Here is a 141,136-nt window from a genome sequence, read left to right as displayed (position 1 = left end):
TTGGAAGCATTCTTGCTGTCCATGATTGGTGATGTGCTTTGAGAGTTTTGTCACATGTTGACATGCCAGTATACTATGAACCTTTTATAAAGGAATATATTTTTAAAGTAAATATATTGTAATGTACTGTGAATTTGTAGGGTGCTTTACAACAGTGTTTGTACAGTGTATATAGATCATGGAAATAAAATTATTCACTATTAGTATTACTGCATAACAAACATTTGAATATTTGTGACAAGTACCATTTTCTATGTTATGTTTCAAATTGTAGTAGTAGATATTACTATTTAAGGGAGTGCCTCCTGCATTCCAGGTGCTTTGTGTTACTTTAATCCTCAGACTACCCACTAAAGCAATATATTAACCCTAACCTATTATAATAGAGATTAATTTGTCCTCCTAATAAGAGATGTATTTGAAATTTAACTCATGACTGATTTCAAAGTCATACAGTAGACCATTAATCTATGCACCACTCAAAATTTAACTGCTGTTGCCATCTTTTCCAGCTACTCTTCTGGGATAGGAGATCTTCACTGATTATATTACTGTACTTGTCATGAATATCTAATACCATGATTATTTGCTAAATGTTTACTAGCTTACTGAAGATAAGGATCTTATGCAAGCTGCAGTAAATCAAAATACAGGACTCAGTTAAAAGGCAAATTTTTTTTCTACCCCCCCCGGAAAATTTTAAATAAACAACAAAGTCTTCACTTATACAATATTTGGAATATACTTAAGTGAAAAATGTGTTTAACTGAAGTTCAGATTTAACTGAACATCCTTTGTTTTATTTGGTAATCCTATATGTTCTTTTCTGCCCAGATTCTATTTTTTTTCTTCCAGATTCTATTTTAATGTGTCATATGTAATAATATATAAGAAAATGAGCAAGAGGTAATCAGGAAGACATTCTTTAATTTGAGTTTTACAGTTTGAAGTGCAGTGTAGTTTGCAGTATCTTGATTAAAAAGAGGATCACACATTATGTCAATTTTCCAGTATTCTTGGATCTATTAGATTTAAGAGTTAATACATAAATCTACTATACATAAAATGTATAAGAAAAATTAAAGACATCTGTCTTTGAGTTTGAAAAAAAAATCCTCAGTGTAATTGTTTTCCCTCAGAAAGACTGTCTTTTGAAAAACTATATTAAGTTTTATTTGGGAGTGTGGAGTGAGTAGAGTAAAATATGTAAGGCAGTAAAGTGATTATGCCAGCATGGCGTTTTGCAGAATGAGGAAGGAACATAACAGTACGATGGATCTATTGTATCTAAAAAGCCAACTCTACAACTCCTTGTTCTTTAGCACATACCTAGGACCTGAAATTGAAGTAATTTATACAGCAAGATTCTTTTTTTAATGTAAGAGTCTCTGTATATGATCATTGAGCAAGTTACAAGTGCTCGGGAGTGCCATCCACCAGCCCAGTGTGATGCCAAACTAAATAGTTAACAGAGTTAACAACTGTGAAACCTATAGTCTGGATGCATGTATTAGAAAGGAAATCTCAGAAGATGGAAAAATGATTTTCTAATCAGCATGAAAGCAAACCAATAAAAGCCATGATCTGACCATCTTTAACCTCATTTTCCATGTTGATTCAGCTCCCAGCTGAGGTCCTTGAGTTCATGGCAGAACATGGTAAAGTACTCTGACATTTATGTTAGAAAAGCTCACTAGTGCCAAGGTGCTGAGTCTCCTTTCTAAGAGCTAACAGAAGAGGGGAGAGTAACTGCCCCTTTCATCTCTGGACCATACCAAGCCTGTGTTTAGGAGTTATTCTGGCGGTACTGGGGGCCTGGGGGAACAACACTGCTGGGGATCAGATGCAGGCTCCTGGCAGAAAATGTGCTACCGCCCTTTCCCTCTCAATTGCTCCAGCCATTTCCCCTCCCACGAGGTTTGTGTGTGTTGACATGTTGGTATAGTAGGTACAGCGCTATTACAGTATGTGCTGTGCTAGTAAGATTTATTTTCTGGATTTTGGGTCACTGTTCTGTGCTCAGGGATCGCTCCTGACAGTGCTAGGGGGCCATAGGCTGTGCCAGGGCTCAAACCAGGTCTAATTCATGCAGGGCAAGCACCTTAACCCCTGTGCTCTCTTCTGGCTATTTTTGTTTGTTTCTCCCCTACCCCTTTTTTGTTGTTGTTGAATCATCCTGACATACAGATTACAAAGTTGCTCATGATTGGGTTTCAGAAATACAGTGTTCCAACACCCATCCCTTCAACATGGTGCATTTCCCACCACCATTGTCCCCAGTTTCCCTCCCAGCCCCTACCTATAGTCTGCCTCTGGTTTGCAGACAGGTTCTGAAAGATTATCGTGTATATCACTACCTCCTTTCAGCAGTCAGTTCTTGTCCAGAGTGTTCATTTCCAACTATCATTGTCATAGTGGTCCCTTCACTGTACTAACCCCCCCCAAAAAAAATCCCATCTCCACTTGTAATAACCTTCCAGCCATGGGCCAGTCCTCCTGGCCTTCATTTCTTCAGGCTATTTTTAATGAATGAAAGGGAAGCATGTTCAAAAGAAAGACCCTAAACATATTGAAGTACTGTTTTTTGGTTTTGGGGTTTTTTTTTTTTTTTTTTTTTTTTTTGCTTTTTAGTCACACCCGGCGATGCTCCTGGCTCTGCATTCAGGAATTACTCCTGGCGGTGCTCAGGGAACCATGTGGGATGCTGGGAATCGAACCCCGGTCGGCCTCATGCAAGGCAAATGCCGTACCCATTGTGCTATCGCTCCAGCCCCAACTCTGGTCTGGCCATTTATATTTCCTTGTATTTCTTTTCAAATACACCCAAAAACAATGCAAGTAGTTTATGGGTTACTGAATCTTTCATATACCTGATCAGAAAAAGGACTTTTATTATTATTAGTGTTGCTTGATTCTGGGGCCATGCTGGCGGTGCTTAGGACTTAACTCCTGGCTCTGCACTCAGGGATCACTATTGGTGGGACTTGGGACCATATGGGGTGCTGGAGATCGAATCTGGGTTAGCCGTGTGCAGTACCCTTCCCCCCATACTATCTCTTCAGCCCTGGGAAGCGAACTTTCATTTCACCCTGTGCATCATCACTACATTAGATTCTTATCCCCTTCAGAGATGTCCTAGAACTGGTTTGTGAAACAAATGTCCATGTGGGTACAGAGATAAGCAGCAGTTTGGTTCAGCGAGTGAAAATCCATGAGGAAGATATAAAAATCTTTGTCGATAAGAAAAGTCCTCTGTCCTTGTTGCTTTCCTTTTTAGAGAATCAAGACACTTGATAATGGGATTCTTTTCTTAACTCAGATAAGAATCTTCAACTATATCAGCATGAAGAATTTCTCTTGTGCAAAGATAGCATTGCAGAAAAAAACTAAGCGTTTGTGGTCCATGTTTTAAATTTCAAGGTATAGACAACATGGGGTGTGTTTTGGGAAGGGGTGCTCTCAAGGGGTGTTCAGGAGACATGGAGACACCTCCCAGCAATTATTTGAGATGTGGGGAGCCATAGCACAGTGGATAGGGTGTTTGCCTTATATGTGGCCAATCTGGATTTGATTCCTCTGCCCCTCTCAGAGATCCCAGCAAGCTACCAAGATTATCTCGCCTGCACAGCAGAGCCTGGCAAGCTACCCGTGGCATATTCGATATGCCAAAAACAGTAACAAGTCTCACAATGGAGATGTTACTGGTGCCCACTCGAGCAAATCGATGAGCAACAGAATGACAGTGGGGAGCCATACCTGTTGTTAAGGGGCCATGTAGTGACAGGGATCAAACCATGGTTTGTGCTGCAGTCAAGGCAAACACCCTAAGAAGCGCTGTACTATTTCCCTCCCCCTGCCCTCTTGGCACAAATCCTTTAAGAAAAATATTTGACAAATTAGAGACAATTATTACAAAATAGACAGTTTCCTACCCACTAAAATACTACAATTATTTGAACTTGTTGGCAAATGCAGTTGTGCAACTTTTGGAACTTTGAGGGGTGAGAAGATTGGGCCATACCCAACTGTGTTGGGGGCTGTTCCAAGCTCTGTACTCAGGGGTTGCGCCAGGGATGTTCAGGGCAGGGGTGTATGGTGATGGTGGTATGGTGCCAGGTATTGAATGGGAGTTGCAAGCAAGATAAGCACCTTGAATCCTGTCCTATGTGTCAGCTCCAACTCTCGAATCTAGCCTGACGACTATAGAGAATTTCTGAATTTACTCAAGCTAAAGTCTGTATCCCATTTCGTGCAGTTTATAGTATATTTTTGAGGCTTAAGGCATTGTGATAAGCGCATGTGACCCACATTCATTTCTAGAAAAATCAGCAGCCTACAAATGAAGTCAGACTGGCTCCAGGTAAGTAGTCCATTAGAGTAATATATCTAAATGAACCAAGGTGTTGGAAAGAGACATGGATAGGAAAAATTTGATAGCACTTAGTTGGATGCAATAGCCAAGACAAATTTTCTTTCATTGCAGACATTTATTTATTTAACTTATTTTAGTTGGGGGCCACACCTGGGGGTGCTCAGAGCTTATTTCTGGCTCTGCGCTCAAGGGTTTTACTCTGAAGTACTTTCACCTCTTGCTGTCTTTGTACAGAAATTCCAGGCATTCCTTCCAAAAGGTATTTACTTTCCAGCAAGCATTTTGGACTCTCCATTAAATTCAAAAGCTTTCTCTCTTCATTTTTCTTTAAATAAAGAGTTCCCCCAACTTGAAGATTATTTGCATTTAATAAGAGTGTTAGAGTGAGAATGAGAGAGCGAGAGAGCGAGCGAGCGAGAGAGAGAGAGAGAGAGAGAGAGAGAGAGAGAGAGAGAGAGAGGCTTTTGTTACTTCACTGACTAGAAAATGTCTGCCACATAGCTGTCTCTCAACATAAGTGCTAAACACTTTCTCATCTTCAATTTAGGAGTGATCTTTCAAAGCCCTGTGTTTTTGTCTTGTTATATGGGCTAGTAAATGTTGACAATTTATTTTGTTTTATTTGGGGGCCACTCCCAGAACAGTTTAGGGATTGCTCCCAGTGGGGCTTGGAGAAAACATATAGGGTGCCAGGATCAAACCCAGGTCAGCCAAGTGTAAGGCAAATGCTCTCCTCACTGAACCATCTCACCAGCCCTAAATGTTGACGTTTTAAGCTTTTCTTCCAAGACCAGAAGAATGCAACCCTGTTCTGTTTCTTCCTTCTGATTCCATCTATCCTGACTGCTGGAATGCCATGTTGTTCTCTTTCATTCTTAGATGTTCTCATCAGAATAGTAGCTCCTGGGAATGGAGTGATAGCACGGCGGGTAGGGCATTTGCCTTGCACGCAGCCAACCCGGGTTCAAATCCCAGCATCTCATATGGGCCCCTGAGCACTGCCAGGGGTAATTCCTGAGTGCAGAGCCAGGAGTAACCTCTCCCCTGTGCATCGCAGGGTGTGACCCAAAAAGAAAAAAAAAAGAATACTAGCTCCTGATGATCAAATTCATGGCTACCACAACCAGGAACTCTGCTGATTCCCTACATGTAGTGTGACTTTCCAGAATGTACTAATATAGCCCCAGATTTGTGTGTCCAATTCACTGCTACTTGGGTCTCATAGGACCTCACATCCTTTATATGTCCAAACCAAACATACTGTGTCAAGAACCTCATCACTATGGGCCTGGGAAATAGCTCAACTGGTCTGGGCCAGTGTTTTGCATATGGGAGACCTAGTTTCCATTCCTGGAACTATGTGGTCAGCACTGAGCTGAAAGTCATTCTGAAACACCACCAGGTATGGCAAAAACAAAGTATCGCCTATATATTTTTCTGGTTAATGGCTTCAACATCAACTCTGCTGTACTTCCCATCATATAGATTTGATAAATAAATCTCGAGGGTTTTCTCACCTCCTCTACACACCTCTAATCTCCTAATCCAACATCAAAAAATTTAAAATTTCTCAGGCTACTTAGTTTCAGAGTGTTGTACCTTTGCTTGTACCATTTGCTTGGTCTAGCCCTTATCCTGTCTCTTCAGTAAACCTTACTCTAATCCCTCCTCTATGTCACTTATTCTGTCCGGATTTTCACTATACATTTGTTGCTGTTCTCCAGGATCATTTCTAAAGAGATAACATATTTAGAGTGTATACTACAAACCAGGTATTGTTCTTGGTGCTTTCCACATGCTAACTCATTTAATTTGGTGAGGTAGGAATTATTACCGTCCCACATGGTCCCCAAACACTGCCAGGTGTGACCCTAAAACAAACTAAAAAAGAATTTTATTAATTAGACCAGGGAAATAGCACAATGAACTCAAGCTCATACCCTGCATATGCAAGACCCAAAATGGGATCTATAGCATCACATGACCCTTTGAACTCTGCTGGGTGAATAACTGATGGCCTCAGCACCGCTGGACAGAAGCACTGGATATGAATGCAGCCAACTAAGGTATATCAGCAGTAAGCCTAAGCCCCAGGTACTGCTGGGAAGGTCTCCAGAAAAGAGGAAAGGAAAAAAAAACGAGGGAGGAAGGAAGGGAGGAGGGAGGGAGGGGAAAAGGAAGAAAGAAAAAGAAGGAAAGAAAGAAAAGAAAGAAAGAAAGAAAGAAAGAAAGAAAGAAAGAAAGAAAGAAAGAAAGAAAGAAAGAAAGAAAGAAAGAAAGAGAAAAAGAAAAAGAACAGAAGGAAGAAAGAAAAGAGAAAGAAAGAAGGAGAAAGAAAAAGAAAAGGAAGAAAGAAAAAAGAGAAAGAAAGAAAAGAAAGAAAGAAAGAAAGAAAGAAAGAAAGAAAAAGAAAGGAAGAAAGAAAGAAAGAAAGAAAAGGAAAGAAGGAAGGAAGAAAGAAATGAAGGAAGGAAAGAAAAAGACAGAAAAAAAGGAAGAAAGAAACGAAAGAAGGAAGGGAGGAAGGAAGGAGGGAGGAAGGATGAAGGGAGGGAAGGAGGAAGGAAAGGAAGGAAGGGAGGAAAGGAAAGAAGGAAGGAAGGAAGGAAGGAAGGAAGGAAGGAAGGAAGGAAGGAAGGAAGGAAGGAAGGAGGGAGGGAGGGAGGGAGGGAAGAAAGGGAGGAAGGGAGGGTGTCATGTTCCTCAGAAGACATTGTTGACCAAAAATAATTAGGTTGCAGTATAATCAAGAAAGCATTTATTCAAGAATAGGGATTCCAAGGGGTGGGGAGATTGCTCAAAGGGTTTAAATGCATACTCAGCACGTAGGAGTCCCCAGTTTGACCCCTGTCACTGCATGTTGCCCCAGCACTACCTGGAATGACCCCTGAGCACCATGAGTGTGATTTTAAAATGAAAATATGAATGGACAGGAGCGACAGCCGAGGAACAGTAAGTTGCTTGCCTTGCATGCAGCAAACCCTGGTGCAAACCCTGGTTCAAATCCTGGCACCACAAACACCACCAGGGGTCAGGCCTGAGCACAGAGCCAGAAATAGCCCCTGAGCACAGTTGGGTGTGGTCCAAACTTCTCAACCCCTATCCCCTCCACAGCACCCTAAAAAATGAACAAAACCAGCAAAAATGAACAGAGATCATGATTCAGGTCTACAGCCAACAGGTCTGTTCAAGGTTTGTTCTACCTCAGTGGGGAGTGGGCTTTTCTGTTCATTATGGTTAGCCCCCCACAGGGCTCAGGAGTCATGAGGCGCTGGGGATGGAGGCAGAGCTCCCACGTGCACTCACGCCCCTTAGCCATCACTCTGGATTCCCAGATGATCTTTTCTTCTTAAGCTTTCAATCAGGTTTAAAGTAAGCAAATTTTTGTAAGTTTATTTGGGGTGCAGTGATTTGCAATACTGTTAATGGCAGGGCTTTATGCTCACAACTTTCTAACATCTCACCCTCCACCAGAGTGTCTGTTTTGGAATAGAGACTTTTTTTTTTTTAAGTTAAATTATCTATTTTTTTCCCCCAGTTACAGAGTTGTTCATGATTGGCTTTCAGTCATACAATGTTCCAACATCCATCCCTTCACCATTTCCCACCACCAATGTCTCCAACTTCCTCCCACCTTCCTCCCCTCATCCCTCCACCCCCTCCTGCCTCTATGGAAACTTTTTAAATGGTAAATCAAGAAAGCATTCTGAGCTTGTGCAACTTGGTTTTGAACTTTTGGGCTGATTTCTTAAGTTCATTTGTCTTTATATGATTATAAAGTAGTACTGTAGTACTGTAGCACTGTCATCCCGTTGTCATCGGTTTGCTGGAGCGGTCACCAGAAACGTCTCCATCATGAGACTTGTTGTTACTGTATTCGATTTTGGCATATCGAATATGCCATGGGGAGCTTGCCAGGCTCTGCCGTGTGGGCGGGATACTCTCAGTAGCTTGCCGGGCTCTCCGAGAGGGACAGAGGAATTGAACCCAAGTTGGCTGCATGCAAGGCAAATGCCCTACTTGCAATGCTATTGCTCCAGCCCATATATGATTGATTAAAGTAAATTATTAATTTATATAACTAATTTATATGGTGGTCTTTAAACAAAGGCCTCAGTGTGAGGTCTTTTGTGATAATCAATAATGGTCCTCCTATACTTTCCTCAGATGAGAAGAAACAGAATGACAGGAGGGGTAGGAGGTGATGGGGGAAATCCCGGGGACACTGGTGCTGGGAAATGTACACTGGTAGAGGGATGGGTGTTGGGATACTGTCTGACTGAAATCCAATCATGAATGGCTTTAAAAAATTTTTTTAAATAAAAAAATAAAATAATGAATTTAGGTTAAAAAAATTAAATTAATTAATTCACTGTCACTGTCATCCTGTTGCTCATTGATTTGTTCGAGCGGGCCACAGTAACGTCTCTCATTGAAAGACTTATTGTTACTGTTTTTGGCATATCCAATACACACGGGTAGCTTGCCAGGCTCTGCCGTGCGGACTCCATACTCTCAGTAGCTTGCCGGGCTCTCCGAGAGGGGCAGAGGAATCGAACACGGGTGGGCCGCGTGAAAGGCGAAAGCCTAACCGCTGTGTATCGTCGCTCCAGCCCAGCTTCTAATGTTTAAAAAAAAAAAAAAAAAGGATGACAGTGTCAGTCTGCACTCATCAGCTTTCCCCCTGATTCACAGCACAGCAAACTCTGACTCAAAGAAGTTTCCCCAACACAGAGGATATGTGCTTAAAATATTTTTAATTCAAACCAATTCACTAGCTTAGAGGAACAGTATTTGTATAACACCCCAGAAACATTTTCAGATAAATTCCTGTTAAAGTAAAAGCAATCAATACATGTTTTGGGGAAAATGAATGTATGTTTCACTGACACTGTAGGTCTAAATTAATTTGAATAAGGTCCTAGTGCCGAGGAGCCCAGGGTTGCTCAGGATCAACAAGTTACCCAGACAAGGAGGAGGCCCTAAATTTGGTGCCCCCTGTAGCCCACATGCACCAAATATGGTTCCCTGTGGACTTGCTGCCTGGGAACTCCAGAGAGGTTTTAGAGCATCATAGCCAGGTCTGTGAGCACCACAACCAAAGATGTTCCAGCGTCGAGACCAAGAATACAACTCTGATATATTATAGGAGACTACAGCGATCCTTGATGAGCACTGTGATCACAACATGCATGAGCACTACCACTAACGCTGTGCAACATCACGGCAAACACCACAAACAAGTGTCGTGGCCCCGACAATGGGAAGAGAGGTGGGAGTATGTATAGGGTTGCGGATATAGCCTTCTGGCTCTAAAAAATGCATTTTTAAGGCCAGGGGGTTAGCTCAGGCAGTTGGAATGCATGCTTTGCAATGCAGAAGCCCTGGGTTTGAGCACTCCCAGCCGTGATTTCCAAGCCCTGCAACAAGAGTTGCCCTCAGACACCACTGGGTATTGGCTCCCAACCAAAAATGTATTTTAATTTTCACTCATTTCTCAATGGCTACATGTTTTTTGCTGAACGAGATGGGGGCACACCTGACCATGCTCAGGGCTTATTCCTAGCTCTGCACACAAGGATCGATCCTGGCTGTGCTCAGGGACCCATATGAGACGCCAGGGATTGAATCAGGGTCCGCTGCATGCAAGACAAATCAAAGTCTACGTATTTTTAAGCAGGGAGAGGAAGCCTTAAGTTACGATTTTTGTCTCAAATGGCTTTCCTCTAGTATTTCAAATTACAGCTCAGTTTAGAATCACAGCACCTGGGTGTGGGAAGGGCCGTATGCACAGCCTTCCCAGAACCGAGGCGTGCCTTTGACATGATCTTTGCTCTTTATAAAGCTTATAGGCAAGCCCGTGAAATGACAGGTTTCTAGACTGAATCTGAAAAGCCATTTCCTGTGTGCCTGTCACATTACGGTCCTTGGGATCTGCAGTCCCTCTCTTTTTATATTTACTGTTTTCTGAAAAAGGAGAAGAAACAGAATTTGGCGCATCATTGAAGTAAAAGTGTAGCTCTATTCTGGGTGTAATTACCTGTCTCTGTTTCTAAACGGGACCAAAACTCTAGCATCCTTCCTTGGTAGGCCTGGGAATTTGCAAAAACATTTTAAATTTAGAATTCCTGCGAGAGACGGCAGTGCACTAACAGAACAATCACTTCCAAGTAAAACAAAAATAACTTGTCTGCCAGCAAAACTATAAGCAAGCCAACTCAGAAATAACTACCTTGAGACGCAGAAGCTGGGGGCACATTTCAAGACCTTATTTTTAGTCTTTGCTAATTCTCATTTTGGACACTCTCTCTCTCTCTCTCTCTCTCTCTCTCTCTCTCTCTCTCTCTCTCTCTCTCTCTCTCTCTCTTTCTCTCTCTCTCTCACACACACACACACAAAACACATGATGAAACTATCTTACACACAATAGAAGCTTCTTACCCATTTATTACTTAAGCCATATTCTGCCTAGAGGCCTTGCCCTCCAATCCTCTCCTAAGTACAAAAAGTGGTCTTAAAAACCTAAGGAGTAAAATTTATTCCAAACATCTGGAATCCATATGTAAAATCTTGTAAGGCATAAACTCTTTGTTTTTTTTTCCTTTTGATTTAGGCTTAATTACTTGAGCTCCAAATCCCCCTTGCTCCTGCCTCCCTCCATACCAAACTAATTAGGGCAATTATCTGAGCCCTCCGTGGCTACAGATCTGTTAAAGCCTGTTATTGAGGTTAACAAATGAGAGGGTTAATTTTTCTAGACTGCTCCATAGTTGGGGAAGAAAGATAATAAGCCCTTATATTTGTAGGGTGCTTTTGAGTTTTCAAGCCCTTTTTTCTCTCCACCCAGCTGCCACCCAGGAGAAAGGCTTACTTTGGGGTTCCAGGCTGTCTGGGAACCTGAAATAAGTGACTTAGCTCTGACCTGAAGCACTTGGAATTCAGTACCACGCGTGAAAGCTCCCCACGAGTCCTCCTGTTCTGCTCCATGGATTGTGGATCGTGTGAAAAGGATTTTGGTGCTTTTCACCAAAGTAGATTGCTAGCTAGTCACCTCTGGCGCCTACTTGGAGATGCTGACTTAAAGCGTTAGACAGCAAGTGGCTTTTTTTAAAAAAAGCAATGTGACCACTTCCCTGTGTACTTTTAATTTATTTAGAAGTTGCTGAATTCATCCAGTCACTTTGGCTAATTATGAACTGCCAGGATTTTTCTAGCCTTTTTTCCCTTTTGTTTTACTGTAAAAGCAGCAAGGCTATCTATTCTACGTCAGTCTTGCTAAACCAACGCTCCAATTTTAGTCTTTTGGCCTGGGAGGTTTGAGTTTTGTTTTCCCTTTTATTGGTTAGCAGCCTCATGGGTTTTTGTTATATGCTGGATTTAATCCTAGGAGCACTAGGTAAAGGAGGATTAGATTTTTTAAAAAACATTACCATGGTTTCAACTAATTTTGATTCAACTAATAACTTCAATTCATTTTCCCAACAGTAATTTCTGAGAATGTGATAAACAGTGGTGGGGAGTAAGTTTTCCCACCTTCTCCCTGTCACCGCATGTGGTCCCTCTAGTCCAACCATTAGTCAGGAGTAAGCAACCAGGTGTGGTCCAAAAATTAAAAAATAAAATTAAGATAAAAAATATCTGTATGGGGGCTGGAGTGGTAGCACAGTGGGTAGGGCGTTTGCCTTGCATGTGGCCGACCCAGGTTTGATTCCCAGCATCCCATATGGTCCCCTGAGCACCTCCAGGAGTAATTCCTGAGTGCATGAACCAGGAGTAACCCCTGAGCATCGCCAGGTGTGACCCAAAAACAAAACAAAACAAAACAAAAAAATCTGTATGCCACAGAAAGCAAACCTCTCATAACAGCTATATTAGACACAAATTTTGTATAGTAGTAGTATCTATTAAATTCTAATTTTGTTTCATTTTTTGGCCACATTTTGTGGTGCTCAGGGTTTAATCCTGACTCTGCACTCAGGTATCTCTCTTGGCAGGGCTCAGCAGACCATATGTAGTACCAGGGAGCAAACTCAATCAGTTTCCTACAAGGCAAGCACCCTGCCCCTATATTATTTCTTGGACCCTCATTAAAATATTTTGCATAGGAAAATGATACTTGATCACTATAGAAGTTCTGGCGAAAAATAAGAAATTAGAAATTTTAATCGAAAAATCTGTTAATATTCATCATACATTTTTTCCTTAAAAGTTGTTATGCATAATTGTGCATATTCTAAACAATATTGATATTCTCTGCTTCGTTTAACATAAAGCATTATCAATCTCAGTAATATTTGTTTTCATGATGCTTACACTGTAGCGCTGTCGTCCTGTTGTTCATCTATTTGCTTGAGTGGGCACCAGTAACGTCACCATTGTGAGACTTGTTGTTACTATTTTTGGCATATTGAATATGCCATGGTAGGTTCTCATGCTCTGCTGTGCGGGCAGGATACTCTCGGTAGCCTCACACATGCCAGACAGGTCATTTATGAGTCAGCCACATACCTGAGCCTGCTGTTAAAATTTTTTTTAACTAATTTTCATACTTCTCTATTAGACATTAATGTTATTACCATGCTTTTTTTTTTTTTTTTTTTTTGCTTTTTGGGTCACACCTGGTGATGCACAGGGGTCATTCCTGGCTCTGCTCTCAGGAATTACTCCTGGCAGCGCTCAGGGGACCATATGGGATGCTGGGAATCGAACCCAGGTCGGCCAAGTGCAAGGCAAATGCCCTACCTGCTGTGCTATCACTCCAGCCCCTTACCAGGCATTTTAACCACTATAAGTAACACTAAAATGAACATCTTTGTAATTAAGGTTTTTTTGTAGTATTTGATTATAGAAATACATTTTTTAGTAGGAATTTAAGACAGAGTCATAAAGCTTATACAGTTTTTCTGACTGCCCCTAAGTTCTAGAGGCCACATTTTTTTCTCTTTTTTTTTTGTTGGGGGGAGGGATTTGGGTCACACCCAGTGATGTTCACGGGTTACTCCTGGCTCTACACTCAGGAATTACTACTGGTAATTCCTGTGTACCGGGAATCATACGGCATGCCATAGATTAAATCCGGCTCCACTGCATGCAAGGCAAGCACCCCTTCCACTGTACTATCACTCCAGCCCTTTGAGGCCACATCTAAATAAGAATTTTCAACATTTTATAACATCCTGTACATCTTAAACTTTAAATTCTTTACCAGTTTCAGTCCTTTATAATACATTTTGGCATTTCTAATGTCTTTTAACTGCTCTGACAAAATAGTTTTTAGACCATTCCAAGAAGATTTTCAGATTCCCAAACTCTACTCACAAACACCCCAACTGAGAATCTGGTTATTTTGCCTTTCACAAAAGGATTTGTGAAAATGATAGACAAATTTGGATGAAGAAAAAAAAAAAGATAAATCTTAACGTACACCTTGCCTTCCCCAGCCACCACTCTCCCACTGCTTTCTACATTGTTGACACCACTGATGTCAATGCATGATCTGTCAACATTAATGGTTGAGCCAAGGGCCACTGAAGAAATACGCTCTGCTGTAGGTTTCCCACAGCAGCTGGCTAGCCCCCCTGCAGGAGGCACCCAGAGCTAACCAAGGGAGAGTGCCAGGGAACATCTCCCGCCCGCCACCAAAAAAAAAAAAAAAAAGAGGAAAGAAAATGCCTCCTTATCGTGGCTTGTGGAATGGGGAAATTCCACAATGAACACTCCCAGTGAAGCATTACCAGAGAGTTGGTGGTAGAGAAGGTCCCGAGAGAGGAGCTCCCTGGGAGCAGTAACATTATCCTCACTCTCATCTTGTCACTTAATCATGCTGATATTGTTCCCTCACTGCTGGGCATCTCTTATCTTCCTAACTGGATTAGAGACTGCTGGCGAGTCCAGCAGGGCCTTCCATTTCTTGTGGGACAAACCCAGGGACCCAGAACAAAGCCATAAGTCAGAAATTGTGCAATAAGTAATTGAACAAATGAACCCACATTAGCAGCTTAGTGCAAATGAGCATTCAGGTCTTTTCCTGTCAGCCTGTTTTTGATGGGGGACTGAGCAAGGCAGCCAAGGGGGAAAGAAGACTAATAAAGAGCAATTTACCGATGTCCTTATTTCCCTGGGTTGAACCCGGGAAAGCTAAGCAAGCCGGGATTCTGATTCATGTACATCAGTGAAGGCAACTATTACTAACCTTCAATTAATTGAGAGCCTCCCTATTCCTTTCCTCAACATTGGGAGAAAAATAAATAAATTGTAACAATAGGGTTGTTGTTTGTTGTAGGTTTGGGGCCTCTTTCCTGGTAGTTGTGTAAGCAGGAAGGTGAGCTACTTCTTTCTTGGTGCTAGGTAGGAAACATGTTATTCCTGACAGTGCTCAGGGGGCCGTGTGATGCTGGGGATCAAACTCAAGCCTCCTGCTTGCAATGCTTGTACTCTGGCTCTTTGAGTTAGCTTCCCCATCCTGGGATTTTCATGTCTAAAAGCCCAGGCATGGGGCTGGAGAGATATTACAGTGGGTAAGAATAATAAGTACTTTGCACTTGGCCAATCGGGGTTCAATCCCTGGCACTCCATACGGTCCCCTGAGTCCAACAGAAGTAATTTCTTAGTACTGAGCCAGGAGTAGCCCCTGAGCATCACAGCGTGTGGCCCCCAAACAAACAAACGCTCCAACCACTTTTGGAATTAACAATTGACTGGGTATAAAATGCAACTCAAGTTCCTAAAGCTTCTCCATCAATGTTTCTGGAAGGAAAGTACTTACAGATGTCACAAGAAATAGTTTAATTTTGCAGCGTGTAGGATTCTCCTCTTAGGAATCCACAATGTACATGGAAATAGAAAGACTATGAGGAGTTATTGAATAAAGAAGCCTGCGGCGGGGGGGAGGGCAGGAGCAATAGCACAGCGGGTAGGGCGTTTGCCTTGCACGCGGCCGACCCAGGTTTGATTCCCAGCATCCCATATGGTACCCTGAACACTGCCAGGAGTAACTCCTGAGTGCAAAGCCAGGAGTAACCCCTGTGCATCACCGGGTGGGTGTGACCACCCCCCAAAAAAAGAAGCCTGCTGGGCTCAGCGATAGAGCACTGGTGAGACTCTCAACCCGCAGCACCTCAGGATCTGTGAGTACGACCAGGTTCGATTCTGTGATCCCCTCAACACTGCTCTTAGTAGGACTCCAAATTAATATGCTCATTTGGGTTGATGAGTGTGGGGGTTAATCATTGATTCATTAAGAGAGTACTAAATAGACTCTAGTCTAAATGATTTTTTTCCCCTAAGCAGTTGTCGAATCTAAAGGATATTGTTAAGAAAAATGCAAAGTAATACTACTATTTTTCAACAACTAGATTAAAAACATTCCACTTAACAATACACTCTTGTAAGACTACTGGCATAAAGTGTGCCCAGACAATGCAAGTAGGAGGGCAAAATGGTCCAAGCTCATGAAGAACAATTTGGCAAAATCTACAGCAATCCCACTTCTGGAACTTTATCCTGTATTTAATCCTCTACATGTAAAATGTGATACATCTACAAGGTCTTTCACTGCTAATAGCTAAATATTGGCTGAACTAAAGCACCTTAGTGTTTAAAAAAATATATGGTTTATCCACACAATGAAATAATTTATAGTGGGGAAAAAAAGAGACAAATAAAGTGTGTGTATGGAAAGTTTTCTAAGACATAATACACGGAAAAGAAGAAAGAAAGTTGTATAAGATGTATATACTTTGCTACTTATTTTTGCAAAAGAAATGGTATTAGGGTCAGAGAGAGGTCAATGGGCTGAGTGAATGCTTTGCATTCAGAAGGACTGGGTCAATCCCTGGTACCACATGGTACCCAGAGCACTGCTAAGACCAATCTCTGAACAGAGAATTAGTCATAGCCCTGAGTATCACTGGTGGGGCCCTCAAACAAATAGCAAACAGACTAATACATTCACTGAAAAAAAAAAAAGGAGTATTTTTCAGCACTAAAAAGAAATAAGTCCCCAGGTCATAAAAAGACACCAAAGAAACTTACATGCATATGAATTGAAAAACTAAAAAGGCTAAAAAGACTATATACTGTATGATTTCAAATATATGAAGATATGGAAAAGGTAAAACTATGGATATGATAAAAATCCCTTGGCAGGAGCTGAGGTGAGGCAGAGGGATAGAGAGAGAGCACAGAAAATATTTAGGGCAATGAAAATGCTCCGTATAGTAACGTAATGATGGATACATGATAGCATCCATTTGCCCAAAGCTATAGAATGTGCAACACTAAGAGTGAACCAAATACATATGGAATCAGAATGAAAATAAGAACTCAGTGTTCACTGTAACAAATCTAACAGTCAAGGGGCACGCTGCTAAAGGGGGAGATGAGGGGCCGGAGCGATAGCACAGCGGGTAGGGTGTTTGCCTTGCACGCGGCCGACCCGGGTTCGATCCCCGGCATCCCATATGGTCCCCCAAGCACCGCCAGGAGTAATTCCTGAGTGCAAAGCCAGGAGTAACCCCTGAGCATCGCTGGGTGTGACCCAAAAAGCAAAAAAAAAAAAAAAAAAAAGGGGGGGGGGAGATGATATTTGATATGTATTTGATGAGGAGAGAGGTGAATGGAAAATCTCTGTATTTGACTGTAAAACCAAATTTGATATAGAAAAATTAAATGTTTATAAAGAATCACATTTATTTGTGTTGTGTCAAGAAACACTGTGACCTCACACTAGAAAACAGTAAAAGTATTTGCCTCTAGAGGGTCAAGGAGTTTGGTCTAGTGACAATGTTGACTTTTACCTGAGCCCTGTCTGTGTTCCAAGTAAATAGTAAAGGTTAAGAAATAACCCAACTATTTTGCTTTCCAGGGACAGTGAAGGACAACCCTACTGAATAAAATAAAACTTGTCTTCATCCTTCTTCTTGATTTCCATGAAACTCTTGTGTGCAACAGTGGTTTACCTGAACCCCCTTCCCTTTCCTCTCCACCTTCCCTCCCCATCACTCCCCTCCACTCTCTTCCCTTCCTTGGAATATGCCCAACAGTGCTTGGGGACCCATACAGGCTTACTCCTGGCTCTGTGCTCAGGAATCACTTCTGGTGATGCTTGGGGACCCTATGGGGCGCTGGGGTAGAACCTGAGTCAGTTGTACTTGAGGCAAGTGCCCCACTGGTTGTACAATCTCTTCAGTCCCCGCATGGCTTAACTTTATCCTACTGTTGGGTTTCTTGTCAAGAAAATGGAAAGGGTTTCTCTAGATCATCCAATCTTCTTATTTTATGCGAATCAAAGCGCAAAGTGACCCCTATACCATTTTGTTAGAGGCTTTGCTGTTTAGCTATAAAGCATTTCCCTGGACCCAGCTGGGAAATATGTGCTATTCTATGACCAAATGAATAAGACCTGAACTTTGGGTTCAGTCCTGATAAGTTGAATTTTTGCCTCCCACTCTGCTCCTGCTCTTTACCACCCATGGTCTTGGCAAGTTACTTAAATTGTCTGACACTCACTTTCTTATCTATAAATTCAGGTAGGAATGATTTCACAATGTGAGATAAGCCAGGAGAAAGTCTTATCCAGTGATAAATGTGTAATAAATGGTAGCTGTTTTCTATCATTGTTCATTGTTATTATGTCCTTTGTTAACAATATAAAGCTCCAGGGATGTGACTCAGGGGCAGGGCACCAGCCCTGCAGGTGTGAGGCTGGGCATTTGCTCTAGGGCCCCACCCTACCTCACCAGGTGTGCATATAGCTGTACTGCCAATGTGACCCCAGCGCTAGCTGGAGGTGTGACATGGATGACCTGTAACCCTGGATGTCGGCATGACAACAAAAAAGAGATGGGAAGGGAAACTGAAAAAGAAATCCTAACTACAACACTTTCTGTAGGATACATCTTATTCAAGTTCTGATTATGTGCTTTATAACATCATGCTAAAGAATTAAGGAGCAAAAATTGTTAGAACAGACTGAAATCACTATGAGAGTGAGTGGGTGTATTAGAGGCATTTGATTCCATCTGTGTGTGTCGCTGTTACTGATAACGCAACGCTATACTCCCCAGCCCCCTTGTCATTAGCAAGGCCTCATGACTAATTTTTGTTTTGATCTTTGTGGGGACCTGGGGGGGACACAATCAGCTGTGCTCAGGGACCATTCCTGGCTCAGTGCTCAGAAGTGAGTCCTCGTGATACTTAGGGGACCATATGTGGTGCTTGGGTTTCAAACTGGGGAAGATGCAAGGCAAGTGCCTTAGCTCCTGAACTATCTTTCCTCTCTCTATGTCTAGTTCTGAACAAGGGGCAGTGAGTGAAAGTTACGAGTATGACATTTGGTACAAGGTGTTTCAGAGTGCAATTGCATTTTCTATGTTCTGGTTCATCCTAAAGATGCCTGTTAACTGGTAGGATCATAAATGATGGAGCCCCAGTGATCCGGGACCCTTGGTGACTATGCGGAGTACGTATGTTTCAAAGGACTGGAGCGTGTCCATTGCTCATGAGACCCTCAGAATTGAGGCCCCTCCAGCACCAAGCTCCCAAACACCAGCAAATACGACCCCCAGTATACTTAAAGAATCTGAAATCAGATAACTTATGTGTTTTGTCCAAAATAAGAAGTGAAGTCAGGATTTGAAGGTAGGAAGTCTGACTCTGGAGATAGATAATACCACTATACAATAAATATGCATTTTAAGATAATCTCAATACTCACTTAAAAAACTGGTTTTTTTTTTTCCAACTAAAAAAAAATACCAGTGACAATTGCATGTGGGGAAAACATTTTCTTCATAGTATTTGAAGTAACTGTGAGCTACCTTTAAATAAATTTAGTTCAAAAGGCATGAGATTGATACAAAGAATATAAGATTTTGTTGATAAATATGATATATCAACCAACATGTTCTTTTATGAGAGGATATGATATGACAAAAGATCAATAATTCAGCATTAGTATATATTCAAATGTATGAAATTAAATATTCTTGGAATATTTATTTTTCTTTTTGGATCACACCCGGCGATGCACAGGGGTTAGTCCTGGCTCTGCACTCAGGAGTTATTCCTGGAGGTGCTCAGGGGCCATATGGGATGCTGGGAATCGAACCCGGGTCAGCCACATGCAAGGCAAATGCCCTACCCGCTGTGCTATCACTCCAGCCCCTCTTGGGATAATTTTTCCCCTTGGTGAAAGTCGAGACACTGAGACCATTAAGAAGTGAGTGGGCAGCAGGCGCCTACTCCAGACAGAATCCCGGGGACCAAGGGTTTCCACAAGCAAGGCCCAGGTATGAGGTTCCAGGACTATTTGCCTCCGTTGCCATCCTAGCACACCAACAGCCCTGACCCAGAGACACAGCAGCAAGTCCTTGAAGACACCACAGCGCCAGAGATCTCTCTGGGCCCCATACTGAGCCAGTTTCATGGGGCACCCCAGATGGAGCAGATGCAGTCTACCTGCCTACTCCAGATGGAAGCCCAGTGACCAAGAGCTTCTACAAGCAGTGCCCCCTCTCCCCCATGCAGGTTCCAGGACTAAATCTCCAGGCCACATGGTGGCAGAGGACCTGGGCTGTTCCTTTTGGGGTCCCTGCCCACCCAGCTGAATGGCTGTCACATCCACAATTTGCCTCCAGGAGCATTCTTAGCCCACCAACAGCCTTGGCCCAGAGAGTCCCAATTGAATCCCAAAATGGATTAGTGCCCTACAGAGATGTCTCTGGAACCCAACCATTTACAATCTAGAAATTTACATTTACAGTCTCAGCTTTACGAGCTCTCATGATATTCAAAATGAGCAATGGAAAATAAATTATTTGGCGTCTGCCCCCGGCAAGTAGGCTTGAATGATGGTGGGAAATTTCGAGCAAAATATAATGCCCCAAATTAGAGAGCTTTGGGGAAATTGTCTGGCATAGAGGCAGGTGAGGACTGGGATTGGGGGGGAAGGATACAAAGGACATTGGTAGTGGAAAATGTGCACTGGTTGGGGGATGGGTGTTTCATCATTATATGGCTGAATCTCAAACATGAAAGCTTTGTGATTCTATCTCACAGTGGTACAATAAAATAAAATAATGTGGACTTCATGCCCAATTCAATTAGCTTAATCAATGGCTGAACAAATAGCAGTACTCCTACATTATTTTTAAAAAAGTGAGTAGGAGACTGGAGCCACAGTACAACGGGTAGGGTGTTTGTCTTGCACGCTGCCATCCCAGGTCCCATATGGTCCCCCCGAACACCTCCAAGAATAATTCCTGAGAGCAGAGCCAGGAGTAACCCCTAAGCATCGTCGGGTGTGACATAAAAAACAAAAAACAAACAAAAAAAAAAAAAGAAGAAGAAATGAATAGGTGCTCTTTGATGGAGACCCGGGCTTCCTTTCTTCTAATACTCATCAGAGGCTTCAGTCAGCAAGAAAATGTTAGGGAATTGGGGCGGGGGGAGACATAAAGGGGAGATCTTCCTTGTGTAGAGCATCCTAAGATCAATTTCAGTCAGGTGTACAGGCTTCCCCATATGTATGGCAATTTCATTTAATTCTGTTCAACTCTGACACTATCAACTTGGAGAGAACATCAGGTACCACAGGGAAAGGACCCTGTCTCCTAAGATTGCCTTTAATTTAGACAATAGTTGCAAGCCCAGACTGTTACCCAGGCTTCCTACCAAACAACTATAAATTAAAGATTCCTCAGATCCCTATTCAAGTTTGATTAATTTGCTAGAGCTGCTCACAGAACTCAAGGAAGCCATATACTCGCTAAATCACGATTTATTGAGAAGGTTACAAGTCAGAAACAGATGGAAGAGATGCCTGAAGCAAGATATTTACAAAGGGCTTGGAGGGTGTGGAGAGATAGGACAGCAGGCAGGAGTCCATGTGTTTGCCCAAGCACTGCCAGGAGTGAGCGCTGAGCACCACTGGGCATGGCCCCCAAACAATAACAAATAACTGCACTGTAGCACTGTCGTCCCATTGTTCATCATTTGCTTGAGTGGACACCAGTAATGTCTCCATTGTGAGACTTGTTGTTACTGTTTTTGGTATATCGAATACACCATGGATAGCTTGCCAGGCTCTCCGAGAGGGAACAAATACATTTAAAATATTTTTAAAATATTTAAATTTTTAATAAACTAAAAATTAAAAAGATCATGTAGCTTTCCTACCATCTCTTAGTGGCATTTTCCCCAAATTTCTACATGATAACAAATCAGATAGCTCTTTGAAACCTCATCCCCACCACTGGGGTTCTTATGGAGACTTTGTTAGCATAGTTGATTAATCATTGGCTACTGACAATTAAGTTCAATCTTCAATGTCCCTCTCCCTCCTAGAGGTCTTGGGGTAAGAACGGAAGTTCCAACATCTTTTCGTGTTGACTTTTTTGGCAATTAGCCAAAAAACCCTTAGTTTTGGAAAACCCTTAGTTTTCCAAAAGCCACCTTCAAAAATAACATAACATGAATCAAATGTAACAACACTGAATAGTTAGAAAATTCTAAGACGTTGGGAGTTGTAAGCCAGGAATTGCGGAGAAGCACCAAATATATATTTCTTCTTTTTTTTTCTTTTTGGGTCACACCCTGCGATGCACAGGGGTTATTCCTGGCTCATGCACTCAGGAATTACTCCTATGGGTGCTTGGGGAACCATATGGGATTCTGGGAATCGAATCCAGGTCGGCCGCGTGCAAGGCAAACGCCCTACCCGCTGTGCTATCGCATCAACCCCCAAATATATATTTCTTATAAGTGATAATGTCAGGTCAGAGAGATAACACAGAGGCTAAGGAACTTGCTTTGCTTGTCCCCAACATGGATTCCATCCGCAGCGCTGCGTATGTCGCTGAGCAAGTGATCCCTGATTATAGAACCAGGAGTAAGCCCTGAGCACAGTTAAATGTGGCCCAGTTTGCTCTTAGCCCCATAATCACAATATCGAACTACTCTTGCTTCTAAGCACATGTCTATTTTCCCTGTAAAGAGACATGGAAACAGAAATTGACCGTAGAAATTTATCCAGGGGGAGGCAATTAAAGATATCGAGACAGACTGATAGTAGGACTTTTATTTTGGGAAGGCAATTATTGAACCAAAGAGATAAATGGTAATGCATTTGCTGCAAAGAACTCAGCTCTGCAGTCAGGATGATCCTTTAGAATAGATTTCCCATAAGGCAAAGTGCTAGAAATCAGGTATCACATACAGGCTAGTCCTTACCATACATAGTGCTGGAGATTGAAAGGGGTCAGTAAGATGTAGTTGAGAGTCACAAGTTGAGGGAATGGGAGCATCTTTTTTTTTTTAATAATGTAGGAGTGCTGCTATTTATTCAGCCATTGATTAAACTGATTGAATTAGGCATGAACTCCACATTACTTTTTAAAAATTCTATTCTGAATGTTAATTTTATTTTTATTTTTTATTTATTTATTTATTTTTTTTTTTTGCTTTTTGGGTCACACCCAGCTATGCTCAGGGGTTACTCCTGGCTTTGCACTCAGGAATTACTCCTGAGGGTGCTTGGGGGACCATATGGGATGCCGGGGATCGAACCCGGGTTGGCCGCGTGCAAGGCAAACGCCCTACCCGCTGTGCTATCGCTCCGGCCCCTAATTTTATTTTTTTATTATTTCTCCCACCCCCTTTTTTTTGATTCACTGTGAGATATAGCTACAAAGCCTTCATGTCTGAGCTTTGGTCATATAATCATCAAACACCCATCCCTTCACCAGTGCACACTTTTCACCACCATAATCACCAGTATTCCCCACCATCCCACCTCATTCCAACCTTTCTCCTGCTTGTGTGGCAGACAATTTTCCCCATACTCTCTTTCTACTTTGGTTACATTCGATATTTCTTTTTTTTAATTTTTTTTTTGTGAGTCACAGTGAGGGTACAGTTACAGATTCACACCTTTTCGTGCTTGTTTTTCCCTCATGCAATGTTTGAGAGCCCATCCCTCCACCAGTGTCCATTCTCCACCACCAATGAACACAGTATCCCTCCCACCCCCTGATCGCATCCCCCCCACCCCACTCCGTCTCTGTGGCAGGGCATTCTAATTTGTTCTCTCTCTCTCCTTTTGGATGTTGTGGTTTGCAACAAGGGCATTGAGTGACCATCATGTTCAGTCTCTAGTCTACTTTCAGCACGCATCTCCCTCCCCGAGCAGGATCTCCAATCACATTTTACTTGGTGTTCCCTTCTCTATCTGGGATGACTTTCCACCAACATGTGAGGCCCGCTTCCAAGTTATGGACCCAACCTCCTGGCATTATATACTACTATTCTTGGGTGTAAGTCTCCTACTCTGTTATTTTATATTCCACAAACGAGTGCAATCTTTCTATGCCTGTTCCTCTCTTTCTGGCTCATTTCACTTAGCATGATACTTTCCATGTTGATCCACTTATATGCAAATCTCATGACTTCATCTTTTCTAACAGCTGCATAGTATTCCATTGTATAGATGTACCAAAGTTTCTTTAACCAGTCATCTGTTCTCGGGCACTCTGGCTATTGTAAACAGTGCCACGAGGTTACATTCGATATTTTGACATCAGTCTCACCACCACTCAAACCTGCCGAAAAGGCAATGCTAGACCATTTGTTTTGTATTGCTTGTTATGGATAGAATATAATGTCTATGAGATTCTGTGTCATTCTTTTCCAGTAGCTTTACTTTATAGTCTCTGGGTCTTGGCCATTGATGAGATTGCATAGCGCCAGGGCAGTTTGTGGGTGTGACTGCCAAGCTACTGGAAAACTGGGGACCTGGGGGGAGGAGACCCAGTCCCAATCCAAGCAGGCTTGAATATCTCAGCCACGGGTTCCCGCATATCTTGGTTTTCCTGCTGGTCCGCTCTGGTGAGGTTCATCCCATCTTGGGTGAGGCTCATCCGTGCATGTGGAGAGTGGCCTTGGACATGGTGATGGTTGGGTCTAGAGGTGTTTGGTTGCTGGGGTTCTGCTTGAGGCAAGGAGGGAAACTCAACCTCCCCCCTCTGAGGTGCTCTTGTGAAGACAGCCTGGCACGGGGTCAGGGCATTCTATGGCGCTCTCTTCTGGGAGCTTTAGTTTGTAGTCTCTGGGTCTTGGCTAATGATGAGATTACATGCCACCAGGGGCAGTTTGTGGGGGTGACTGTCAAGCTACTGGAAAACTGGGGAACTGGGGAAAGGAGGCCCAGTCCCGATCTAAGCGAGCCTGGGGCTCTCACTCATGAATTCCTATCTACCTCTGTGCTCCAGGCCCTAACTGCATCTTCTGATCTCTTTCGAGATTTATGGGTCTCTGAAATAAGGCCAATAAATGAGCTTATATAACTGAGCCGGAGTTGGTTTGTGGGTGTGTCTCCCACATACCTAACTGTTGGCCATTTAATTCTTGGTAAACTTGGCCCCAAGTTGTTGGGGTCTGGCCAAAAGCAGAGAAGCAATTTTGGGGTATCTGAAAGTCTGAAGGCATCATTAAGCTGCTGATGCACTCGCCCCACAGGTACAGATTTACCTGCTGGCAGCACTATACCCCCGAATGGGAGCATCTTTCTCAAGGGACAGCCAAGCAGTGCCCCACAGCTTTACTCTAGGGAAGCTCCTAGGAGTTGCATGTATTTCTTTGGCTAGAATTTAGTTACACGGTCACTCAGCTGCAAGACAATTTGGGAAAATTCTTTGCTCTGGGAATCTATGTGCCTAATCCAAATTTGCATCGCCAAGAAAGAAGGTGAGGATAAATAATGAGAGATCTACTACTTTCTATATACAAGTTCTCAAAACTGATATTCAAAAATAAATCCTTTTAAAATAATTATGATAAGACCCTGCAAATGGTTTCTTTGTGAGTGGGGTAAATAAATAAATCATGAGGTTCATGTATAAGGAGTTACGTCTGAAGAGAATAGCTCAAAGGGCTGGAGTACATCCTTTGTTTTTTTCTTCTTTTTGGGTCACACCCAGCAACATACAGGGGTTACTCCTGGCTCATGCATTCAGGAATTACTCCTGGCGGTGCTCAGGGGGCCATATGGGTTGCTGGGAATCGAACTTGGGTCGGCCGTGTGCATGGCAAATGCCCTACCTGCTGTGCTATCACTCCAGCCCCTTGAGAGCATCTTTTGTATGTGAAAGTTTGAGGTTGACTCTCAATACCACATGGTCCCTAAGCACCAAAGTGGGAATAGTCTCCAAGCACTGAGTACACTGGTGTGGCCTAAGAAAACTAGACCCCTCTTCCATGAATATATGTCCAAGAAAATCCAAAGAAATTATAAAAACAACAATGTGGGGGGCATGTTTTCTTAAATATTGAAATACTCCCAAAGCCACTAAAATTAGAACCATATGATCCTGGCATGGGAATAGGCAGCTAAAACAGAATAGAGCAACCAGAAATAGACTCAAGGTAGGACTGCTATTTGCTTGGTTTTGCCTGGTGTCTTTGTAGCTGTGATTTACAGACAGCATCTGTTTTGATTCATGTATGCCCATGCTGTTTTGATTGTTTATATTTTAAATATACTGTTGGTTTCAGAACATGTGGAAATTTAGCACATGGAATATCTAGTACTTGACGTCAGTGGACTTGTATTATTTTTGTTTTGGGTTTGGAACCACACCTGGCGGTGCTCAGGGCTTCTTGCTGGTTCTGTGCCCAGGCATCACTCCTGAAGTTGATTGGGGACCATATGTGGTGCAAGGGATTGAACAAGGGTCAAGGGCCGAGGAGGCCAAATGTAAGACAAGTGCCTTACCTCCTGTAGTATTTTTCTGGCCTCCGAGTCCCGGCGGAACCATAGCACAGCGGTAGGGCGTTTGCCTTTCACACGGCTGACCTGTGTTTGATTCCTCCGCCCCTCTCAGAGAGCCCAGCAAGCTACCAAGAATATCTAGCCCACACAGCAGAGCCTGGCAAGCTACCCATGGCATATTGGATATGCCAAAAAACAGTAATAATAAGTCTCACAATGAGAGACGTTACTGGTGCCCGCTCGAACAAATCGATTGTCAACGGGATAACAGTGACATAGAAAAGTATTTCATGTACTTTTCTAACAATATCTTGCTTACATATGGTAGAATAAAAAAATGAGACCACATCTTTTTTTTTTTTTTTTTTTTTTGCTTTTTGGGTCACACACAGCGATGCTCAGGGGTTACTCCTGGCTTTGCACTTAGGAATTAGTCCTGGCAGTGCTCAGGGGACCATATGGGATGCTCCAGCCCGAGACCACATCTTATATTGGATAAACATAAATTTTAGGTGGATTTGATATTTAAATGGAGGAAGATGATAATGAGAAAATTTTATCACAGACATTCAAGAGATGTTTAGAGGGAAATCAGAAGCTGAAAAAATACATAACTAATCATGCATATAGTATAGAGAAAAACAATACAAATGAATTCAATACATGTAAAATAGATAAGAAGAAACATTCCCAGTGCATGTGACAAGTTAAGGGTTAAGACTTTTCTATACTTGAAAAAAAAAAAACTTTGCTATACTTGAGAGCCTAAGAGATCATTAAGGACATTCTTTGTATACCGGGAACCTCACGGCCACAATCCCTGAACATCACTAGGTGTGGCCCAAACCACATTCCCCTCCTCTCCCAAAAGTTTACTGCACAAAAAGTTAAGAAAAAGGCAGACAAACAAACAAACAAAATGGGCAAATGATGAAAATAACTTATGTAAAAGCAAATCCAAGATGGCCACCAGAGAAAAATACCAATATAAGGTGCTTAGGAATTATAAACTAAAAGATCGACAAAATAGTCCTTTATATAACTGGAAAAAATAGTAAAGAAAGAGAAAAACTACTATTTTAGGGATAGGAGACATAGCTCAATGGCCTTTGTGTGTGTGTGTGTGTGTGTGTGTGTGTGTTTGTAAAGTATCACCGGGTGTGAACACCCTTCATCCCCCAAAAAAGAGACACTGGTTGTTAGATGTGGTCCAAAAACAAATAAATACTATGATAAGGAATCTGTGGAAAGGGACACTTGTGCACAGCTTGTGAAAATGTGAATTATTTGAATATTCTAGAAAGTAAAATTTAAAATTACAAATATCTTCTTAACAATACCACACACAGAAAGATCATACAAGAAAGTTTATTGAATCATTGTTTTCTTTTGAAAAAAAAAAAAACCTTATTAATGAAATATTGGGTGCCAAGGGATGTAACTCTGTGTCGAGTGCTTGCTTTGCTGTGTGAAGTCCCTAATTTGATCCTTGGTTACAAAAACAAAACAAAGAAGGCATTAGGTAAAAAATAGTAATTTAATCATGGTTTGAAAAATAATAGAAAAATCATGAATCCATTAAAAGGAACTAGTTGAAACTATGCCAGTTTTCTTAGATGGATTTCTCTGACAATTTACATGAGACAAGTGAAATGCAGAGAAGTTTTAATATATACGTGTATATATTATATATGTTTTTATATACATATATGTGTATATATCATATATATGTTATACCTTTGGGGACTATGCCTGGCAATGCTCAGAGGCTGTTCCCTGATTCTATCTCAGGAGCAAACTTTATCTGTGCCCTAAACAACGCATTCAGAGCCAGGATTCTAATTGGGGTGGACCACATGCAAGGCAAGTGTTTTACCACCTGGCCTCCAAGTAATTATAGTTTTTTTTTTAATTTAATTGCCACTGTGAAAGAAAAAGCACAAATCACTTATGCAAATTTACATGAATTTGTATATAGAAATGTAAGATGCATAGATGCATAAAAAGATGGTTAGCAAAATGTTAACAGTAGTGATATGAGGATGATGAGATTGAGGTCATTTCTATTTTCTTCCATATAAGTTTATATGTTGTTTTTGAATTTAAAAATATTGCTCATAGTCAGAAAAATGAAAACTTTGGGGCTAAGTGATAATACAGCAGGTAAGGCACTGGCCTTGTGTGTAATAAGGTCCCTTGAGCTCACCAGGAATGATCCCTGAGTGCAAGCCAGAAGCAACCACTGAGCATCACTTGGTGTGGCCCAAAAACAAACAAACAAACAAACCAGAAAGAAAACATTATGGGGGAAGTGACTAAATGGAAATTCCCAGGAAACTTACAGATAAAAAATAGATAGGATGTTTAAGCCATAGCACAGCGGGTGGGGCATATGCCTTGCACGCGGCTGACCCGGGTTCAATTCCTCCATTCCTCTCGGAGAGCCCGGCAAGGTACAGAAAGTATCCCGCCCACACAGCAGAGCCTGGCTAGCTACCTGTGGCATATTCAATATTCAAAAAACATTAACAACAAGTCTCACAATGGGGGCTGGAGCAATAGCACAGCGAGTAGGACATTTGCCTTGCACGCAGCCAACCCGGCTTCGATTCCCAGCATCCCATATGGTCCCCCGAGCACCACCAGGGGGAATTCCTGAGTGCAGAGCCAGGAGTAACCTCGGTGCATCACTGGGTGTGACCCAAAAAGCAAAAACAAAACAAAAACAACCAAACAAACAAGTCTCACAATGGAGATGTTACTGTTGCCCGCTAGAGCAAATTGATGAACAATGGGACAACAGTGCTACAGTGCTAATTCAGATAAAATAGTTACAATAGCTTTGATGTTTATGGTTTTGGAGTACACAGCTGCTATATCTCATAATAAATTAGATATTAATTTAAAGAGAAACCTATGGCTGGACAGATAGTACAGTGGGAAGGGCACTTGCCTTGTACATAGACAACCTGGGTTCAATCCCTGCTAGGAGTAAGCCCTGAGCACAATCAGGTGTATCCCCTCACCCCCAAATAAAAGAGAGAAACCTAATGACTGGTGTGTGTTCAGGTGGCAGCACACATGTTTTGTTTACATCATATTCCCATGCTCAGCTTCACTGAGCGTTGAAAGTGGCCCCCACAATAACACAAGATATAATAAAATAATGAAAAACTCAGAGTGCCATCGAAATAAATATATTAGATAATCTATTTGATTTTGACTTAAAATAATAAAAAGTTTTAAATATTTCTGAAAGTTTTCCCACGTTTCAACATTGAGATAAGAAAATGTATCAAAAGCCTCCATTCCCTTGAGGTTTTGTCATAGAGTGGGGAAACTTCACAGATTCGAAGAACAATTATTATTATTATTTTTTAGTTTTTATTGAATCACCATGTGGAAAATTACAAAGTTCTCAGGTTTATGTCTCAGTTATACAATATTCAAACACCATCCCTTCACCAGTACCCATATTCCACCACCAAAAAACCCAGTATACCCCCCGCCCCTCCACCCCCAACTGTATAACTGATGAATTTCACTTCATTTTCTCTTTACCTTGATTATGCTCCACATTTCAACACAAAACTCACTATTGTTGTTGGAGTTTCCCCCCAAGAAAGACAGCCCTACTACCAAGGAAGCATTTGATAATTAGTTTTCCATTAAAAGATTGTATGTTTTCAGTTTTTAGAAAAGGTCGCACAGCCTTGTTAGTGGCCGCGCGGTTCGGAGCTGTCCCAGTCCCGCATCCCGGAGCCCTGTTAGTTGCTGCTCAGTGTCGCCGGGGCTCCATGTGGAGAAGGTGTGCTGGCTGTACCTCCTCCATCTGGATCCCCGGTGTTGCTGGCCCAGTCTCGGGTCCAGAGCGTTCTCCAGCCGCGTTGCTCACCAGAATGCCCGGCTTCTTCTCTGTTGAATGTGGCAAGATGGCGCCAAGGGTGGGTCGAGGGCATGATTTCCGGTGGCTGGGGCCACCTGGAGGCTGGGCTCGAAGAACAATTATTAAAAGATTTCTTTTTATATCTTGAAAGAAGTTCTTTAATGTTCTTTCTTCTGTACTGGAGTTTTCATCATATTTGGAAACTTGCTACTTAATTGTTTTGTCCACTCGCCCCAACTTTCTTAAAATTGTTTTGTTCTTTGTGTAATCAAATTATTGGACTGGAGCGATAACACAGCAGGTAGGGTGTTTGCCTTGCATGCGGCCAACCTGGGTTCGATTCCTCCATCTCTCTCGGAGAACCCGGCAAGCTATTGAGAGTATCCCGCCCGCATAGCAGAGCCTGACAAGCTACCTGTGGCGAATTCAATATGCCAAAAACAGTAACAACAAGTCTCACAATGGAGACGTTACTGGTGGCTGCTCAAGCAAATCGATGAACAGTGGGATGACAGTGCTACTGTGCAGTGTTACTTATGAGATCGGTAGCCTCTTTATGGTGCAAACAGAAGAATCATAGTGTTCCCAGTTTTTATTTAGTGAGTCCATTATGTACACATACAGATACACAGAGACACACAGAGACACAGACGCACACACATATACATATAGATCCTGGTGTCACAAGTGATTTCCAATCACACACAAACCAGATGTGTGTGAGCACCAGAGAAAGGGGTGTGACCCCTGCAAATAAAAAGAAGTGTGAGCACGCCACCAGAAAGCGAGACCTATGAAGAGCACAGGAATCCTGCAGAGACTCTGTGAGCACATTCGCCATAAGTTTCATGCCCTAACAGAGTGTTTGTTCCACCCAGTTTGCATGAGAACTCCATAACTAAATGAGCATAAGCCTCACTGTGTACCAGAGTCCAGTGTGACTGCTACAACCTGATGCGTGACCTCCAGCAAGCACCGCATGTAGGAGTGCATGTAACACCACATCATTGTAACATCATCAACAGCAATAAAGGGAAGGGAAAGACATATGGGAAGGAATTTTTTTTTTTACAGGTACTCCTCCCGTCGGGCTGGAGCGATAGCACAGCGGTAGGGCGTTCGCCTCTCATGGGGCCGACCCGTGTTCGATTCCTCCGCCCCTCTCATTGAGCGCGGCAAGCTACCAAGAGTATCTCACCTGCACGGCAGAGCCTGGCAAGCTACCCGTAGCGTATTTGATACGCCAAAAACAGTAACAAGTCTCACAATGGAGACATTACTGGTGCCCACTTGAGCAAATTAATGAGCAACGGGATGACAGTGATAGTGACTCCTCCCGTCGCCCCTCATTCCCCTGCAACACCAGGATTCAAGTCAGAAGTTCATACGTGCAAGACAAGTGTGCTGTTACTACTCAGCCCGTTCCTACATCCCCCAAATCTAAACCCTTTTTTGTTTGTGAGTCACATCCAGCCAATGCTCAAGGGCTACTCTGACTCAGGGGTCACTCCCTGCAGTACTTTCGGGAACCACCTGGGGTCAGGGATCAAAGGGAGGTCAGCTGTACGATAAGCACCTTAACTCCTATACTATCTTTCTGACCTCAATCTAAAAAACTTAAACCCCAATCTTGAAAGAAACTTTACCTCTTACACTGAAAAGTGGTATTATAGCCAAAGGACAGTATATAGTGAAAATACTATCAAAAAATCTTGAGTGATCACCCTCAGTGAGATAGGGAACATCTTCAAACAGCTTAAATAGTCACAAGCACCACATTTTTCTCTAATTCCCTTGCCTAACCCTCTTACCATTGTCTACCTCTCAGGTTTTTGCCTTTCTTTGATACAACTTCATTTTTCTTTTTTTTTTTTATAGTATTAAACTCCAATTTTCTTTCATAAAGTTTTCTTTCACAATGAGAGGCTTCATGGTATCTAGTTTTAGCAAACTTATTCTTTCTTTAGCAAACAGAGTTTGCAAAGCAGAAAGTATAGACCCAGCAGATTTTCCGAAACATTCTCTGATCTCTTAGAGGGACAGGTTAGAAGGAAGTTATGTGTCAGTGTGTGGTAGGCAGAGCCATTGCTCATCTGAATGGAAGCCTCACTTTACTATGGGCTACAGGTAAGATTGACTGGAGCGATAACACAGTGGGTAGGACATTTGCCCTGCGTGGGTTCAATTCCTCTGTCCCTCTAGGAAAAGCTCAGCAAGCTACTGAGAGTACCCCGCCCGCACGGCAGAGCCTGGCAAGCTACCCATGGCGTATTTCATATACCAAAAACAGTAACAAGTCTCACAATGGAGACGTTACTGGTGCCCGCTCAAGCAAATCGATGAACAGATGACAGTGCTACATGCGGTGCTACAGGTAGGATACTATGCTCCGGTTATCCTTTTCTAGAGGCAAGAAAGCCCATGCTTGTGCAAGAATATAGGATGTGCACTACCTATCCCCTAGGTAAGTTTAGAAAGTTAATTCATGTTTCCATAGCTTTTCCCAACCCATTGCTTAAAGAACTGTGGAAATACAGCATTAGTACTGTTCAATGACTCCTTTTGCTTCAGTGAGGCGGCAGGTAAACAAACAATGGCTGCTTGTGACCAAGATAAGATTTAGATTTGCATATGATTTAAGCGAAATGTTATCTGTTTTTCTAAGCAAGCAAAAAAATCTTATTTATAAAGTTCTCTTTAATGACTAGGTGTCAATACTTTCTCAAAGCAGAGAATCTGCTTTAATGTTTTGGAAAATTCCAGTTGCCCTCTGCAGTTTCCTTATTGACAAGAGCTATCAGGCTTTCCATGAGGGTCTTATCTGCAAGCTGCAGCAGTAGTGGAGTGAGCTGCCAAACTGGTTCAGTGGGATTACACAGCTGCCTGAGAGCTAGAAGCCAGACTTAGTGAGCTCCCTGCCTTCTCCTTTCAAGGCCTGCAGGCTTTGACCTGTAAATAGGTGCCTGAACAGGGTCTAATCTGTCACACAAATATGCCTTAGCAAAAGTGGTAATGCCCCTTATTACCTGGCTTAGCAACAATCCCAAAACATATATTTAGAGAGGTGCTTGTATAAATCGCTATACTTAAAGCTATGCCTGGTATTTCTATAAACTCCTCCTAGGAGAAGATAAAAATGATTCAAATTTTATTTATAGCCAGCCAATAGGCTAGAGAGCCTCCCTATAACCTAGCTCTCAAGAACAATCCTAAAATAGCAAATCAACACATGCACTTAATGGATGTCCTCTCCAGGGAGCTCAGGCGTATTGTTGCTAGGGACTGCATATGACTTTTTATATCATCACCCTCCACCATAATTTATGATGTTGATGCTTCCATGGAAAGATTTCATTATTTTTCATTTTTGATTGTTCAAAGAAATATGTTTAGTCTGTGAAAAAATATTCCTCTCTAAAATTATAGTGATCTTTGATATTCACTGTTACAAAGTAAATTCTTAGTTAATACTGGCTCTTTGTTCCTAAAATGGAAATAAACAGAGATAAATGGATACAAAGTTGAGACAACTATGAAAATACAAACCACTATTATGAAAGCTACTAGCAGATAGTTTAGCAGAAAAGATAATTAGATGAGAGATTAGGATTTCCGTTTGTTGCAAATTTTTTTGGTATCAAAAAGCCATCAGAATAGCACTTTCCTTTTGAAGTGGAGAGAGACCCAACTGGATCATTCTGGCTTTATTATCAACAGGGGTCTAATCTAGCATCTATTTACTTCCTTAATGTTCATCTCAGTAATTCCTACTATAGTTAATATTACAAAGCAAATCAGAAGTTATCTTCATAAATTATTTTAAAAGTATTTGAAATTTGATACATATGTTATTACCATGGGTAAATAATTGAAATAGAACTCCTTTAGGAAACCTGAGGTCACTGGTGGACGGAAGTGGACACTGGTGAAGGTATTGGAACATTGAATGCCTGAAACTCAATCATGAATAACTTTATAAGTAACAGTGATTTAATAAAAAAGTTTTTAATGGACTTTCATATGGTAGGGTATAGTTAATTAGGGGCTGGAAAGATAATACCCGGCTTGCATGTCAATGCCCTGGGTTCTGTCTCCAGCACTGCCTACAGTCCCCTGAACACCACCAGGTCTGAAACCTGAGCACAGACAAGGCCCTGAGCACAGCTGGGTGTGGCCCGAAAACCAAAGCAAACAACAACAAAAATAAAATAGTAAATGATTCAGCATTAACCAATTAGTTATGTTTTTTAAAAGATGACTCTATGACTGGCACACATCCAAAAGAACAAAAGCAACCGCTGTTGGAGAGGATGTGGGGAGAAAGGGACCCTTCTACACTGCTGGTGGGAATGCTGGCTAGTTCAGCCCTTTTGGAAAACAGTATGGACGATTCTCAGAAAACTAGAGGTTGAGCTCCCATTTGACCCAGCAATACCACTGCTGGGAATATATCCCAGAGAGGCAAAAAAGTACAATCGAAACAACATCTGCACATGTATGTTCATCGCAGCACTGTTTACAATAGCCAGAATCTGGAAAAAACCCGAATGCCCCAAAACGGATGACTGGTTGAGGAAACTTTGGTACATCTATACAATGGAATACTATGCAGCTGTTAGAAAAAAGGAAGTCAAGAATTTTGTAGTTAAGTGGATGGGCATGAAAAGTTTCATGCTGAGTGAAATGAGTTAGAAAGAGAGAGACAGACATAGAAAGACTGCACTCATCTATGGTATATAGAATATCAGAGTGGGAGACTAATACCCAAGAACTGTAGAAATAAGTACCAGGAGGTTGACCCCATGGCTTCGCGGCTGGCCTCATGTGCTGGGGAAAGGGCAACTCAGAGAAGCGATCACCAACTACATTGTAGTTGAAGGCCATGTGGGGGAAGGGAGTTGCGGGCTGAATGAGGGCTAGAGACTGAGCACAGAGGCCACTCAACACCTTTATTGCAAACCACAACAGCTAATTAGAGAGAGAGAACAGAAGGGAATGCCCTGCCACAGTGGCAGGGTGGGGTGGGGGGGAGATGGGATTGGGGAGGGTGGGAGGGACGCCGGGTTTACGGGTGGTGGAGAATGGGCACTGGTGAAGGGATGGGTTCCCGAACTTTGTATGAGGGAAGTATAAGCACAAAAGTGTATAAATCTGTAACTGTACCCTCACGGTGATTCTCTAATTAAAAATAAATAAATTATAAAAAAAAAAGATGACTCTATGAAGATATTACTAGTGACTTATTCTAATTGGAAGAATTTTACAAGTATTTATCCTGTTTATTCACTGTGTGATGAGGGAGGTCTCAAGAATTATCAGATAATTAAAGACTGGCTATAGTTTTCATATTCAATGAACAACTTTGAAGGAACTTATTTTTTAGCAGCTAGAACCAATAGGTTTTTGCTGATTTATCCCAGAATAAGTAACTGCAAGGCTTGTAAGTATTATTCTGCAATTGACATGGTGAATTTCTTGATGTGCTATTGTAGCATGAAGTGCTGATTCCACTGCTTCTTGAGGGACCCATCAATCCAGATACTCAGTAATGAGTACAGAAAGAACTTTGTTGGCCACCAGTTGGAAGAAGGCAGATACCTGCTTTCAAAGTCAGGGTCTTGTCCACACAGTTACAAAGAGCAGTTTCTGTAAGAAAAAAAGAAGAGTGAAGCACATTTTTAGAAAGGGTGGGTTGCAGGTTTGATGGGTGCTTGGTGATTGATAAATTCTCTCTGGACTTGTCTCTGGAGGCACACCCTGTTGTATCTGCAAATCTAAACAAAGATTCTTGATTAAGGGTTCAGCCTTCCTTATCTTAAGCTTTTGTAGTAAGGACAAGATAAAGGCAAGTTTCCCTACCCAAAAGAGGTAATTGTTTTTTTCTAAATTTTGAATTCAGTTTCATTATCTCAGAGATCCTTACACTCTGATTTATGTTTCTGTTAGACCACTGACTCTTTCTTCATTGACTTCTATTTTTCTCTCATTCATTCATTTACCAACGATTGACCATGCCACACTCTGAAGATAGAACAATATTTGAGCTAAAACTTAAGAATCTTCTTGTACTTGTTCTCTGTGCCAGAGAACTAGAATCCTCATGAGAAACATAGACAGAGAACATGTAAAATAAACTAATAAAGGAAATAACTTTCATTGTGATCTCGGTTACCACTCAAAACTTTAACACTAACATTTGATCTGGGACCTGAGCAGAAGAATGAGCAGAAGCCTGCCATGCATTTTCTGGAAACAGAAATTCCTGCCAGTCCCTGAGAAAGAAATGTCTTGCCTGTCTGGGCAACAGAAATGTGGCCTGTATAGGTGGAGGTGGAGAGGGAGAGGGACAAAAGCTGTGGATGGAGAGGCAAGCGGAAGTCACATCATGGAGTTCCTGGTAAACTGAAAGAAGAAGTGTAGAATGTATTCTAGGAGCAAAATGACCTGAAAAGCTAAGCAATGGGTGGGAATTAGGTGAATGTAGGAGAATGTGTTCAGAATTTAGGGACAGCCAAACAAAAAATGTGAAGATATCAAAAAGTGTGGTAAAGTTATTTAAATTTAGGGAAAAGTCCTCACATTTAAAATTTTGTAGGAAAGTGGATGTGATAACTAAATTGGGCAGATTTCTGAACCAAAATTCTGTCAATAGTCCGAACTAAAACTACAACCTTTAAACTTCAAAGTCTTGGAACATTTTTATTATGCTGGAAAACCAAATTTCTATTTTTTAATCGACTTTTAATACTCAGGACATATGAAGTGAACCAACCAACTTGGCCACTCAGATTCACTGTATATCTTTCCGTGAACACCAACAGAATCATTTCCTTCCTTTTCTCAGATCACAGGTGACCAGAAATTATTAGTGATCCTTCTTGTTTTTATTGGTTCAAAAATATCTCTCTCTGCAAGGGGTGCAGGGGCTAACCGATGGTGAGACAGTTTAGTTCTATGTGTTAAAGTTGCATGATCAGGATGCAATTTTATATTTCTAGGATGTTTGTGTTTTAGAGAAATCCAATATATTTTTCTAAAAACTAGCTATTGATTACGAATTCAAATTTAGCTTTGTGCATGCTGCTATTTATCTTGTTGATGATGATGAATATCTGTTTCACATATTCCCAAGGGGAGATTCCCCGTGGGCTCTTCATTGACAGTCTTTTAGTTATACTCCTCTTCCTAACCCCCCCCTTTGCCTTTCTGTCTTGGCCTCTAATTGACCTCACTCATGCATTTTCTTAGAGCCCTCAATATACTAGGCTCTCTGTTTCCCCAAGAGCAGTTGAGGAATGTTTACACTGAGAATTCGTTTATAGTTTGGCTCATTCTTTTGTTAACACAGTACTAGGAATGAAATCTTTGTTTCCCTTCAGCCTTGACAGGTCTTGGCAGTAATTCTCCCGGTGGTGATTTCCATTTGAGGGAAAGCACTGATTTCTCTTGTCGTACACAACCTTGCCTCAGATATTCCTCCAAATGGGATGTCAATCCTCTTCTTCTCCCTTTTACCTGGCAGCTGAACCCCATAGTCCTGCTGAAGCTGACCCCTTGTTCCCCAGCAATCTCTGTGCTTTCCCATCTCTATGCCTTTGCTCAGATGTTTCCACTCACAGAGGTGCCTTCCCACTCGCTTCCATCCAGCCAATATTTGGTTTCTTCCTCCTGTGCCAAGTCTTCCCAGAACCGTATAATCAAAAGTCTTGGGTTAGCTTCTCAGTGGGCATTTTTCCCAAGACCGTGCAATGACCTGTTTAGATTTCCTGGAGAAACTCTAGAAATCACTCAATAAACAAAAGGTTAAGGTGGTGATTACAGTGGGGTAGAGAAGCAAGTGCTGTTTAGAAAACAAGTAGGGAAGTAGAGCATAGAGCAGAGATTCCCAAACTTATTTTGTGTACCACCTCCTTTTCAGAAAAAAACAAAAACAAAAACATCTCAGTACCCACCATCCCAGGAAATCTACCTTCTTTAGCTGAACAAACAGAAAGGAAACACCCATTCCCCCCCAACCCACCCCATTATACCAAGTAACCTGAGGCTATTACTTGGGTAAGTAATTCAGGTTTCCCTGAATTGTTCCAGGAACCAAGAGAGAACAGTCACTTACTTTGGGAAATATTGGCACAGAGGAAAAGTTTAGGTTTGGGGATAATATACATAAAATTATATAGAAATTATATATAAAATTATACGTTAAATATATGTGTTTAATTGTGGATTATAATAGTAATTTACCAGATCTGTGACCCCAGACAAGTTACTTTCCTTCCCTGAGTTTCATATTTCATCTGTGATGTACGAATACTGAGTTCCCAAGTCTTCCCGTAACTGTATAATCAAAAAGTCACAGAATAAGGTTTTCAGAAATCCTTCCCCATTATGCTTTATAGGGAAAGATCATGGGAATTGGTTTAGAATTCCTGCTAGAATTTAGCAGCTCAGGTGAGATTAGAGTGGGTGTTACTTTAGGAACACAGTAGTGTAGCAGAGTCTGACAATGTGGCCCAAGTGGTAGAGTACATACCAACCCTGTGTGAGGTCCTAGTTTTTGTCCCTGATATTATTTTTAAAAATCCAATACCAACACAGAAAAATTAAAAAATTAATTAATATCCAATTAGGATAAGAGTAATGATCCTTTCTAGTTGTTGATTATAGAGGGAAAAGGGTAACAGCTGTCCAGGAAAATGGAATCCCAGGAAACATCAAGTTTGAAGAAGACTAAATTCAGGACAACTGTAGAAACTAGTTAGAAACTTAAAACATAGGGATTAGAAAAGTTGAATCTAAGCAACTTTGAGAGTGATGTTATACCCTGCAGAAATAACATGCCAGTTCTAAACCTAGGTCCTAAAGGTATGCTGTAGGTAACTGTTGCTCCTTCACTCAGGCTGAGGTATGTGTAGCCAAGAGCTATAGTCTTCTAAGTGCTGTCTCAACTGATTTGCCTTCCCTAAGTAAATAGCCATTGTATGTCCTTGAGATTTTCTGATTGTTTGCTATTGGTATTATTGCATCAAGAGCTAAACCGATGTATCCTTACCATATCTGTTAGATCATTATCACAAAAATTCTCCTCTCCCCTCCCCCTGCAATTTACTACTGCAGGTAGTAGTTTCAAATAAGAATTCACTGGAAAATTCCATTTTTGTGACCCTTGATGGGTATACATTCTTCTCGTGGGGATTAAGATCTCCAAGTCAACAGATCTCAAAGTTTCAGACACAGAAAGCAAAATTTCTGAGAGAGTGAGATATAACAGGGAAAAAAACTAACCACCCCATCCCAGGACAAGTCCACCTTTTAAGGATTGCAAATCTGTGTACATATGAAATTTGTATGTTGAAACAGTAATCCCCAAGATGATGGCATTTGAAGGTGGGAGCTTTGGGAAATATGAGACTTAGATGAGGTTACAAAGATGAAGCCCTCTTGGTGTAATTAGTCCCTTTATAGGAAGGAGAGACACAAAAGTTCCCTGTCATCATGCACCTAATAAAGGTCATTTGAACACAGAGGAATGAAAAAAAAATGGCCTGTACAGCAAGATGCATACTTGCCATCAGATTAAATCTGCCATTACTTAAATCTTGGACCCAGCAACCTTCAGAACTATGAGAAATAAATTTCTATTATTTCAGACACTCAGACTATGGTATACATATATTTTATAACAGCCTGAGTTATAAAAATAAAACAGTCTGTCTTATTTTATAAGGTAACCTTTAGACTCCAGAACTCCAGCATTCTTATACACAGTGTGAGTTGCTGATAGGAAGCACTTACTGTATCCTGTAGAGAGAATATCATTCTTTCATAGGGCACTGTTTCCCAGGAGCACTATAAGTGAGAATTCCATAGGTCAGTCCATTCTAGAAAGGTAACTACTTCTGCGGAGCACACCAAGAAATATTAAACCATGGTTCCTGGAGCACCTATACTCAGCCACAAATCATTTGTTGCAAAATGGATTGGTTATACAAAATCAAAGTTGAGAGAGAACAAGGCATTCTTCTGAAAGTCTATGGCTGATGGCATGGGCAGAAAACAAATTTATATCAGGATGTTTCCATTCTAAGGAGGTTATGTTGGAAGGAGTCCAACATAATCAATCTGCCACCAAGGTTCTGGATTGTTGCCTGTAGGAATGTTGTTTTACTGTAGAGTCAGTGTAGACTAGATTGATGGTAGATTAGGCTCCTAGTCCTGAGTAACCAGATCAGCCCTGTTGAGGGAAAAATATCTGATTCTAGCAAATAATTTTATTGAAGGAATGAGAGGATTGGAACAGAAATGGTATAATTTATGTAAACATAACAGACAGTTCTTTTTGTCTTAATATCTTCAAAATAGTTTTGATGCTTAAGAGCAAGAATTAGAACATAGTAACCATAATGTCCAAAAGTAGAGAGAGTCACTGTCACTATCACTGTCATCCCGTTGCTCATTGATTTGCTTGAGCGGGCACCAGTAGTGTTTCCATTGTGAGACTTATTGTTGTGTCTTCCATAGAGGCAGGGGGTGGGGCCAGGTGGGTGTGGCAGGAGGGATACTGCAAACATTCACTGTATCACTGTCACTGTCATCCTATTGTTCATCAGTTTGCTCTGGGGGAGGGGGCACTGTCATCCTGTTGTTCATCAATTTGCTCGAGAGGGGGCCAGTAACTTCTCCACATCCCTGTCGCATGCTAGTGTAGCTCAATGGCGTACTGGGGGGCTCTTTCAGGATCAGGGGAATGAGTATCATCATTCTTACTGTGCAGGCGGGACACTCTTGGTAGCTTGCCAGGCTCTCCGAGAGGGACAGAAGCTTTTGGGGCGGCCTCTAATCGCCTTTACAAGTGTTCCCAATCTACCAAATGTAAGCTTTTGGTTGATTGGCACGTTGTAACGATCTGCACACTGAAAAACACACACCTGCCTGCATCTCTGGACAGTACCTGGAACATCTGCGGCCTCAGGTTGTATACGTTGGTGAAGAGATGGGTGTTCAATCATTGTATGACTAAAACTCAAATATGAAAGCTCTGTAACTATCTCACCGTGGTTGAATTAAAGAAAAATAAGAATTAGAATATCCTTAAGTTTTTGTAGTCTGTTTTGTTTTGAGCCACACTCAGTGCAGCTCAGGGGCTACTCCTAGCTCTGTGTTTATAGTTGTTTCAGATAACGGTTCAGGGATGGAACCCAGTCCTCCTCCTGCGTGCACAGCATCTTCTCCAGTCTTTTGAGAAATCTCATAAGACCCAAATAATAAACCTCTCAAATGAAAATTCAATGTATATATACATGTAAGATAGAAGAATCATAGAAAGAATTATAGAAAGAGAGAATAAGAGAGTATGAACACCAAGAAGTTCCTGAGCACCTCTGGGCGTAGTCCCTAAACAAAACCAACCAATAAACAACAACAAAAAAGAGGATCTATATGCTGTTAGATTTTTGCATTTCATTTGAAGTTTGGTAAAATACTGATTTTAGATCTTTTGCTTGCTGCTCCACCATTCCAGGTGAGACTTGCTTCTGACTGACATCATTTGGCTTAATCTGGAACAAGAGGGAGAGCCCCTCTATACCAGCTAGATCCCAGCAGCCTCCATACCTGATCTGCACTATATTCAGTGCCCACACCAGAGCTCCCGAAGCAACAGATCTACACAACAAATTATATGCTTTTCACAATTACTCTTCCTGTAATTCTGTGAGGGTGGGCCGAGAAGAAAAAATAGCAACCTTCAGCCTAATCCCTCAGCGTCTTCCAGGGCTCTAACTACAAAACTCAGTTCCAGCATAGTCTTATTACTAGATAACCAATGGGGAAAACACATAGAAGTTTACTAAGTTCACTGAAAACATCAGTTTTCAGTAAGTCCTAAGATTTACTCAATGTCTTAGTGACACCATGGTGTTCAATGAGCTCTAAAGAAACGTTGACAAAAGTAGTCAGCAAAACACAAGAGTCTAAATTAATAAAGACTCTGAGTAGCAGAATAATAGCAGCTGAGCAAAAGATCGAGGAGTTTCAAGAAGGAAGAAACCACTAGGAAACAACAGAAGGTGAAAAAGAGTCTGAAACGAAATGAACAGCATACCAGAGAACTATGTGACGAGTTCAAGAGGAACAATACAAGAAACAGAGTCCCTGAAGAACAGGAAGGCTAATGTGTTGTACAAACAATAATTAAAGAAATCATTGATGAGAGTTTCCCACAGTTGAGGAATATAGGCACCAAGTTCCAAGAGTCCCAAAGGGTCCTAGTGAAAGTAGACCTAACTAGGAAAACACCAAGACACATTATACTCAGAACGACAAATTCCAAAGAGAGAGACAGAATACTGAATGCAGCAAGATCAGAAAAGGAGCTTAAATGCAAAGGAAAGCCCATAAGATATATAGCAGATCTATCATATGAAACTGTGAATCAGAAGGGTATGGAGGATTATAGCACAAAACTCAATGAAACGAACATCTCAACATGAATACTCTATCCAGCTGGACTCTCATTCAGATTTGAAGAAATAATACCAAGTGTTATGAGCAGGCAACAGCCTAGGGAATTTATAGCCTTGAAACCAGTTTTATAAAAAGCATTAAAAGAGCTGCTCTAAACGATAAGAGAAACTTTCCAAAATAAGACATTGAATATAGCACTCACTAATGAGGCACATAGTTGCCCTCTTCAGATTAAGAAAGTTAAAAACAGCAATCAGTCATCAAGAAATGAATTTTATTGATTTATTTTCTCGTAATTCCACTTGTCATTCCTTTAAGTTTTGTTGGAGTAAGTAATATGAAATAATTTGGGGTCGGAGGGAACCTGGGAACAGTGGTTGAGGAAGGGCACCCCGGTGTGAGACTGGTGTTGTCTGCCTGAAACAAACCATGATGTCTTAATATTTTATATAATGAAGAAAAGAAAAATGTGCTATTTTCTTCTGAGTTCTAGGTCCTGGTAATAAATCCAATTATTTGAATCATTGTCCAACTGCAAACAATTCTTCTTTTTATTTTATTATTATTATTGTTATTTTGGCTTTTGGTCCATACCTGGTGGTACTCAGGGCTTACATCTGGCTCTGCATCCAGATATCATTTCTGGTGGGTCTCAGGGGACCGTATGGATGCTCAGGCTCAAATATGGACTGAGTGCATGCAAGGCAAACACCCTATCCTCTGTGCCATTTCTCCAGCCTTCCAGTTGCTTTAAAATATTTATTTTCTGTGTAACTTTAAGTAAGTTGATTATGAAATCAGTATAATTCATTGGTTTTATCCTGTTTGGAACTCACTACTTCCTTAAATATAAATGTTTCTATATTTTGTCAACTTCAGAAGATATTTTTTGGGGGGACAGGGCTCGTAGGCACCATATGTCGTGTTGGGGGTCAAACTCAGGTGGCCAGCTCAAGGCAAGTGCCCTACCTGCTATACTATCTCTTTGGGCCCCTATTCCTATGCTCCTGAGCATCTTTTCAGCATTATATTCTCCTACTTCTAGACCTTGGATACCATGAAGGTCACCCCTTTTATTATTAGTGCCCAGGTTCCTGCACCTGTTCATTTTTCTAAAAGTCTATTGCTCAGACTGCTAATTTTATGTTGATACATCTTCAAGCCCGTTGACTCTTTGTTATTTCTGTTCCTTTGAGACTATCAGGAGAAATTTTGCTTTCATTTTGGTCTCTGTATTTTTCAATTCTAAAATCTCCCGTTGGTTCTTCTTTATGCTTCCTACTCATTTGCCATAACTTTCTATTTTTCCATTTGCAATTGTTGAAGCATTTGTATAACAGCTGCTTTAAAGATTTTTGGTCGGATAATTCCAACACCTGTGTCACATTGGCTTGGTTGCTTTCTATTATTTTTCCAGATGCAAGTGTCCTGGTTCGTTATAGCCTACTCACTTGCTCTAACAGAGGTCTCTTTTGCGATGCTGGGGAGCAGCCAGGGACTATAATCGGAGATGGGGGGAGTATGTTTATGGTGCCAGGAATTGGACTCTAGGTCTCAAGTGAAAAAAAGCATTTGACCCACCCCTTTGAGCTACCACCCCAGTCTAATGAAATTTTTATTTGCCGTATTCGGCATCAGTCACCCCTTCTCTTCACCCCTTTCCAGGCCATGGAGCATTCAGGATCATGTCTGTACATGTGTAGCACCAGAGAGTAAGCCCAGGCCATAATGTTTACAATGGGTACTTCCTAAGTCACTAAGTCATCTTCTCTGTATTTATGGCTGGAATCCCTAACAGCTGAGCTGTGGACAGCATCAGGATTTGGATTGTGGCCTTGTAATTGCTAGGCACGTTTTTTTTTTTAAGCGTTTGGGGATAAATTGTCTCTCGGGGATCACTCCTGGTAGGGCTCTGGGGAACACATAGGGTAATGAGGATTGAATCCAGGTCAGCTTCATGCAAGGAAAGTGTCTTACTCCTTGACTAACTCTTTGAACACTAGTAAATGTTTTAAGCCACTGTGGCATCATCTAGGCCCTGGTAGCCCCAGTAATTTCAACTAAATTAAATTATTTATTTATTGGTGGTTCTGGGGATCACAGATAGTAGGGTTGTCTGGTTTAGCAGGATTGTGCTTTGTGTATAACAACACCATGGATTTGAACTCATTGGCTATACACTGTGCTAGCCCTCCAGGCCCAGCCCCTAGTAATTTTGGATTGCACCCTGGACACATTGAGTATTATGAAACCCCGGCTATTGTTTAAATCCTATAGAGGATGTTGTTTTGATTCTTTTTTTCCAGACAACCGATCTGGCTAGATTAAAGCTGCAAGTTTCAACCCACCTTCTGTGGGCTCTGTTTCTAATCAATGTCAGCTCAATTCTTCGAGTCTTTTGTAACACTGTTCAGATTTGTCTACTACCAATGGTTCATCTGCTGGTCATGAGACATGGGTCTCTGGAACATGACTCGTGATGTATCTGTTAGTGCAATTTTCAGAGTTTCTGGTATGCTAATTAGGGTTAGATCCACACTGTGGATAATCATAGCTAAGTGGTAATCCAGGCATATAAGAAATCTGTCTCTGTCTGCTTGAGCTGCTATAAGAATGTAATAAACTGGGACCTTAAATAGCACACACTCTTTTAAAGTTTAGAATCTGGAAATCCAAGACTGGGACATGAGCAGATCTATTATGCAATGTGGGCCCACTTCTTGTTCAGGGTAACTTTTTTTTTTTTTAATCTTATGCTCCTTCACATGTGAAAAAGGTAGGCACTTCTTTGGTGCATGGGATAGTGTGTCTTTACTTTATTTATTTTTTGCTTTGTTTTGAGCCACACCCAGCCGTGTTCAGGGGTTACTCCTGGCTTTGCACTCAGGAATCACTTCTGGTGGGTTTGGGGGACCACATAGAATGCTAGGGATTAAACCCAGGCTGCCTGCATGCAAGGCAAGTGCTTACCCACTGTATTATCACTCCAGCCCTGGAGGTCTTTATTTAAATTTTTTTTATTTTAGGGCTATACTCAGTGCTCAGAGGTCTCTGCTGGTGGTGCTCAGGGAACCATGTGGTACTAAGAATTGAACCCAGATGTCCTGCATGCAAAACATATACTTCCATCCCATTGAACTATCTCCAGATCTGGAGAGTCTCTTTCTCTTTTTTGGGGGGATTGGAGCCACATCAAATGATGCTCAGTGCTCACTCTGGTTCTGCACTCAGCGATCACTTCTAGTAGATTCAGGGGACCATATGGGCATGCTGAGGATTGGATCCTGGGTAGCCACTTGCAAGGCAAGCAGCTCATCTGTTGTACTATCGCTCCAGCTCCTGGGGGTCTCTTGTATAAGGGCATGATTTCTATTTGTGAGAATTCCAGCCTCACAAACTAGACATATAGCAAAATCCATTATATACCTATACCATTATATTGAGGTAGTACAGCGGGTAGGGCGTTTGCCTTGCATTCGGCCAACCCAGTTTCAATTCCTCTGCCCCTCTCTAAGAGCCCAGCAAGCTACTGAGAGTATCATGCCTGCATGGCAGAGCCTGGCAAGCTACCCATGGTGTATTTGATATGCCAAAAACAGTAACAACAAGTCTCACAATGGAGACGTTACTGGTGCCCGCTCGAGCAAATCGATGAGCAACAGGGATTATATTGAGGTTATGTTTCAGCACATGCATCATGGGACCACACAACAACTAGGCTATGGCACAATTTCTCAACTTTTCAGTTCCTTGATGTTTCCATTCTTTGGTCCTAAAACAATCTAGTTGAGGTTTTAATTACTTTACTTTTCCATAGATCTGGTTTTGATTTTGGTTTTTGGTGGGGGAGGGTGGTTTGGGCTGCACCCTTATATGCTCAGAGGCTATTCCTGGCTCTGTGTTTACACCTTTTTATGCTCAGGGATGATTCCTGCCTATGCCTGGAGGACCTTTGTGGGGCTAGGGACTGAATTTGGGTTGAGCACATGTAAGGCAAGTGCCTCACACCTTATACTCTCTCTCTCTCTCTATCCCTTTTTCATAAAGTTTTATGGCTCAGTTTTCATCAAGGATCAAGCAGCAGGAGGAATGAGAGAGGAAAATGTCAATGAAGATTTGCTCCACTATTCAGAGACAAGCTTCCTTGTCCTTAGACATTCCCAAATTTATTTGGCCTACTATCCCATTTTTGGAAAGAAAGATTACTCAGTACTGGCCCGGAAATTTACTTTCTTTAAGTGAAAATGTAGTGTCTCCCAATTGCACCTGAGACTACTACTGTCCCCCTGGAGCAGTACGGGGCTCCGTTGGAGGTTTTCTCAACCACTTTGGGAGCCCTGCCTTAGTGTTGTTCCCTGTAGGCACCCATTGTGACACCCACCATTGCCACTACAAGAAGGCTCAGGAGTTGGATCATGAGAGAACAGAGGAAAGAAAATTCAAGAAAAGATGCACATCCTCTGAGTATCAAGAGTTCCTATCCAGTTCTGAGAGAACTAGGTTTCTCCTGGAATTCTTTTTTAAGTGGGAGACCAGTACCATTTCAGGTTATAGGGTATCAAGACAAGAAATAATAGAAGGGGCTGGGGAGATGAACTAAAATTCCAGAGTGCATGCTTTGTATATGGACGCACTGGGCTCCACAACTAGAACCACACAGTTCCCCAAGTGCCACTGGCATCAAACCCTGAGCACAAAGCCAGGAGTAGTTCCTGAGCACCACCAGATGTGACCTCAAATTAAGGAGAGGGAATTGATTTGGTTGTTCTTGAACTCTGGTTCTCTCCAGTCCACCTGCTACTATTTACTTTTGAGAGATCTCAAGTGTTCTGCAAGCATTCTGTTCTTCTTTCATAACTGAAAAATAGAGAATGCAGAACCTTAGTTTTTCTTTGAGCTTCACAGATATTTTGCTGTATTTGCTATGATTGCATGCTAGGGGGAACTCTTTGGATCTGTAGTATATGCTACGTTTTCACTACAATTGATTTTTGTTTGGGGCCACACCTAACAGTACTCACAAACTACTCCTGGTCTTGTGTTAAGTGATTGTGACTGCTGCCAACAGCGTTTGGGAGATCCCATATGGTACTGGGGATACAACCTGGAGCTGCAGTATACAATTGTAACCCTTTGGGATATTTCCCTACCCTTTCATTAGCAATCCCTCCCTCCACTTACCCTCCCCTCCCCTCCCCTCCACTTACCCTCCCCTGTCCTCCCCTCCCTTCCACTTACCCTCCCTTCCCTTCCACTTACCCTCCCTTCCCCTCCACTTACTCTCCCCTCCACTTACCCTCCCCTTCCCTTCCCTTTCTCTCCCCTTCCCTTCCTCTCCCCTCCTCTCCCCTCCCCATTTGGTTTTTGGGCTACATACAACAGTGCACAGGGCTTACTCCTGGCTCTGCGTTCAGGGATCATACCTGATGGGTTCAGGGGACCATAACCATATGGAGTGCCAGGAATTGAACCCGGGGCCACTGTATCCATGGCAAGTGCTCTACCTGATGTACTATTGCTCTGGCTCCCTTTTTTTAATTATTCCTATCAGAGAAAGAATCCTCTGGTTCCTCCTGTCTGTAGTATGTAGACCAAATAACTGTGATTCATATATTAAATATGCATTTATTTAATTTACTCTTGTGGTAAACAGAGACATAAAACTGGTCATACCTCCAGGCAATCTTGATCTATGCATTGAACTTTGTTTAGGAGCTTTGTTCCCTTTTTATTTGAACAATCTCTGGGTATGTAATTATGAAATTATGAGGTAGTAGATTGGAGCGCATAGTAAGAACAAAGTCTTCAGATTTCTGAACTTTTGCATTTTATAAAAAATTGCTTTTAGTGTCATTTCACTCAGGTTCTGGTAAAAGTGACATCCACTGTTGGGTAATTCTTGCAAAACACATTTTCAATTTTTCCTTCTTCAGACATGTTAGATCAAATGTACTAGGAAGTATCACAGTGATGTTTAAAACAAAACATCGTACTCTAGGATAACTGTTCAATATTACCAGTGTTATTATTTTATTCTACTAATAATCCTGTCAAAATATTAAACAAACATGATTTCTTAGCACCAACTATCCTTCACATGAAGTTGAATTCATTCTAAAAGCTGCGTGTGTGTGTGTGTGTGTGAGAGAGAGAGAGAGAGAGAGAGAGAAACAGAGAGAGAGAAACAGAGACAGGGGAAATTCATAAAGCATTTTTCCTTCGTTCTTTTATATTTGTGAAGTTACCTTTGGTTTTTAAAGAAAGCATCACTTTCATTACATGAAAAACACTTTAGAAAATGAAGAACAGTAGGCTGGAGCAATAGTACAGCAGGGAGGACATTTGCCTCGCACACTGCTGACCCAGTTTCGATCCCCGGCATCCCATATGTGGGTGTGACCCAAAAAGATAAAAAAAAAAAAACAAAACGAAGCACAGAGACAGAAGTAAGCCCTGAGCCATACCAGGTGTGGTCCAAAAAAAAAAAAAAAAGTTCCTTTGGGTCCTGGTAGATCACACAGTAGTACAGGGCAGGGCTCCTTAAAAAACGTTCCACTCATGACCCATTTTACCCTTGAAATTTTTGTGTGACTTTGGGTCCTTAGGTATATAAAACCAGTATACCAAGCACATGTACACTGTTTAAAAGTTGCTCCACCTGCAGTTTTTGATGCTAGGATTCAGAGTGCCTTCCCTGCAAGCAAGGTCTTGAGTTCAATGGTAGAGAGCTGCTGCATGCTCGGAGTGTGGTCCTGGCTGACTGTGCCTGGCAGCTCTGCAAGCAGTTTCTGACTGCACCACAACCAGTTTTGCGTGAGCACTGTAATTAAAGAGTGCAACCCCTAGCAAGAACATCTGCTAAGTGTGGGAATACCACAGGCTACTCGTGTATGACCAGACAGTGCCCTATCAAAGTGGGCAACCTCTGATGCAGTGTGCAGGCATCACTACACCACAGTGAAGTGTACTTTATGTCTAGTCATTCTATCACTATCACTATCATCCTGTTGATCCTTGATTTGCTTGAGTGGGCCCAGTAATGTCTCCATTCATCCTAGCCCTGAGATGTTAGCAGCCTCTCTTTACTCATCCTTCCCAAAGGTGCTGCATTAGAGACTCAGGATTAGGAGAATGAGACCCACTATTGTTCCTGTATTTGGCATATGAATACGCCACAGGGAGCTTGCCAGGCTCTCCCGTGCTGGCAGGAAAACTCTCGGTAGCTTGCCAGGTTCTCCGAGAGGGAGAACTAGGCTATAAGAGCATGGCTGTGGCTGGGTTCTAGAGGTCTTCAGCTGCCGGGGCTCTGCTCGGGATGGGGAGGGAAACTCAACCCACCTCCTCCAAGGAGCCCCAGTGAAGACAGCCAGGCACGGGGGCAGGAGACTCTGCGTTGCTCTCTTCCAGGAGCTTGATTTTATAGTCTCTGGCCGTTGGCCGTTGATGGGATTGCACGGTGCCAAGTCATTACAACAACAAAAGGAGCAAAAGAGATGGCTCTCAGGGGCTTCACTGTTTGGTGCTCAGAAGACCAGGGTGCTGGTGATTGAATCTGGGGCTCCATTGAGTCATCTCATCTCACCTGCATTATTATTGTTTTAGACAGAGCTCTCTGCAGAGGTACTTTTGGGATGAGTCCTGGAGGAAAGGAGGGAGGAGTGAGTAACTCAGAAATCATCTCAAGGGAGGGAACAGCAGAGTAAAGGCCCTGAGGCAGGAGTGGTGTGGTGTGTACAAGAATCAATGTGATTGTTTTCCTTGGGAACAAGGAAGCCTGTGGGACATGAGGACAAGGTGAGGGGGGAGCAGAGAACAGGTCGAGGTCAGAGTTGAGTTGGTGACAGAGATGACACCAGGTTGGGGAAGGAGAGTAGCGGAGTTTAGAGTGAAGTTAAAATGCCAGTTTATAGGCAGTTCTGACAGTCTAAAGTATGACTACGAAATTGGATGGCTGAGGTGGAGGAATGATAAGATAAAACTATGAGCCAGGGGATAGGATGGATCTTTTTGTTATTATTAAGTAAAATAACCACTAGTGATGATAAGAAAAATGGTGTACAGAAAGAGATAATCAGGCAGATACTAGAATGAAAGAAAAGTTGGCAGATGAGTACCAAAACCAGAGGCAGGAGGTAATCAAGTTTAAAGCCATGTATTTCAAAAGGGTCATGCATTTTTAGGCACAAGGAATGGGGCTCTAGAATTGACAAAGATAAAGAATGACTCATTTCATCTCCTACAAGGAGAGGTTATGGCATTTGGAGGAAGGGGCAGTGGATGTGACATAGTGGGAATTGAAAGGTGGAACAACAGGTGAACTAGTTCATCCAATTGATCAAAGCTATCCAGTCATGGTAGATGATGAGATGGCTGGGGTGGCAGATAGCTGCAGATGAAAGGAAGTCCCCAGGCAATGGTCTTCCTCTAGCACACTCTAGCACACCGATGTGCCAGACAATGACAAGGTAGAGCACAGGTGTTCCACCCACGTGCACTAAGGAAGTCTGGAATAATAGGAAACCGCTGGGTTACAGTTCTAGCGAGGCCCAGGGACGAGTTACAGAGCAGCAAGCCCCAGCAAGGAGACACAGGTGACAGGGTTTCTGCTAGACAGATTCCAAATCAGTAATACACACTCTGAAGACAAGAATGGCATGGGGACAGACCAGATAATCCTATTACTAGAGGGGAGCAGGATGTGGTAATATGGGCCAGAGAGATAGAGTCAGACAGAGGCACTGGGGGGAGGAGAGAGAGACAGAGACAGAGACAGAGAGACAGAGACAGAGAGAGACAAAGACAGAAAGACAGAGACAGAAATAGAGAGATGTGGGGGCAGGGGAGTGTGTGTGAGAAAGAGAGAGAGAGAGAGAGAGAGAGAGAGAGAGAGAGAGAGAGAACCTAAACCCATTTATTTGAACTGTATAATTAACTTCCCAAACATCTGAATTTTGTATGCAAGTCTTTCATATAATTCTCAGAAACCCACAAGCACAGGAAAAATCCATTTTCACACTAACAGTGCTATCAATGTTTTGGGGGCTATTGTGGCCATTTAGGATTTAAATGAGTTCTTTCTGATTGCAAATAATTTCCACTACCCTACCTCAGCTTTGGTTTAGAATTACCATTCTTAGATCTAGATTTCAGAATAGTCTTGCCATCCCTGCAATGCACATCATTTTGCTGCTCTCAAAATTGTATTGCTTTAAATAGTTGCCAGGACCTGTTTTTTTAAATCTGATTCCTGTCAAGACAAAAATATATTGTGAAAAATCTTAAACTAGAAGGGGTCAGTAGGAACAAACTCCCAGTAAAAAACAGGCAACAGACCTGGGGGTGTTAATGTTGAGCATGAGGTGATTATAGTTAATAATACTATGTTGTGTGTGGTAAGCCAATGCTACTTCAAAAAATATATTGCACTGCATATTTGAGAGTTGCTAGGAGAGTAGATCTTAAAAGTTTTCATCACATGATCTGACTTCTATGAGGAATATAAAAAAGCAAAGCCAGGGAATAGGCCGTGGCCAATGAAAACAAACCCAGAGATACTGCCAAAAAGAAAAGTCTGCCAAGGGGGATGGGGGGGCCGGGGAGGGGCAGAGGACAAAGGACTGGGGACAGTGGTAGAGGGATATTGGCACTCTGGTGGTGGGTGTGGTGCAGCAACATTGTGTGCCTAAAGCGTAAACATTACTCTTATAAATCATGATGCTTCAATTATAAAAGTAAATGAAAGTTCTCATCACAGAGAAAGTTTTATAGCTATGTTTGGTGACAGATGTCAACAAGGTTTATTGTGGTGATCATTTCATAACACATACATTTATTGAATCATGTGGCACACATGACACTAAATTGCTACATATTTATTTATATCTTAATACAGCAAAACAACAACAACAACAACAACAACAACAACAGCAACACACACACACACACACAGATACAGCGCCAGCTGACTTGCTTGCCAGATTTTAAATGGGCTTTCAAGAAGAAAAAAAAAAAAAAGGAATCAAAACCCAAACCAACAACGTATCATTGTTTTAGGCCAAAGAGAATACAAGGGTAAGGCACTTGCCTTGCAAGAAGCAAGCCCTGATTTAATCTTGGCACCATTTATAATCCCCCTGAGCACTATCCAGAATGAGCATCGAGCCAGGAGAGAGCCCTGAGCACTACCAGGTGTGGTTCAAACAAACAAATAGCACTATTTTATCTTTAACCTCCTGTAGGAAAAAAAATCTCAGTCTGCACTTCTAAAAAAAAAAGTGCAACCTTCAGTGAATTCATCTGCAAACACTGAGACTAGTGGAATGAAACTTCCTCCAGCAAACATTGGAGTGTGCAGGTCCCACAATTCGATATGTGACCCCTAGCAAGCATGACTAAATGTGGTCATCTAAAGAACAGAGGGAAAGGGGAACTTTTAAAAATGACTATGGTTTAAAGTTGTCAAATATTAAAAGAAATTATGAATAAAGTTCAAAGATCACTTTGACAAAAATACAATTGTAGGGAATCTTAAGATACTCTTCTCAGTAATGGACAGATAATCCAGACCAAAACACATTAACAAAGAAATAGTGGCATTAAATGAATTGTTATTTGAAGAGATTCACTTAATAGGTACATATAGAAACATTATTCCCAAAGAAATGAATACCTGTTTTTCTTAATTACACATGAAATATTCTCAAGGGGTCAGAAGGATCATATATTGAGACACAAAATACCTTTTAGTAAATATGTGAAAATAAAAACATATCAAGTAATTTTATTTTTTTGTTTTTTGTTTTTTTTTTTGCTTTTTCGGTCACACCTGGCGATGCACAGGGGTTACTCCTGGCTCTGCACTCAGGAATCACCCCTGGCGGTGCTCAGGGGACCATATGGGATGCTGGGAATCGAACCCGGGTCGGCCGCGTGCAAGGCAAATGCCCTACCCGCTGTGCTATTGCTCCAGCCCCTCAAGTAATTTTAATCACAATGGTATGAGACAGAAATCAATCATAGTACTCCAACATGTGCAGGCTAAACAACATGCTTCTGAATAACTTGGGTCAATGAAAAAAACTGACAGACAAATAGAAAATTACCTGGAGAACAAAAACAAAAAACAAAGGGAAGAGCCAGCAGTTCTTATGGGATGTAACAATAGCAGTATTGAGAGGAAACATCACTCTGGAGGTCCACATAAATAAACAAGTATTTAATAAAAAATAAAAAAAAGTACTGAATGAACAGTCAAACCTTATACCTGAAGGAACTAGAAAAGGTAAACCAAACAAAACTGAAAGTCATCAGAAGCAAAAGAAAAGAAAGAAAAAAAATAATAAAGTTAGAGTAAAATTCTTGAAACCAAAAAGACTATGCAAAATATCAATGAAGCAAAGACCTCGTCCTTTGAAAGAATCAATCATCATCATCATCCCATTGATTGTAGATTTTCTAGAGCGGTCTCAGTAACGTCTCCATTCGTCATAGCCCTGAGATTTTAGAAGCCTCTCGTTACTCGACCCTGAAAGAGCCTTCAATGCGGCACTGTTGGAAGGACGAGAAAGGATAAAATAAATAAATCTCTCAGCAGGCACACCAAGAAAAGTTTGAAAAAATAAAAAATGTAAGCTATAAAATTATAATAGATAATTCAGAGAGTACTATCAACATCTGTAAGCAAGAAAGTTGAACAACATAGCAAAAATCAAAAGTTTAGATTCATACAACTATCCAGACTGAAACTAGAAGAAATTGATAACTTGAATAGAACAATCACAATCACAGTCACTGGCATCCCATCGCTCATCGATTTGCTCAAGCGGGCACCAGTAACGTCTCCACTGTGAGACTTGTTATTGTTTTTGGCATATTGAATACTCCACGTGTAGCTTGCCAGGCTCTGTCGAGCGGGCGAGATACTCTCGGTAGCTTGCCACGCTCTTTGAGAGGGGCGGAGGAATCGAACCCAGATTGGCTGCGTGCAAGGCAAATGCCCTACCACTGTGCTATAACTTCAGCCCATCACAATCACAGAAATAAAAATAATTACAATTCTGTCTAAGGGGCCGGAGGATAGCTCAAGTCGTAGAGCACATGCCTAGCATGTGTGAAGCCCTGAGTTCAATTTCTGGCATGGTGTATTCTCATGACAGCCTTTAGTTGTGGTCCTGGTGTCCCCCAAGCACCAGCCAGCCAAAGCAATACTACCCCGCCCCCACCCCCTGTGTTAGCACTGAATCATCTAAACCATTAGGCTCAAGCTCAGGGTTAACCATGACTGTCAATGGGTGCAGGACTCCCCAAGTTCCCCTACGGTGGTCTCTAGGAAATATTTTAATGTAAAAATCTCCTACAAAACAAAAGCATAGGAACCAGATTACTTCACCAGTGAACTCGACAAAAATTGCAAAGAATATCTATCCTGCTCAAAGTTTTCCCAAAAAGTTGAAGAGGGGTGAACATCCCCAAATACTTTCTATAAAACCAATATTGCTCTGATTCCCAAACTAGGAAACCGGAACACACACAAGAAGAAAAGTACAGATCTGATGAACTTAGACACAAAAATCCTCCAAAAAATATAGGCAAAATTAAATCCAAGAACACATTGGGGCAGAAAGGATAGTATAGCAATAAGGACTTGCTTTGCAAGCACTCCTTAAATGCAGTTTTAAACCAAACCTGGGTTTGAAACCTGGCTCCCCATGGCCACACACACAAAAAACAACAACAATACATCAAACATCAAGAGAATTATTCATAATGACTAAGTGGAGTTTAAGGGATGCAAATTAATTAATGCAATGCATGATAGGACAACAAAAGAGATAAGAATCATATGATTATATTATAGATGTTGAAAAACCTTTTGACAACATTCAACATTCACTTAGGATAAAAATATTCAGTAACTGGAAATAGAAAAAACATACTTCAATAAAATAAAAAGTCATATATAAAAAACTGATGATAACATTATATTCAATGCTGAAAAACTGAAATCTTTCCTTGAAGATCTGGTACTAGACAAGCATTATTCACTCATCACTACTTTTCATTGTAGTTTTAGATTTTCTAGCAAGAGTAGTTAGGCAAGAAAAAGATATAAAAAGAAGTTAAAACTGGAAAAGAATTAGTAAAACTATTATTATTTTCTGTTGATTTTATATATATATATACATATATATATATATACCAAAGACTGTCCCAAACTACTGAAAGTAACTATTGGTTACTGTTAAGTGGCAGGATACAAAATCAATGCACATAAATCTGCTTCATTTCAATATGCAAACAAGTTGGAGGAGAGGTAAATTAAGGAAACAATCCCATTTACTACGGCATCAAAGACGATAAAATACCTAGAAGCAAAACTAAAGGAGTAGAAAGATCTGTACACTGAAACTGTAAAAACATTAAACATTAAGACCTTAAACAGTAAGACATTAAAAAAAAAGAAATGAAAAGACAAGACATTTGTGCTCATGAATAAAATAACTAAACAGCATAATAGTTATTTTATTGAAGGCAATCTACAGATTCAGTGCAAACCCTGTCAAAATACTTATGGCAGAGAGAGGGATGGGGGTGGGGAGGGAGGGAGAGGGAGGAATAGAGAGAAATTGAGATAATGGAAGGTTAAGCACATTATATGAGGGTGATTGGTTTGGTCCCATATGTTCCCCTGAGCACTACCAGGAGTGACCTTTGAGCTCACCACCAGAAATAGCTTCTGAGTACTGTTGGGTGTGGCCCCAAACCCAAAACAAAACAAAACAAAATATATTTGACATTTTAAAGGAGAAATAGAAGATAAAAATCCTAAAATTTGTGTCAACAGTAAAAGATCCTAAATAGCTCAAGAAATTCTGATAGGAAGAAAAATGGAGGCATGCCAATTGACATCAAAAATACTGAAAAACAGGGCTGGAGCAATAGCACAGTGGGGTGGGTGTTTGCCTTGCACACAGTGGATCCCAGTTTGATCCCCAGCATCCCATATGGTCCCCTGAGCACTTCCAGGAGTAATTCCTGAGTGCATGAGCCAGGAGTAACCCCCGAGCATTTACGGAAATCTTTCGTACAAATTTCCTTCCTTTTGTGAACTAGAATTTCTTGAAAAAGTCTATTTAAAAAAATACTGAAAAACAATAGTACCTAAAATTATGCACATCCAAAGTATACTATTAGGACAAAATAGGCCCACAGATCAAGGGAATAGAATTGATAGTCCAGAGATAAACATCATTAGTATATCAATATATAATCTAGAATTATATATCTTAAATCATACACAAGAGAAAAAGGAAGACTCTTTAACAAATAATGCTGGGAAAATTGGATGGCCACTTGCAAAAAATTAAATCATGGCCACTATTTAACACTATAGACAAAAATTAATTCAAAATTATGAAAAACTTAGGTATTAAATATAAAAGACATAGGAGAAAAGGCTGGAGTGGTAGCACAGAGGGTAGGGCATTTGCCTTGCACGAGGCCAACCGGGGCTCGATTCCTCCACCCCTCTCAGAGAGCCTCAAGCTACCGAGAGTATCTCGCCCGCATGGCAGAGCCTGGCAAGCTACTTTCGATGTGCCAAAAACAGTAACAAGTGTCACAATGGAAACGCTACTGGTGCCCGCTGGAGCAAATCTTTGAGCAACAGGATGACAGTGATACAGTGATACTTCTCAGCCTCAGAGAAGTGTTTGTGTGCCTATATGCACGCACTGTGTGCCAGAAGCCTGCATTTGGTCCCTGGCATCTCATGTTCCCCTCAGCATTGTCAGATGGGAAGCACTGTAGTCGCTAAGCATTGTGTGGCCCCAAACCCAGAAAAAAACACATATAAAAACTGAAATTCCATATGATCTAGCAATACCAGTTTAAGCATTATCTAAAGAAAATGAAAACACTCATTGACATCCCTATGTTCAGAGAAATATTTATAATAGCAAAAACTTGGAATCCACTTATCAACAGATGACTAACTAAACAAGCTATGGTGTTTCTACATATATCCGATGGAACACTATTATGCCATTAAAAAGGAGGAAGCTGTGCCCTTTACTACAAAACAGATGGATTTTCAGGGTGGGGGGTACCACACCTGGCAACACTCAGGGATCCATATTTTGTCAGGGTTGGAACTTTGGTGCTCACCACACACAAAGCATGAGCTCCAGCCCTTGGAATCATGTCCTCGACCCTGAAATGAATGGATCTTGTGGTTATATTAACTGAACTAAGGAAGGAAAACATAATTATCGGATGCTTTCATTTATATGTGATCTACTAATGCAAATTAATTGGGAGAAAATCCACAAACTCCTACTCTCAATGAGAGTTATGATGGTTTCCAGAGGGAAAAGAGAGGAGGGTATGAGGAATGAATGAAAGGTTTTTTCGGTTGCGGGGAAGGTTCCGGAACTTTGGTAGTTATAGTGGCGACAATTACATACAAATGGAGGAGTCAACCAAAACTCCTGAAATTCCATAATATTATAAATCAATAGTAAAGAAATGAAACCAAGAATAAGCAAGTGTTCCATCAGAAACTGTTTCTTCTTAGATTTTAACAGTTATTTTTTTTCTTACTCTTCCTGTATGTCAGAGTTCACCAGTGTCAACTGGGATATTTTACTACTTACCTCTGACCCAAAGTTGCTACATGACTCTCCTTAAGGGCTAGCTCAAACAGATACAGTTTTAATCACCACAGTTTACTTTAGATTGAGCCCTCCATCACCAAAACCTAGTTCTCTCTCATCCATCTGTCTCTCAAGCCTTTTCTTAGAAAATATACCAGAAATGGCAAATGCTTCCCACAGGGCCAGAAAAACAGCAAAAATAGCACTAAATGCAAAGAACGTGTATCAGAAATTATAGCTTGTCTACCTTTAAAAATTAAAAGTGGAGTAGGACATTTGCCTTGCATATGACTGACCCAGGTTCAATTCCTAGCATCCCATAAGGTTCCCTGAGCACTGCCAGGAGTAATTCCTGAGTGCATAAGCCAGGAGTAACCTCTGAACATCAACGGGTGTGACCCAAAAAGCAATAAATAAATAAATAAATAAAAATTAAAAGCTTTATATCATGGTTTAATGAATTGATTTATGGTTACATTGGAATACACCACAAAATTTACTTCTGTTATGGACAAGACTTAACTGGGAATCACAAATGTCCAATCAGTAGCTTTCCAAAGTTCAGGTACATAAAATATTAAATTTTATAAAATATTAAATTGTTTTCTGAAAGGTGACCAATTATATAATTGATCTGGAATTTGTAAGGTTCAAGTCGGCGCAAGCACAGTTATGTCTATTCTCTTTACTTATTCAAAGGTAAGTTCCAGAGTGTAGTAGCTATTCTATATATCCTAAATATGCAGTCAGAGAATCTGATCTAGTGAAAGTTCTAAAGACTCTGATCTACTAGTGATAGCTCTAAAGACTTTTTTCCCCCTGAGTCACATCTGGATGTGCTCTGAGGGACTGTAGCTGGATATGGAACGAGGGTTGGCCATGTGCAAGACAAGTGCCTCTACCCCTGTGCTAGCTCTCTGGCCCTCAGTAAATATTCTAAAACTGAGATTCCTAAGCTTATTTGGCTACCGTGTCCTTTCGAAAAGAAAAATTACTCAGCAGGGATTGGAGAGAGTACAGTGGCTAAGGCGCTTTTCTTGCATGTAGTCAACTGGATTTGATTCCTGGAACCCCATATGGTCTCCCAAGCTCACCAGGAGTGCTCCCTGAGTATAGAGCCAGGGTTAAGCCCTGAGCACATCTGGGTGTGGACTCCAAAACATAACAAAACAAAAACAAAACAATTAGTCAGAAGACCCCTGGAAATTTATCTCCTTAAAGGGGGCAAGCAGAAAGCACCCCAATAATTGCACACTACACTATGACCACCTCAAGATCAAGTTAGAGACCCTATCCCCTGGAGAAATTTTTTAACTTTGGCAAACACTGTTCTAAACATTATTTATTTCTAAATTTTTGTTGTTTTGATTTGGGGTTCACACCCAGCAGTGCTCAGGGTTTACTCCTGGCTCTGCACTCAGGAATTACTCTTGGTGGTGCTTGGGGTCCCATAGGGGCTGCTGGGGATCAAACCTGGGTTAGCTGTTGCAAGGCGAACACCCTACCTCCTACATTACCACTCTGTCCCCTACTTTCTTTCTTTCTTTCTTTCTTTCTTTCTTTCTTTCTTTCTTTCTTTCTTTCTTTCTTTCTTTCTTTCTTTCTTTCTTTCTTTCTTTCTTTCTTATCTTTCTTTCTTTCTATCTTTCTTTCTTCCTTCCTTCCTTTCTTTCTTTCTTTCTTTCTTTCTTTCTTTCTTTCTTTCTTTCTTTCTTTCTTTCTTTCTTTCTTTCTTTCCCTCTTTCTTTCTTTCTTTCTTTCTTTCTTTCTTTCTTTCTTTCTTTCTTTCTTTCTTTCTTTCTTTCTTTCTTTCTTTCTTTCTTTCTTTCTTTCTTTCTTTCCCTCTTTCTTTCTCTTTCTTCCTCTTTTTCTTTTCTTCTTTTTAAATTTTTTTTAAAATTTTGGGGTTATACCCGGTGATGCATGGGGATTACTCTGGCTCTGCACTCAGGAATTACTCCTGGCAGTGCTCAGGGAACCATACAGGATGTTAAGGATCAAACCTGGGTCAGCCGCATGCAAGGCAAAAACCCTACCCGCTATACTATAGCTCCAACTCCCTTTGCCCCTATTTCTAAAATGTTTTAAAATGCATCTGTACTTATCTAAAATCATTCTATTTCTTTGGTTGGGAGTTAGGGAATGAGGTAAAGAATATTGCCAATTGTATCCCAGGGCACTAGTTAAGTTTTGTACAAGAGGCCTGGGTTTGATCCCTGGCACAGCATGATCCCCACAAATACCACCAGAACAACTTTTGAGAACCTCTAGGTATGACCCCAAAACCATAGCAAAGAAATAGCAAATAAATGTTGCTACTTGTGGCGTTATTAATTATAAAAATATTAATAGTAAAGCCACTCTGTTGTGAAGATGCCATCGTTGTTTCTCACGACAGTGGTTATGTCCTCAGTTTTAGGCTGAAGCATGGTTCATTGGTTTGGATGGAATCATATGGCATCCCCATAAGGTACTTTAGAGAGTGAAGTGGTAAGTTCAGACTTAAATTTTCTTTGTTTCCTGTCAGCTTGTAATGGAAGATGGGGCACCAGTGAGGCAGAAACAAGCCCGAAACTGTATAGAAAATAGCATAACAGACTTTCCCCTTCTATCATTAAATGTTAACTTCTGCCTCACCTGCTCTTTCCCACATCCTTTTCCCAGATTGAGTTCCCTGTCTCTGCTTTGGCTCCCTGCTTACCTGAGTCCTATTAGTCTGTATTGTTCCATCTTTTGTCATAGTGAGAAAACATAGTTGCTGATTTCTAGGGCTTCCACAGGACTTCCAAGTCAGCAAGAAACAATACCAACTCTGGAGAATGCATCATTCTCTTCTCTTAATTTTTATGGAAACATGTTAGTTGGAAATACATGAAAATTGAGATAATGGGGATAATAGTGTCTAGTTAAAACACAAAAAGAATTTTACAAATTATTTCTTGGCATTTCAATCTTGTCATTGTCTTCATAATGATATGTATAATGTAAGCTTTGTGGGCACGGGCTTCTTAGAATTACATTTCTCTAAGCTTTTTTATGGAAGTCCATACACATCAAGAAAAGTGGGCTTTTTGTTTGTAAGGTCATTAAAATCATATAGTCATAACTGCCTTACCAGTTTCTCTGTGACACAACTAAATATATCTCAAAAACTTTGTGTATTGGGCTGGAGTGATAGCACAGCGGGTAGGGTGTTTGCCTTGCACGCGGCCAACCCGAGTTCGATTCCCAGCGTCCCATGTGGTCCCCTGAGCACCACCAGGAGTGCATAAGCCAGAAGTAACCCCTGAGCATTGCCCGGTGTGAGCCAAAAAGAAAAAAAAAACTTTGTGTATTTATTCGACAGAACATTCTCAATTCTAAAGTAAAGTAAAGGTAAGTTGTGCTATGTAACATCATACTTGGTTCTGAATCTTGCCATACCTGGCAGGGTCATTGTTGACAGTGATGAGGGATCCTAGTGAAGCAAGTGTCTTAAATTCTGTATTATTTCTTCAATTTCATTAAAAAATAAACAATTTGGGGACCATACCTGGAGTTGTTCAGGGTTTACTCCTAGTTCTGAGCTCAGATATCACTCCTGGTGGTACTTAGGGAACCATGTTTAGGATGCCCCCATTTCCCTGGCCTTCTCTCCAGTCTCAATATAAAAAACAAATCAACTCAGAAATACGGAGACAGGATGATAGTACAGTGGGTAGGGCACTTGCCTTGCATGTGGCAACCCAGGTTGTACCCTTGGCACCCTGTATGGCTCCCCAAGCACACCAGGAGTGATCCTTGAGTACAGAGCCAGGAGTAAACTCTGAGCACCGCTGGGTGTGGCTACCAAACTAAATGAAGAAATAAATAAACAAACAAGTAAACACCTGAAGTCCACAAGATGAATCTTAAACATGAAATTCAATGTATGCCTTCAAGTTTATATTTTTCTATGAATGTTTTCTTATGTATGCAACTGATGGTATTCTTAGCAACTATGTTAACTACAGAGGATAAAATGATTGTGCAACCTGGAGTTGGAATGAAAACCATTTGAGATAGAGATCAAGTTGGGTTTATAGCTACCATTATTGGCAGCTTTACTATCAGTCATTTCCTGTGGGAATATTTCACAGAGACATACTTTTATGCCTTGACTATTCATTAAATGGCTCTGTTCCAGGGAGTAAAAATATTGCAGAACTATAAATACTAATGTATGCAAATTATAGTGCAACATTTCATAGCATTTTCCTAGATGAAATTAAGATTATTAAACAAAGTCTTTTTTTTGTTCATCATTGAAAGAATTTTAAACAACTCTAACCCTCTAACCCAATATGATCAAATGGAGAGTAAGGCAACAGATTGGAAATTAAAGCCAGTTATTTACTCTAAAGTTGACACTAATAAAAAACCCACAAAACCAACATATCACCTACAGTATATGAGGCTGTATTTTTACACAGTTGAAAAGGAAGTTCCATTTTTAAAAACTCTTTTGGCTTGTGGGGCACACATGGTGGTGTGCTGGGCTTATTACTGGCTCTTTGCTTAGGGATCACTCCTGACCAGGCCCAGGGTATCGTATGGGGTGCTGGGGATAGAACTTGGGTTGGTCATGTGCAAGGCAAACACCTTATCAGCTGTTTTTCCTAGTGAGTGTATTATTATTATTATTGTTATCTTTTTTTATTATTGTTATCTTTAAGGAAGATAAGGCAAGCTCTGCATAAAACAAAAACAACAATATACTGTAAATGGGCATGAATAAAATACTATTGGAATTTGGGAGAATGGACGATCAGAGGTTATATCAGAGAGAAGTTGTATCTTAAAAGATGGGACTCGAGTGCCCGAGAACAGACAACTGGTTAAATAAACTATGGCACATCTACACAATGGAATACTATGCAGCTGTTAGAAAAGATGAAGTCATGAAATTTGCTTATAAGTGGATTGACATGGAGAGTATCATGCTAAGTGAAATGAGTCAGAAAGAGAGGGACAGACATAGAATGACTGCACTCATTTGTGAGATATAAAATAACATAAGACATACCCAAGGACAATAGAGACAAGGGCCAGGAGAATTGCTCCACGATTTGAATCCTGCCTCATATGCTGAGGAAGAAGGCAGTTGGGATAGAGAAAGGACTACTAAATCAATGAAGATAGAAGGGATCGCAGGGATTGGGAGATGTGTGCTGAAAGTAGACAAAGGACCAAACATGATGGCCCCTCAGTATCTGTACTGCGAACCATAATGTCCCAAAGCAGAGAGAGAGTAAGAAGGAAAGTGTCTGTCATAGAGGTTGGGATTGGGGTGGGATACTGGGGACATTGGTGGTGGAAAATGTACTCTGGTGGAGGGGTGTTCGATCTATCATTTCATGACTGAAACTCAATCATGAAAGCTTTTAATTGTATCTCACAGTGATTCAATTAAAAATATTACTATATATATATATTTAAATGGGAAACCTGTCTGCAAATAGAGATGCAGACAAAGTTATTCCGGGAGGCAGAAACAGATACCAAACAAAGGTAATGTACATCAAAACACATTTTGAGACTGGAGCCTTGGCAGAATAAAGTAGAGACAAGGAAATGACAAGTTGGGGCTAAACTGATTTATTCAGCCACACAAGCATTCATTCATTCAATATTTCTCGAGTTCTTACTATGTGCAGATACCAATCATGCCAGGAATTTACGAGCATGTTTGTGAGCCACTCATTGGCCCTTTTTAATGTGTATGTGAACACCAAAGAAGCGTTACTCCACCAGGGTTGACAACGATGCTTGAACACTGCTGTCCTGTACCGCGTGGCACTCTAGTTTACAACTGCTGTGTGCAGCGCGGGATTTAATGTTTGCAAGACTGGGTATTTCCAACCAACAGCGCTGCTTTTCAACCCATTGAGTGTAATCAAAATGAAGCGGTGAAAGGGGGCATTGAAAAATGATATTTGATCTTGGGAGCCGTCAGAATCATTTCTGTGTTAGTATGCATTCAATTCAGAGAGTAAGAGGGTGAGGGGCGCTGCAAAAATCCTTCAGATAGCTGCCTCCCCACGCAATCAACATGCTTCAGTACGTTTCTAGGACACCGTGCCCTGAGATACACCTGTACTCATACCTGGTCCGTCAAAACAATGTTTTCCCTCAAGCATGGACTTGCTAAACTGGACGCGCCTCGTGCAACGGTGGCAAGGGGAGTTGCTGGGAAGCCGGTGGGTGGCACTTCGGGCGGGCACTTTCCTCCCCAGCAGAACTTCGCAGCCTGCAGCCCTGATTCCTTTTCCCGCCCGCTCCTGGGCTCGCCTGCGCGCTCCCCGCGCCCCGCAACGCCCCGTGCGCTCCCGCCCACCCGCGTTCCCCGCGCCCCGTTTCAGCCTGTCTCGCGCCCACTCGCAAACGCCCGCTTGGCGGCCCCCCGCGCCCCGCGGCGGCGGCGGCGGCGGCGGCGGCGGCCCGGGTTCGGGGCATGCGCGCTGCGGCCGCGCCCCCGCCCTCCCCGCTTCCCGCGGCGGAGTTATGCCAAGTATGTGAGGAGCCCGCGAGGGCCAGCGCCGGTCATGGGGAGCCGCCGCCGCCGCCGCTGCCGCCGCCGCCGCCCGCGCCCGCGCGCCTCTCAGCCCTGCGCCCGCGGCGGGGGCGAGCCGGGGTGGTGCTGAGGCGGCGGGGATGGCGGACCCTCTGAGGAGGACGCTGTCCAGACTCCGGGCCCGACGGGGGCCGTGCGCCGTCGGGGTCCCCGCGCTCCTGGGCCCCCGCGACCTCGCTCCGGACGCCCCCTCAGGCGAGTGGGCCCCGGAGAAGTCGGGGGCGCCCGGGGTTCGGCCGCGCGGCGGGAAGGAGGCGGCCCCCGTGGGCCGCGGGCTCCCGCGCGCCGCGTCCGAGGAGACGGAGGAGGCGGCCGCGGACGGCGCGGCGGCGGCGGCGGCAGCGGGCGACCCCGCGCTGCAGCCCCGCCGCGGCCCACAGGGGGCGGAGGCGCCGCGGCCGCCCCCGCCTCCCCCCGCGGCGGGCTCCTCCCCGGGGGCGGAGGGCGGCGGCGGCGGCGGCGAGACGGGCAGGCTGCAGACCCAGTTGCGAGAGGCCTATTCTCTGCTGATCCGGGCCATGCACGACCTGCCCCCCGACTCGGGCGCGCGCCGGGCCGGCCGGGGCGGGGCGGAGCGCGGCGGCGACCCCGCGGGAGCCTGGGCACCCGGCCCGCCGCCGTCCCCTGGCGGCGCTGCCCACCGCGCAACCCGCCCCGCAGACCCGGAGCCGCGCGCAGGCGGCGGCGGCGGCGGCCGTCGCGGGCAGCAGGTGTCCCCGCCCCGCTCGGCCCCGAGGGAGCCCGGGGGAGGTCTGCGACAGAGTCCTCGGATGCGACTGTGGTCCAGCCGGAGCCTCGAGGACCTCCGGGCTGGCGCCAAGCCTCCTCCCTTCCAGCGGTGGCCGAGCGACAGCTGGCTCGGGGGCGACCCGCGTGGGGACCCGGACGAAGCCTCGCCACGTGGAGGCGGGATGGACGGCTGGAGCGGGGACGGCGCGAGGGCCACGGTGCTCGCCGGCACCTCGACTCCCAGCCCCGAGAACCGACTCTGCGCGTCTGGGAGCCCCGGTGGGGAACCCGCGGGGTCCGCGGTGGTTCCCAGCAGCAAAGGAGCCGGCCAGGACGGGCTGCCGGTCCTCAGGCCGCCCGCGGTGACAGTCAAGAAGCTGCAAAAGTGGATGTACAAGGGACGTCTGCTGTCCCTGGGCATGAAGGGTCGTGCCCGCGGGACAGCCCCCGGTGTCGCGGGGACCCCGGCCACCCCCCCGAGTCTGAGCGCGTTGGAAATGCACGCAAGCCCGGTGCTCCAGGTGCCCGCAGACCGAAGGATGGCGCTGACAGGTAGGTTTGCCCGGCGGGGCGAAGGCGAACCCCCAGAGCCTGCAGTTTGTCACCCCGCGGCAGGCTGCGGCGCCGCGAGCCAGGCTTCCCGCAGACAGCCTCGCCCAGCACCGGGGCGCTGCGGCCGTCGGGGAAGTGGCAGCTGGCCGCCACTTGCAGGGGCACCCGCGTCTGGTCTGGCACCCACGCCGGCTGCGCGCTCACCCTCTAGACAATGGCTGGGGGAACTTTGGGCTTTTTGTTTTGTTTTGTTTTTCCCTCCCTGAGAACCCCTGTCCCGCTCCCGAGCACCTCCTGGAGCAAAGGTGAAGTTCACCACGCGCTCGCAGAGGGTTTCCAGATGGGCGGTGCTGCCCGGATCTTTCACTCTTCGTCGCTCTGGGCAGATCCGCGCAGACTTTTGTGGAGTTTGTGAATTTGAATTGGATCCAGGGTAGACTTTTATGGGCTTCATAAACAGTCATTTAACTCCTCTCTGTCTTTCTGTCTCCCTCCCTCTCCCTCCTCTCCCTCTTCCCATTTTCACCCCCCCCACCCCATATACACAAAATAAAACACTCAACCAGAAGAGCAATCATAACTTCCATTTTCTAAAAAAAAAAAGTCAAGTCCTGTCTTACAGATTGTTCACTGCTTCTCTTTCCCTCTAACAACAAAGCCCAAACAATCTGTTTTTTTTTTAAAACTGGAAAATCAAGGGCACCTGTATTTTAACCTTATGAACTTCTATAAAAAAAAGGTGCAGCATCGAGTCATTTGTGAACAACATATTTTGCCCTCAGGATAAGAGTTTGTCCCCTGTTTTATATGAACCTGGTTTTTAATTTTCACTGAAGGTTTAGGTTACCAATACTAGAAGTCGCTTAATTATGTTGTAAATAGAAGAAGAAACGCTTCTCTGAAAGAAGCATAATACTTTTAAAGTGAGCCAAAATCAACACGATGTTTTGAACTGCGTTCTTGAAGATAAAGGTTTAGAGTGAACACAAGACTAGTACTGAAATGTATAGAGCATTCATGGTACTTGACAATTTCTGGAAAGAGTCGCAGATCCTATAGGACTGGGTTAGTACACATTGGTTTGGTTTAACCTATTAAAAAACAAAAGAGGGGAGAGAAAGTTCACAAAATTTCTAATCCCACATATGGGACAAATCAAAACATTAAAAAGTATATATAGACTATAATAAAGTGTTTCAAATCTATCTCCAATAAGTCTCCAGTCCACATCTGTCAGATTTTTCCTTAATTTTATTTTCTTTTGCTTGACTAAAAGGAGAATGGAATATAACTAAAAGGATAATAGAATACATTTTTTTGTGCAAGGTTCATAATAAGCATTTCCAGGTATGAAACAGTTTAATCATTTATTTCATTTATTTATATTTTTGAGTAATATCTTTACCTAATCTTGGTTTATTTAAATCTTTGTAAATTTTACTTTCTGCCAGCACAAAAAATATATATAAAACTTTAGTCCAATTTTTTCCCCTTTTGTTACAAAGGTTAAATAATTAACATCTGATAATTTCTAATGCTCTGATTTGTTGTGCAAACATTCAGGAATTTAAAAAGTAATAATAAATGTAACTTATGAATGAATTTGTTTAATTAAAAGTACTATGTAATAGTATTTTATATAATTTTCAAAAAAAATCTAAGCAAAATCTTTAACATAATTTGAAACACTTTCTCAGATGTTATTCCCTTTCAGACCACCAATTCATGTTTTAGGGACAATAAAAGTAAGTTGTGTAATGTTCACATATATATTAAAGATTTGGAAGTTTTTTTTTTAACTTTTTATGAAGGTTAGTTGAACCTTCATAAACCTAAAACCATTGTGTATATATATTATGTAATTCTCATATAATATTTACTGCTAACTCCCTACCCTCCAGTGAATTAGGATGTGTCACTTACCTTCAATAACAAAAGAAACAGAAGGGATAATAGTGTTTCCCTGTCACTCAAACTAGAATATCATTTGTGTATACTAACCCGGATTCAAGTTCAGGAGTCTGTGACTCCAAACCCTTGATTTACCTAAGGTCAGACAGACCTTATTCTTTAGAGGTTTGAGCCAATTAATTCTGTTAAGTTAGTCTGGATAGAGTTGGTGAATAGAATTTCAGCAAGGTGTACAGATTAACTTCCTAGAAGTTGCAAAGAAGTGAAGATTAGGAAGAATCCTAAAATAGGTTTAAAGACATTAAAAAAAAATCAATTGCTATATTCCTTTAAAAACTTTACCCTTTAAATGTTTATGTAGTCTAAACTGATATCACTTGTATTCTATTTTAATATAACATTATAAAGTAACACTTTCTAAAAAAATTAGTCACATACTTCAGATGAGGCAGTACATCCTTGGTTACATAAAAATGTTAAATAAGGATCCTGGATGTAGCTCAGGCACATGTTGGACTCTGGGTTTGATCCTGGCACATGAAAAAAGTTTTTTACAACATTTTCCTATAAATAATACTTGTGAGGATTTTCCTTTCAAAGTAAAGTTATATTTGAAATTTATAACCACAGATAACGAAAAACCTCTAACCTACTAAAGTATTTTAGGAAAATTTGAGGCTAAGTGGAAGCCAAACTTTCCATTTTGATTTTTAGGGTCTTCCTAAGTACCACAAAAACAATACAGTAATATCAATGATTAGGTTTTCTTTTAATAATTTTCACTTTTATTATAGTTTAGGTTACACAGTTATAATAGTGTTGACATTTATGATTTTGGTCTATAAGTTACTTTGCTACCCATTGTTCTGATGTCACTTCTAGTACATCTTTTCCTTTTTCCTCACTCCATTTCCCCACTGGTTGGTGATCTCAGTTTTGTAATCAAGAATGCCAGTGATTAAAAAAGAATGCCAGTTGGATATATATCGTGTTCAGATTGGCCAATTTGTTGCTGATTGAGATGATTATTTAAGAATACATACAGTAAGTATTGTCATGTTTCTTCAAGCCTTAAGGAATTTGAATATTTGCCATCTATAAGAAGTCTTTATAAATAAGTTTTAATTAGTACATAGAACTCAGAAAGAAATTCAAAAGCACTATGTTGAACTCCTTTCACCTTTTATTGCTTTGAAAAAAGAATGATCCTTCATTGGATCCACTTTTTCCTGAGAAAAATTGAGGGTGTTTTGCCTAAAAATTTTAGAGTTTTTTTTTTTTTTTGAAGTTTTTAGGCTACACTTGGCTGTGCTTAGGGCTTACTCCTGCGTTGTGCTAAGGGATCAATCCTGACAGGACTCAGGGGACCATATGGGTTGTCAGGAATCAAACCCAGGTCTAATGGGTATGTGTAAGACAAATGCATTCCTTTGCTATACTCTCTCCAGTCCTTAAATCTTTAGTGATCGTGTGCATTATGTCTTCACGTGATGTTGGCACTTGTAGAGCACATTCCTGTCTTTTTTCTTTTACGTATTTGTAGCTCTAATTCTTTTCTTGTTTGTTTGTTTGCTTTTTGGACCACACCTGGTGGTGCTCAGGGCTTACTCCTGGCTCTGCCACTAAGAAATTACTTCTGGCAATTTTGGGGGGACCATATGGGATGTTGGGAATCAAAATTGGGTTTGCCATGTGCAAGCAAACGCCCTATCTGAGGTACTATCATTCTAGCCCCTGTAGCTCTATTTTTACACACTACATTTAAAATGGATTTCCCCTCAGATTCTTTTTTTCCCTCCCTCAGATTCTTTTCTGTATTAAACCTTTTCAAGATTAGTAGCAGACATCTAATTTTTTTTTTGCTATCTTTTAGCTTTAAATTTAGTATCTAGCTCAGAAATTCTGCCACTGTGACTCAAGTTGCTTTTTTTTTTTTTAAAGAATGTCAGAGCAGTGGAGTTGGTGGTGGCAGGAAAATTCTGAGAATTATGAAGTCAGCAGAAAGTCATGTGTTGGTTTAAAAGCCCTACTTTTTTTTTTTTCATTTTGGGTTACTCCTGGCCATACTTCGGTGGTATTCCTGGTTCTGCACTCATGAATCACTCCTGGTGGTGCTCAGGGTACCATATAGGATGCTGGGAATTGAACCTGGGTCGGCTGCTTGCAAGGCAAATGCCCTACTGGCTGAACTATCACTCCAGTCTCAGCCCTACATTTTTAAGTGGAGCTTATTTTTTGAGATACACCAAGGCTGTTATTTAGATCAGTGGAGCCCCACAATATCTAAGGGGACCATAGGTAAAAATTATGGAAGTGGCTGGAGGGCCCTCCAAATGAAATTTGGTGGCTAATTGGGCATTCAAAGTAGAGGAAAAAGTTAGAAGATAGTTATGATCATAAAAAGGTTGAAAAACACTGACAGAGACCTTTTTGACTTAAAGTATGGCTCACAACAGTAGAGCAGAGAGTTTAAAAGCTCAGTGTGTATACAGTTTCCCTGGAAAACCCTGTTAAAATGCAGATTGAATAGGTTTGAGGATGAGACCTGCATGAGAATCTATACTTAACCTCCAGTGAAACGTTGCTGTTTCCTACACATAGTATTGAGGATCTTAACTAATCAATACCCCAATTCTTTATTTTGATACATTAAAGTTTTGGAAAAGCATTCCACTTTATTCTGATTCTTGATGTTCAAACCAGTCTCTATTAGAACAGTGATGTCTTTTGCTTCAGTTTTGTTTGGCCAAATTTAAACTTGCTATTTGCATAAAACAAATTTAAGTAGTGTCTTTCATATTGTTCTCACTTGGCACCAACAAAAGTGAGATTTTTGGGATCTACAAGGCAGGAAGTCATATATATATATGTATATGACTTAAATCACCATGAGATGCATGGTTACAAAGTTGTTTATGATTGGATTTTGGTCATACAATGTTCCAACAACTGTCCCTTCACCAATGTGTCACATAGTATATTGATTTAAAGAATAGGAACTGTTGATTTCTGATCAGATACCACCACTTATGAGGCTTGCAGCCCTGGTTGAGGCATACACTCTGCATAGTCTGACTCTTCATCCTTGCTGTAGAGGATGAAATGATAATCCATTTAGTTCTATGCCTGGCGCTCAGTTAGCTGTTATCAATAGGATGGCGAGTAGGCTTTGTGGGAATACTGCCTTGTCCCAGATCATTAGGATCTGGGTGGGTAGTGAAATGATCAGAATTGAGGAGACTGCCTTTGGGAACAATAGAAATTGAGCAAAAGTACATCCCTTTAGGAACTTATTCTGCCTTTATTTTTCTTTTATGCTTTTTCTGCCCTTGGTCTTCTTAGTTACTTTTGTGAAACTGAAAAACTTTCTTGTTTTCTGTACTTTTCTGCCAGAACTAGCACAGAGACTTTTTCTTAACAGTTTTTATTGCTGTTCTCAAGGAGTAAAGAAATCCTACCAAAAAATACTTCTTTTCATCCTATCCTTTTTCTTTAGATGTATCTGGGAAAGATAGAGACATGTAACATAAACATACTCATAGATAAATTTAAGGTTGTTTTACTTTGTTTGGGGGCTTCAGACAGGAATGATCAGGGGCTTCTCTTGATTCATTCCTGGGGTGGGGTGGGAATCACTGTAGTCAGTGCTCCAGCAACCATGTACTGGGAATCTAATCTAGTTTCTTGCATGTAATACATGTATGCAGTCCATTGAGCTTCTTTCTAGCTCATTAATCTAAGTTGGTAATTTTATTCTAGCTATTTCATTTTGACTGCCAAACCTGACTCTAAATAGGCCTACTTGTATTTATTTACTTCTAATGTGATGTTCATAAGAATATTTTCAATTTGGAATTTTTTTTTTTTTTTGGTTTTTGGGTCACACCCGGCGATGCACAGGGGTCACTCCTGGCTCTGCACTCAGGAATCACCCCTGGCGGTGCTCAGGGGACCATATGGGATGCTGGGATTCGAACCTGGGTCGGCCGCGTGCAAGGCAAACGCCCTACCCGCTGTGCTATCGCTCCAGCCCCCAAGTTGGGATTTTTTAAAAGAGAAGTAAGTGAAAATGACTTTCTGTGGTAGAAATTTTTAAGTGATGAAAGGTATCTGTGGATACTTTACATTTTCAGTGAGGATTGGAATACATGCCTTTAAATAAAGTTTTCTGACAATTTCAAGCACTTGTTATATGTTCAATCATGGTAAATCATCTAGATTTATTATGAACTAATAGCACTGTCCACTCCACGGAGGACAGTGGACAGCGATAGTGCAGCGGGTAGGGTATTCGCCTTGCATGTGGCCGACCCGGGTTCGATTCCTCTGCCCCTCTCGGAGAGCCGTGCAAGCTACCGAGAGTATCTTGCTTCCATGGCAGAGCCTGGCAAGCTACCCGTGGCATATTCGATATGCCAAAAACAGTAACAACAAGTCTCACAATGGAGAGGTTACTGGTGCCCGCTCGAGCAAATCGATGAGCAACAGGAGGAAAGTGACAGTGACAGTAGCACTGTAGCATTGTTCATTGATTTGCTCGAGTGGGCATCAGTAATGTTTCCATTGTGAGACTTGTTGTTACTGTTTTTGGCATATCTAGTACGCCATGGGTAGCTTGCCAGGCTCTGCCATGTGGAATAATAGTTGGGAATAAAACTGAGCTTAGTAGTTCACCACTATAAAGAGTATTTTTATTAGTGAAAAACATTTGATCTATGGTTGCATGTGGCCGACCCAAGTTGGATCCCTGACATCCCATTTGATGCCCCTAGACCCACCAGATGGACCTGAGCACAGAGTCAGGAGTAAGTTCTGATCATTACTGGGTGTGATACACAAACAAGCAAAACACTCAACTAGACAAAAAAGAACCCAAAAAAAATCTTATTTGACCTCTATTTCTGTATTTTTTTCTTTAAATTTGCAAAGTAAATATACTTATTTACTTAGATTAATAATTAGAATCTGTTAGTATTACCATGACGTGCTTGCAAGATGATAAACACACACTTGGCTTGCAATTTTCCACTTTTATTTTATTTTATTTTATTTTATTTATGGGGCTATACCCAGTGGTATTCAGACAATGCTCAGAGACCACTCCTGGTAGCACTAGTGATATGCAATACGATTGAACACAGTTAGGCTGTGTGCCTTACTCACTGTACTATCTTTCTGGCCCTCCACTTATGTTTATATATTTTCACCTATCCCTTCTTTCAGTTCACACATTTAAATGTTTCTCACTTGTCACTTGTAATCCCATTGCTCATTGATTTGCTTGAGCGGGCACCAGTAATGTCTCCATTCGTCCCTGTTGTGTGCTAGTGTAGCCCAATGGCGTCTGCTTCACGTTCTGCCCCAAGAATGTGAAGAGCCTTAAACCATTCGTTCAGGGTCTTGAGGAAGAAGTCTGACCATCTCGTTTAATTTAAATTTAAATTTAATTTTTTACATATATTTATAATAACTATTTTATTTACATGTAAATGTATTTGTATAAGATAATTTATATAAATATATTCAGTTTGTTTATGATCAGCTTTGCCAACAATTAATTTGGTCTTCATCATGTATTATAATGATATAACTATCTCTAAAACTTAAGGAGCAATAGCACAGCAGTAGGGCGTTTGCCTTGCACGTGGCTGACGTGGGTTCGATTCCTCCGCCCCTCTTGGAGAGCCTGGCAAACTACCGAGAGTATCTCAACCACACGGCAGAGCCTGGCAAGCTACCCATGGCATATTTGCTATGCCAAACACAGTCACAATAAGTCTCACAATGGAGACGTTACTGGTGCCCGCAAATCGATGAGCAAGGGCCTGGCAGTGACAGTGACAGTGACAGTGATCATTTATTTTGAAATATTCAGCAATCAGACTAGTTGGTTTCCAAGTCCTTGTAGTTTGTATTTTCATCAATATTACTTCATTGTATTCAATTGTATGAATTTATGATTACTTATTGATTAAATACTATATTAGTGGAAATACCCTGATTTTTTGAATAGGGGGTAGTAATAACTTTCTTCTCATTTTTCTTCTCTCTCTCTTTTTTCTTTTTTTGCCACACCCCGCAATGCTAAAGTGTTATGTTTGGCTCTGCACACTCAGGTATTCCTCCTTGGCACCGTTCCGGGGACTCTATGGGATGCCTCGGATTGAACCCAGATAGGCTTTATATGAGGCAATTGTCCTACCTGCTATACTGTCTCCACTCCAAGTAGCTTAATTTTTTTTCTCATAGTTTTTTGGAATGTAGTACAAGCAGAAGCTTGTTTCTAGTGTATGTCAAGAACTCTGGTAGGACTTAAAGCATCTAACTACATAAAATTTTGGATGTTTTGGAAGACTTCTGAGAAAAGATAAGATATGATGCATAGTCCTTGTGAATTGTTAGTTTACACTTTTTTTGCATTTCCCTACAATAATATTTGAAGATCTGAAATGCTACTAAATAATATAGGATTGGGTTTACATGTGAAATAGATTTAGATGTTAGTGTAATAGTCAGAAGGGTTCAGTTAAAATATAGAAACCGGGGCTGGAGAGATAGCACAGCGGGTAGGGCGTTTGCCTTGCACGCGGCCGACCCGGGTTCAAATCCCAGCATCCCATATGGTCCCCTGAGCACGGCCAAGGGTAATTCCTGAGTGCAGAGCCAGGAGTAACCCCTGTGCATCTCCAGGTGTGACCCAAAAAGCAAAAAACAAAACAAAACAAAAAAAATATAGAAACCCCAGTCATCACTAACATGTGTTGATTTACGTAACCTCATAGACTGAATTCTGTAGAGAAGAGACTACTTGTTCATTTTTCTGTTCTTGCTTAAATTAGTGCCTTAAGTTAAATAGCTATGATGTGCTTACTGTGAGACAAGATACCTGGTTCTAAGCATTATGTTCTACCTTAATTTTTTCTTTAAAACAGATTTATTTGAAAATGTCTATGGTTCTTCGATGAAGAAAAGAGAACTTGAAGATCTGAAGAATAATATTGGATTCCAAAGTCATAAGCCTCTTAATAGTATTACTGTGTCTAAGAAACGCAATTGGCTATATCAGAGTACTTTGAGATCTTTTAATTTGGAAGAAGAAAATAAGAAATGTCAAGATGTATGCATCTCACCTGTTTCCCTTTCTAAACATCAGCTGTCACGACCTTGCCTCAAGTCATCTGAAGAATATTGTACATATATGGTGTGCAATGCTACAGATTCCTCATTATCAAGGAACTGTTCTTTAGATTTTAATGAGGAAAATGATGCAGATGATGAAGGAGAAATATGGTACAATCCCATTCCTGAGGATGATGACTTTCCAAATGCCTTGCGTTTTGGTGAGGCAAACTCTGCTGTCCTCAAGTTTCCCACTGTCAGTTTGAGAGTCATCTCCAGTAGTGACCTCATGAAAGCAGAACAGCATACTGAAGACTTGTTGTGCTTTTCTGAACATAGAGGTAATGTTCAGACTGCACAGTCAAATGAAATGATTCCTCTAGATTCCATTCATTCCACAGAGTTTGTGCAGCAGTGCAAGCAAAGGCTTGGACACAAGATGCAGGAAGGTATAATGGATGACAGTTCCATGTTGAAATCTCCTTTTGCAGGTAAAGATATCTTTTTTTTTCTGTTCATCACTTTTTTTTTGAAAGTAGCTATGTTTTGCTCCTTACAGAGTGAACGTACTTTCATGACAAGAAGAAGAATTCAAAATACAAAATTCTAAATATACATAGTTGGTTACTTATTCTCATCACAGGCTTGATTGTATAATCTGGTATGCTTTAGTATATTGTTTAGTATTTTATCCTTTGAGACAATCATGTCTTTTTGCTGACTGGCTTTTCTCTTAGTTGGAAGAATGGAATCACGGGGAGTGAAAGAGAATGAGACTTTTGAAATTCAGCAGTTTGTTATTGTTGTTTGTTTCTTTTTCTTCTGTTTTGGGTCATTCCCAGCAGTGCTCAAGGGTTGCTCCTGGCAGTGCTCAGGGCCCATGTAGTACTAGGGATTGAATCCAGGATTATACATGCAAATCATTCCCTCCATCTCATTGAGGTATTTCCTGACCCCTCAACATTTTTTTTCCCTCAACATTTTTTGATCTGAAAAAAACCCAGCATTTTATATAGTTATTCTAGTAGTGTGATTTTTTCTTGATTGCCTACAATTTTCTGATGAGTGTCTTTTCAAATTTAATCCCAAACACTATATCTAGGTAATAGAGAATAAATCATGCTTAGTTAATAAATATCAAAGATTGAGTAGAAATCAGTTGTTTGTTATCAAGTTCTTTTTTTTTTTTTGCAGTTTTTTTTGGGGGGTCACGCTCAGCAATGCACAGGGGTTACTCCTGGCTCTGCACTTAGGAATTACTCCTGGCAGTGCTCAGGGGATCATATGGGATGCTGGGAATCGAACCCGGGTCGGCCGCATGCAAGGCAAACACCCTGCCTGCTGTGCTTATGGCTTCAGCCCCCTGATATCAAGTTCTTTTAATTTAATTTTTGGGTGGGGGCAAATCTGATGGTGTTCAGGGCTTTCTCCATCTTTGTGCTGAGGGATCACTCCTGGTGGGGCTCGAGGGACCCTTGCTAGGGATCAAACCCAGCAAGGCAAGTGCTCTATCCACTGTACTATTGCTCTGGCCCCGTCATTTTAATAAAGCATTTCAAATGACAAGTTCAGGGAGATATCTCAGAGGACTGGAGCACAAGCTGTGCATGCTGTAGTCCTGAGTTTGACTGTTGGGTTCTCTGAGCACTGCCAATAGCCACCCTTGAGAACGAGCTAGGTGGGACTGGGCCTAAGGACCAGTCCCAGGGTATGCCCTGGGCATGGGGTATGCCCTCCCCCCAAAATAAAGCTCAATTGATACAAAGTTTTCAAAGGTGTAGGTATAACAAGTATTGTCAGTATCTCCTCCCTGATTCTTAACCTTTTATTACTCCTTTGAGAGGGTTTAGCCTAGTTGCAAGCAGTGCAGTTTTTTCGTGCTTGAAAACTTTCCTGATATTTTAGGGAGTCTCCTTTAGGACATCCTGGAAATACTCCTCATCCAGTCTTTACAGGAGTTGGTATGAGATTACTCAGCTCTCTCCTGTCTTAGAATAATTCTGTGTTGTTTCCTGGAATTTAATGAGATCAATTATCAGTGACACATAGTGATGTGTGTGTGTGTGTGTGTGTGTGTGTGTGTGTGTGTATGTGTGTGGTGTGTATGGAGGTGCTCCCAAACAATGCTCTGCAGGCCTTGGGGCCACTCCCAGAAATAATCAGTCAACTGGGTTGGACAGACAGTAGAATGCTTTAGTCCAGCAATATTGGACTGAAATGCAGTCCAAAAAAAAAAAAATTGCAGTGCTGCTCAGACCCGAGTGTTGCAGGGTGCTACCAGGACTACCTAGCTAGTGCTTGGAGGGCCTCTCCGGCTAGATCTGGCGTTGCCTGGGGTGCTTGATTATATTCGGGCAAGCATGTGTAGCACCAGGGATTGAACTCAGGCCTCAGGCCTACAAGGCTTTCCTCCAACTTTCTGAGCTCTCTCCCACCCTATACTTTACAAGTAAATGATTTGCATTAGAATCCTTTTTTTTCCTGAGAAATGTGAGGAGGTGGAGTTAATATTTCATTGTTAGAGAGTAATCCAGTTATGAAAGAGTATGTAGTGTGTACGGTGTGATGTCTACTTTTAAAGAAATACTGAAAAATTAAGCTGGAAATATTAGTTTTTCTTTCCTGGGTGTTAAGATTGAAGGTGATTACAAGTTTGTGTTTGTGTACATTTCTAATTCTAGATTCTCTTTCTAGAGTGAGAGCAACTTTTTTTTTTTCAGAATATGGGTAGAGAGAGAAATCAATACTTTATAGTAGTTTGTAATACAGGTGATTATAAAATGATATTAAAATATTTTTGGCAGAGAACTGTTGAAAAATAGGCACAGAAAATGGCTTAATTTCAAAATAAATTTTTGATCAAGGATTAGAAAAACTTAGGTCGGAGCCATAGTACAACAGGTAAGGTGCTATGTTGCATGAGGCCAGCCTGGGTTTGATCTCCGGCATCACATACAGTCCCCCAGGCCTGCCTGGATGATTCCTGAGTGCAGAGTAAGCAGTAACTCCTGAGTACCACCACTGGTTGCAGCCCCCAATCGCACCTCCCCCCACCCCTGCCCAAAAAGGAATAGAAAAGCTTTAGTATTTTTAATATGAATGATAGTTTTGTAATCAATCTAACTCGACTCACTTGTTTTGTTTATTAACTCCATATGTATGTGTGTGTTTTATCTAGATATAATAATAGTGAACTATTATTTGTCATTTTCGCTTGACATCATCATTTAACATGTAGATTGAGATTAATGTTGTTCAGTCTTTGTAGTATTTAATGGTGTGCTCTAATTTATTTGATTCTCTAATTTTGTGTATAAACAAATTGTTTCCACTACCGACTGTGGACCATTATCATGGTCTATTTGATTAATTATTAAGTATCACTATAGGATCCTTGTGGCTGAGAAGTATTATAGGTAATATTGTGTTTCCTAAAAGGTCGATCAACTCAAGTAATTAAAAATTGATTGGTTGATTTACTAATTAATTTCATTAGTAAATACTCAGTTTCTACTAAGAGCCAGTGATAAAAGTGCTGAATGATAAAGTGTATGAGTTTCACTTGATTTTTACCCCAGTTCATAATTTAATGTTTAAATATTTTTATTTTTTACTATTTTCATAAGCTAGTCTGTTATTAGTAAAAATTGTGGTTGATTTTAGTTTTTCTTTTTTTCTTTTTGGGTCACACCTGGCAATGCACAGGGGTTACTCTTGGCTCTGCACTCAGGAATTACTCCTGGCGGTGCTCAGGGGACCATATGGGATGCTGGGAATCGAACCCAGGTTGGCCACGTGCAAGGCAAATGCCCTACCCGCTATACTATCACTCCAGCCTCTAATTTTTATGTTTTTAATTTGGGGAAGATTTGAGGACATCCCAGTGGTGCTCAGGGATTACTGGCTCTGCTCAGGGATCGATCCTGGCAATGCTCTGCGGACAGTCTACAGTGCAAAGGACTGAATTAGGGCCAGCCATTTGCAAAGCAAATGCTCTAACCTCTGTACTATATCTCTGACTCCGAGTATAATTTTATTTTATTTTTTGTTGAATCACCATGAGATACACAGTTATATTCCAGTGGTATAATTTTAAGTGGCTGATAAATTTGGCGATGTTTTAGCTCTTAGATGAGAAAAAAAATAGTTTTGTTTTAATAAATTCAGTCTTTTCTGTTGGAGAAGTTCTGTATAATTTAATAAAACATATTTAATATATTTTAATAAGTTCAGTCTTTTCTATTGCAGAATTCTGTGAAATTTAATAAAGCAGATTTAATATACTGAATATCTTTTTTAGGCTTTGACAAATTGTAGGCCGAAGCAAGACTGGTCTAAAACAGTTTATTATTATAAGTGAGCCAGTAGAATTGTACTACAGTTTATAGCACAAGGGGATGTTTTGTCTAGTTTATCAAACTCTCAATTTATTAGTTGCTTACCAGAAAAGCCCGGCAGGCAAACTTAAAAGAGTCTTTTTTTTTCTAGAAAGAAACGACTTCTTTGTTATTAGAACACTTAGAGATGGTGAAGGGAGAATATTATATTAATACTTTAGAGAAAGGTCATTTAGGGCCCCTGGATAACTCCGTGGCTTAGAGAGGCTGCCTTGCAAGCATTACGCCAAGAATTGCAGGTAGAGTCCTTGTTGCTACCACGTGAGCTGAGCTTGATCCTGCCAGCTTAGAGCTGCCTGTGACTCCCGGTACTGTCAGCACTTGATTCCTCGGGCCACACTAGAGCCAGGTGTGTGTTGAGTCCTGTAACTTAAGGGGTGTGACCCCAGTGAGCACTACACTTAAAAGATGTGTGAGCACTGTAGCCTGGAAGGGTGGGTGGGCCCTGGTGAGGACATGTGTAGGCACCACAGTGAGCCCCAAGGAGCATCAAAACCACAGTGTGCCAGAGCTCCAAGACTACTGTAGGACTCTGGCAAGCAGGTATGCAAGCACCACAACCAAAGATGAGCACCTGGGGCAAGTGTGTGAGTACCACAAACTGATGTGCTGGTACCCGTAAGCGTTACAGCTCAAAAACTATGTGACACTGTCAGGCTGTGACTCTGGTCATCACAACAACAAGGGAAGTTGGAGAAATGATCATTTAATCTACTGACTTTTGTTGTGTATATTTTTTTTGAGTGTGCTTGCTTCCCAATGGTGTTCAGGGCCCTGGAGGTCACTCCTGGTGATGTGTGGCCTGGCAGGGTCGACCTGATGGTTTAGCGCTCAGGTGTAGTGATGAAGTGCTGGGGGCCACGAGGGCCACACTAAGCAGTGCCCAGGGGCTGCTTCAGCTGTATCTAACTGTATTTGAAAATCTGTGTGGTTCTGGGAATTGAACTTGGAGCCTTGTGTATGCAAAGCGTGTCTTTCAGCCCTTTGAGCCATCTCCCAGGCCCATGATAATCAATATTGATTATTTTTGGAATGAATATTTTCTCACTTTAATTGTGAAATATAATATTACAGTAATTCACATCAGGGTCATTTAAAATCTTTATAAGGAGTAGTTCAAATACGGAAAATTAATTTTTTTTCTTTTTTGGCAATATATTGAATATTTTTTTTTTAGGTTTTGACAAATTGTAGGACAAAGCAGGACTGGTCTAAAACACTCTCTGATTATAAGTAAGCCAGTAGAATTTTGGGCAATACTCTCTCGTACTTAGAATTTATACTTAGCTCTTTGCCTAGGGATCACTCCTGGCGGAGCCTGGGAAGCCATATGGATTGCAAGGGATTGAATCCCCATTAGCCACACACAAGGCAAGCACCCTAAAACCACTGTACTGTCGAACCTCATGAATTAAATTTTAAGTAATTGAGATAATGCTAGATTATTTTTACTTAAAAAAATTTTCTTTTCACTTGAAATAAGAGGACGAGGGATATGACTTAAAAGACTGGAGTACATGTTTTACATGTGGGAGTCCTGGATTTGTTCCATGAGCACCACTGGGAATGTTTTCCTCACAGAGTCAGGAGTGGCCCCTGACAACTTCAGGGTGTAGATCCCCAAAATACAATAAGTATACTAATATTCATTTATGGAAGTATAGAGATTTTAGGCATTCAGACTTATGTATCTGCATATGTATATGCTAAGCTATGTTTGTCATCAAAATCTAATTTCTGTCCATCACCATATAATGACTCCTTTTTTTTTTTATTTGCTAGGTTGTTTCTCTAAAGGAACCATTTCTGTTTTTTTCTCTTAGATTTTCCTTTCTTCTTTTTTTTTTCCAAATGGGGCACTGTGATTTACAGTAGAATTAATATCCTACTTTAGATATACAGTGTTACTGCACTACACCCTCATCAAAGTGCCTCTGCCCTTCCATCACTATCCGAGGCCCCTTCTCTCTACATCCTCCTATCCTCCACCCCTACTTGGTAAACTCAGTTCTGTTGACAGAGTCTAAAGGGTTTGTTTTCATTTTAGTCCCTTAATTTTTTTTATTTTTTTATTATATTCCACGTAAGACAGAGATCATCTATTTGTTTTCTGCAGACTTCTTCCTTGACAATCTTTAGTTTTGTTCAAGTTGTAAAGAAATGTAAGATTTCATCTTATAGTTCAGTAGTATTCCATTATGTATGTATACCACAATTTATTTATTTAAAATATTTTGTTTGTTTGTTTGGGGCCACACAAAGTACTTAGTCCTCAATCTCTGCTTAAGGATTATTCTTGACCTCAGGGGACCTCAGGGCTCAGGGAACTGACCATATATGCTATCAGGGGTCAAATTCAGGTTGGCTGCATGAAAGGCAAGCCCCTTACAGGCTCTGCTATCTATCATAGACCTTTAGATCACAAAGTTTTATCCACTAACCTATTGTTGGGTACTTGGATTGCTTCCAGTCCAGTCTTGACCATTATATGTAATAGGTGTTCATATGTCTTTTAAAATTAATGTTTTGTATGCTCGGGATATGTGTCAAGGAGTGGAATTACAGTAATTCTATTTTTCTTCTTTTTAAAGAAGTCTCCATACTATTTCCCATAGAGGTTAAACCAGTTTAAATTCCCAACAACAGTGAATGAGGGTTTCTTTTTTACTTTTTCATTGGCCATCTGTTTGTCTTTGAGGAAGTATTCTTTCAGATCTTTTCATTGTTTGAGAGGTTGTTTTGCTTTTGCTGTTGTTTTTGTTAAGTTGTGTGGGTGCTTTATATATTTTAGATATTAGCCTCCTTTTTAGAAGTATAGGATATAAATATATTCTCAGTAAGAGGGCCTTTAATTTTAGCCAAAGGTTTTTTTTTTTTTAAATAAAAATTTTATTTTATTAAATCACGATGTGGAAGATTACAATGCTTTCAGGCTTAGGTCTCAGTTATACAATGCTGAAACAACCATCCCTTCACCAGTGCCCATATACCACCATCAAAAGAAAAAACCACACACACAGTACACCTCCCATCCTGCCCCCCCACTCCCGCCTTGTAACTGATAAGTTTCATTTCACTTTCTGTTTACTTTGGTTAAATTCAATATTTCAACACAAACCTCACTATTGTTGTTAGGAGTACCCCCACTAGATTCAGACCTACTGTGAAGACAAATGAGGTCGCGCGCCCGCACGGTTTTGAATTTCTATACTTTAACAACTAAGTCCAGGGAGATTTCTTCCAGATATTGGATCATTGCAGGCTTGAAAATCCAATCTGTGGTCGTCATAATATGGCGGACACTGCGCCCTTCATCCCCGGAGAGAAAGAGGCGAGAGAGAGAAATACCTTTCCCCTCCTGGGCGGGCACGGGGCCGAGGCTGAGTTCTCAGGTTGGAGACATTCTGCGAGGAGTTGCCCATGCCGAAAGAGGTTTTGCTGGGTCTGGATTCACGCTTGTGCAGCTGCGGAGAGGCTGCACACGTGTGCGGCCCCCGGGATCACATCTCGGTGGTGGGAGGGGCCGGTGCCTCCCACCTTCTCAAGAGCACCCTCGTGTCCTTTTGCTGCAGTTTTTGTCGTAAATCCCATCTGTGGTTGTCTTAATATGGCGGACACTGCGCCCTTCATCCCCGTAGCCAAAGTTTTTTTTGAAGTGCGCATGCCTTCCAAATTGATGAAGTCCTGTTGGCTTCTTGTTTTGTTTTGAGGGCATACCTGATGATGCTCATGGCTTACTTCTGGTGGGGGCTGAGGGACCATATGGGTGTCAGGAATTGAATCCAGGTCAGGCATGCACAAGACAAGCACCCTTATCTGCTGTACTATCGGTCTAGCCAATTTGCTTATTTTTTTAAAATCTTATTTTTGGAGTAGAATCGTTGATGACACCCCAGAAGTCAATACTATGTCAATGCCCAAATTCTGTTTTCCTTGATATATTTTATGGATTCAAGTATAGCACTGAGGTCTTTTATACATTTTGAATGAACTTTTATGTATTGTGGGAAGTAGTGGTTCAATTTCGTTTTTTGCTTGTGATGAACCAATTTTATGAACATCATTAATCGAAAGGCTTTTCTTCATTTTATGCTCTTAACTGTAAAGGAGCAGTGGAAATTTATGTAAATTAAATTAATGATAGCATTCTTTAGGGGCCAGAGTGATAGCACAGTGGGTAGGGCGTTTGCCTTGCACTCGGCCGACCTGGGTTCGATCTTCGGCATCCCATATGGTCCCCCAAGCACCGCCAGGAGTGGTTCCTGAGTGCAAAGCCAGGAGTAACCCCTGAGCATCTCTGGGTGTGACCCAAAAAGCAAACAAAAAATGATAGCATTCTTTTAAAGTTTTCCCCTTTGTTGCTTTACTGCAGCAATTAGGAGTTACACAAACTTTGTGGTACTTCTTACAACCTGTCCCCCACCCCTCACATTTTTTTAAGTTGTGGTGCTTGTTAGGGGTTGCACATTTTAACTGTTGTGGACAGGCGAATGCACACAGTGGTGACATTAGGGATTCCAAGCAGCAGAGCCGCTGAGAACATGCTTGGTCATGTGGGTAGTAAGAGGGTTCTGGAGAGAGTGCCACATCTCACATTACAAGACAGGTGTCCCAGGATTCCAAATATGAGAGTTTTAGAAAATGTTTTGCAGTTTTTTTTCATCAGTGTGAGAACTTTCTAGGAACAAGTTCAAATTTAAAAATAAAAATGACTAGTTTTATTTTCTATGAACTGCAAATTGAAGGTTGATTGAAATACTTAAACTTTGTAATAGTTGAAAAAAATTATTTAAAAATCAATTTAATTTATAGGCAGAAAAATGTTTAGAACAGGTGGACTGAAAGTTCAGTGTTCAAGATTAGAGGCCCTGAAAGTCCATGCTCAGATTTTAAGCCCATTTCCACCACCTACCAGTATGTGATCTTAGACAAATTAGACAGGTCTGTGCATGAACTTCCTTATCTAGAGAACGGAGTGCTAATGATATCTTAACTCATGGGGTTATTATGAGAATTAAATGAGGCCTATACATACTAAATTAATTTTTCATACTTTGTCAAGCTCAATAAATCTTGACTGATGTTATTATTTTTAATAATAACTAAATGATAATTTGATAATAAACTACTTAAAATTATTTTTACCACATATCTGTAATAGTTAATCTCTTGGTAATGTGCCTTAAGCTGTCACTTACTTTATTTGTACTTTTCTGTATTTAAAAACATTTTTTATTGTGAAGAGAAATTTTGGCAAGTCAGTGCTCAAGGATCATCCGTGGTGGGGATAGGGGACCGGTGGTGTGGTGCAGGGGATTGAGACTGGGCTTGCTGCATGCAAAGCAAGCACTGTGCCACAGGTACTATCTCCGTAGTCCCAATATGAATGATTTTTACAGTTAGGTAAAAAGCTTGTGTTGTGTGGAAAAAAACTTAAAAGCATTTCAATGATTTACTTATGAAAACTGACTGATAAGAAGCTGTTTTTTTCTCTGTACTTTTATTATATTGAAACTTAAAGGCAATAAGGAAAATATTTTCCAGGTTTTTTTTTTTTCTTTTTTGGGTCACACCTGATGATGCATTGGGCTTACTCCTGGGTCCGCATTCAGGAATTACTCCTGGTGATGCTCAGGGGACCATATGGGATGCTGGGAATCGAACCGGGATCAGCCGCGTGCAAGGCAAACACCCTACCCACTGTGCTATAGCTCCAGCCCCAATATTTTGCAGTTTTGAAAATTTACTTGGACTTATGATAGTCAATATTCAGCTCATCTTAGTTAGAGTTCTTCGTATATAATCTTTGTTGATATATTCTGATAGAATTTCAGAACAAGGAAGGACTCTTAGTTGTTGAGATTATAAACTTACTTGTTTTTTTAACTTTTTAAAACTGGCACTGCTGTGTGAAAATATATTAGAGTGAAATTTCTAAGTAAACATTAAAAGAGGAAGATGTTAAACATGTTTTAATAGGCTAAGCTAACAACCGGCAGTATGTGATTTGAGCGTTTCCACCAGGCCCCTCGTGCGGGGGTCCGGCGTTTCTCTTTTTCTTAATCTCTCTCTCTCTCCCTCAACCTCTCCTGGGCACAGCACAGCCTCCACCCCACTTCTCTGAGCACAAAATGGAGACGCGCACCCAAATGCGCGGCGCGGCTGGCGGGAGATCGAGGGCGGGGAAGTACCGGTCTCCGCCCACCTCGGACACTTAAAAGAGAGTGCAGCCACGTGGGCTTCCCACTCGCCGCGCCCGCCGCTCCAGTATGACTGAGGAGGACAAGGGAGCTTTCCCACTTCCGCCCGTGCGGGGGCCCGGTATTTCTCTAGGTTTTCCCATCTTATGAGCACCATAAAAGGGTAAAAGATTGTAGCGATAGAATTTCAGGCAGAATTTTCCCTGGACTTTATACAGAAACCCAAAACCGCACAGCCGCTGCTGTGGCTGCGTGACCTAATGTCATCTAATCATCAGCAATATGAAATGGTTCCCTTTTAACGGGTTGGACTTTGGTGGGAAACCCTAACAAGAATAGTAAGTTTTTTGTTGAAATATTGAAGGCAACCAAAATGGTAGCCATCTCTCTAGATTGAACTAAGCCATATCCCCACGGCAGCTGAGAAGAAATATCCTTCTTTCTCGGGAAGAAACGCGGCGTGGCGTTAACCATAGTATGATGTCCATTAAGTTGACACGGACCTGGTGGCATGGGAATGGGATACAAGGGAATAAAGTATTATGTACATGGAACAGCGGGACGCTGGTGGAATCTCGAGTCGGGGCGGATACCAGCACACTGCTTTTGGTTCCAGAAACTGCAGACTTTCTACCAGACTATCAACTAAGCCAGAGCCCCACGCCGGCTGATGACAGGAAATAACCATCTTTTCCGGTTTTTTTTCCTTTGTCAGGCAGCGTGGTGAATACTAAACAGGCGTGAACTCGGTGGCGTGGGACGAGGGAGGGAAAAATAGAAAAGTCATGTAACAAACAATGGGACTTGCTTGAAACCCCAGCAACAATAGCGAGTTATGTGTTGAAACATAGAATGTAACCAAGATAAAGCGTAAACGAAGTGAAACTTATCAATTACAAGGGTGGGGACGGGGGGGGGGGCTCGCGAGGTATACTGGGGTGGTTGGTGATGGAATAGGGGCACTGGTGAAGGGAAGGGTGTTTGAGTATTGTATAATTGACATAATCCTGAGAACTATGTAACCCTCTACATGGTGATTCAATAAAATTAAAAAAAAATAGGCTAAGCTATTGAAATAGGAAGCTTTCTTTGTTTCTGTTATCTATGTTTTCTGTTTATAGTCATAAACTAGCATACTCAATTAAAGTATACTACAGTGCCACAGATTTTAAAGGAACCTATACAGCTTTTTCTCTAACCTTCAGAATTGAAGGAAAGGTAGAGGGGGCTATGCTATTCTGCTTGAAATTGGTGTTGTTGTAACTTAATGGTTACATGGACATTTTGTGACAACAGAAGAATTACCATCCATATAAAAAAAGTGTTTAATTGATGGCTTGTAAATTAGGAATAAAATTATCTTATAATATCTTTTTTTTTTTTTAAGGTCCTGGGATCTTAGCTGCTACACATAAGATTGAATTGGGTGTTACAGAACCATCTTCTCCAAGCCCTAGTCCTGTGAAAAAAGGCAGTTCGATTAGTTGGTCTTTCCCGGATAAAATAAAGTCTCCACGAACTGTGAGGAAACTTTCCATGAAAATGAAAAGGCTACCAGAACTTAGCCGAAAACTGAGTGTTAAAGGAACTCTGAATTATGTAAATAGTTCAGATAATACTCCATCCATGTCTAAATGTGGTTGTCAAGAAATCCATCACACGGTTATTCTGCCTTCTGGGAACACTACTACAGCTGCCAAGAGGAATGTTATAAGTCGGTACCATCTGGACACTAGTGTGTCTTCTCAGCACAGCTATCAGAAGAAAAACTCCATGAGTTCTAAGTATTCCTGCAAAGGTGGTTACCTCAGTGATGGAGATTCACCTGACCTCATAACTAAATCTAGCAAGCCTGGACCTGAAAACAAATTTGGAAAAGGGAAAGAAATAATTTCAAATAGTGGTAGCAAAAATGAAATAGACATCGATGCCTTTAGACATTACAGTTTTTCTGATCAACCTAAGTGTTCCCAGTATATATCTGGGCTCATGAGTGTGCATTTCTATGGGGCAGAGGATTTAAAACCTCCTCGGATAGATTCAAAAGATGTATTTTGTGCCATTCAGGTAGATTCCGTAAACAAAGCAAGAACAGCTTTGCTCACATGTCGGACAACATTTTTAGACATGGATCACACATTCAACATAGAAATCGAAAATGCACAGCATTTGAAATTAGTGGTGTTCAGCTGGGAACCTACTCCAAGGAAAAACCGAGTGTGTTGTCATGGAACTATCGTTCTCCCCACCTTGTTCAGAGTGACCAAGACTCATCAGTTGGCTGTCAAACTCGAACCTAGAGGCCTTATTTATGTGAAAGTGACCCTTCTGGAACAGTGGGAAAATTCTCTTCATGGACTAGATATGAATCGAGAGCCAGTAGTATTTGGTGTTGACATTCGAAAAGTTGTAGAAAAAGAAAATATAGGATTGATGGTGCCACTCCTGATACAGAAATGTATTATGGAAATTGAAAAGAGAGGCTGTCAGGTATTATTTCAGTGCCTTTTGGTCTATCTAAATCAGTTATATTTATGTATAATAATAAGTCTTGATAGAAAGAACTTAGGGTAAAGTAAAAAAAAATTTAGACACCTTTTCTGTTTTTACTTTTTCCCCATTACTCTTTGGGGTATATAATTCATACTTCTACTTAATCAGTATTGTAATTGAGAACATACTAGATGGTTCCTCAATTTATGTTGTGATATAGAGCTGCACAATTTATATTTAAAGATCAAATTGTTTTACGATGACATATCTCGGAAAAATCCAGAGCAAATAAAGTCAAAGAGTAGTATAAGTTTCTGACTGTAGGAAGTCCTAGCATGAATCTTACAGAATGATTTGATTCTTGAATTGAGCTCTCTACCCTTAGTCCCCACCTCTCTTCCTTAGTCCTACTCTTTGGGAAACATATTTGTATCTGTCTCTTTAACTTTTGTGATTAGGTCACATAGAGGATAAAGAGAGATCCTATAATAATAACTCTTTTACATAAGAACAAAAATAGCCTATTAAAACATTTATTCTGATTGGAAACATTGAGGATATCATCAAATCTGAAAGTATAATTTTTTTTCATAATAGAAAGGAGTTTAAAATAACTAGTCTGGAACTTAACTTGGAATTAGGGAAAGCCTAAGTTAGTGGAGTCTCATATTGAGATGCAAGAAACATGGACTTTGGTTTATCCTCCATTATTAGTTATATGATGTTGAGCAAGTCACTTAATATCTGTGGGGCTCTTTTAAAATTAGTTATCTTTTCATTTTTTTTCATATGTGGGGGGAGGTTTGTCCCATAGCTGATGATGTTTAGGAACTATTACAGGGTCTGTGCTCATGGGTCATTCCTAGAGGTGCTAGAGTGTCAGATATGGTGCCAGGGATCCAGCTAGGGTTAGTTGCATGCAAGGCCAGTGCCTCAATTAACCTCTGTACTATCTCTCTACTATCCCTAGTACTGTACATTTTCTTCTTCTTTTTTTTTTTTGTTTTTAGGCCACACCCCGTGATGTTCAAAGCTTACTCTTGGCTTTGCTCTCAGGGGTTATTCCTGGCAGGGCTCGCAGGAACATATGGGAGCCAGAACCTAACCCATGTTTGCCACATGCAGGGCAAACACCCTACCTGGCCCCCAGAACTGTACTTTTAAAGCCCTTTGTTTTGTCTCTTTTGCTTCTCCCTCACCACTGCCGGCATAGCCAAAGGAAGGGCTTTTTGTGTGTGTGCCTGCATATTACAAACTAGCATACTATTTCAGTTTTATTCTTTTTGTATTATTTTACTTATTTTTTCGCCATTAGAAGCAGGTTTTAGTAGTCATAAAAAAACTAATAGCATGGGCCTTTGAATCTTCCAGGTTTTGAAGGCCACCATCATCCATCTCCTGCTTTCAGTGGGAAAAATTACTGTAGAAATACTATTTATGGTTCATCCAGCACAAATTCTATCTTTCATTGAAAGGCATCAAGCCATGTACTTCAAGATTTGTTTTTGGAAGTCAGCCTCTGAGGCTAAGGCTATAATACTAAAATCTTTTCCTTCCAACTTATGCTTGGTCATTTATTAACTTTTGAAAAAAAATATATTTATAATTTTGATATTTTGGGATTATATGTTCCACTAATTTATCACATAATATAAGTATTTAAGTATTATTTATTTTTTTTCTAAATTCCTCAATTCAACTTCAGGGGAATGCATTCTTTTTTTTTTTTTTTTTTTTTTTTGCTTTTTGGGTCACACCTGGCGATGCACAGGGGTTACTCCTGGCTCTGCACTCAGGAATCACTCCTGGCGGTGCTCAGGGGACCATATGGGATGCTGGGGATCGAACCCAGGTCGGCCGCGTGCAAGGCAAACGCCCTACCCGCTGTGCTATCACTCCAGCCCCAAAGGGGAATGCATTCTTATGGAATTTTGTGTGCCTATACCAGAAGGGATCTAATCAAGTCAATTAGTTCTAACTTGGTAGTATTTCCCTTTATTCTAGTTTAATCTTTTTATTTCATTTTCTGGATCGCCTGTAGTTCTGTCACATTTTTATTGAGATGATATAAGCTATTCTCAATACAAATGCACAATGAATATGGCTAAGAGTAGGATTTTTGTTTGTTTTTCACCACACTCGACTGTGTTCAGGAATTACTTGGGCTCTACGTTCAGGATTCACTCCTGATGGCCTCAGGGAAACATATCGAATGCCGAGTATTGAACTTTGGTTGGCCATGTGCAAAGCAAGTGCCCCACCCTTTGTACTATCACTCCAGCCCCAAAGTAAGACATTTAATTTTTTTCCTAGTACATCCTTTGGCTTCTCAAAACCAATGGAGCCTTCTAAAAGTAGTAGTACTTCCTCTTAGAAATAGTTGTAGGTTGTTTATCATCTTCCAATTAATATATCTTAGTTTATCACCTCAAATATTTTGGATAATATTTTCCCATAGTCATTATCCACACTTTCCTGTATTGTAACCCACCCCTGTCTTCTGTTATTTAATGACTCAGAAGAGGTTACTGTGAAAAGTCATCCTGGAGATTTCATTGTGTGTTTCTTCTCCAGGTTTATTACAGCTTTTTTTTTTTCTTTTTGGGTAACACCTGGCGATGCACAGGGGTTACTCCTGGCTCTGCACTCAGGAATTACCCCTGGCAGTGCTCAGGGGACCATATGGGATGCTGGGAATCGAACCCGGGTCGGCTGCGTGCAAGGCAAACACCCTACCCGCTGTGCTATTGCTCCAGCCCCTTTATTACAGCTTTTTAAAAGTGATTCATTTATTCAGATTCCCGGGGACTTTCTATTTTATTTTGGCCTTGAAATAATTTCTCTATCCTAACTCTTTAGTTCAAGGTGCCTTAGCTTCACAAATGGTCTTTGATGGGCTGGAATGCATATTTTGCATTAGGAGGCCTGATTTAATCTTGACATCACATGGTCCTCCCAGCGCAGATAGAAGTGGACCTTACCTGCCCTGAGTACTGAGCCATGAATAACCCCTGAGTACCACCAGACGTGACCCCCCCAGACTAAAACTTAAATTAATTGCGTGGTTACTTGTGATCTTTTTGTGGGTGGGGGAAGGGTGATCCCCCAGGTGGCCTCTTCCTTGTGATACTTGGAATAGCAGGTGATTCTAGCAATCAAACCAGAGTCGGTCTGCATGCAAGATATGCCTAAACCCCTATACTGTATCTCTGGCTCCTTTCATCTTTTCTTTTTACAGGCACTACATTAATTTTCTTTCAGTGAATTTATTTTACTTAATTTGGGGCCACACCCAGCTGTACGCAAGGCCTGATCCTGATTCTTGGCTCAGGAATCACTTCTGACAGTTCTTAAGGGGCCATATGTTGTGCTGGGAATCAAACCAGGCAAAGAAAAGGGCCTTAATCCCTGTCGTGTCTTAGTGGCCCAATTTCCTCTCAGTGCAGTTAAAATGAACTTCTTAATACTTTAGAATATGTAGAGCTGTTTGTGTTCTAAAAGAAAAAAATTCCAGGTGGTGATGGCTTGGGTCATACCCAGTGGTACTCAGGGTCAGATGCATGCTAGGAAGCATGTTAACCTCCATACTATTTCTCCAGACCCTAAAAGTGGTATTTTTTTTTAAATTAAATTTTTTAATGACTCACCGTGAGGTTCCCCCCCTCCCCCCCGTTTCCCTTTCCCCCCTGTCTGCCTTTGTTGCAGGCACATTCCCTTTTACTCTCTCTCTCTCTCCTTTAGGGTGTTGTGGTTTTCAATGCAGGTATTGCCATCATGTTTGGTCTATAGTCTACTTTCAGCACACATCTACCATCCTGAGTGGGCCCTCCAAGCATCCCTTACTTGGTGGTTCCTTTCTATCTGAGCTGCCTTTTCCCCCAGCATGTGAGGTCAGCTTCCAAAACATGGAGCAATCCTCCTGATCCTTATCTCTACTATCCTTGGCTGTTAGTTTTCAATTCTGTTACTTTATATTCCACAAATGAGTGCAGTTCTTCTATGTCTTTCCCTCTCTTTCTGATTTCACTAAGCATGATACTCTACATGTTGATCCACTTATATGCAAATTTCATGACTTCATCTTTTTTAGCAGCTGCCTAGTATTCCATTGTAGAGATGTACCAAAATTTCTTTAACCAGTCATCTGTTCTCGAGCATTCATTTTTTTTCCATATTCTGGCTATTGTAAACAGTGCTGCAATGAACATACAAGTGCAGATGTCATTTCTACTATACTTTTTTGCATCTCCAGTATATATTCCCAGAAGTGGTATTTAAAAGCGGTATTTTTAAATGCAATTTTGGAGAAGATGGATGGCATCTGTGTATCTTTTATACATTTTGAATTGTAGGTTTTTTTTCTTTCTTGTTTGTTTTTTGGGCCACACCCAGCAATACTAAGGGATTACTCCTGGCTTTATGCTCAGGAGTACCTCCTGGCAGTATTTGCAGACCATATAGAATGCTGAGGATTGAATTTGTGTTGGCCTTGTGAAGGCAAGTGCCTTACCTGCTATGCTATCTCTCAAGCCACATAGGTTTATTTTTACTTTGACATATTATTAAATTTTAATTATAACCTATAATCAATTAATTTGCTAAGTTTAAAATCTTAGACTTTATTTTCTTTCTGAGAATCTTTTATTTTTTTCTAAAAGTATAACTTCACAGAAATAATATACTAGAACTTTATTCCAACTATAGACCTATAGGTAAAGAAAATGAGTGTTAAGAATACTAAATAATTTGTTAGAATTCACCATGTAAGAAGTGATAGAATAAAATCCTGGCTTGACCATTGCTGTATTACTTAACTGTAGAATAAAATACATGAAAGGGCATGATGCTGGGGCATAGAGATACTGGTTGAGCATATCAACCAGAATCTAAAGAGAAGGGGTAGTGTCATTGCATGAGTTAGCTGGCACTATTGAAATGACACTGTTGTTTGAATTTAATTGGAAGAATATAATGTTTTTGTTAAATTAATTTTAATAGTGTATGGAAAGATTTCAAAAACTGTATTCTAAGTCCTTTAAATTAAATGCTCTCAGAACATATTTGCTTGTCTTAGTCATATAACTTATACATACCGTATTTTCTTTGTGTCAAATTATCATAATGTGACCCCCCCCCTTTTTTTTCTAGGTTGTAGGCCTATACCGATTATGTGGTTCAGCAGCAGTCAAGAAAGAACTTCGAGAGGCTTTTGAGAAGGATAGCAAGGCAGTTGTTCTGTGTGAAAACCAGTACCCAGATATAAATGTAATAACAGGTAATAAATGAACGTTATTTTTTGTACTAGTTTTTTTAAAAACCACATTTGCAAGAAAGAGAATTTAAATACTATTTTGCATCCTAAATTTAATTTGGTTTTATTCTAAAATTTTTCTTTTTCTTTTTCTTTTTCTGGAAACATGACTGGGTTATTTTCTGTGGAGGGATAATAAAACATGCACATAGTTCATGCCCTAAAAAATCCTACACATTTTTTGGGAAAGTAAGATCTATGTTAAAGTAGTTGTAGAGGCCCAGAGCCATAGTACAGAAGGAACTTGGCCTTGCATGCAGCTGTGTTGGCCAGCCAAACCTGGTCAATTTCTGTCTTCACATATGTTCCTCTTAGTACCACTAAGAGTGATCCCTGAGCATAGAAACAGGAATAGCCCCTGAGCAATGCCAGGTAATACCCTAAGAAATGAAAAAAGTGATAACTAAGTAGCTAGTAGGAAAAAAGGGTACCTTTTCTTCATAGAGAAGTAAAACATCCGAGTTCAGTTTGACTAGCTTAGGTACAGTTAACAGCATTGGCTGTCTGGCTAGAAAATTTAAATTTATTCACTTGTTAGAAGCAATCCATCCAAGATTTTTTAGTTAGGGAGTAGAATCTTTATAGTCTTCAGGCATATCATCTGGCAAATATGTATGATAGATTGAAATTGGAAGAGGCCAGTGGAGGGAAAACCAAATTGGAGATTTTGACTGCAGTCTACTAAAACATAATGAGAGCTAAGGGAAGCTTGTAATAGCAGAAATAAAATAGAATAGACTCGAAAGAGAGGGCCAGAACAAACATGACTTTGATACCCTGTTGATTTGGTACCATTAGAAAAACTAAGAAAGCCGAGAGGAGATCCAGAGATTGCTCAGGAATGAGCATTCACTAGACCCAAGTTTGATCCCTGACACTGCTGACTGTGGCCCCGGAGGTCTTCCTCCTCCTCACCCAAGGATAACTGGGTTGCCCTAGTGATGTGGCATAATCGGATTTGCTTGAATAAATCTGCATCCTTAGATCCTAGCACTGAATCACTTGACCAGTTGACCAAGTTTTGCTGGAAGTGCCCCTTGACCCCTGCTTGTAAGGCTTTCCTTCCTGTCCCACCTTCAAGGAATAAAGTTGAGAGGAGAGCTACTCCTTTTTTTTTTTTTTTTGAGGAAATGTAGAAAAAAAAGATATGAATTTTCTATCTTTTCAAACTTAAATTGCACTTGAGGTTATAGTAGGTGGATCAAAGTGGATATATCAAACAAAGTTGAAAGAACAGGGTGGAGTAAAATTGAGCCTTTCAAAGAATTTACACAAGTGGTGAATAAAGCAAATGGATAGTATGGAAATACACTTTCTGTATATCTGAGGAACGGGGGTGGGAGGTGGCAGGGGTGGAAAATGGTAATTTGAGCATCACTGGCGTGTAGTTTTAGTTAATGTCTTACAATTGTCCTTGAAGTATAAAAAGAGAAGAACTTTGGTGATCACCAAAGTCTGGAGACTGTTGGAAGAAATAGTTAAAAGAATTAAGAGGAAAGAAGTCAAAAAATTTGGGAAAAAAGTAACAACAGAATTCAGGAAATACATGGTGTAGTATTATTCTGTATGGAACTCATCTAGGATGAAAAGGGCCGTTGAATTTGGCCAGGAGCTTTTTTTTTTAAAAATTCCATGTATGTTTTTTGTTGTTTTACTTTTTATTATTAAAGTTGCTGAGCACTTATAAAAGTAGGGAGAATAATTGGAAAATCCTAGTACCTATTATGTGGTTTCCCTAATCAATACATGAGCAACTCTATCAAATACATATTATCCTCACTTGATTCTTTTTGAAACAAAACTCAGGTGTCCTGTCCTTTCACCTATAGGTGCTTTAGTTTATAACTATATATTTTTTGTAGTTTTTTTTCTACATATTTTGGTAGTTTCTTTCTCTCTACTATCCGCTACATTTTTCTTGCCGTATGGTGTTTTATTGAAATCAACAAATGAACCATTTTATTCATTTATTTAAGAGATACTTTAACATAGAAACTCTCAGGAAATTACCCGTAGTGTTTTTGATATGCCAAAAACAGTAATAACAAGTCTCACAATGGAGACGTTACTGGTACCTGCTCGAGAGCAAATCAAACAACAGGACAACAGTGCTGCAGTGCTATATATAGAATATTTGGCCCTTTTCCCCAACTATTCCATTTCATTACGTTGTTTTCAAAAGAACCTAGAGCTATTTTCCACTCCACCGTCCCCACAGCCCTGCCTAGAGCTATTTTTATTCTTGGTAAAATGCCAATGAAATGACTTAAGATTTGGCTGAAAAATATTATTGGAATTGCAATAAATTATATATAAGATCTCATGGAGACTCAAGGGAGAATGGCAGTGTTGATTTGGGGGAATTAGCAAACAAGGGCATTACTTACAACTATTAAATACACATTATATGACAGACATTCTCTCAAGCTCCAGAGGCAAGAAAACTAGACATACACTATCTCAGTCCTTGTGAAGTATGCATTCTAGTAGGGGAAGCATTGGTAATCAACCTATGAATAATAAGAGTAACCTAGCAGTGATGAGTAAGGCACTGAGAATGATAGTGATAGGAGCTAGTAGTTAGCTTGTCATTAGCTTGACAACTTCTTGAATGAGGGTTGTCAGAAAAAAAAATAGACTTGGTCTGGAGAGATTGTACAGGGATAAAGGTATATATGCCTTGCACGTGGCTAACCCCACTTTGATGACCTGTACTGCTTGTCATTCCTTGAGCACCCCCAGAAGAGATCCCTCAGCACAGAGAAGTAAGTGCTGAGTACAGCTAGCTGGGCCCCAAGAGCAAAAACAAAAGCAAAAAAAGAAAAGAAAGTCTCTGTGGAGTGCCCCTTGGAAGACCTGACACCAGAGTTCTGAGAAATAGAGATAATTTTGTAACTGAGAGCAAAATAGAGTAAAACAAACCAACCTCTGAGATGTAATTTTAGTGATTAGAATACTTGTTTTGTTTGTTTGCTTTTTATGTGATGATACATATGAATCGTCTGGGGAATGAGAATTTTCTTCTATAGTTGGCTTATATAATATAAGCAAGCTTAGAGGCATATTATATAGTTTTATACTATCTTTTACAAAGCAGTTTAAGAGATGCAGCCAGAACCAGTTCTTTAGTGGGCCAGAGAGATAGTCCAGTGGAGAGGGCACAACCCAGGCTCAATCCATATGGTGCCCCAAGCACCACCAGGAGTAATTCCAGAATGCAGAGCCAGGAGGAATCCCTGAGCATCGCAGGGTGTGACCCAAAAAGCAAAATATAAATAATTAAAATTTAAAAAAAGGAACCAGTTCTTTATTTACCTGTAATTTCCTGTATGTTATTCAAATATATGGTAAAGGAGTTACTGTGTTGCATTAAACAAAATTTTACATCATAGGTTTATTCCAGATTTCCTTTTGATAACTTCTGTGGCATTAAACATTATTACCTAAGTTGCTGTCTTAAGGTTTTTTTGTGTCCTAAATGTTTGAAAGATGTCAAGAAGGCAGTATGGCTTAAGATATTCCTGTCTGTCTGTCATTACATTCTTGGAATGAGGACATGCAACTAATTTTAAAATCAGTGAGCAGTTACAACAGTGTTATATCACAATGTGGTATGAGTTGTAAAATTTCTGCCATTCTATAAAATCTTTTGATTCTTTTACCTGTGAGCTCAGATGATAGAAATAGAGCTATAAGTTTTACTTCTTTGAACATAATGCACATTGAGCATGCTTTTAGTGCTTGATATTTGTTAATAATTATTCTCCTTTATTTGCCCTCAGGTTATGGTAAGTAATCTTGAGTTTGGATTAGTTGAAAATTCTACTTATGTTAATGGTTGTTTAGAAAGCATAATGGTATTTAAAATAAATGTTTTCCTAAGTTATAAAGTTATCTTTTCTGGAAATCTTTTAGGTTTTAATTTAATATAATTATATTATAGGGAAAGTCTCAAACTACCAGAGCATAGAGAGTTTTTTCTGGAATAACAAGTCTTGCCTTGTTGAGGAACAAATACAGAATTTTAAAAAATTGTACCCTGGAGGGTTAGTAGTGCCTTTGTTTGACTGCTATAGAAATTGCATTTCCATTTTCTAATTGTAGTGCAGTTGTCCTCATTACACTAAATATAGCTCTTTAATGTGGTTAGATTTAGACTGCAAAACTAACAACGTAAGTCAAGATCACATGATATAAGTTCAAGAATAGGAGTAGACAATGATTGCGTGTCTACAAAATGCACTATCATCCTCATCAATGTACATATATCATGAATACGTACATGATACGTACGTATTTTTGTAGCAATGGACTTTTATATATATAACATTTATTTATGTATGTCAAGGAAGAAGTTTGATCAACATTTCCTTGTTTCCCTAGTGCTATTTTTCTGTTGAGTAGAATATTCCCCCTCACTGTTGGGTAGAATATCCAGGCTCTTTAAAGAACAGTTATCTTGAGACATTTGGCACAGACTTATTCTTCCTCTGCCTTTCCTAATTAATATCAGGTGCGTTACACTTGAGCCATCCCAATTATTCAGTGAAGACTTCACTGTGTTACCTATGGCTATATTGTCAAAGTCCTAATAATATGTCAGTAGTATTATTGTACAAATGACCAAGCATTTGTGTATCAAGATCACAGATGCACAGTAATCTTGTCTCCAGTGAACTTTATACCAGTTCTACTCTAGTTATGACCTAAGATAAGTTGGTTTTTATCATCATCCAAAGTCTTCTCTCTTCTCTCCCACCTTTTCTCCCTTTCTCCCTCTCTTTCACTCTCTCTTTTTCATCCCTCCCCATGTGTATACTTATTTTAAAAGTATGTTTCAGGCTCAGGCTAACTCAGTGGTAAAGTGTACATCTTGCACGGGATCTGGTTTGATACCTGCACTTCAATAAAAAAAAACAAAAATATATGCTTCTGTCTTTAGTGCCAGTGTTTTGTTCAAGAATTTTATCTGTATTTTTTTTTTTTTGTTTTTTTTTGGCGGGGGGTTACACCCTTTGATGCACAGGGGTTACTCCTGGCTCTGCACTCAGAAATTACTTCTGGCGGTGCTCGGGGGACCATATTGGATGCTGGGAATCGAACTCAGGTCGGCCGCGTGCAAGGCAAACGCCCTACCTACTATGCTATCGTTCCAGCCTCCCCTCCCCCTTTTTTGTCTGTATTCTTAAAGAGCATTTGTCTTAGTTTTCTTTTCATGAGATAATTTTTTATATTTTAGTATCAGGGTTGTACTGTTATAGAATGAAATGTAGAATGTTTTTGAGAAGAGTGTGAAGAATTCAGTATTTGATTCCAATATTTGGGAATATTTAGTAAAGACTTCTGGACTGGGATTCTTTTTTGTGAGAAAACTAAATATATGAATTCAGTTATTTGTGGTATCTGTTCAGATTTTGTACTTCTTTATGAGTCATCTTTTGTAATTTCTGTTCTGTGAATTCATGCTTTTATCTGAGTATTCTAATTTATTGACTTAGTTTATAGTTTTCACTTATAGCCCTCTATTTCTATAAAGTTGGTAGTAATATCTACCTCATTCCTGATTTTAGTCATTGATTGACCCCTATTCTAGCTTTTTTTTTTTTTGAGGGGGGTGAAGGGGTGATGGATAACCTAGTGTAATGATTTTTGTCAACTTATTTTTCATCAATTTTTTTCTTTTCAAAGAAACAGATTGCAATTTTGTTTTTTTCTCCGTTGTTTTTCGTATTATTCATTTTATTAATTTCAATTGATGGTTATATTTTTCCTTTCTTCTATTTTGAGTATTATATGTCCCACTTTTGAAATGAGATCATTCATTCAAAATATCCCTGCTTTACTAATTTAATGCAACATTTTCCCCCAAACTTTGTCTAAAGTACATCCCATAAATTTTGATAGAATGAGGGTTTTTATTTATTTATTTATTTGTGTGGTTTCTGTGTGCATGAATGTGTGTTTGTGTGTGTGCGTGTGCATGTGCCACTGTGTGTGTGTATGTTTTGGACCATACTCAGTTGTGTTAGGGCTTATTCATGACTGTGCTTAGGGATCAGTCTTGGTATGCTCAGAGGACCATTACGTGGTTTTGGGAACAAACTCAGGTCGGCTGCATGCAAAGCAGGTACTTTGCCTGAGATAATATCTCTTGAGCCTTGAGTTTTTATTTTTAATAAGTTTAAAATACTTTCCAAAATGCCTTTTCTTCTTTAACCTAGAATTATTAAAAAAAATGTTAGCTTGTATCAAAGTATTTAGGATTGCCTCAATATCTTTGTATTAGTCATTTCTAATTTAATTTTGTTTGAAATCATAGAATTTGTTTCATATTACTTTTAATTGTTTTTATATTTATTTGAACTTAAGTAAATTAAGTCTAACACACAATCTCTTGTGGTAAATGTTCCGTTTGAGTCCCTGAAAAGAATGTATTCCAACGTCGTTGGATGTGGTATACTGTTCTCAGTACAGTCAATTGATTGATGATGTTTTTCTAGTTATCTGTCTTTGTTTTCTTTTTGTTTGTTGAAATAGTAATGTCACGTTTTCTGATTATAATTGTGGTTTGACCCCTTCCTCATTCCCTCTTTTCCTTTAAAGACTTCAAATATGATGTCACTCCAGTTTGCTCTACAGCTCACTGATACTCTTGTTTTTATCACTGTTTCTAGAGCTGTGTCTTCAAATAACTGATCTTCTAATAACTGGTCCACTTTCCTCCACCATTACTATCACCCTAGTGTGCTCTATTCTGATTCTGCCACCACCCAAGCTTCCTACTGAAAACCAGTTCTCAGTTTCTGTTGCCTTGGGGCATTTGTTGTAACCTTTCTTTATTTCTTTATATCCCTCAGATGAGAGATCACTTTGTGTGGGTCCCTCTCCTAACTTCACCCAGCATTATTTTTACTTTCTATGTCTCTTTTGACATAGTCACTTTTTCTGTTTTTGTTTGCTTGTTCAGGGGTTACAACCAGTAGTTCTCAGGGCTTACTTCTGAGAACTATGTGTGGTGCTGGGAATTGAACACTGATTGGCACGTGCAAGGCAAGTACCTTATGTACTGTCTCTCCAGCCCTAGTCAGATTTTCTTCTAGCTTCTTGAACATCTGAAACACTACATAATAATTTCTCTTTTTTTGGGGGGGGGCCCATCTGGTGATGCTCAGGGGTTACTCCTGGTTCTATGTTCAGGAATTACTCCTGACAGTGCTCAGAGAACCACATTGAATGCTGGGGATCGAACCTGGACTGGCCACATGCAAGGCAAACACCCTACATGCTATACTATCACTCTGGCCCCTGAAACACTACATAATAACTTTTAATGTTCTGTATACTAATGATATCAGTTGCATAGTTTCTGGGTCAGTTTGTTGATTTTTCTTCTCATGATAGGTCTGATTCCTTAAATATGTGCTTTTTTCCCCTTTTTTTGTGATGCTAGGAATTGAATTTAGAGTCTTACATATGATAGGCTTTTGCCTGCTAATTCTTTATTGGATGCCATACTTTGTTTTACTTTCCTTGATGTTGAATATTTCTGTTTTCCTGTTAATACTTCTGAGCTTTTTCTGGTATGCAGTTATGTCATTTAGAAAGAGTTTGATCCTTTTTAGTTGTGCTTTTAAGCAGGATGAGAGAAGTTTTCAAATTATGCTCTTTTCTGTTCATTATTGATCTTTACTAAAGCAGAATTCTCGTACACATTTATATCTATTTCCTATGACCGTTATAACAGTTAAAACAGAAATATATTATATTTTGGTTTTAGAAGCTTGAAAACATCAGCAGGATGCTGGTCCCTGTGGAGCTTATGGAAGTATCCTTCTTTAATTCTTCAGCTTTTGTTGATTTTTCAGATGTTTTTCTGGCAAAATTTGGTTATGTTGCTTGAGGTCTTTGTCAGATGCATTTTCTGGCTTATAATGCATTCCTCTAATCCATCTTCACACAGTGTTCTCATAGTATTTCTTTACGCCATCTTCCCTCTGTGTGTGTGTCTTTGCCCAAATTTCTTCCTTTTCAGAATGGTATGTGTGATTATGCCCCATCTGTGATCTCTTTTTAACTCAAATGGTAATATTCCAAAGTATGAAGGATTATAAATTAAATACATGAAATTTGGTGGGGGAGACACAGTTCACACCATAATATTCTGCCACAGAGACATGAATTATGAAGCTTTTGTCTTCCTTTTCTTTTCCTTTTTGGGTCGCACCCGGCGATGCACAGGGGTTATTATACTCAGGAATTACTCCTGGTGGTGCTGGGGGACCATATGGGATGCTGGGAATTGAACTCGGTTGGCGAATGCAAGGCAAATGCCCTACCCGCTGTGCTACTGCTTTAGCCCCAGCTTTTGTCTTTAGTTGCTTGGAACAGATACACTGGGTGAGCTCCCAAAATTGTTCCTCTGCTTTGGGTAGTTCCTTCCTTGCTGTGTGCTGATCAGATTAAAATTTAGGAGTGATTTTCCTGGTACCAAGATATCTATCTGTGCATTTCTCTACTATTTAATGGTCTGTCCTGCAGGCTTTATCTGCTTCAGCCTTCTTTGAATCTAGTTCCTTTTATTCACATTGCTAGAACTACTAGCAAAATGTTTCTACTTCTTCCTTGCAGTGTGGAAAGTCCTTCTGGTGAGTAAATTTGGACTGGAAGCTCTGGTTTGTTTTTCAAGTCTGTATCTTTGTTACCTCTTGAGAATTAGGAAAAAAATTGTATAACTTTATATCAGTATGAATTTGTGGACTTTAAAATAAACTGGGCTCTGGTTTCTTTCCACTTTTTCTCCTGCCTCCATCCTCTCTTATTAACTCCCTCTCTTCTTCCTTTCCTTCTCCAGAGTATGGGGTATTGCATAGCTTCTTTCCTCAAATATCATTTCACCCATGTGCATGTGAATTTGCCTCCTTACTTCACCAAGAAAATAGAAACCATCAGATGACCGGTTTATTGTGACCAGGGCTGCAAACCTGTATTTCACTTCACCAACAGAATAAGATAATCTCCCTCACATTTTGCAATGATTTCATTTCCTACTTATGTTTTCTTTTCTTCCTTCCTCTTTAGGCATTTTGCTCAATTGATTACTTTCTTCCTATCTCTCTGTTTCTCTAGGATCTTAAAAGCTTTCTCTTTTTTCATTTTTAAATTGTCTTTACAGAAGCATTTAAATGTATAGATCTCTCCTGTCTTAAAACAAACTAAACCCCTTTTTGGTCTCTGCCCTTCCTTTGCCTTCTGTAGTCATCCACTTCTATCAAAGCAGATTTCTGAAGGACTTTATGTTTCCTTTTCTTTCTTTCTTTTCTCCCTTTCTTTCCTTCTTACTATTGTTATAATGACAGGAAAGTCATACACAGGCCTAGTGTGGTGCTCACCAGGAGTCCTGTGCTCTAGTTGACGCTTGCACACTTGTGGCTGTGGTGTTCACATCTTAGCCCCTCACTCCCCCATCCCCCACTCCCCCACCTGCCCCCCTGCCCCCCTACCCAAGCACTGGGGCCTCTTATAGGAGAGGCACTAAAGAGCAAACTCCCAACCTCCAAAACACATACTTGCAAGAACAGTTCATTTTTGCCTCTGGGCCATCTCCTGGCCCTTCTTTATTTCTGAAAAGTTCTTTTACTTGCTAACCAATTGCATCCTGATTTTGTGTCTATCCTCCCCAAACTATGCTTTTGTGCTTTGCTACCTTTCTTCTCTGGTGGACATTCCCCCCCTCCCCCAGTCCTTAAATGTTTTTTCTTTTCCCAGTCCTTAAATGTTTTTATCCCCAGATCATTGTTTCTTATACCTAGTTACAAGGCCCTGTTGCCTTAGATTCACAACACAAATTTGTTCAGAGCACAGGAACACAAGTCCTGACCCTGGAGATTATGATTTAGTACAGCTGGCATGGAGCTCTGTAATCTTTTTTTTTTTTTTAAGATCCTTAGATTATATCAAAGTGCAGCCAAGTTGAGAAACTCTATTCTCATAAATACCATTCCGACCTAACTTAACTATTGTTGGGTAGTTTTGATACAGTTGATTCCCGAAACATCCTTGGCTTCCTTGGCAGGATGTATTTCCCCCACTCTCATCCCTGCCCCTTCTTCTGACTCACTCCTTTAGTTACTCTCCTCAGTCACAGCTGGAAGGGCCACTTGTCACCCTCTTCAGACTTGCTGTTTCCAGAGCCTTCTCTTAACAACAGACCCCACACATCACTCTATGTGTGTCCTTCATCATCTCTGTCCTTCCCAAGTTTACACTGGTCATCATCCATTTAATCATGTTACATCGATGTCCATAATATCTTTCCCAGCCTCAAATCCTTATATCCAGCAACCTTGGATCCCACAGAAAGCCTGAAACTCAATATGTTCTTCTCCCTAAAATGTGCTTTTCTTTTCTCCTGCCCTAGCCTCTCCACTCTCTTTCAAGTTATGACACTACTGTCCAAGTAGGTACTCAAGCCTCAAACTTAGGAAAGACACATGTGACTACTTTGAACCATTGGTATTCTTTTTTTTTTTTTTTTTTGCTTTTTGGGTCACACCTGGCGATGGACAGGGGTCACTCCTGGCTCTGCACTCAAGAATTACCCCTGGCGGTGCTCAGGGGACCATATGGGATGCTGGGAATTGAACCCGGGTCGGCTGCATGCAAGGCAAACGCCCTGCCCGCTGTACTATTCCTCCAGCCCCACCATTGGTATTCTTTTTTGTTTGTTTGTTTTTTGGGCCACACCTGGTGATACTTAAGGGTTACTCCTGGGTCTACCCTCAGGAATTACTCCTGTCATTGCTCTGGGACCATATGGGATGCTTGGGGTAAAACCTGGGTTGGCCATGTGCAAAGCAAATCTCTTACCCACTTGTTGTTGTTGTTGTTGTTATTATTATTATTATTATTATTATTTGCTTTTTGGGTCACACCCGGCAATGTACAGGGATTAATTCATGGCTCTGCACTCAGGAATAACTCCTGGTGGTACTCGGGGGACCATGTAGGATGCTTGGAATTGAACCTGGGTAGGCAGTGTGCAAGGCATATGCCCTACCCACTGTGCTATAGCTCCAGCCCCCCTCTTACCCACTTGTACTATTGCTCTGGCCCTATATAACATGGTAGCATTGTTATGCTTTTAATATTAGTTAAAATTCTAGAATTTAAAGTTTCATATAATTAGTTTACAGTTAATGTTAGTGTGTCTTTCTTGTTTGCTTGCTTTTTTTCAGTGGTTCTGGGACTCAAACCCAGGGCCTCAAACATACAAGGCAAAAGCTACCACTGAGCTGAATGAGGGCTAGAGACTGAGCACAGCGGCCACTCAACACCTTTATTGCAAACCACAACAGCTAATTAGAGAGAGAAAACAGAAGGGAATGCCTTGCCACAGTGGCAGGGTGGGGTGGGGGGGAGATGGGATTGGGGAGGGTGGGAGGGACACTGGGTTTACGGGTGGTGGAGAATGGGCACTGGTGAAGGGATGGGTTCCAAACTTTGTATGAGGGAAGTATAAGCACAAAAGTGTATAAATCTGTAACTGTACCCTCACGGTGATTCTCTAATTAAAAATAAATAAATTAAAAACAAAAAACAAAAAAAACAAAATAGTGGGAAAAATCAGGTTTGTGTGGTGTTGAGGTAAAATAAGTTTTGCTTTGAAATTTACAAATGTAACAATTTTACTGGGAATAAAGTTGATTAAGCAAGAATTTCAAATAATACCAATATAGAACTATTGATATTAGTTTTGTCCTTCTATTTGAAGACATATAAAAATAAAGAAATTGAACTGGTGGCCAGAAAGAACACAGCTCATTAGGTTCTTGCTTACATATGGCTAACCGGGGTTCAATACCATGCACTGCGTATGTTCTCTGAGCCTTGCCAGGAGTGATCCCTGAGCACAGAGCCAGGTGTAAACCCTAACAGTATACTGTGTATCCCCTAAATAAAACAAACAAGAAAGAAAAAAAAAAAAAAGCTACCACTGAGCCATATCCCAGGCTTCTATGGCCTCTCTTTTTGTTTTGTTTTGTTTTGTTTTTTGGGCCACGTTCAATGGTGTTCAGGGCTTACTCCTGACTCTGTACTCAGGGATCACTCCTGGCAGAGCTCAGAGAATCATACTGTGCTGGGAATCAATCCAGGGTCAGCCATGTGTAGAGCAAGTATCCTACCCACTGTACTTTTGCTTTAGCCCCTATCACCTGCCTTTTAAAATTTTATTTTGCATACACTTAAAGGACCTCCTATAGGAGGATATACATAATAGGGAATTTGTATCCAAAGTTGCTTACTTAATGAGTAGCATCTAAATATGTATGGTAACTAGAAATTATGTATGTGTATATTCATTTTATTCTTTCAGAAAGTCAATTGCTAAAGCAATTTGTAAGAATAAAAGATGTTTTTTTTTAAATATAGGAATCTGCTATTTATTCAGCCATTGATTAAACTGATTGAATTGGGCATGAACTCCACTTTGCTCTTTTTTTAATTATAATTTTTTAATTGATTATCCATGAGATAGACCATTCCAAAACTGTTCATAATTGGGTTTCAGTCATACAACGATCCTGCACCCATCCCTCCACCAGTGTACATTTCCCACTACCAATGTCCCCTATTTCCCTACCACCGTCCACCCCCCACCCCACCTCCAGCCTCCCTCTATGGGAGGTGCTTTCCTTCTTGTTCTCTCTCTCTCCTTTTCCTTTTGTGCGTTATGGATTGCAGTACTGGTGCTAAAGGTCATGGTGTTTATTCAGGGCATTCAATACTTTTATTTGGACAGTAAGGCTGGAATAGTTTTTCAAATGGGTGGCCACTTTGGGGTGTGGATGTGACTGCCGAAGTTTCTGGAAGATGGGGGGGAGGTAGCCCATCCCAACCCTGAGAAATCCTGGAGACTTCAGTCACAAAACCCGCATACCCGAATTTTCAGCAGATTATATCTTGATGAGGTCCATCCTGAGACTGTGGACTCAGGCTGGGGATATGGCAGCAATTTTGGATTGTGGAAACAAACGGCTGCCGGGGCTCTGCTTGGGCACACCAGGCCAACCTGCCCCCACTTTTGATTTACCTTGTTTTGTTCAGCCATGTGCTGGTCCAAGATTAACTGTGGCTTTTGCTCTCTTTTGAGATATTTTTTTCTGGGTCTCTGAAGCAAGGGCGGTAGTAGAGCTTACATCGTGGCGCTGGAATTGGTTTGTGGAGGTGACTGCTAGTGCTTCCAGGCGTATTGGGAAGTGGGGGGGGGTATAGCCCTTACCAACTCCGAGAAAACTTGGAGATTTCACTCACAAAAGCCATATATCCAAGTTTTCAGCAGATTATGTCTTGGTGAGGTCTGTCCTGAGACATGGAGTCAGGCTGGGAAAATGGCAGTGATTTTGGATTGTGGAAGCAAGTGACTACCGGCTTGGGTGGGCCCCTGGCCAACCTGCCCCTACCTCTGATTTACCCCGCTCTGTTCAGCCATGTGAGGGTCCAAGATTAACTACAGCTTTTGATCTCTTTCAAGATGTATCTATGGGTCTCTGAAATAAGGCCAATAAATGAGCTTGTATAGCTGAGCTGGAGGTGGTTTCTGGGCCTGGCTCCCACATATCTAACTTTTGGTCATTTAATGTCTTGATAAATTTGTCCTCAAGTTGTTGGAGTCTGCACACAAAAGCACAGTGGCAATTTTGGGATATCAGGAAGCCTAAAGGCACATCAGGCTGCTGATGCATTTGTACAGGTACAGGTTGGCCTTCTGGTCGCACCATACCTCCCGGTTATGGTTTTTTGTAATGCCTTGTTAATGTATATTTTTATTGTTTTAAGAATATTTAATGTAGGCTCTAATAATACTTAAATTGCCAAAAAATCAAGCAATCAATCAATCAGTCACCATGCTGAAACCCTGTCACCAACTCTCTCTGGTTTGTTTATTTTCTAAAGGTGTTCTGAAGGATTATTTAAGAGAACTTCCTTCTCCTCTGATAACAAAGCAGCTTTATGAAGCTGTATTAGATGCAATGGCAAAATATCCTTTGAAAATGTCATCAAACAATTGTGAGAATGACCCCAGTGACTCTGAATACACTGTGGACCTGCTGCATTGTCTCCCTGATGTTGAGAAGGTAAGCATCATTAGTACACATGATTCTTGAAAGCTTGCTAATGAATTATATACTTAATGCCAGAGCTTGTGACATTTGTTAGTTTAAGTTGACCTTAACTGGAGTCTTCCTAAGCAGTGTAAATCTAGACACTGATTCTAAGGAGAGTAAACTGAGAAAGTAATTTTATCTTTATGTAACTTTAGACATGAGTAGTTCTTATATTTGTACAAAGTATTATTATCTCATTAGAAAATATGTATTTATTACAGAAAAATCAGAAAGTTTTCAGAAAGAAAAACAGGAAGCTACAACTATTGAATGACAGGCATTCTAGCTGGCATATTTGTTTCCTTTTAGTGTTTTTAAAATATGATAACTATTTTGTGGTACATGGTTTAGTGTGAAGTCTGGAAGAACTCTAACTAGCATCATTTCCTTTCTCCTTAACGAGCATCATTTCCTTTCTCTTTTCCTCTTTCAAATTAATCATTCCCTCCAGAGCAGTTTAAATCTAGGAACCAGCATCTTCAGATTATCTGTTGGGGAGATTCAAGGATGGCTGGTTTTACAGAGTCCCTCTTAAACTGTTAGTATGTAAAAGTTGTAGTATGTTAGAACTGAAGGGGATATAAGGCAAATGATGTGACAGGGCTTGTCCTGATGAAGCTGTTCAACTACATTTCTTGTCAATGGGAATAGAAAGTCCAAGAGTTAGTGGGTAGCACTCTTAAACTTGTAACTTTCAATTCGCAGGTTTCCTGTGTTCCCATCAAAGTCCTGTGTTCTGTCCAATTAGGCTGGCTTTTAGTTCTCTTTTGGGGTGGAGGCAGGGGAATATCTACAAGGAGGTAGACAGAAGCAGAGGGGGTGAGTAATGGGTAGAAATACTGCTTTTCCAACACAAGGTTGATTGTCAGTTTACTTGTAAGTTCAGAAATGAACATCAGGAATCTATAGCACTTGCCCATGGTTATTTAACTTGTGAACATTGTAGTCTGCCACATAGTTTTAAAAAGAGCTTTCTGTCCCTAATGCTTTTGCTACTAACATTCTTTCTTAAAAGGTTTCATTATATGCCAGTGAATTGGTTTGACATAATCACTATTCTTTTTTGTATAATATTTGGGTTTGAACCTGTTTGCATATAAATTTGTAAACAATGATTCTTTACCGATTGAGTTACTTGTTTAGTATAAAATCTGAGACTAGAATAGCTGGTTTAAGTGATGTGGACATTTTCAGACTCCTAAATACATGTTTTCATATTCACTTATTTCATAGACCAAATATTTTTATTTAATTTTTTCCCAATTTTTATTTAGTGACCATGACTTACTGTTGTTATTAATAGAGTTTCAGGTGTACAATTTTGGGACATTGTATGTATACTTTCTGTTGAGCTTGTATCTGCTATATTTTATAGGTTCATTTATGTGTGACTGTTGTTCACAGTATAATGTACTGGTACCTATAAGAGACAAGTCTGGGGAATCCTGCTTGTGTTAGGAAATATTTAGTGAATGGAAAAGAGGAACAAATATTTATTATTTGAATTGCTTTATGAGTCAACATATTTGATTTGGATTTTGCAATATCAGTTATAATCTTCTCTACATATCGTTCTCTCTTCGCTCCTTCCTTGCAGAGCCAAATATTGCAAGAATGTTTATTCCCGCTGTCATCACTCTCTCACCACTCATTTACTGCTCAGCACTTTGTAATGTGGTTCTACCCTATCTCTCTGGACTTGTTCTTGCCAAGACTACTAATCATCTTTTAATCACCAAATCCACTTGTCACTCACTGCTGGCTTCAGAAATAATAGGTCGTTTTGATTTTTTTAATTTAAAAATGATTTTTAAATTATTACATGTTAGTTGGTATTAATTTCTTCAGTGCAACTTTGAGGATGGAATGACATACTCATTTATAAATGACAGATCACATGCTGCTTAGAAAACATTCCATTTCATAATTTCTTAAAATGAAATAATTTTTTTCTTGAGCAAACTCCTGGTTTCTACAAGGATTAAAAATAATTTTTCAGTAAGTAGTTGTTTTGGTGTGATTTTGTTCAGATTCCATTGATTTATTGTACTATATTTTATTTCACCTTCATATATACTTTTCTTTTCCATGGAATGTCTACTTTTTGTTAGTCAGGAAGGTCATTAACCTATTTCTAATATGGATCATGATAGAATGTGGTTGTATTCTGAAATGTTTAGCTTTCCTAGATTTAAGGAAAGTAATTTCCTATATTTTACTTAAGGATGTATCTGTACTTAAAAATGTACACACTTGAGTCAATTGAGTGAGCTCAAGCGGTAGGACAAGCGGTAGTAAAAAATGAATGTAATTAGGGCTAATTACATTTCCATTACAGTCCTTACTGTTGTTGTTTTAGAGGGGAGAAAAGAGGGAAAAATGTTGGTGATATGGTTTTTGAAGTATTCCAGAAAAAATTTGGGATTTATTTGTATTTTGTAAATTTTATGAGTTTATATAGGGGTCCCCTCTTATCCACACAGGATGCATTCCAAAACCCTGAATGGATATCTGAAATTTCACACAGTACTGTACTGTATATAAATTGTTTTACTTATAGACTCATACTATGATAAAGCTTAATTTATAAATTAGACACAGCAATATATTAACAACTATAGCTAGTAACAAAATAGAACAATTTTAATTATACTGAAATTAGGGTTATGTTAATGTAGTCTCTCTTTCAAAACATGTGCATAATACTTTTATACTGTAGTTCACTGTGAGTAACTGAAACCTTTGAAATCAAAACCATGGTAAGGGGGTGCTACTATATTTTTACCATTTAATGGATCGAACTGTATTGTTCAAAGCTAAAGGTTCTGTGTAAAGTTTCTGTAAGAAAGGGTTTTAAGATTAATGTACAAATATTTAGCATCAAACAACTTCTTGAAATAAACTTTTATTTTCAATTATTATGGATTTTTTGGTTTTTGTTTTTGAGCCATACTAGTTGTACTCAAGGCTTATTCCTGGCTCTGTGCTCAGGGATTACTGCGTGAGGGACTCAGAAAACTGCAGAAATCTGTAGTACCAGGGACCAAACCAGAGTCAGCCATGTACAAGGCAAGAACCTTTATGCCTGTATTATTGTTCCATCTTCTGAACCCAACTTTTAAAACGTGACAGGATATCACAGGGGCTGGAGGGTTAGGCCGCCTGTACATAGCCAAAAAGTGTTCAAAACATGGCACCACATTTTGTCCCTAAAACACCCCCAAGAAGGTAAGCTCCCTGAGAACTCACCAGAAATGATAGCTGAGCACAAAACCAGGAGTAAGTCCTGAGTACCAAAGGATGTGCCTCAAAACCAAAAACTGACCAGATGTCTATCTGTATTATTTGCTATATATTGTGTTATTAAATTAGCTTACATTAGTGAAATTTGATTTAATTTAATTTAGGCAACTTTAAAGATGTTATTGGATCATTTGAAACTGGTGGCTTCTTATCATGAAGTAAATAAGATGACCTGCCAGAATTTGGCTGTGTGCTTTGGACCAGTCCTGTTAAGTCAGAAGCAAGAGACTTCTAACCACAACAACAGAGTCTTTACAGATTCAGAAGAACTTGCAACTGCTTTGAATTTTAAAAAACACATTGAGGTTCTTCATTACTTACTTCAACTCTGGCCAGGTGGGTGATTCTACAGAAATATTTTTCTTAATGTAAATGATGAGTTCTTTGAATTAGCTAATCATTAAACATGCCCAGATACTAGCCAAAAAATCTTTTATGATATTTTGCTTTTTCTGAAAGTTATATATTTCTTCATTTAAATGTGCTCCTTTTGCTGATAATATTGTGTTTATTTTGACTTTGTTAAGGTCTGTATCTAGATCCTCGATGTGTCACTTATTTATTAGCAGTTTAACCCTGACATTCACTTTTTATCAATGTTTAATAGTGTTTATAGAGTTTTTAGGAACTTAATTTTTTAAAATGTGCTCAGTGCAGCTTTTGTCATAAAATAGGTCTCAGTAGAGATTAATATTTTTATTCTTCTCGGTTTTAGTTCAAATGACACGGGCTTACATTAGCAATTATCTTTGATCTTTTCATCTTTTTTGTTCATTACTTATTCCGATTATTTTCCTTTTATATATCCCAAATAGATTTAGAGCTAAAGGAGAATCTATTTAGATGTTCTATAAAACATCCTTTGAATTCCAAATTTTTCTTTGCATTAGTATCCCCTGACCCCTCCCTGACCTGTATAGTACCACACATGAAGGTTCCAAGACGCTTAGTGCAATGCACAGAGGCAAAAGTGCTTGGACCTGAGAAGCTTGGTTTTAGACTGTGATACTTGCTCACAATGTGGTTCACCAAATACTTGAAATTACCTACTAGGGGATCACTGACATAATACTGGTTGAACTGGTCCCTTCATCTGAGTCTGATGGAATCAGTCACAGAGAATGGGAGACAAGACTGTGATGTTCAGTCAGCTAGTTAGCCTTGACAGCACTTAGCAAAGGGTAGTTTTGACGTTTTTATTAAATCAGCATCACCTTCCTCAGACTCCCTTCACGAGATTATTCTTTACGTGTTAACATGCACATTAAGTACAAAGAGTAGATATTTATGTAGCTGTGGCTGTAGGATGAAAAACAGTCTGCAAGTGCCTTTATTGTATAGAGTTGATGTCATGGTAATCTATTCTAGCAGGACATTTCCTGAATGATTGAGAGGTTTAGAAAGTCATCATAAATCTTTCTGATGTGGGTTTTGCCCAAAAGACTATGCCAATCCTAGAGTTTTTAACAAGGAAATGATTTCCCACACTCTGTACATGGGTTTTCAAAGTTGCCCACTTTTTCAGGGTTGCTGTGAATATTGAAATAAAACATTTTATGTTAAAATAGTGTTTATGCTAAAACATAAAATTTATGCTAAAAGTGTTTAGTATAAAGTTAACTATTGATAAATGTTCTTTGTTACTCTTATTAATAGACTAGAATACAAAGGAATGCTTCATTTAGTATTTAAAAATAAGTGTAAATTGAGTGAATTAATATTATATTGAGCTAATAAAAATTTTCAGTTTTTAAATTTATAATTTTTGGTATTCTTTGAATAAAGCTTTAAAAACATTTATAATTTATATTTTAACTGAATTTATACGTTTTCTTAGTTTTTTAAAAATCCTTAATCAAAATTCTCTAGATGGCCGAAATATGGTTCAGTAAAGCACATATCTTACCTGAATGAGATCTGGGTTTGATCTCTGGCAAAACACACACACACACACAAAACACATACACACATACACACACACTCTAGATAATTGCCTTGATGTCTGTATATGGTACCAACATAACTTGATTCTTAAAAGTTATGATTTTAAATGTGTGTTTTCTAACTTTCCAGGACTGCTTTACTTCAAATAAACATTCAGAATTGGGAGAGGAGACATTTTAGCATTCTAATCACAAGTGAAAACTGGCATATCTGGTGATATCATTAGCTTTGCCATCATCAGTTTCTGAATTTTATTGTTAATTCTATATCAGTAACCTCTTATAGCATAAGAATGTCACTTTACTGTTTCATAGTAGCCACATGATTTGGAGATCTAGGAGCAAAAACAATTTACATCTTACGTCATGGAATACACAAGTTCACATTTCATACTTCTGGTATTTCAAAGACAACCTTAAAGAACTCTTTTAGAGCCCAGTACTCTATCCCAAAGATTTATGTGGAATAAAATAAACTGCCTACCTTTCTAAAATCTGTTATTTTGTTTTCTTGGTGTCATGGGTCAAACTTAGGACCTCATACACACAAGGCCTGTGCTCTACTGTTGAGCTACATTTTATTTAGACGGCATCTCAGACAAAGGACAGACTAGGCTGAGGGGAAATTTAGTCAGCTTTACCGTCTAAATCTGTAGACTTAAGGAAGGTAGAACTCAAGTAGGTGAACTTATGAAATTGATAGGGACATAGAGAATGAGCTTTGTAATACATTAACTTGGTGAGTGATGATTTTTCAATACTCGGAAAAATTTCATATCTTGTATTTCTTTTGGAACTTTCCCCAGCCTAGAAGTAAAAAGAGTTGAAACAACTATAAAGAATTGAATCACCCCTTCTTTCTGCCCACCTTTCCGTGTGTGTGTGTGTGTGTGTATGTGTGTATTTTGGGGGTACACCTGGCAGTGCTCAGGGTTTACTCCTGCTCTGTGCTCAGGGTCACTCCTGATGATACTCAGAGAACCAGCTGTGGTGCTGGAGATCCAAACCTGTTTGACTGCATGCAAGACAAGAGCTTTACCCACTGTTCCTGACCTCCACCTTTCCTTTTTACTTTCTTAACTTGTTTTGTATTTTTTTAAAATTATTTTTTCTTTTTTTATTTTGGGCAAGCGTATCATTTACTGTGGATTTTTATTTGAAAACTTTCATCTTTAGAATAATTAGTTAGAACTCACGCCTGTTGGCACTGGGAGGCAAAAATCATTGTGCCAATAGTTTTTCAGATTGTCTTCTGCCAAGCCCTCAGGGATTTGGAAGCAGCACTAGGGCCAGATTGGCAGCAGGTGGGAGGACGAAGTGGAAGCACACTTCACTTTTGACTAAAATAGTCTTTTTTTTGTTAAGAAAAAAAGTGCTTTGTTTTTACAAAATTGTTGCTTTTAAAATGGGTTTGTTATTTTAAGCATAATGTTAAAAGTTACTGCCAGGTCATTCTTCTATGCTACAGATGGGGAATAGCTTTAGAGCTATTTATTGTACAGAAGTATTTGCTGTATTACATTTTCTATTGATGGGTGGATTTGGGGGCAGGCTTTTACTTGGAAAAAGTTATGTTTTTCCATAACCCTTTTTTCCACTAGACAAAACTTCATGAGGTCAGGGACTGTAATTTTCTCACCCTTACATTCCCAGGTCCTAATAAAGTAAAAGAGCACTTACAAGACAATACATAGACAAATAAGGTAATTATAGACAAAATGTTAAGAAAATTGCTAGTAAAATTGCCAATCTATGGGTGAAATAATAATAAAATAATATTTTTAAGTACTTGCTACATCTTAAAACTTTTTAAGTAACATTTTATTTATATTCCAGAGACCATATATTTAAGCTTATATTTAAAATTGCATTTTAAATATTATTTTGAAGATAAGTAGTAATGCCAAGAGAAATAGAACATTTTTTGTAGGATTAAAATTAACCATGTTCTTTGTATATGTAATAAGAAACCATTTCACCGTTAGTTTAAAACATATGTGAAGGGGGCTGGAGCGATAGTACAGTAGGTAGGGCGTTTGCCTTGCACACGGCAGACCCGGGTTTGATTCCCAGCATCCCACATGGTCCCCTGAGCACCGCCAGGAGTGATTCCTGAGTGCGTGAGCCAGGAGTAATTCCTGTACAAATGTGACCCAAAATGCAAAAAAAATAAAAATGAAAAAATAAAAATAAAACATCACTGAAGCTGCTTTTTTAGGAACAGCATTATTATTAGGAAATATGTGAATTTAATCTCCTTTAACTGATTTTTTAAATGTTTTCCAAGAAAATATACAAAAGTAATGTTTGAATGTTGTCTTGGTTAGACAGTTTTATCTGTTAATTTTAAGCAACAAAATGCTGAATTTAAAACAACTTGATTGGGGCTGGAGTGATAGCACAGTGGGCAGGGCATTTACCTTGCATGCGGCCGACCTGGGTTCGATTTCCAGCAACCCATATGGTCCCCCGAGCACCGCCAAGAGTAATTCCTGAGTTCGTGAGCCAGGAGTAACCCCTGTACATCGCTGGGTGTGACCCAAAAGGCAAAAAAAAAAAACCAACCAAACAAACAAAAAACCAACTTGATTGCTGTGTACCACATGGTGATTTTTTAAAAAAAGGAAAAAAAACAACTTGATTAAACAATTTAAAGAACAGAATCTATCTTTTCTTCTGAACAAATGCCAGCAAATTCAGGCCTAATAAGACAAGCTCACAACACAAAGCTAAAAAATGCTTGACTCTGGCTGGATCACCAATTGTGACTTCATGGTTAGTTGAGAATTCTAATTTGTGAAAATAAGTATATTCCTGTTCACTTAAGCACTGTGAACAGGAATCGTACAGAAAACAAAGAAAGGAAAATAAGGAGACTTAATGGAGATAAGTATAGGAGAAGGAGACACAGATGGAGACAGTGAAAACATTCAGATAGATGTTTCGCATTTATATTAGTAGTGGCATGGATATACTATATTATTACTAATATTAAAGATCACCCTAAAGTTAATATCAGAACTTTATTTCCTCTAAAATTTTAGATCAGCTGGGCCATAGAGATACTATAAGGGTTAAGGCACAAGTCTTATATGTGACTTACCCCAGTTCAGTTGCTGGAATCACACAGTCCCCTGAACCAGCCAGATTGATCAAGAATCACTGAGCACTGTTTGGGAGTGCCTGCCCCAAAGAAAAGACTTTAGATCCAGAGTTTTTAAGTATTGTTAATGATAAATAATATTAATCATAAAATTATAGATAAGTATACATCATAAAATTGTAAATAAGTGATGCAATATAGAGATACAAATTAATAATATAATTACAATTACATATTATTTTTAAAATGTTATATATATTGCAAGTTTGGAAAACTAGGCTTATATGTATGAGCCTGGCAAGCTACGCGTGATGTATTCAATATGCCAAAAGCAATAACAGCAAGTCTCACAATGGAGATGTTACTGGTGCCCGCCCGAGCAAATCAATGAACAATGGGGACGACAGTGCTATAGTGTGACAGACTTATATGTATTTGTTAGTTTTCAGTTATCTTATTTTGTACAAAGAGGCAAATATTTTATGTTGGATTATTGACACTGATAGTATGTGCCCTTTATTTTAGTGAAATATAAATGAAACACTTATTAACCGCATAAACAAGCAGTGAAAGAAACAGTTTGGGCAAATTTTAATAGCTATGCCCCCACATTCAAGTTAAGTCCATTTTATTTTATAGGAAGGTCCTTAAATGTTTTGTTCACTGCATACAAGAGCACACACAGTAAAGCTTTTTTTTATGCTTGCCTAGCAAACCTGAGCTGTGAGCTTAAATCATGAAGCTGGGTCAGAAGAAAGTAGAGGAGATAAGGCACCTTGTACCTTGCATGCTGCTGACTGCAGTTGTAATCTCCATCACCACATATCGTCCATCACCAAGAGTCACTCCTGAGTACAGAGCCAGGAGTAAGCCCTGAGCACTGTTAGGTGTGGTGCAGCCCACTGCACTCAACACACATACACCAAATTATAATGAACCCTAGTGCCTTCACATGCACCAAGAGGTTCTCCTAGTAGCCCTACCATAGGGGACCTTGGTGAAGGACATCAAGAAAGCTTTTCTTTATTATGAAGTATTATTATTTTTTAATGTTAATCTATATGACTAGCACATTGCATCCATTGTCTTAGAAGAAATTAGTCCTAATGTGAGGAATGTTATTTAAGATTGTTAGTTTCCTAACAAAAATGGGAAAGTAAAATATCTGTACTATTTTCAGGCAATAAAGGAAGACTATTAGTAACTAATGCTGTATAATCAAACCCAGGTAACTAGTGGTCAAGTCTAGTTTTTGTGCACTTTATCAAAGTGAAATTTGGGCTGCTTAGTAAACCATGACACTGCTGCTAATAGAATTGCAAAACCCACGTAGGTCAGAACTGTCAAAGTGATCACTGTAGATGTTCTTGCCTAGTTTAGATGTTTGCAGACAAAAGAATTTTTGTTTTGTTCTGTTTGTACACCCACATGCCTTGCCTGCTTTTTTGCTATACTTTTAATTTAGAAGAAGCTACCAGCTTAACTACTATTTGAATTATAACTAGATAATAATTAACTTGCACAGAAAGTTAATCAACATTTGAAATTTGACTTATTTGGGGATGCTTTGATATAGCATGAATTAGCACCACTGAACATTCTACTAGTTTCTGTCCCTAACCTTGATTATGTTTGGTAATAGAAAAAAGAATTATGGAATGCTTTTTGCTGTTAGTGTGCATGTTTTTGTTTTCATGCATGTTTGCGGTTAATTATTAGGTGGCTTATCCTTTGCTCTGTTCTCTTAGAGGTATTTGGATTCCTGTCACTAAAGCAAATGTATTGTTTGTTTCTAGTGCAACGTTTGACTGTCAAAGAATCAACAGGCAGTTTGTTCCCAGAGCAGAAGTCTTCTCTAAATTATTTGAGGCGGAAGAAAGAACGACCTTACATGCTAAATTTAAGTGGTACTGATTCATCAAGAATTCTTAGGCCAAAGCAAACCAAATTAGACAGTCCACTTAGCAATCGTTATGCAGGAGACTGGAGCAGCTGTGGAGAAAACTACTTCTTAAATCCAAAAGAAAGTTTAAATGATGTGGATTATGAACACGTTCTATCACAAGATAGAGAAAATGGAGAAAACTGTAGAAAAGTGTATGGACCAGATATAATGATTAAGCAGCCAATCCCCATGTCCAAAGAGTGCACATTTCAAACGTATTTGACAATGCAGACAATTGGTTCTAGAGTGGATCAAAAAGCCAACCTCAAAGATCTTCAAGAGAGTATTGATACTTTGATTGGAAATCTAGAGCGTGAGCTCAACAAAAACAAACTTCAGATGAGTGCTTGAGATTGGAAAAATTTTTATTTGATTTTTCATAATGACCCGAAAGCTTCAAATAAATCTCATACCTCTGACAGCAATGCTTTTATTTTTTACTTTTGAAGTCCTCAGTTAATTTCTAACCAGCTCATGTGATTTAATTAAAAACACTATTCATTAATGTAATTTTTATTGATCCTCTTCAGAAATTTTTTTCCTGGAGACAAAGATAACCTAGACATAGCTAAAGATAACTGAGGATATTTTGATCATTCTTGCCAACCAGTTGTTTGGAGATACCTTTTTTAATGCACTTATAAAATTCAAACATGTTATTAGACCTTTGTATTTTTGTACATTGTAGGACTGCTCTTATATAGCTGAACCATGGGTTTCTTTTAGAGAGCATTGCAGTTGCTTAGTCTCTTCTGCAGTATGTAACTATGTACTGCAACTTTGTTTGATTCATTTGCAATGCAAATGCTGCTATGAGAAAATGTTTTTATAAATAAAGGTAAAGTATACAAATATAAGTGTATTCTGTATTAACATTCAATAATTATTTAAGCTTAAAAATTAAATATTTTTATAATCCTGAAAATATGTGTATATTTATAAGTGCATATATGTATAGGTTTTTAGAGTGGGGGAAGGATTGACTACAGAATCACATGTACATTTAAAGTATATGTGTCAAAAGGCCAAAAATTATTAGCTTACCAATCAATGCCTTCTTCAGGGAAAAAAAAAATCTAAGTAAAAGGAGGAGTTATATAAAAACACTTGAACCTAAACACTCTAGAAGCATCTGAATGGAGATTATAATAGACTTTTTCTAGTTCACAGAAAGTCACAGTATCTCCAGAGAAAAGTCATGTTTTAAATTGAAATCTTCTAACTTTGTAAGGTATTAAGTACTAGATTTTTGCACTGCTGATTAAGAATATTCTTTACACATTTTATATTCTGCCTTTTAAAATGAAATAATTATACTTAAAATATATTTATTTGTAGTAATACATTTGTAACATTGACTTTATCATTGTCCTCCTTTGCTCCTAAAGATATCTTGCCAGCATGTTAGATGTTACTGATTTTTAAAATTAATTTATTTTGGTTAAGTTTACCTAACATTTAGTCATCATAGCAGTCACAGCAGTGTTTGAATTATAAACTTAGAAAGATTTTAAACTAAATTGGGATGTATTTTTTAAACTTTGTACCTACAAAATAGTGGTTTTAAAATTATTTTTGAAATTGAATTGCCTGGTTGCTGAAGAGATAGTAGAGTGGGTAAGGCATTTTGCTTTGCATGCAGACGACCTGGGTTCCATCCCCAGCACCACCTATGGTCCTCCGAGCTTGCCAGGAGTGCTCCCTGGACACAGAACTGGGAGTAAGCCCTGAACACTGATGGGTGCGGCCGAAGACTAAAAGCAAAGAGAAAAGAAAACAAAAAAATTGAATTGCCAGCTTAAAGATGTAGTAGCCACTATGAAATTGGCTCCTTGATTTTAAAACATTAACATATTTAACTGTTTTTTTGACTATACATTAGTAAATGGAACACCTTGTTATTTGAAAACCCATTTGTTAAATAGATAAATATCTATTTTTATATAAAATCTCCCTCTTTTAAAATTTTGTATATCAATGCAAAGAATATCAAAAGAATATGTGGCAGGTACATATATTATATAGCAATTTTTAAAAAGTACTTTAAATGTGTCATGGAAAGACTATATCAATATTCTTCCCATACTTTATATCATGTATATTGTATGAATTTATAAGTTGTTCCATAAATGTAAAAATTTTATTAAGATGTCATAACTTTGGTACCATACTGTTAATTATAATTATTTTCAGGATTACTTCTTTGGACTTCATTGTTTTTAAACAGAGGTGTTAAAATATTAACAGCATATTTTTACTATAAAAATATGTAATAAATAACATTTCATACCTAACATTGACTGTTTCAGAATGTGAAGTAATTTAAAGGAACCTGAAATACTTAGAAGGTTACACTTATTTTGTTTGATTTGTCTTTTGGGGATGGTGATACCCACAACTATTCCTGTGTAGTGTGATGCTCCAGGTAGGGACCATGAGGTGATGGGGACGGAATCCTGGGTTCCCACATACAGAGCATATCTTTCAGCTCTTTGAGCCATCTCCCCACTCTTTTCGGCTTTATTTGGATGAGAAATGGGGAGGATTTCTTGGGGGTAGGGGGTGGCCACATCTGGTAGTGTTCAGGGACTACTCCTGGCTCAGACTGCTGAGCTGTTTCTTTCATCCCTGGATGAGAATTGTTTTAAAGTTAATATCTGCCTTCTTAAATAGAAATACTAAACTTATTTTTTAACTTTTTTATTCAATCACTGTGAGATAGACCCTTACAAAGTTGTTCATGATTGAATTTCAGTCATACAGTGTCCCAACACCCATCCCTCCACCAGGGTACATTTCCCAACACCAGTGTCCTCACATTCCCTCCCATCACCAACCCCCCCCCCCACCTCTATGACAGGCACTTTCTCTCTCTCTCTCTCTCTCTCTCTCTCTCTCTCTCTCTCTCTCTCTCTGTCTGTCTGTCTCTCTCTCTGTGTCTTTCTCATTTTTTGCTATCTAAATTCTTGATTTGTAGCTATAAGTTTCCTTTGACAATTATATTCAGTAGTATTAAACCTTTTATTTTTTTTCCTTAATATTTTTATACCAGCTTGGTATAATTTTCTAGGATCTTCCTATGGTCTTAACTATCAACCATTATTCTCTCTGATCAGGCAATCCTATGTTTTTCAGTTTTAAAAGTCATTTCAATGTTAAGGGTTGGGGAGCACATACTATGAACTTAGGATCTATAGTGTACCATAGCTCCAGCATCACAGGGTTGCTCAAGCACCACCTGGAGCAGTCCTGGGGCACCAAATAAGGAGTGTCCCTGAGAATGAGTGGACAGTAGCCCTGAGTGCCACCACACATAACCCAACCCCACTCCCCCACAATATGTGTAATGGTAATAAGCGTTACAATAGGGGAGATGTCTAAGAGTGCTATTTTTTAATGCATCATTCATTTCTTTTGAGAAATTATGAGAAATGTCCTCTTATTTTTGGCCTGATTAAAATTTTTGGTTAAAACTAGAGTACCTTTATAAAATTTTTTTTAGAATTCTTAATTTATTAACCCATTTTCATAAATATTATTGAACCTACAAGCATTTCTAGAATGGCAGAGAACACTTTGAGGTACACGCATAGCATTTAATATTTTATTTTTTCTCAATATCAAATATTTGTTTCTAGGAAGTGAAAATATTGCCCATTGCATTTGAGTTAGGTTGACTTAATCCTGCTAGTTTGAAAATGTTAGCATGCTACTAAGTCATTTGAGTTGATCTTTCTCTTTTTGTCTAGTGAAGGTATTAATGTAGTGAAAACCTGGTGTTGGCCTCAGCATACTGCTTTCACTGGAAATTCTACTCTCCAAAATAAACTCTTCCAAGGAGAGTTTAAGATTTCAACTTAGAAAAGTATGATGAATCAGAAAATGGGAAAGTCCCTCGCATTCAAGATGTTTTTTGTCAAAGTTATCAGACAACAGACCTGTAGCTCACTATTTTTTCTTCCACAGCTGCAGACATTGAACAGTGACCTCTTGTTCTTGACCTTTGTTCAAGAAAGAATAGGTTGCCAGACAGTTTGCGTCTGTTCTTGCCTAACTTTACCCCCATAGCCATCGTAAAACCCACATTATAACTTAAGTGCAAGTTTGAATCATTAGGTAAGTGAAAACAGCTTATCTAAACTGGCAGATAAGAAATGTCAGAGCATAAAGTGCTGTCTGTCCGGGTTGTGAATCTGTTTGATCTGTACTCCATGTCAAAATTCACCTGGAAAGTCTATCCATCTATACATAAAGTACATCAGTGTCCTTTTTCATCAACATTTTATTATGAACACTTAAAAGAAAAGTGAAAATTATATTCAGTGAGCACCCATACATCTGCCTACTAGATTCTGTCATAAGCATGCAATAGTTTTTTGATTATGTATCTGTCATGGTCTGCTTTAATATTCGGTACGTCTTGTATTAAATTTTATAGTAATGCAAATTGGTGCAGCCATTTTTGAAAACAGTATGGAGCTTCCTCAAGAATCTAAAGATGGAGGTATGGTGCAGTCTAGCAATATCCCTTCTGAATACCTATCAAGAAAATATTTAAGTATTAACAAAAACAGTTATATCCAGGAGACCAGAGAGATAGCACAGTGAGTAAGGTGCTTGCTTCACACACAGCTGACTTGGGTTTGATCCCCAGCACCCTATGTGGTACCCTGGACCCTGGCAGGCGTGATCCCTGAGTACAGAACCAGAAGTAAGCCCTGACACTTCCAGGTGTGACCCAACCACCTCGCCTCAAAATTTTTTTTTTTTAAAAAATAGTATTACACCTCCTTTTACTTGAATATGGTAGAAATGCAAAGGCTGTCTATGAGTGATAAATTTCTGGGGTAATTAAAAGTTGTGTGGAAAGAAACCCAAGATATCCAAAATATGCATTACTATTTAGAAGCTGCTATGTTCGATCTTTCCACTTGTCACTTGTCACTGTCACCCCGTTGCTCGTCGATTTGTTTGAGCGGGCACCAGTAACGTCTCTCATTGTGAGACTTATTGTTACTGTTGTTGGCATATCCACTATGCCATGGGTAGCTTGCCAGGCTCTGCTGTGTGGCTGCGATACTCTCAGTAGCTTGCCGGGCTCTCCGAGAGGGGTGGAGGGATCAAACCGCAGCTGGCCTTGTGCAAGGTGAACACCCTACCGCTGTGCTATTGCTCCAGCCCTCAATCTTTCCAACCGTGATAAAATCTTAGTTCTGGGGGAATTAATAAGTTATGATTTGTATGTGTGGCCACACCCAGAGTGTTCCACATTTAGGGGATACCAGGGTCACACTATTTGGGAAATACTCATTATAATTTCATTTTTTCCCCTTTGGTCACAAATATTGGGATACAAGAGAAGTCAAACTGCATTTGAAGTCAGATGTGTAGATGACAACTGTTTTTTGGGCTCATCCAGATTTGCCTACGTGAGCTGGTGCTAGAGACATGTGAAGAATTTTTTGCAGCAGAGTTAGTAGAAAACCCTTTTCTGTGCACAACTGATTTTCTACTTTGGGTTCTTCACAGAGCTAAATCTGTGGATTATGTGTGTGTGTTTGGGGGCGGGGGTGTATTTTGCTTGTTTGTTTACACTTTGAACCCGCTCTTTTTTTGTCATCAACATTATTATGTTATCAATTTCGCATCATGTTTTTTAAAATTTTTTATTAGAGAATCACTGTGATGTACAGTTACAAACTTATGAACTTTTGTTTGCGTTTCACTCATACAGTGATTGTTTACCCATCCCTCCACCAGTGCCCATTCACCTTCAACAATGATCCCAGTATCTCTCTGATCATCCCCACCCCATCCCCCACCACCCACCCTGCCTCTGCGGCAGGGTATTCCCTTTTTGAACCCGTTCTTGACTTGATTATTTTCTTTCAAACTACTTCTGGGTTAACATCGGTATTGTAGGAGACAAACAACACACCTATCATTCCCTCCTAAAATTAGAACTAAGACACCTGGAGATCAGAATACTATACCTCTGATAAAGGTAAATTGAACAATGGCAGGTCTAGGACTAAGTAGATTATTTCCTACATCCCTGTTATCTGATCATTCCCAGCCAGTCACTGATGGAACTGTTAAAAATAAGCCTCGGGGCCAGAGCAATAGTACAGTAAGTTGGGCGTTTGCCTTGCATGAGGCTGACCCGGCTTTGATCCCCAGCATCCCATGGCACCCAGCAATGCCACCAACCCCAAGCACTGCCAGGAGTAATTTTGACTGCAGAGCCAGGAGTAACTCCTGAGCGTTGCTGAGTATGACCCAAAAAAGAAAAATAAAAGTGTCTCTGGTAGGGCTGTAAAAATAAGCAAACAAGCATGCATATTACTAAATGGCAGACTGTGTGGGTCGGCTGTGTGGGTCATAGAACAGAGGCTTGCACCCAAGCCAGCTCAAGTCCTGCTCAATTTACCAGTCAGCTGAGTCATTCTATATAAGCTGGGGAGCAGTTAATGAGGAGGGGAATGGCAAAAGCTGGAAGTCATCCTCCCATGAGATTCTTCTCTGGAGGGACGTTTCCTTCCTTTTGTGGAAGCATCAATAGTTCAGGATGTCCTTCTCTAACAATCACTTCCTATTGCTTCCTTTTACAGAGACCAAATGTGACAGGAGGAACCCTGGGGTTTCAAGTGGAGCAGGAAAAGGAAATGCTGAACTGTGTACTGGAAGCCAAAAACAACTTATAAAGATTTTCTATGTCATTACAAGGCACTTGCTGTTCTTGGGCAGCATGGTTAATCTTTACAGTGGGCAAAATAGTGCATATTCCTATCTATCTTGATAAATCTTTGTTTTCCTCAAATCTCAGTAGCCATATGCCACCTCTGGTGCTTGAGCCTTAGTTATCCCATGCAGACTTCCCCAGCTCCCATAACACATGGAATCCATTCCCTCTTCCTCTATCTTCACAAAAATTTACCTTCTACTTAGTTCTACGGTCTCATCTGAAAGGATGTAGTCTTATCATATGAATAAAATACCAATAAGGTTTATTTGTACTACTAAATGAAGAATTTACTAATCATCCCCCTCTTTTTTATTTTTTGCTCTTTTGGGTCACACCCAGCAATGCTCAGGGGTTACTCCTGGCTCTGCACTCAGGTATTACACCTGGCAGTTCTGGGGAGGCAATATGGGATTTGGGGGATCAAACTCGGGTCGGCCGTGCGCAAGGCAAACGTCTTACCCGCTGTACTATTGCTCCGTCCCCTAAACCCCTTTCAAGAATATGTATGAGAATATTAGAGGAACACCTTAGTTTCAGTTTTTTTTTTCTGTTAGTGAACTCTCCATGCTGCTGCTACAGTTCCATGTCACATTCACTTCTGAAATACCAGGTTTTTTAATCAGCCATCTCAGCTTCTCAGAATATAACTAAAGTATTAGCTATTTTCTTAATGTAGTTACAGGAGCTTGAGTCACTGAACAATTGGACCTCTAGCAAATCACCAGTAGAATATTTATAAAAGAAAATGTTATATAAAATTATATACAGACATATGTGACATTTACTAGTCAAAACAACTTTTGGAGGGTGGCCCCAAAATATTTGGCCAATAAAGATACTTATGAAGTCGATATTATGAAGTGTTCTGCCTATGTTTTTCTAAATGATTTTTATGAATTAAGGTCTGATATCAAGTCATTCTTAAATTATATTTGAATTAACTTTTATGTATGTTGTGGGAAAGGGGTCCAATTCCTTTTGGGTTAATTTTTGTTTTTTGCTTTTGCATGTGGCTATTTAATTTCCCCAGACCATTTGTTGAAATTTTTCTTCTCTATACACTCAGCTTCTTTTTCATTGTTTATACACCTGAGAGGTTTTTTTTTTATAGACTTTTAATTATATTCCATTGATCTGAAAGTCTAATTTTATTCTAGTACCATATTGTTTTTATCACTGTGTTTTATAATATAATTTAAAAATCAGGACCTGCAATGCCTCTCATCTTTTCTTTCTCAGAATTGCTTTGGTTATTCAGGAGTTCTATAATTCATACCAATTGTAATAGTGTTTGTCTATGTCCTTGAAGAATGTCATTGATATTTTGATGGCATTGCATTGAATATGTATAATTCTTTAGGTAATAGGGTCAGTTTAACAGTTAATTTTTTAACTCCATGATCAAGTACTATTTTTCCATTTCTTTGTGTCCTCTCCTATTTCTTTTCACAGTGACTTTACCTCCTTTGTTAAGTTAGGTATTGATGTTTTGGGGACACAATGTGAAATAGTTTTTTAAATATTTCTTTTAGTTTATTATTTTCATATGGAAATGCAACACATTTCTGTGTTGATTTTATAGTCTGCTACTTTACTATATTGGTTTATTGTTTAACAATTTTATTGTGTTGTCTTTAGGGTCTTATATATATGTATATATTCATATATATACTATCATGTCATTTTCAAACAGTAATACTTTAACTTTTTTCCAATTCAAATGTCTTAGATTTCTTGCTATTACCTTATTATTATTAAGAGGGCTTCTTTTTGTTTGTTTGTTTTAGTTTGTTTTGATTGTTTTTCTTTTGGAGGGGATATACCCAGTGGTGCTTAGGACTTAGTCCTGGCTCTGCGCTCAAGGATCACTCCAGCCAGGGCTTGGGGGACTACACGGGATGCTGAGAATCGAACCAGGGTTGGCCACATGCAAGGAAAGTGTCCTATCCACGGTACTATCACTCCAGTCCCTATTTTGAGAGCTTCTAAGAATAAAGGACGAGAGAGTAAGAGGGAAAGAGGGATTGTGCCTGCCACAGAGGCAGGAGGTAGGAAGGAGTGGGGGTGCGGGGAGGGATACTAGGAACATTGGGGCTGGAGAATGGGCACTGGTGAAGGGATCGGTACTTGAAACACAGTATATTGTTGACTGAAACGCAGTCATGAAAATATGTAAGTCTGTAAATGTATCTCACAATGATTCATTAAAAAAAAAGAATATGTTGAGTATTAGTGGTACAAGTAGACCTTTATGCCTGTGCCTGATCTTAGAGGAGTTAATAGTACTAGTTGTTCAAAATCTTCATTTAGTGGTCTTGTTTTCTTACTGATTTCTGTCTGATCTGTAAGTAATGAGAAAGGAGAATTAAAGTCTCCCACTACTATTATATTTTAGTTCTCAGATCTATTGGCAGTTGCTTTAAGTCCTTTGCTACCCCTTCATTTGGTGCACATATGCTAATGAGTTAAGTCTTCTTCAAGCATTGTTCTATCATCAGTATATGATGTCCCTCCCCATCTTTTATTGCCTTCTTTAATCTGGTTGCTATTTGGTCAAATGTAAGTATGACCACCTTTGGATGATTATTTTATGATCTTTTATTCTAAGCCCGTGCTTTATTGTGAGAATTGAGTGTGTCTCTTGTAGGCACTAGAGGTTAGATTTTTATTTCTGATCCATTAGACACTCTTTGCCTTTTGATAGGGTAGTTGAACCCATTGACAGAGAAAAAATTTTGACAAAAGGGAATTTATTGCAATTTTATTAGGCTTTTGGGTATTTGTACAGTCTGACTTTATTTCTTTGGCTTTTCTTTATTTTCTTTGCTTGCATTTTGATACTGACCTTTAATTTATTGATCTGCTTCCATTTTTTTCTTCTAGTTACTTTTAAAATATATTTTTTTCTTTGATGTTATTATCTGAAGTTCTAAGCTTATTTCCCTTTATAAGTTCAAAGCTAATAAATCTAGACCTCTCTCTGGTAGTCCTAATATTTACTTTTTTCTTTCCTGCATTTTATGTGTTATATGTATCTTTCTGCTTATGAGTAGAGAGTCTCCTTGCCTTTTAAAGAAAACCATTTAGTATTTCTGGAAGAGCTGGTTTTGGGTTCAGGAATGTCTTTAACTGTTCTTTGTCTGAAAATATTTTTATCATTCCTTTAAGACTAAGTTATGGGCATGAGGTAACACTTTTGCCTTGAATGAGGCTGTATTGATTGTAACCTTGGTTCAAATCCCTAGCACCACATATGGGCCCCTGAACACTTCCAGGGGTCACCCTTAAGCACTGACCTAGCAGTAGCCCATGAGCACTGCCAGGTGAGGCCCTCAGAAAAGTTAAAGAAAAAATTGAGTGATAACCTGGCAGAATAAGGATTCTTGGAGGCTGTTTTCTTTCAACAATTTGAATATCTTTTTTCTGTTCATGTCAAGCATGTAGAGTTTTATTTCAGAACTATGGCACAAGTTTTATGGGATACATTTATTTGTGAACCTTTCCTTCTCCCTGGGTACTTTTAGGTGTCTCTCTTTGTTTTTTACCCATTTAGATTGCAATATGTCTTGTTCTTCTGTTGGGTTTTATTTTTTGGAACTGGTTGAGTTTTGTGGATCACAGGCTCTCCTTACACTGACGTTCTAAATTATTATTTCTTCCACAAGCAGTTCTTCCCCTTTCTTTCCTCTCCTACTGGAACTTCTATAACCATGGGGATTTTTCTTTTAATGCTCTTTCATATAGCTCTTATGTTCTCTGCATCTTCTAATTCTTTTTTTCCATCCTCTGTATTGATTATGTCATTAGCTTGTACTTTAGGTTACTTATTGAATGATTCTTTGATTCTGTGATTTAGTACCACTGATGTGCTTTTTAAAAAATTATTATTAAAGATTAAGCTACTATCCTCCTTATTCCCTTCATTTATTTGGGGTTTTACCATTAAATTTTCTCTGAGCATATTGGTAATCTATTCCACAGATTTCTTCAGTTCACTGAACATCGAAAGGATTATATTCTTTTGACATCTTCCTTGGGCAGTTTAGAATGATCTAATGTGGTTGAGGACCTTTTTGGGCTTTTGTCCCCATCCATCAATTAGCTGAATTCCTTCATTGTATTCATTATATATGGTTATATGTGAGCACAGTGTGAAACTTCAAGTACAAGCTGGTCTGAGCAATGATCAGGGGCTCAGTTTGGCAAAATAGTGCCAGTGGCTCTGAGTTTGAGTGGGCCTGGATGGCTGCTGAGTGTTTGTGGTCATAAGTGTTCTATAGCTGCTGTTGCACTGAGATCTATCTGCCGTTGACTGTGACCCAGGGTTCACAATTGCTGGTGTCTGGCAACTGCAGATAGAGACAGAGTTTGGCTGACTTGACTGTGGGATTATGGTCACATGTACCCAAATGACAACAGTAGAGACAGTTAATCATTGTATTTATGGAGAGGGGATTACATGTACCTGTCTAAAATTATAAAACCAGAGTTTTGGATACTTGGGTGATAATCCATGGTGTGTGATACTTTTATGATGGGATGATCCTGTGTCACAAAGTTAGAGTGGGCCTTTGCTGCCACCAGATGAACTAGTTTCTGTGTACTGCATTTAAGTAAGACTGAAAGAGGACCAAGAAATGCTTTAGTTATTCGTGGGGGCTTATTGTTCCATATGAATTTCAGGAGTGTTTGCTCCATTTCTTCGAAGAATATCATGGGTATCCTTATAGGGATCACATTGAATTTGTACAATGCTTTGGGGAGTATTGCCATTTTGACAATGTTAATTCTCCCAATCCATGAGCAGTGGATACCTTTCCATTTCCTCATGTCCTCTTTTATTTCTTGAAGTAGCGTTTTGTAGTTTTCTTTGTACAAGGTCCTTTACCTCCTTAGTTAAGCTGATTTTGAGGTACTTAATTTTCTAAGGCACGATTCTGAATGGGATTGCCTTTTTCATGTCACTTTCTTGTCTCTCATTATTTGCATATGGGAAAGTCATGGACTTTTGGGTATTGATTTTATACCTTGCAACTTTACTATACAAGTCTATTGTTTCTAGGAGTTTCTTGGTAGAAGTTTTAGGGTTCTCTAAGTATAGTATCATACCATCTGCAAATAGTGAGAGCTTGATTTCTTCCTTTCCTACCTGAATGCCCTTAATATATTTTTCTTGCCTAACCACTATTGCAAGTACTTTAAGGGGGCATCTTTGTCTCATCCCTGATCTTAGAGGGAAGGCTCTTAGTTTTTCCCCATTGAGGATATTGCTTCCCATAGGCTTGTAGTAGATGGCTTTAACTATATTGAGGAAAGTCCCATCTATATACATTTTGGTCAGAGTTTTTATCATAAACGGGTGCTGGATCTTGTCAAATGCTTTCTCTGCATTTGTTGATATGATCATATGGTTTTTATCGTTTCTTTTGTTGATGTGATGGATTATGTTGATTGATTTTCCAATGTTAAACCATCCTTGCATCCCCGGGATGAATTCTACTTGGTCATGGTATTATCTTTTTGATGAGTTGTTGAATTCTATTTGCTAATATTTTGTTGAGAATCTTCGCATCTGTAGTGTTCTTTTTTTGTGGTGACATCTACACAATGGAACACTAGGCAGCTGTTAGAAAAGATGAAGTCATGAAATTTGCTTATAAGTGGATCAACATGGAAAGTATCATGTTAAGTGAAATGAGTCAGAAAGAGAGAGACAGACATAGAAAGATCACACTCATCTGTGAAATATAAAGTAACAGAATGGGAGACTAACACCCAAGAGTAGTAGAGATAAGGACCAGGAGGTCTGCTCCACGGCTTGGAAACCGGCCTCACATGCTGGGGGAGAAGGCAGCTCAGATAGAGAAGAGAACACCAAGTAAAGGATGTCGGGACAACCCATTTGGGTTGAAAGATGCGTGCCAAAAGTGGACTATAGACCAAACACGATGGCCACTCAATACCTCTATTGCAAACTACAACACCCAAAAGGAGAGAGAACAAAAGGGAATGCCCTGCCACAGAAGTGGGGTGGGGTGGTGGAGGATGGGATGTAGTTGGTGGGAGGGATATTGGGAACATTGGTGGAGAAGAATGGGAACCAGTGGAGGGATGGGTAAATGATCATTGTATGCCTGAAATACAAACACGAAAGTTCGTAAGTTTGTAACTACCTCATGGTGATTAACTAATAAAATGTTTTTTTTAAAAAAAGAGGACCAGAGGGGCACAATTCCTTCTACCCCATGCTAGGTTGTCTAATTTGAACAGATATGTCAGCTGCTCAATATAATAATTTTTTGGCATCTAAGGGTGCTTTTTTTTTTTTAAATAATTTAATTCTTTGGGCCCAACTACCCCGCCCCCACATACATTCCATTCCATTCCATTCCTCTGTTTTGCTTTTTTTTTTTTTTTGGGTCACACCCAGCGATGCTCAGGGGTCACTCCTGGCTTTGCACTCAGGAATTGCTCCTGGCAGTGCTTGGGGGACCATATGGGATGCCGGGGATCGAACCCGGGTCGGCCGCGTGCAAGGCAAACGCCCTACCCGCTGTGCTATCGCTCCGGCCCCCTAAGGGTGCTTTTCTACTTGCTTTGAAACACCTCAGTGGCAGTGACCAGAACATTCAAGATTGTCCAAGAACAAGGATAACTGTGAGCCAGTTTTATTCAGCCTTGTGGTACTAGACTTCAGAGTACCTGCGTGTATATGTCTGATGGCCAGCTTAGGGTCATTACCAGAGATTGCAAACAGATTTGTTCATGTATGTACTGGCTATCTGCTGGACTCCCCTCCTGGGTCAAGGTGACCTGGGAAGTATCCACGGTTGGGTCTCCATCAGGGTGCTTGTAATCATGCAAACCCCAGTTGCATCCCTGACTGTCCTGACAGGTCAAGATGACCCGAGAAGTGTCCCCAACCTACCCTCCCTCAGGATGCTTGTGTTTGCATGTATGTGTGCCTGGCAGAGTCATCCTAGGTCAAGGCAACCTGGGAAAATTTTTCTATCTTGTCTCTCTGCAATGTGCAAATATTCAGTGTAGCATCATTAACTGCAGCTATGCATCTGCCTCCCAGTTTTCCACCCTCAGATGGTCATGACAGTGATTACCCCTGGGTAAGTGGTCTCTTTTTTTCTGCTGCGCTCACAGCCTTTGCCCTGGGCTGCTGGGAGCCATCTGTGCACAATGAAAGCCTTGGTGTTGGTGTTGTGGCTCAAGTATTCTCTGCTACAGTTGTACATGAGCATTGTTCCAGTGTCAGCTCTCTCTCTGCTCCCACGGCCTCCCTGGGGAGGGGCCGGCACAGCTTTGTAACTGTACCTTCAGGTGCTGCTCGACCATGTTTTCTGCTGGAGAGTCCGCTAGAGGTGGCTGATGGTCTCTCTGGTTTATCTTCTCAGCAGAGCTCTGCACAAAATTCTGTTCTCAGTTCTATATTTGTTTGCAGACCCAGGAGTTCTCTCATTTTGCTCCTCCCTTAACATTTTTTAAAAAATTACAATTAAGGCAATGTGTTTACGAACTTGGCTCCCTTTTCTACCATTTTCCTTCAGATGGTGCCTAATTTTTTCCTTAAAAGAAGTGTCCCCTTTATTCTTCCCCACTCTGCTGTTTGTTATTGTTCCAAGGACCAGGGGCTGCACACATTATGGTGCTCACACAGTTGGTCCTTGCCAGGGATTGCATCTGCTGCTACACATATGTTCTCTGGATTCTCACGCTTCAGCTGTGCTTGTGCACATGTTGGTTGTGGAGCATGAGGCAGCTTATGTACTGTTTACACATGTGCTCATCAGCGAGTTACCAAGGAATCACTCTCTTGGCAGCGGTGCTCACACATTTTTCTTTTTCTATTTTTTTTTTTGTAGTTCCAGGGATCAATTCTAGAGCTGCCACATATGATGCTAGTGCTATACCACTGATCTATATACCTAGCCCCTCACATAACTTTTTAAAATTTTGTTGTACTCGTCCCATTGTTCATTGATTTGCTATAGCAAGGCTCCAGTAACTCTGTTGTGAGACTTGTTGTTGCTGTTTTTGGCATATCGAATACACAACGGGTAGCTTGCCAGGCTCTGCTGTGTGGGCAGGATACTCTTGGTAGCCTGCCAGGCTCCCCGAGATGGACAGAGGAATCAAACCCGGGTCTTGTTGTTGTTTTGGAACCATATTTGGCAATTCTCAGGCCCACAAAAAAAATTCATTAAAGATGCCTCTAGATTCAAAATTATGCAGGCTTCTGGCTATGTTTTCCTCAAGATAATTTATGATCTGGTCTGATATCAAGGTACTTTATCTGTTTTGAGTTGAGTTTTGTGTATGGTGTGAGATAAGGGTCTAAGGTTTTTTTTTTTATGTAACTAACCAATTTCCACATATTTTTGAAGAGGCTTTCCTTGCTCCACTTCATACTCTTAGCTCTTATTCAGAGACTTGCTGACTGTATACCTGAAGATTTATCTCTAGGTTCTCAAATCTATTTCATTGTTATGAGACTCTATCTTTATTCTAATATCATACTGTCTTGGTTCCTATAATTTTATAGTATAACTTGAAGTTGGGAAAAGTAAACTTCATTTTTTCCCTAGGATTTCTTTCGCTATTTGGAGGATTTTATTACTCCATATAATTTTTAGTAGCATTTGCTTTATGTAGCACTGTAGCACTGTTGTCCCATTGTTCATCGATTTGCTCGAGCGGGCACCAGTAATGTCTCCATCATGAGACTTGTTGTTACTGTTTTTGGCATATTGATTACATCATCGAGAGATTGCCAGGCTCTGCCTTGTGGGCGGGATACTCTCGGTAGCTTGCCGGGCTCTCCCAGAGGACGGAGAATTGAAAAATGCCATGGGTATTTTTTTTTATAGGAACCGCATGGAATTTGTATAGTGCTTTGGGTAGGACTGCCATTTTGACAATATTAATGCTTCCAATCTGTGATCAGTAGATGTGTTTTTATTTTATTGCTTTCTTATATTTCTGTTAGCAGGATTTATATCATCATTTTATTGAGTTTTTATCATGGATGGGTGTTGGGTCATGACAAATGGTTTCTCTGCATCTGCTGATAGGACATGTGATTTTAATTTTTCCTTGTATTGATACGGTATATTGCATTGGTGGATCTGATTATCCTATTATACCATCTTGGTATCCCAGGAATAAACTCTACTTGGTTATGGTGGTGTATGATCTTTGTGTTGTTTTGTTGAATTAGAATACTTAATATTTTATTAAGGCCTTTTGCCTCTATATTCATCAGGGGTATGGGCCTGTAGTATATATTTTTTTTGATTTTTTTATTTTATTGAATCACCATGTGGAAAATTACAATGTTTTCAGGTTTAAGTCTCAGTTATACAATGCTGAAACAACCATCCCTTCACCAGTGCCCATATCCCACCAACAAAAAAACAAAACAAAACAAAACAAAAAAACCACCAAAAACACAGTATACCTCCCATCCTGCCCCCCTCCCCCCAAACTGATAAATTTCACTTTACTTTATCTTTACTTTGGTTACATTCAATATTTCAACAAGAACCTCACTATTATTGTTAGGAGTTCTCCACTAGAGTCAAACCTATTGTGAAGAGGTCACGTGGCCGCAATAGTGGCTGCGTGGTTTTGGATTTCTGTATTTTAGCAACTAAGTCCAGGGAAATTTCTTCCAGACATTGGATCATTGCTAGCTTGTAACTCTCATCTGTGGTCCTCATAATATGGCGGTCTCCACGCCCTTCACCCCCGGCAAGGAAAAAGGCGAGAGAGAGAGAGAGAGAGAGAGAGAGAGAGAGAGAGAGAGAGAGAGAGAGAGAGAGAAATACCTTTCCCCTCCTGGGCAGGCATGGGGCCGCAGCTTAGTTCTGTCTGGAGACATTCTGCAAGGAGCTGCCCATACTAAAAGTAGTTTATCTGGCCTCTGGAGTCATGCTCGTGCAGCTGCGGAGAGGCCGCACACGTGCGTAGGCCTGTAGTATTTTTTAATGGTGTCTCTGTCTGCTTTTGGTATCAGGACAATATTTGCCTTATAGAAACTGCTTGAAAAGGTTCCTATTTCTTCAGCTTTTTGGAAGAGCCTGGAGAGAACTAGGAGTAGATCTCCCTTAAAGGTTTATAAGAACTCATTAGTAAACCCACCAACCAGTGTCCCCAGTTTGCCTTCCACCCAAGCCTTTGAATTTCTATGGTAAGGTCTCACCTTTCATTTCTGATTAGGTTCAAGTCTTCCGTCTTTGTGAGTCTAGCTGACAATTTGTCAATCTTTCTTACTCTTTCACAGAACCAGCAATTTCAAAGAACCAGAAAATCCACTGGGAATGGGCCTGGGAGAGGAGCCGGAAGCATCGGCTCTGCTTCTCGGTCCCGCCTTCACGTGCTGCGACTGGGAGCTGCTAGAATGCTTTGAAAAATCCGCCACGAAGGGGCCGTTCTCGGCTCAGCGTGTGGATGCCTGAGACCGGGTCGCATCTGTGACCCTGTATGAGTCCCTGAGATCTGCTGGTCTGCTGGGAGCGGCCCTTACCCCCCCCACCCCCAACCCCAGTACTGGCCATCATGGCCAAGAGCAGAACTACACAGGCGGCTTATAAACCGGTTCAGAGACCCATGCCCTGCGCTGACTCATGCGGTGTCCCTTTGGCATTATATTTTTATTTTTTATTTGCTTTCTGGGTTACATCCAGGGGTTCTTGGGCCCTACCTCTGGCTCTGCACTCAGGGATCACCTCTGGTTGGCTCAGGGGGCACTGTGGGGGCTGGGAATAAAACCCGGGTTGGCAGCAGGCAAGACCCTCCCTGCTGGGCTATTCCTCCGGCCCCTCTTTTGCATTATTATTATTATTTTCAAAATATTGGGCTGGAGGGGCTGGAGTGGTAGCACAGCAGGTAGGGCGTTTGCCTTGCACACAGCCGACCTGGGTTCGATTCCCAGCATCCCGTATAGTCCCCTGAGCACCGCCAGGAGTAATTCCTGAGTGCAGAGCCAGGAGTAACCCCTGTGCATCGCCAGGTGTGACCCAAAAAAGCAAAAAACAAAACAAAACAAAACACTATATATATCCATATATCTATATGGCTGGAGTGATAGCACAGTGGGTAGGCCGTTTGCCTTGCACACAGCCTACTTGAGTTGGAATCCTCCACCCCTCTCTGAAGGCAAGCTACCAAAAGTATCCCGCCCACTCGGCAGAGCCTGGCAAATTCCCTGTGGTGTATTTGGTATGCCAAAAAAAATAACAAGTATCATAATGGAGACATTACTGGTGCCCGCTTGAGCAAATCAATGAGCAATGGGATTGCAGTGATGATGACAGTGAATATCTGAATTAAAAAAAATTATTTTCTTTTTCCTTCTACTTGCTTTAGGTTCCTTTTGTTGGCCTTTTTTCTAGCAGCTTAAATGCTGTTTTTGGGCAGGTTATTTTTTAAATTTTTTATTAGTGAATCATCGTGAGGTACAGTTATAGACTTACAAACTTCCGTGCTTGTGTTTCAGGTTATTTGACTCTTTAGTTGATTCCTAATGAATACTTGCATTACTATGAACTTCCTTTTTAATACCATTTTTGCTGTTCCAAAAGTTCAAAACTTATGTTCAAAACTTATGTTTTTATTCTCATTTGTTTCTAGGAATATTTTTGTTTCTTTTCTGAGTTCCTCTTTGATTCACTGAGTAAGTTCTTTAATTTCTAATTGCTTGAGGTCTTTCCCCATTTCTGTTTGTGATTCATTTCCGTTTTCAAAGCATTGTGTTCTGACAGGATAATTGATATGATTTGCATCTTCTTGGTTTTATGGAGGTATATTTTACGACTCAGCATATGGTCTAGCTTGGAAAATGTCTCGTGTGTACTGAGAAGAATGTGTACCCAAGGGGCGATAAAGGGTCCTAGGTTTGCCTGCGAGACCATCTCTTTCATTTCTTCCTTCAGAGCCAGTGGTTCCTTGCTGGGTTTTTGCCTAGTTGATAAATTTATAACTAATAGAGGAGTGTTAAAGTCTCCAACTACTATTGCTTCTCGGTCTTTTGGCTAAAATCAAGTGTAAAGTCTCCAACTACTATTGTGCTGCTATCAATAACTTCCTCCCTTTAGAAATTATAAACAAATATTTTGGTAGTACATCATTAAGTACATATATATTGAGGAATATGAGTTCTTGAAGCATAGATCTCCTAATTATTATAAAATGACTACCTGTGTTCCCTGCAGTCTTTTAAAATTTTGTCTATGTTGTCTGACATAAGTATGGCCACCACAGTCTTTTAATGGGAATTCTTTGTCTATAAGATTGTTTTCCAGCTTCTGACCTTGAGTCTGTGTTTACCATGACTGCTCAGGGGTGTCTTTTATAGGCAGCAGAAAGTTAGGTTCAGTTTTCTGAAATAATTCTAAATTATTATAAAAATAATTACAGGTGAGAAGAGCGGGAGGACGGCCATTTTAAATCAGCCTTTTTTTTTTTTTGGAAGCAGCTTTGAAAACATCTCAAACACCTCTGCCATTCTATGTCTCTTAATTAGTGAACTCAGGCCACTGAAGATGGATGAGATTATTAAAATAAAGTAGTTTATTGTCATCATTTTTAAGAAGTTATGTGAGTTTATGCAGTCTATCTTATTTTTAAGCCCCTTCTCTTTTCATGGGTGTGGTATTGGAATAATAATATTTGCATGAAAATTATTGGGTATTATAAACACCATTACCTCATAAAAATGGTTTAAAAAATAAAGAACCCCCTTCAAAAATTCTTATGAAGTTCATTTCAGTGCTATGAAGTTCCTAAGTTGTTTCTTGACCATGAAGCTTTGTATCATTATCATTCTTTCAAAACTGAACAGTAATCTAAATGGTAAAGTATTCTTGGTGAGATGTCCATTTAATTCTTTTAAACTGCATCCCACTATTTTCTGCTGGCCTGTAGAGTCTCATTTGACAGTTCTGTCGTGTCCTTTATGGGATTCCCTTTGTATGTAAGTTCCTCCTTTGATCTTGCTTCTTTCAATATTCTGTCACTGTTTTTGGCATTTGTCATTCTGATTATATTGTACTTTGGAGCTTTTTAGCCCCTTATTTTAGATTTGAAAGTATAGCTTTTCATTTTTGAAATCTTTATTTAAAAGAGAATTAATCTTTTGATTCTCTTTTTAAAACATGGCTCCTAAAAAGGGCTGGAATATCTAGAATATCTATTTGTTGATATTGTTGTTAGTTTGGGGGCCACACCCAGCAGTGCTCAGAGACTGCTCCTGGCAGTTTCAGGGCAACTATGCGGTGCCAGGGGTAGAACACAGGCTTCCTGCATGTAAAGCATGTGCTCCAGCCCACTGAGCTCTAACTCCAGCCCTGTCGTGTATTTAGTTGACAGGGAAGCATGTCACATCTTCTGTTTTATACCTTTCCTTTTCCTTTCACCTCTTTAAGAAGAAAAGAATAAAACCAGCCTGTATTATTAAATGCCTAAGTGACTTAGGTAATCTCTCCACGCCCCACTCCCATCTTCTTAAGATTTGTGCAACAGCATTACTATTGGGAAATGCAAACAATATTATTTACCATATTTACTTCAGACAAGCCTCACGCATGAAGGGACCAGCAGAGGAACCCAGGTGTGCGGGACCCGGGGCTGAGATCTCCAAGCCTGCTCCGATTGAGACTGGACCTTCTCTATCCAGGCCCCCCATTTTCCAGTAGCTTGGCAGCCACACCCACAAACTGCCCCTGGCACCATGTAATCCCACCAACAGTCAACATCCAGAGACTATTAAGACCAAGCTCCTGGAAGCTCGCAGCCACACAGTGGCCGTGCGACATCTAATAGCCTTGTTCTCCCTCTTGGAGAACCTGACAAGCTACCAAGAGTCTATTGCCCACACGGGAGAGCCTTGCAAGCTCCTTGTGGCATATTCATATCCCAAATACAGTAAAAGATATATCGATACCTCTCGGAGAGCCCGGCAAGCTACCGAGAGTATCCTGTCCACACAGCAGAGCCTGGCAAGCTACCTGTGGCATATTCAATATGCCAAAAACAGTAACTATAGGTCTCATTCCTGTGACCCTGAAAGAGCCTCCAATCATTGGGAAAGACGAGTAAGGAGAGGCTGCTAAAATCTTGGGGCTGAGTGTAATAGAGACATTACTGGTGCCTGCTCGAGTAAATCAATGTACAACGGGATGACAATGACTTACTGCACGTGTTTCTCATATTTGTGAACAAGCAGCTTTTGAAAACAGTTACAGTTCTATTTTTTATTAACCTTCTTTCCCCAATAAACATCTACATTTGGCGTCTTTGATGCTAGGGATTCTCTTCTTAAGGAGGCACAGCCTGAACCCTCAGACAGCTCCTCAATCCTGGAGGGAGTAAATTCAGCACATGAGATTTAATTTGCCCTTCACCATGGTATTTCATTTCAGTGGTGGGGGCCCTGCTTGGTTTCACTGTCTCTTACCTGGCCTGGCAACCTAGCAACTGTAGAATGCCATGGCCGGAGTCACGCTCTGGGCAGAAGCCTAGGCAGATGTTAATCATTTACAGCTGTGGATTAGTGCAGCTGTGTGATGTTCCCAGGCCCCCGTGTACTGCAGTCAATCAGCGCACACAAAAGATGTGTTTATCTAAAGACCTGAAGACATTACTCATTTAATTATACAAAATTGCTCGGTGGCTAAAATGCGATTTGTAAAGCTGAACCATACATCTAAATAAAGAGAGAATTATTCCAGTGATTAATTTTCTCAGTTGCCATAAGCATTTTATGTTCTGCTGGGAGTAGGGGAGAAACAAGCTATCTTTTCAATTTTAGATACTATAGCCAATGTGTCTAGTTTCCTATTTTTTTCCTTTTTCTTTTTAAATTTTTATTAGTGAATCACCGTGAGGTACAGTTACAAACTTATGAACTTTCGTGTTTGCATTTGGTTTACATCCCTCCACCAGTGCCCATTCTTCTCCACCAACATTCCCAATATCCCTCCCACCACCCCCACCCCAACCCCCACCACCCTACCCTGACTCTGCAGCAGGGCATTCCCTTTTGTTCTCTTTCCTGTTGGGTGTTGTAGTTTGCAATAGAGGTATTGAGTGGCCATCATATTCGGTCTATAGTCTACTTTTGGTACGCAGCTTTCAACCCAAGTGGGTTCTCCCAACATTCTCGACTAGGTGTTCCCTTCTCTATTTCAGCTGCCCTTTCCCCCAGCATGTCAGGCCAGTTTCCAAGCTGTAGGGCAGCACTCCTGGTCCTTTACTCTACTAATCTTGGGTGTAAGTCTCCCATTCTGCTACTTTATAATCCACATATGAGTGCGATTTTTCTATGTCTCTTTCTTTCTGAACCATTTCACTCAACATGATACTTTCCATGTTGATCCATTTATATGCAAATTTCATGACTTCATCTTTTCTAACAGCTGCATAGTATTCCATTGTGTAGATGTACCAAAGTTTCTTTGATATGTTTTTGGGCACTCCGTTTTTTTCCAGATTTTGGCTATTGTAAACAGTGACGCAATGAACTATTAAAGTGATCAAAAACTAATAGTAAACTAATAGTACAGAGCCACTGTTTGAGTTGTACCTGAGCACAAGACATACATTCCAGTTATTCGGAACAAAACTTTCAATCAGACAGTATTGCCTATGACAAAAAGAAAACACTAGGGTGTTTGGGTGAGTGTGAGCCCACCTGAGACTGTAGGAAAGGGGCAGTCTTTATAAAGCACCAACTTTGTGCCTGGTATTTGACATGTGTTATCTTTTTTGGGGGGACAATGTGTAATTATAGCTTTCTTTTGAAGATGACATAACCAAGACGTAGGGGACAGGGTAGCTCGCCTAGGATGAAAAAACTGGGATTCTGTTTTAGGTCTGCTTGAATCTCAAGTTTCATTTTCTTTCCACTGCACTGGATACCGACCAAAAGGCATAAGTGCAGAAAAAGATGTGTGCAGTTAAGGGGAAACAGGCAATGGGCAAGAAAACTGTTGCAGTGGAGAGGGGAGGGATGCACACCAGTTACTCCATTTTCCTTTCTGCCTAACGTGCATACATTTTCAATTCCAGGGAGTTGGTGTTCTTGCTTGAGCCTTAGCTGCGCCCACCTGCTGGGATTCAGTTTGTCTGCCAGCAGGGGATTTAGACCAGAAGAACTAATGCCAGCTTGAACAGTTAGGAGCCTTTAGGGAGACTCATCCTAGGGAAAGAGGAGGTTCCCTGGTGAAGTTGACCCATTGCAAAGACTTAGTGGCAGAGAGAGAGAGAGGGAGGGGGAGAGAGAGAGAGAGAGAGAGAGAGAGAGAGAGAGAGAGAGAGAGAGAGAGAGAGAGAGAGGAAGCAGAGCGGATGGAGAATCTAACTAACCTCACCTTCACTTCTCCCTTCTCTCCTACCAGATGCAATAGACTTGCATCTTGGCTTGAAGGCTCTTTGGCTCCTGCTCTTCCCGTTTCTTGAATCTCATGCATCCTTAACC

The 141,136-nt window shown here is 40.2% G+C and overlaps 2 protein-coding genes across 6 annotated transcripts in view; both read left to right on the top strand.

The window, feature by feature from the left end:
* The window catches only part of C5H1orf52 (chromosome 5 C1orf52 homolog), an 11,274-nt gene extending 9,681 nt beyond the window's left edge, over positions 1–1,593 (top strand). The window contains exon 3 of the mRNA XM_004603314.2: positions 1–1,593. This exon is cut by the window's left edge and continues 288 nt beyond it. The gene's annotated coding sequence lies outside the window, so the exon portion shown is untranslated.
* A 63,537-nt stretch (positions 1,594–65,130) lies between these two features.
* On the top strand, positions 65,131–120,182 carry SYDE2 (synapse defective Rho GTPase homolog 2). 5 transcript variants are annotated; one of them, XM_055140601.1, is made up of 8 exons: positions 65,131–66,012; positions 74,856–75,533; positions 87,027–88,129; positions 93,281–93,407; positions 107,397–107,578; positions 111,016–111,247; positions 117,138–117,185; positions 117,754–117,887. In XM_055140601.1, exons 1-7 carry the CDS (start codon positions 65,250–65,252, stop codon positions 117,173–117,175), a joined length of 3,123 nt encoding a protein of 1,040 aa, XP_054996576.1. In that variant the 5' UTR covers positions 65,131–65,249; the 3' UTR covers positions 117,176–117,185; positions 117,754–117,887. The 5 variants fall into 5 exon arrangements, 4 of the variants coding, with proteins under 4 accessions (XP_054996576.1, XP_004603688.3, XP_054996578.1 ...); XR_008630340.1 differs by lacking the exons at positions 117,138–117,185; positions 117,754–117,887 and adding an exon at positions 109,206–109,606 and having other exon boundaries at positions 111,016–111,152; XM_004603631.3 differs by lacking the exon at positions 117,138–117,185 and having other exon boundaries at positions 117,754–120,182.
* The last annotated feature ends 20,954 nt before the right edge of the window (positions 120,183–141,136 follow it).

Source organism: Sorex araneus, chromosome 5 (assembly GCF_027595985.1).
Source record: "Sorex araneus isolate mSorAra2 chromosome 5, mSorAra2.pri, whole genome shotgun sequence".
Lineage (NCBI taxonomy): Eukaryota > Metazoa > Chordata > Mammalia > Eulipotyphla > Soricidae > Sorex > Sorex araneus.
This window is presented reverse-complemented; position numbering and strand designations above follow the sequence as displayed.

Excerpts from the sequence above, each read along its gene's own strand:
- SYDE2 (XM_004603631.3), top strand. The coding sequence starts at position 65,250 with ATGCACGACCTGCCCCCCGACTCGGGCGCGCGCCGGGCCGGCCGGGGC. Across the intron at positions 75,534-87,026 it reads GTTGAAATCTCCTTTTGCAG|GTCCTGGGATCTTAGCTGCT; the intron begins GTAAAGATATCT and ends TTTTTTTTTAAG. Across the intron at positions 107,579-111,015 it reads GTCTCCCTGATGTTGAGAAG|GCAACTTTAAAGATGTTATT; the intron begins GTAAGCATCATT and ends AATTTAATTTAG.